Genomic DNA, 144,179 nt, shown 5'->3' on the forward strand with positions numbered 1-144,179 from the left:
CTAGTTTAGTACTCTTCCCTTAGGACCACTTTCTTCTTTATCTACGAGTATTCTAAAACTCACAGAATTGTGGTCACTGTTTCCAAAGAAATCCCCCACCACAACTTTTACCACCTGTCCTGGCTCATTCCCCAGTACCAGGTCCAATATGGCCCCTTCACTCATTGGACTATTGACATACTGCTCTAGAAAACTCTCCTGGACACTTCTTACAAATTCTACCTCATTCAGAGCTCTGGCGCTAAGTGTATCCCAGTCAATGTTGGGAAAATTAAAATTTCCCATTTCAAATATATTTGAGACTGACTCTGCTAATTCAGGTTGAATTTAAGAGAACCACATAGCTTTGCGTCTGGAGTCACACATCTGCTAGAACACTAAGGATGGCAGATTTTCTTCCCTCAAGGAGGTTAAGAAGACTATAAGACCATGGAGAAATAGGAACAGAAGTAAACCATTCCGCCTTTGAGCCTGGTCCTCCATCCAACAGGACCTTGTCTGATCCAACAGTCTTCACGGTCACTTTCCTCCCCTTTTCTCTCATTACCCTTGATTCCCTTAATGATAAAATCTGTCTATTTGAGCCTCAAATATAGACAAAGTCTCTGCTCCCAGAGGTCTCTGTAGCAAGGAGATTCAAAGGCTCACAACCCTCCGAGAGGAAGTTAGGTAAATTGGCAATGCTAAATTGCCCATCGTGTCCAAGGACATGCAGGCTAAGGAATGCAGGGTTTCAGGGATTGGGTAGAGACGTGGGTGTGGTTGGGATGCTCTCGGAGGATCAGTGTGGGCTCAATGGGTCAAGTGGCTTGCTTGCCCACTGCAGGGATTCTATGATTCTGAGAAGAAAGTCCTCCTCATCTCAGTCTTAAACTGGTATCCATTAATTCCAAGACTATTCCCTCTGGTCCTAGACTCTTCCATAAGGAGAAACATTCTCTCACTATTTACCCTGTCATGCCCCTTTAAGAATCCTATATGTTTCAATGAGATCACCTTTCATTCTTCTAAACACCAGTGAGTAGTGTCCCAATTCAAGGTTTGTGCGAAGATTTGTAGCTCGGGTGCTCGTTGTTGTGGTTCTGTTCACCGAGCTAGAAGTTTTTGTTGCAAACGTTTCGTCCTCTGGCTAGGCGACATCATCAGTGCTTTGGAGCCTCCTGCGAAGCGCTTCTTTGATGTTTCTTCCGGTATTTATAGTGGTCTGTCCTTGCCGCTTTCGGGACAATGTGTTAAACCTTTGCTCATGTGATAATCCCTCCATACTGGGGATTATCCCAGTCAACCTTAATGAATGAGATGTTTTGTTTTAGTAACAAATAGGCACCAAGATGGATGTTCATCCCATTGCACATGTACAAATGGGAGATTTTTGACCCAAAGAGTAGCTTGCACATTCTCCATTCCTGGCACGTCTCTATATCCACCCTTCATCAGTAATATCTGCTGTCTTAGGGTAAATGGAGACCCTACTTAAGACTTAATTGCAGAGACTACACTTAGGGTTGGATCATGGCAGGAAACACCATTGTGTAATTCTGCTCAACACTCCCCTTCCTTATTCTAGATCTATCTCAGTTTGCCGTCATAGCCCCAACTGAAACAGGTTGGAGCATTTCAAATGAATTTGTTGCCTCCTCAAGATCAAGGCACCAAATGGGCCCCTAATTCGGACTGTCTTTCTTCAAGTATGAGAACAATGACAATTCCAATACAAAGTGATTGCTGTACAGAACAATACAAGATGAGAATTGCAAAATTGATTTTGTTTCTCAAATGAGCTAGAAAGACTTTTCTCACGGGTGAAGTTAAAATCAATATCTCACATTGCACCATTTATTATTCTATTGATAAAGTATGCATTAATTTCTGCAGATAAGACATGATTTTCTTTTAAGCTCTTACACTGAAATTGAGACAATCAACCCAAAAAAAAGAGTCATTCTGTTTAATTGGAAGCTGTGCAAGTGCTGGTTGGATTCAGTTGACTTTGGAGACTTTCTAAAGAGAGAATTTTCTTCTTTTATTTGTTTTAAAGAGCCAGCATCAGGATCCCTCTTAAAGAGGAATATACTCGAGAATTCTTTCCAAGAGGTAGTTTGATATTGTCCAAAAGCAGGATAGCTCAAAATAATATTCAATGGCCATTAGAAATCTGGGGAGCTTCATAAAATAAAAGAACACAGGACAAAAGCAATTGGATTCTGTCGTAGCATTATTGTTTATTATTTTTAGGACAATTTGAAGACCACAATCTCTCTGTGTGTAAAGGCTTCGATAAAATGCATTGGATTGTGAGAATCTAATTGGAATGTAGAAAACTGGGAGGAGGTTCGCAGACAATAAATCAGTTAAGTCGCCCTCTGAGTAATTTCACAGAAATTCCCAAGCATATCATTAGCACCTTAATATTAAATTTTGATGGTTTATCACCAACCTCCTAGTTCAGCTACGTTATTGAGCTAGTTGTGCATCCTAACAGCTTAAACGACCTGTCAGAAATCAGGCGAGAAAGAGGAAATTATGACTCTGTATCAGCAGAGATTGTTGTATATATTTTTCAAACAAGTCAGATTAAATGGTATCTTTATAAAGGTGCAATATTCGCTGAAGGGAATTGCATGGAGATTCCTACTGCATTGCCTGGTATCAAGATATAGTATGACTCTTGTCTCAGAATATACCATCAACATGTAAAGGTCAGTAAGCATCACTAAAACATTTTAACCTTTAGTATGCAAATTAATTGAAAACCTCATCCCAACCTAAGTTGAAGTGAAATGTCAGTTCACACTTTAAGAAACACTTAGGCAGGCATTTTATTAACTTTCTGTTTTTTCAGCACAATGTACACACTTCCATAATAAGTAAGGTTGCTTCAAATGTTACTGAGCATATTAATAACTCATGCAATGATGTTTAATTCTTCCAATTAACATTGTGATAAAAAGTATTATTTTGGCACATGGGAGTAAAAGAACTTTAAACACTGTTAGGAATGATTTTGTGAATCACAGGCTCAGTGGTTATAGCTGCTGCCTCTCAGTGCCGTGGACTCTGCTATGATTCCAATCTTGGGTGACTGCATGGAGTTTGCACATTGCCCCCATGTCTGGGTTGTTATCCTTTGGGTGTTCCACTATCTCACAATCTGAAGATGTGTGGGTTAGGTGGATTTACCATGCTACATTGTCCCATGGTGTCCAGGGATACACAGGCTAGCTGGATTAGCCATGGGAAATTTGGGGTTATAGGGTTGGGGATGGGATAGGTTTGGGTGGGTTGCACCTCAGAGGGTTAATGTGGACTCAATAGGCTGAATGGCCTGCTTCAACTGTAGGGATTCTATGAATTTATTTGTAAGGGAGATCATTCAGCCACCATATCTGTGTCGGAGAGCTATCTGATCGATCTCACTCTCTTTTCCATTTTTTCTAATATGTAACATGTTTGTAATTGGATAGCTGCTAATGATGGCCTACAACATTATATCGTTATGGGATAAGGAAAGAAGATAGGTCTTAAGAATTCATTCAGACGGCATGAGGAATGGACCCATTGTATTGACTTGACTTGACAGCACACTCCAGTATACTCAACTTGCTAATCCTGATCTTTGGCCATTGCTCTCCTACTCTTTTCCCCTATTTTCAGTATTGATGCAATCCAGTTTTGAGAATTGCTACCAAATCTGTATCTGTCGTTTATTCATGTGCAATCTACACTCTAGGAGAGAACAGCAACAGACTTTAACTATACACAGAGAATGGGTAGGACAGGAAATCTGATCTGGAAGTCTACAGACCCAGTTGAATGCATCCTGACTTCATTATCACATACATTCTTTGGTAAATACTCAGCAGCTACACTTAGAGTAGAAGTATGGAGAAGAACTCCCTTTAATCTACACCTGCCAAATCCTTTTGACCATTACCATTTAACCATGCACATCCAACTCTGCCTCTCTGCCACCCTTCCACATCGTGAGTTGGTTGTGGGACTAACATCTTCTTTGATCTCTTGAAGGATGTATGTGGGTGCTTGCTTATCATTGCTTTAGAAGGTGGGTGTATTCACAGAGTGAAAGAGTAACTTCTGATTATGGGTTCTTATGCTGTGACACTTAATTATGACAAGTGAGGACAAATGAAGGAAAACTCCAAGACTCAAAGATCATGTGCTCTTGAAAGGGAAGAAATGAAAATGAAATTCTTCCTGTCCCTTTTTCTGCATTGCCCTGTGGTTGACGGGTGAATCTAATGGATGAAAATCCAGGTAGTGAGGAAACTGGGAAATCGCCACTATTTCCAGGGTCAGAATTACTCTGTGTGTAGGTTGGGGTGTTGTTTTGACACTTGTTGTGGTTGAAAATTTCTGGGAGGCAGTAAGATCTGAGTGACTCTCTGAGAAAGTCGAAGTCAATCGCAGTGGCTGGGATCCATCAGAAATTCTTGGGTAATGGTGTGCCCTGGGAACTTGCCCTGGGAAGGGTGAAACTCAGTACCAGGCATATTTTCAAGAAGAGTATGATTCCTGATGGGAGACTGGATAAAGACACATTAAGATGGCTAATCCACAACACAGTCTCTGCTCATTGGTTGTCTTTTCTCAGAGTCGTGTTTTTAACTGCATCCTCATGTGTTCCAGTTCTTTCTGCAAAACCTCACCTAGCAAGAATAGTATCAGCGCTGCAGCTGATCATATACAGCAAGACACTGGCTTGCCTTTGCCTAACTTCTTGCCAAGACGTATCACAACATGGTGCTGGAAAAGCACAGCAGGTCAGGCAACATCCGAGAAGCAGGAGATTCGATGTTTTGGACACAAGCATTCATGATAAAGGGCTTACCTATCCCAGGTTGTTAAGGTGGCACAGTGGCTCAGTAATTAGTACTGCTGCATCACAGCGTCAGGGACCCGGATTCAATTTCAGCCTCTGGTGACTGTCTGTGTGGAGTTTGCATATTCTCCCTGTATCTGCATGGGTTTTCTCTGGGTGCTCCGGTTTCCTCCCACAGACCAAAATGTACAGGTCAGGTGAATTGGCCATGCTAAATTGCCCATAGTGTCCATGGATGTGTATGTTAGGTACATTTGTTTCCTCTCTTGCTTCCTTCAGTAACCTGGGGTGGATATGTCCTTCATCAGGAAAGCTTATATACAGGGTAGCTAAATATAGGATAGGGGAATGGGTCTGGATAAGGCCGGGTTGGGGGGGGGGGGGGGGTAGTGTTGGTTACTCTTTGGAGGATCAATGTGGATTGTTTGGGCAAAGGTCCTGTTTCCACACTGTGGGGAATTCTAATTCTAATTCAACATGTCTGCTGTAACTGCTGAACCATTGGTTCCAATTTACTCAAAGTACAGCCTGACTGGAGCCTTTAAGACCATAAGAAACAGGAATGAAATTCCACCATTCAGCCCCTCAAGACTGCTACACCATTCAAAAGGATCATGGCAGAGTCAATATTCCTCATGGTCACTTCCCTGCATTTTTGCCTGTAACCCCTGAGAACAGGAGAAAGTGAGGATTGCAGATGCTGGAGAGTCAGAGTCGAAAGGTGTGGCACTGGAAAAGCACAGCAGGTCAGCCAGCATCCGAGGAGGAGGACAGTCCACACTTTGGGCATAAGCTTTCCTGATGAAGGGCTTATCTACTCCAGGTTACTGAGGAAAGCAAGAGAGGAAACAACTGGAGCCTTAACAGGTATCACTGCAGTATTTTGAACATGGGTGAGGCCCTGGAGGACTGGAGAATTGCTAATGTTGTTTAAGATGTGTAGCAGGGATAATCCAGGTAATTATAGACCAGTGAGCCTGACATCAGTGATAGGGAAGCTGCTGGAGAAGATACTGAGGGATTGGATATATTTACATTTGAAGAAAATGGGCTTATCAGTGATAGGCAACATGGTTTTGTGCAGGGAAAGTCATGTCTTACCAACTTAATAGAATCCTTTGAGAAAGTGACAAAGTTGATTGATGAGGGAAGGACTGTAGATGTCATATACATGGACTTCTTTAAGACATTTGATAAGCATCCCTATCATAGGCTAATGGAGAAAGTAAAGTTGCATGGGGCCCAGGGTGTTCTAGATAGATGGATAGAGAACTGGCTGGGCAACAGGAGATAGAGAGTAGTAGGAAAAGGGAGTTTCTCAAAATGGAGGATTGTGACCAGCGGTGTCCCACAGGAATCCGTGTTGGGCCCACTATTGTTTGTGATACACATAAATGATCTGGAGGAAGGTACACGTGGTCTCATTAGCAAGTTTGCAGATGACACTAAGATTGGTGGAGTAACAGGTAGTAAAGGGGACTGTCAGAATATAAATAGGTTGGAGAGTTAGGCGGAGAAAAGACAGATGGCGTTTAATCTGGGCAAATGCAAGGTGATGCATTTTGAAGATCCAATTTGAGAGTGAACTATACGGTAAATGGAAAAACCCTGGGGAAAGTTGATGCACAGGGAGATCTGGGTGTTCAGGTCCCTGAAGGTGGCAGCCCAGGGCGATAGAGTGGTCAAGAAGATATATGGAATGCTTTCCTTCATCAGACAGGGTATTGAGTGCAAGTGTTGGCAAGTCATGTTGCGGTTATATAGGACTTTAGTTTAGCCACATTTGGAATATTGCACACAGTTCTGGTTGTCACATTACCAAAACAATGTGGATGCTTTGGAGAGGGTGCAGAGGAGGTTCACCAGGATGTTGCCTAGTATGGAGGCTGCTAGCTATGAAGAGAAGTTAAGTAGATGAGGATCATTTTCATTTGAAACATGGAGGTTGAGGGAGGAACCTGATTGAGGTCTACAAAGCCATGAGAAGTATAAACAAGGTGGATAGCAAGAAGCTTTTTCCCAGAGTCAGGGACTCAATTACTAGGAGTCATGAGTTGAAAGTGAGAGGGAAAAAGTTTAAGAGAGATATGCGTAGAAAGTTCTTTACACAGAGGGTGGTGGGTGTCTGGGACACGTTGCCAGAGGAGGTGGTCGTCGAGGTGGCACAATAGAGTCATTTAAAATGAATCTAAACAGATACATGAATGGGCAGGGAGCAGAGGGATATAGACCCTTGGAAAATAGGCGACTGGTTTAAATGGAGGATCTGGATCAGGTCAGGCTTGGAGGGCCGAAGGGCCTGTTCCTGTGCTGTAATTTTCTTTGTCCTTTGCTCACTTTTCGAACCCTAAGAACAGACTGACTCTAAGCCTGGACAGCAACTTGAACTCTGGGCGCCCAGATTAAAAATCTGCTGCTCTCCTGACTGAGCTACCCAGGCTTCCTTTTCCAACAAGCCTGGTAAAGCTGAGACATCTTTTCCCCTCCATTATCGATGCATTTATTATGCTGTCTACAGCATCAAAAACATCTTCTCATTTTCCAGCCTACTTTAGCAGTGCACAGGTTTCTTCCTTCGTATGTTTATTGGTTCCTGTGGCCTTCTAGTTCACGGGAATTCATTATTCATTGCCACATTAATAATACCCTGCTACTTGCTGCATAGCCTGCTTTGGGCCTTCTCTCACACTTAATCAAATTTCCCATCCCACAGTGCACCTTCCCAGGTGACCCTCAAACTTCATCACTCATTGTAACCCATCTTCACAGCACGCCAGATACTTTTTCCACCTCTGGATTTGATTAACTGGGCTGGCCTTCTAGTTTTCTTCCCCACATTACTTCATTGTCCTTGAGCTGTCATAATCTCTTTGGGCTGTTATAGCCATTTGCCTCTGATTCCATAATTCAGGTCACCCGTCCCACCAGGTCAAACAGTCATACAGTACAGAAACAGACTTTTCAGTCCAACCATAATCCCAAACTAAACTAGTCCCACCTGCCTGCACTTGGCCCATACCCCTCCAAACATTTCTTATTCATGTGCTTTTCTCAATGTCTTTTAAATGTTGCACCATACCCACATCCACCACTTCCTCAGGAAGTTCATTCCACACATGAACTATTCTGTGTGTAAAGAATGTTGCCTCTCATGTCGTTTCAAATCTTTCTCCTCTCACCTTAAACATATGTCACCTGGTCTTGAAATTTCCCACCAGAGGGAAAAAGATACCTGCCATTCACTCCTGATCCAGTCTTCAGCCCTTTGTGAATTGTCATGTGCAACATTTTGTTGGATAGGACGAAACAATTGGCATAATGTGTTTGTTGATCTGAGAAGGTGGGCACAGTGACGTCAATTGTTCTGGGATTGAGTACAAAGAAACATTAATCTCCTCAAATCTTTTTGCTATTTAAGGAAAAAATAATCGGTATCTTGACTTCAACCTCCTCCCTTTGTTGCTTGCCTTTATAAAAATCCATCAATCCATGTTTTGAAATTTTCAATTGACTCCCAATCTGAAAACTTTTATTTGGGGAACATAAAGAATTCTCCTTAGAATAGATTCTCTACAGTGTAGAAGTAGGCCATTCAGCCCATTAAGCTTTCCACCCAGATACACCAACCACTCCCACCCGTCACTTTAACCTTGCATTTTCCATGTCTAATCCACCTATCCTGCACATCCCTAGACACAATGCACAATTTAGCATGGCCAATTCACCTGTACACCTTTAAACTGTGTGAGGAATTCCGTCCAAAGTCCTTGACAAGTGCTTTCTGACTTCACCCTTAATCAAATGGATGTTCATATCAATATCTAGGTACTGGTCCTTCCTAACATAGGAAACAGCTTAATCTTTACTAAGCGTATCAAATCCATTAATCATATTAAATACTTAGATTGGATCTGCCTTTCATCTTCAAGATTCCAAGGCAGTAGAAGCATGGGCAATGCCACCCATTTTTGATCACTTAAACCTTTTAAGGCTCAGTAAATTGCAGAACATATGCAACTGCTCCTCTACAGTGTAACATATCTGTCCTCTGGTGGGAAAGATATAGGAGCACCCTTCATTTCCTCTGCCAGGTGATGCTGGGGATGGAATATTAACAACATTGGACAGCATGAGCTGTGCCCATTCATCTGAACTCCACTGAAAAAAATCCTAACTGTGTTAATCTGTCCTCATCCGTCCATCCCTTCCATCCCCGGATCAGCCTGATAAACCTTCGCTGCACTCCCTCGAGATCAAATACATCCTTCCTCAGAAAAGGAGACTAAAATCATTCTTCCCCAATGCCCTGACCAGGATTACAGGAGACAAAGGCTTGTGTAAAGCATGAATTTGGGTCTTAAATCGACATTATTGAAATACACATATCTGTTGTTCCAATGATGCCTGATTAAGCCTCCATCCAACACTTTAGGATGTTGTTCTCTGTTAAAGGTGCTAATTAATGCAAGGATTTCTTGGTTATTCAAATTGCTTAATCTGAACTGTCAGATCGTATTTTGGAAGCAATAAATGCTGTTGACTTATCAAAGAGAGAAAAACAGTTAATACTTTGAGACTCGTATGACTGTTTGTCATCAGGATTTGAAGAAGACTCAAATTAGACTCAAAACATTTCTGTCTCCACATATGCCACCAGATGTGCTGAGTCAGTACAGGATTCTCTGTGTTTGTTTCAGATTTCTAGCATCCACAGTATTTTAGCCTTATTGACTTAACAAGCCTGAACTGAGCTGTGATATGCCCAGTGTTAGGGTCATGATGACATAGGTATCACTGACGGCTCAGGTTAATGCTGTGGGGTCACAGTTTCAATTTCCACTTTGGCAGCTGGTCAAATTTCCTGACTCCCCAAAGTCCACCCACCATCTACAGGGCACAACAACTGCACTCAAGAAGCTTGTCACCATCCATAACAAAACGGCCCATTTGATTGGCAATACATCCCCAAGCATCCACCAACAATACTCAATAGCAGCACTGTATAATATCTAAAAGATGTACTGCAGAAATTCAGCAAAGCTCTTTCCAAAACCCACAATCTCTTCATGTACAAGGGGCAGCAGATAGATAGGGATTCCACCACCTGCAAGTTCCTCTACAACCCACTCACCGTTCTGACTTGGAAATATGTCGCCATTCTTTCACTGTCACTGGATCATAATCCTGAAGTTCCCTCCCAAATGACATTGTGGTTCTACCTCCAGCAGGTAGGCTGCAGCGGTTCAAGAAGGCAGCTTACCACCACCTTCTCTAGAGGCAACTAGGGACAGGCAATAAACGTACTGGCCCAGCCAGCGATATTCACATCCCACAAGCAAATAAAAATATCTGACCACACAATCTGGAACTGAAAGCTAGCCTCAGCAATGATCACCATGACTGTCATCATTGATGGACATAAAAGGCAAATTGGTTCATTAACATCTTTTGGGAAAGGAAATCCTATGCCCTTATCTGGACTGGCTTCCATTTGATTCCAGACCTACAGCAATGTAGTTGAATATTAACTACATGCTGAAATGACCCTAGTAATAGCGTCTTTTCAGATGAGAATAGAGACAGACAACAATGCCATCAATACCCATGCTCCATGAAAGAATAGAGAAGGAGAGGAAACAATAAATTAAATAGAAGGGCAACTAAAGTTGAACTAACAGGGCAAGTGACATCAGCGGCCAATGAAGACTGGAAGCAAAAAGAAAAATTCAACACTGGACGTCAACTATAGCTTGTGGAACTTGAAAGAAAATGTATGGTCTGGGGCCATATGAGTAACAAATAGGAAGTCCAGCAAGAGATGAAGACCAAATTGTAAAAATTGGACAATTAAGTCCAGTTGGTAGGGTACCTGAATTATAATGTTGAGACCAGAGGGTTAATGTAGAATGGATGTTTGAGCATTTCTCTTCTGCCGTGCCACAAACATTCCCAATTTCGTACACAGCCCAAGTTTTAACCATAACAGAGTTCTGCCTAATTTCTAATTCAACACCAGCATCACATTTCAATCTAACACTGATGGATCCTCACTCTGTGGAAGCGTGGACTTGAAATACATCATATTTGTGAGCTTTAACCTGCTGGTTCTTAAGGTTAAAGATTCGTTTTATATACACCCGCATTTTACATTTAACTTTCGAATCTAGATAGAGCTGCTGAGAATGATTGCCACCCACACGCTCGTCCTTTACTTTCAATTTGCAGTTGAAAGATGAAGTAGGAGAATTGCCCTTCACTTCAGTGCTGAGCTGAGCAGAGCGAGAGAAAAAACATGCTGTATTAATATGTTGTGTGCTGAGGGATTGATCTTTTTTAAATGTCCTCCCTCAATTTTTGTTGATACTTCAAACTCAGATTTCAGAAAGAGATTTTAAGGAAGCAAAGTTTTTACACAATATCAAGAAACACCAGGGTGCAATTCTCCTCTACATAGAAAAGGGGAAATAATGAGACAAGGTGTTGCTGTAGAGAATCTTACTCCCTTCATGACACTTCACAATTTAAGTTCTTGCCTTGTCGACTAGTCATGCATTGAAGTGCTTGAGTGGTAAATTTTCGGTCACATACAGACCTCAACTCAATCACTCCCTGATCTCCCACCTCTCCAGTAGGTGAGGAAATGGCAGGTTTTCCGTGAGGAAAATCATAGCAACTTGTGTGTGTTCCAGGTTATTGGCAAGTGGGAGTCTCTATTTGCTCAGATCTTTTCCTTAACATATGAGGAACGTTTGAGGGCTCTGGGTTTACATTCACCCTCCACAGATGCTGCCAGACCTGCTGAGTTACACCAACAATTTCTGCTTTGCTTTTAGAAACAAAACTGCAAGTTTCCACCCTAAATTCCTACTGATTACTCATTGAAATGCAGCCTTTGATATCGCCTTTATAGCATTGGCTGAAATAAACAGCTGTTTTGCTCCTTTTAAGTTGAGGGCTGTGGGTTCAAGTCCCACACAGTGTGATGGGCAATATGACAGAAAGGGTGGACTGCAGATGCTGGAGATCAGAGTCAAAAAGTATGGTGCTGGAAAAGCACAGCAGTTCAGGCAGCATCCGAGGAACAGGAGAGTTGACATTTCGAGCGTAGGCTCTTCATCAGGAATGATATTCCTGATGAAGAGCGTATGCTCATGATGGGCAGTAAGTCCAATGCGGCATTGAGCAGCTCTGTGTGTGAGGTGCTGCCCTATGAATGTGACATTACTTTGAGTCACTAACCTCCTACTCAGTTCTGGCATTGAAGTTCCCAAGACACTGTTTAATTCGAGAAACAGTGACTTCTCCCTGGTGTGTTGGCCACTTCACTGAAAAAAAACCACCTCGAAAACAATTATCTAGTTGTTTTCACATCGATTTTCTTCATGGGGACTGGGCTGTGAGATGTTGTCTGCCAGGTGCTGTGCTGTGTGAAAAAATGCTCACACTGGCTAAATGCTGGACTCAATGTGAAAGGCATGAAATTGTGTTGCCTTTTAATGGTTTGAAGGAATGTCATATATTGTACACGTCCACAGAAAAGTTACATTGATAACCCCATCTTCTTACTAAGCTACAATAATAGAACAAGTGAGTAATTATTTCAACCAGACATTTTCAACCCTAATAAGGTGCATCTCATTTTTTAAAAAAAAACTTATGAGGTATTTTAATCAGAAAATACATGCACAACCAAAGGGATTTATCGCAAGAGTGAAGGGGACATGGATAGCACCAACCTGGTACTGACTCCATGAATCGTAATCTCTTTCACCTCAGCCCACACATTTCAGTTCTTGAAGTTCCTACTTCAAAGTACTTCTAAGCATTTCTGATAACAATTGTACAATTATTCTGATCTGGGAACAATCAAAAGCAAAGGGGAGGAAAGTGTTAGCCTCAGAAGGTTAGACAGCACTGTGGCTTAATGGTTAGCACTGCTGCCTCACAGCACCAGGGGCAAAGGTTCTATCCAAGTCTTGGGTGACTGGCTGCATGCAGTTTGCATTCTCTCCCTGTGTCTGTCTGGGTTTCCTCCCATGGTCCAACATTTGCAGGTTAGGTGGGCTGGCTACTATAAATGTGGGGTTTTGGCAATAACATCACAAAGCTCGTCTTTTTTTCTAAAAAAAACTGTTCCTTAGCTTCAGGAGAATCTGTCCTTGATATTTTTCAGAGGGGTAATAAACTGGGCCGAGCTCCGATCAGTCTGCTTTGGTACAGAGATGAAAAGGATTTTGAGAGGCCTTTTGTTGATATGTAAACAGTTGAGACTTCAGGCCAAGGTGGGCTGTTTTAGAAGTGACCTGTATAATGAAAGGGAGTGGTCAGCTCTCTAGCTGAGCAGTTTTAGTTCAGTCTTGAACTGGTTGGAAGTTCAATTGAGAGCTATGTAAAAACGCTCTCTTTTCTGTCCTTCAATTTCAACCTGTAAGCATGTTTTCCATTTATGCTGGTATTTAAAGGGAGTTTGCTTATTAGGACTGATGTATATATTCGGAACAACAGAAATAAGTCTAGTTGGATAGGTTGAGTTCTGTAAGGGTTTGTGGGAGATTTGTTCTAACCCAAGCAGATATTTTGTCACATATTAAAGCCTGGAATCTATTTTAATTTTCATGTTAATGTCTACTCGTACGTTCCTATGCGCAGTGCAGTGGCTGACCTTGCAGCTGTACTAGCACCTGATAGTGAACTCTTTCCCAGCATGGAAACGGTCTTCTTTTACAAGAATCCATTATTATACAAACATTTGCTTATCAACCACTAATCAGCACTGACCAGACAACTATGTGATTGGGGCTAGTGACTGGGCCAATTGCCCACTTACTCATTATGGTTCAATTAACAGTTTGCTAATTGTTAAATGATTGTAACCTATATAACCCCGCAACTCTCAGTATCTAGTCGGAGTGACTTGTGGTTGACTTGTCTCTCCCCCAATAAACAGTCAATAACTCAAGACCTGTGTGGCACGAATTCGGATCAATACAAGCAAGTCTTGGACTGCATATTTTCCTTCCCATTCCCTATAGGTTCTTTATTCTGTTCTTTGTGTTGCATTGTGTAATTTTGTGAATAAATCTTTGCCTGTTTTAAAATCTAGTAGTCAATCTAGCTAACTTAACCCAGGGTAATTTTCACTATACACTTACCGAAACAAAGTGATAGTCTGAGTTGCCTGCTTAAGAATGTTTTGAGTGGTCTGGCTTAGTCCATAACAATAGCATGGGGCAGTTGATATTGAGTCTGGCTGGGATGTTCTTTGAATGGTCGCTGCACACTTGATGAGCTGAAAGAACTTTTTCTACAGTCTAGGAATTCTTTGAATTGGGGAAACGTGGGGTTCTCTTATGAGGAAGGATTGTATGTATTAGACCTATTTTCTCTGGCGTTTATAAGTTAAAGGGTGATCTGATAAAAGTCTTCAAAACATTAACAGAAAAAAAACAGGGTAGATAATAATAAACTATTTCCACTAATTCGAGACTCTAGAACTAAGGCATATTCTGTGAATTAGGGCCAGACCATTCAGATAGATGTTAGAAAGCACTTCTGTACACGAAGGGTGGTGGTGATTTGGAACTCTCTTCCATAAATGGCAGTGGATACTAGATCAGTTGTTAAATTTAAATTTAAAATTATTATAAAGATGTGGGTGCACCTTTAAGAGAGTTAAAAGCAGAAGAACTACCAACGCAACACCAAGTGTTCTTAATAAGGCAACAATGTATGTAATACTGGATTGACCAAGGCAAATGGTTTGTTGCTTGCAAACAAAAGCAAAAAAGAATTTGAACAATCAGTTCAAATAATACTCCAATAAAAATACCAATTTCCAATCCAGTTTGATTTGAGTATATTGACAATCTTAAAAGCCAATGACACAATCCGATACTTTGGGGTATAAGACCAAAGAAAATTGAATAGTTGACAGGAGAACTGCCAAACCTATCATGTAACAGATTCCTTGAAAAAAGTATCTCTCTTCAAAGTACCTTTTTGATTAGTAACCTGTGACTCAGGAATTTCTAACAAGGAGAAAAGAAAACACAAGAAGATCTGAAGACAAGAACCTACAGCTGCGTGGTTTTGAGATAAGAAGTGTTATTTTGTAAATCTTTACTGGGGGTTTTATCAGACTAATATTATAGAAGGGAAGGTAGAAGATAGGTTAGAAAAAGAAATTGTAAATTGTGGTTAGTTAATTATTTTCTGTTATACTTTCAGCAATAAAGTTGTTAATTATTACTTTACATAGTTCTTTGCCACACAAATGTTTACAGATTACTGCATGGGATAAATCGTTTCTGTTTTGCTGGTTTTAAATTAAGCAGGAGGGTTTACCCTGTGTCGTAATACAATTGATAAACTTTTGTTAAGCAAACATATTAATGAATATGGTTCAAGGGCAGATGTATGGAGTAAGGCCAAATATCAGCCATGACCTCATTGAATGATGGAACAGGCTCGAGGCATTGAATGGCCTAATCCTGTTCTTATCTGTTGTTCACCTGCATCATTTCCATGTTCCTGTGTAAGCCCAGGTAATGTTGATCTTCCCAGCTGGATGTGCCCAAGTTATGTATGTTCTCCGTAGGTGTGGGCTAGGGAAGTGATGACGGATGCATAAAATTGATCTGATGGCTAGCTCCCTCCCATCCCACAAGCTCACCTCCATCACACATTGGGTGAGTGGGCAATGAAACTGACAGTCTACCCATCTTGCTTCAATAGCAAATGAAAGGTCTATTAGTCTTGTTAGCCTGGCTATTAACCTGAATAACTCATAAATCAGGCGTTATGTACAAGCGGGCTATGCCACCCCGACCTCAAATTTACCTGGACACCTTCCATCCCGACCTCAAATTCACCTGGACCGTCTCAGACTCCTCCCTCCCCTTCCTAGACCTCTCCATTTCTATCTCGGGTGACCGAATCAACACGGACATTTACTATAAACCGACTGACTCCCACAGCTACCTAGACTACACCTCCCCCCATCCTGCCCCCTGTAAAAACGCCATCCCATATTCCCAATTCCTTCGTCTCCGCCGCATCTGCTCCCAGGAGGACCAGTTCCAATACCGTACAGCCTAGATGGCCTCCTTCTTTAAAGACTGCAAATTCCCCCCCAGACGTGATCGATGATGCCCTCCACCGCATCTCCTCCACTTCCCGCTCCTCCTCCCTTGAGCCCTGCCCCTCCAACCGCCATCAGGACAGAACCCCACTGGTCCTCACCTACCACCCCAACAACCTCCATATACAGCGTATCATCCGCCGTCATTTCCGCCACCTCCAAACGCACCCCACCACCAGGGATATATTTCCCTCCCCTCCCCTATCAGCATTCCGAAAAGACCACTCCCTTCGTGACTCCCTCATCAGGTCCACACCCCCCACCAACCTAACCTCCACTCCCGGCACCTTCCCTTGCAAGAAATGCAAAGCTTGTGCCCACACGTCCCCCATTACTTCCCTCCAAGGCCCCAAGGGATCCTTCCATATCCACCACAAATTCACCTGCACCTCCACACACATCACTTACTGCATCCACTGCACCCGATGTGGCCTCTTCTATATTGGGGAGGCAGGCCGCCTACTTGCGGAACGTTTTAGAGATCACCTCTGGGACACCTGGACCAACCAACCCAACCACCCCGTGGCTCAACACTTCAACTCCCCCTCTCACTCCATCAAGGACGTGCAGGTCCTTGGACTCCTCCTTCGGCAGACCATAACAACACGACGGCTGGAGGAAGAGCACCTCATCTTCCGCCTAGGAACCCTCCAACCACAAGGGATGAACTCAGATTTCTCTAGTTTCCTCATTTCCCCTCCCCCCACCTTGTCTCAGTCAAATCCCTCGAATTCAGCACCACCTTCCTAATCTGCAATCTTCTTCCTGACCTCACCCCAGCTCCAGCCTATCACCCTCACTCTGACCTCCTTCCACCTATCGCATTTCCAAAGCCCCTCCCCCAAGTCCCTCCTCCCTACCTTTTATCTTAGCCTGCTAGACACACTTTACTCATTCCTGAAGAAGGGCTCATGCCCGAAACGTTGATTCTCCTGCTCCTTGGATGCTGCCTGACCTGCTGCACTTTTCCAGCAACACATTTTCAGCTGTATTTTAAAAAGGGCAAGATGGAAAAGGGGGTGGACACCCCACACAAGCTCCCAGAAGATATTACTCCTTTAACCCCTTTCATAAGACCATAAGACATAAGAGCGGAAGTAAGGTCATTCGGCCCATCGAGTCCACTCCGCCATTCAATCATGACTGATGGGCATTTCAACTCCACTTACCAGCATTCTCCCCGTAGCCCTTAATTCCTCGAGACAACAAGAATCTATCAATCTCTGCCTTGAAGACATTTAGCTTCCCAGCCTCCACTGCACCCTGTGGCAATGAATTCCACAGGCCCACCACCCTCTGGCTGAAGAAATGTCTCCGCATTTCTGTTCTGAATTTACCCCCTCTAATTCTAAGGCTGAGTCCACGGGTCCTAGTCTCCTCGCCTAATGGAAACAATTTCCTATTGCCCACTCTTTCCAAGCCATGTATTATCTTGTATGTCTCTATTAAGTCTCCCCTTAATCTTCTAAACTCCAATGAATACAATCCCAGGATCCTCAGCCATTCCTCATATGTTAGACCTACCATTCCAGGGATCATCCGTGTGAATCTCCGCTGGACACGTTCCAGTGCCAGTATGTCCTTCCTGAGGTGTAGGGACCAAAACTGGACACAGTACTCCAAATGGGGCCTAACCAGAGCTTTATGAAGCCTCAGTAGCACATTGCTGCTTTTATATTCCAACCCCCTTGAGATAAGTGACAACATTGCATTTGCTTTCTTAATCATGGACTCAACCTGCATGCATGCATCCGACCCACCTACTCACTTTTTCGTCTGGATCTTTTTATTTACCTCTGCCAACAAGTTGAGATAATCCTGAAAGTTCTGTTTGATCATGACCAGTCCCGCAAAAGACCAGCCCATATATTTGGGGTTTTGATATCCTTGACCCCGATTATTGCTTTCCAATAGTCTGTTCCACAAGAGAAAATTATAACTTTTCATCACGCCATGAGGCAAACAGGCCTGTGTTTCCCCCCAAAAAACTGTGGATGCTCTAAATCTAACACAAAAACAGAAATTGCTGGAAAAGTTCAGGTGGACTGGCAGCAGCACAGGTCAAGAGAAATCAGAGTTATTGCCTCAGGCAGTTCTGAGGAAGGATCACTGGACTCAAAATATTAACTCTGATTTCTCGCCACAGATGCTGTCAGACCTGCTGAGCTTTTCCAGCAACTTCTGTTTTCGTTTCTGTAATTCTCAGGATCTGCCTATATTTTTCAAACATGACTGGAAAACAGAGTATGAGAAACCAGTGAGATTTGGGATCTGGACCAATAAAATGAATGTATCATTTATGTAGAATTAGGGAAGATTCCGTCAGAGAACATTGGACGATATTGTACACTGAAATCTTTACTTTTGCAGGCATCGATGAATAATGAAAATTCTAGTTCAGAAGTAAAATGCCAGTTAGTGTAAATCTGGGAAAAACATAGGTAATCCTAGAAATTACTGGGGGTTGGGCTTTATCGGTGGGGAGCTAACATTTTATCTCCATGACCTTTTGTCAGAATTAGAAACGGTTAATGCTCTAATAGCTTTTAAGCAAAGTGCTTAACCTGCTTAGCAAATGCTTAGTTCTATACAGTTCAAATTTGTTACATCACTAACCTTTTCATGTTCCAACAAAAGGTCATCGGCTTGAATCGTGTATTCTGTTTTTCTTTCAAATGAATATTTTATCCGCGGTGTTGTATTTGAAGAATGCAGGAACTAGGAGTAGGAGCTCCCTAAGCCTATACTGTCTTTCAACATGATCATGGCTGATTTCATCTCGGCCTCAGCTCCACTTTCCGGTCTGCTCCCCATAATCATCAAACCCATTACTCATCAAAACTCTCCTCCTTGAATTTACTGTTTCTCATATCCACTCCATTTTGGGGTAGTGAATTCCACAGATTCCCAATCCTTTGAGAGAAGTCATTTGCATAAATGATTTAGATGTGAACATAGGAGATATAGTTAGCAAGTTTGCAGATGACACCAAAATTGGAGGTGAAGTGGAAAGCGAAGAAGGTTACTTTATAATTCAATGGGATGTCGATCAGATGGGCCCATGGGCTGAGGTGTGGCAGGTGGAGACATTAATTTAGATAAATGTGAGGTGCTGCATTTTGGAAAAGCAAATCAGGGCAGGACGTATACACTTAATGGTTAGGTCCTGGGGAGTGTTGCTAATCAAAGAGACCTTGGAGTGCAGGTTCATAGCTCCTTGCAAATAGAGTCGCACGTAGATAGGATAGTGAAGAAGGCGTTTGATATGCTTTCCTTTATTGGACAGACCATTCAATATAGGAGTTGGGAGGTTATGTTGCAGCTGTACAGGACATTGTTTATATCACTTTTGGAATATTGGTCTCCTTTCTACCTGAAAAATGCTGTGAAACTTGAAGGGGTTCAGAAAAGATTTACAAAAATGTTTCGAGGGTTGGAGTATCTGAGCTATAGGGAGAGGCTGAATAGGCTGGGGCTGTTTTCCCTGGAGTGTCGGAGGCTGAGGGGTGACCTTATAGAAGTTTATAAAATCACAAAGGGCATGGATAGGATAAATAGACAAGGTGTTTTCCCTGGGGTGGGGGAGAACAAGAGGGCATGGGTTTAGGTTGGGAGGGGAAAGATATAAAAGAGATGAAATGGGCAACCTTTCCATGCAGAGGGTGGTATGTGTATGGAATGAGCTGCCAGAGGAAGTGGTGGAGGTTGGTACAATCTTCGAGGAAAAAGTGAGGTCTGCAGATGCTGGAGATCAGAGCTGAAAATGTGTTGCTGGAAAAGTGCAACAGGTCAGGCAGCATCCAAGGAACAGGAAATTTGACGTTTCGGGCAAGATTTTAACCTACTGCAAATCCTTTTGCAAGGATGCCTTCCTTGAAGAAGCTCTCTTCCTCTCTCTACAAGGATTTCAGTGAGTCCCTCTCTCACTACACCCCCCAGGTCATCTCTTCTGCACAGAAGCTCTTCAGCCACGTTCTCAAACAGACTCGCTACCACAACCACATCTCCTTCCTCAGCACCTGCCTACATTCCTGATGAAGGGCTTATGCCCAAAACGTCAAATTTCCTGTTCCTTGGATGCTGCCTGACCTGCTGCGCTTTTCCAGCAACACATTTTCAGCTCTGATCTCCAGCATCTGCAGACCTCACTTTTTCCTCGAGGTTGGTACAATTACAACATTAAAAAGGCATCTGGATGGGGCTATGAACAGGAAGACTTTAGAGGAATATAGGTCAAGTGCTCGCAAATGGGGCTAGATTAGGTTAGGATATCTGGTCGGCATGGGCGAGTTGGACAGAAGAGTCTGTTTCTGTGCTGCACATCTCCATGACTCCATAAGTAATTTCTCATGTTTGTTTTAAGTCTGCCAACCCTTTGGCTAAAACGATGATCTCTCGTTCTAGATTGCCACTCGAGTGGAAACATCATTTCTACATCCAATTTGTCGTAAAGGCTAACATTGTGTCATGTTTTGTGACTGTTTGATAAGAATTGCATTTTGCACACAACCAGTTTGCACACACAGCCAACCCCTTCATGACTTTCTCAAATAGGATGGTCATATTCACCTGAGAAAAGATGAGCTTTCCAATGTGGGAAGTGGTCAGCACTGCCTCACAGCATCAGGTCCTGGGTTCGATTCCAGCTTTGTGTCACTGTCTATATGGAGTTTGCACATTCTCTGTGTGTCTTGTGTGGATTTCCCCTGGGTACTCAGGTTTTCTTCCACATTCCAAAAATGAGCAGTTTTGGTCAATTGGCCATGTTAAATTGCCCATTGTGTTTAGGTTAGGTGGATTAGCCATGGGATTGGGTGCAGTGGGGTGACGGGGTGGTGGGTCATGCGATACTCTTTAGGGGGTCAGTGTAGATTTGTTGGGCTGAATGGCCTGTTTCAACACTGTAGGGATTCTATTTTTGCTGCACGTCTCCGTCAACATTTAGGTTGTGCTCATATTACTGAAGTCTTCAAGGTGCTGCCATGGAAATTATCTCATGCTTCCCACTTTCCTTTGACAACTAGGTCAGAATGATGGAGGTTGGAATGACAGACCTTTCAGCTGGATACTGTGGGGAAACATTATTGCAGTTTCTTGGAAAAGAAGCCACGGAAGAGCATTTAACAAGGATAGAGGCAATGATTCTTCAGTCTATGGGCTGGTCATTGAAAGCAGACTCAATTGAACCTTCTGGTATGTGCTTATAACTGTGCCTCAGCTGTCACTCCAGGATTGGCGAAACAAATTAACGCAGACAAGTGACATTGAAGTGCTTCCATGCTAAATAAACATAATTTCATTAACTAAGATGGGAAACAATAATAAATTTGAAACGATTGAAGGAGCAAGTCTTGTCTTTAGTACAATGATTGTGCCTGGTGATAGTGCAGCTGCAGATGGCACTACCTGCACGTGTATCCGCAGTCCTGGGGCATGACAACCAACAACGCCCAAGATGGTTGTAACTTGAGGAAGAGAGAGAGAGAAATGAGTTGACACAGACTGACAGATGTTGTGTCAGCCAACAAAAGATAACAAAGAGAAGGGCAGCACAGGAACAAGCCCTTTGGCCCTCCAAGACTGTGCTGATCATCATGCTCTAACTAAAGTAAGAAACAAACCTTTTGCTCTTTTTCGCTCCGTATCCCTCTATTCCCTCCCTATTCATGTAACCATCCAGATGCCTCATCTTCCATCTTGGGGCCCTGCAACCATAAGGGATCAACGTTGATTTTGCCAGTTTCCTCATTTCCCCTCCCCCCACCTTATCTTAGATCCAACCCTCCAACTTGGCACTGTCCTCTTGACCTGTTCTACCTGTCCATCTTCCTTCCCACCTATGCACTCCGACCTATCACCATCACCCCCCAACTCGATCTGCTTAACACCTTCCCAGCTACCTTCCTGCCAGCCCCACCCCCTTCCATTTATCTCTTAACTCCCTTGCCCCCTCCCCACCACATTCCTGATGAAGGGCTTTTGGTGATTTTTTGGAGTGCATCTTATGGATAGCACTCAGTGCTACTATTGTTCTGTTCTTTCCTTCATCACATTGCAGATCACTCTCAGGGGGCTCCTGTCTCTTCTAGTCCTTTGTCTCTCTCTCTTTCCCCTCTTGTCTTCAGCTCCTGCTGATTACCAAATAGAATCCTCCCTTGGCTGATGAATCAGTACTCCTTCATGCTGAACAACACTTGGAGGAAACACTGAGAGTGGAAAAGATGCAGAATGTACTCTGGCTGAGGATTTCAATGTCCACCACTAACAGCGATCCAGCAGCAATGTTACTAATTGAGCTGGTCGGGTCCTAAAGGACATAGCTTCTAGACTGGGTCTGCAGCAGGTGATGAGGGAACCAACCAGAGGGAAAAACATACTTGACCACATCCTCACCAATCTGCCAGCTACAGAAGCATCTGTCCATGACAGTATTAGTAAGAGCGACAACCACACAATCCTTGTGGAAATGACATTGCACCTTTATATTGAGAATAACCTCTATCATGTTGTGTGGACAGTATCACTGTGCTAAATGGGACAGACTTCAAACAGATCTTGCAACTCAAGACTGGGCATCTATGAGGCACTGTGGGCTATTAGCAAGAGCAGAATTGTACTCCAGGACAACCTATAATCTCATGGCCTGGCATTTCCCTCACTCAACCATTACCATCAAACCAGGGAATCAATCCTGGTTCAAAGGAGAGTGCAGGGGTGCATACCAGGAGCAGCACCAAACATACCTGAAAATGACGTGTCAACCTGGTGAAGCCATCAAACAGGACTACTTGCATGCCAAACAGCATATGCAACAAGTGATAGACAGAGCTGAGTGATCCCACAACCGACAGATCAGATCTAAGCTCTGCAGTCCTTCCACATCCAATCATGAATGGTGGTGGATAATTAAACAACTCACTGGAGGTGTAAGCTCTGCAAATATCCCATCCATAATAATAGAACAGCTCAGCACATCAGTGCAAAAGATACTGCTAAAGCGTTTTCAGCAATCTTTAATCAGAAGTGCCGAGTGGATAATCCATCTTGCCCTCTTCTAGGGGTTCCCAGAATCACAGATTACCAATCTTCAGCCAATTTGATTCAATCCACCTGATATCAAGAAATGGTTGGAGATACCGGTTACTGCAAAGGCTACAGGCCCTGGCAACATTCCGACTTGTGGTCTGGAACCTGTCGTTCCCCAAGCAAAGATATTCCAGGACAGTTTCAACACTGGCATATACCCAACAACATGGAAAATTGCCCAGATATATCCTGTATGTAAACAGCAAGGCATGTCCAATCTGGCCAATTACCACCCCATCAGTCTACTCTCAATCATCAATAAAGTGATGGGAGGTGTCATCAACAGTGCTGTCAAACAGCATCTGCTCAGCAATAACCTGATCAGTGACACCCAGTTTGTATTCCATCAGGGCCACTCAGCTCCTGATCACAGTACAGCCTTGGCTCAAACATGGACAAAAGTGATGATTCCAGAAGTGAATTGAGAGTGACAACCCTTGACATCAAGGCTGTGTTTGACTGAGTGTGGCATCAAGAAGCTCTGGCAAAACTGGAATCAATGTGTACCGTTGGTTGGTGTCATACCTGGCACATAGGAAGATGGTTGTGGTTGTTGGGAACCAGTCATCTCAGCTCCAGGACATCTCTGCAGGAATTCCTCAAGCTACTGTCCTAGGCCCAACCATCTTCAGCTACTTCATCAAACACCTTCCCTCCAACATAAGCTGAGAAGTGAGAATGTTTGCTGATGATTACACAATATTCCAGACCAACAGTACTCCTCAGATACTGAAGCAGTCCATATTCAAATAGAACAAGGTCTGGACAATATCCAGGCTTGGGCCGACAAGTGGCAAGTAACATTTTCACCACACAAATGCCAGACTATAACCATCACCCCTTGACACTTAATGGTACTATCATCACTGAATCCCCCATTATCAATATTCTGGGGGAGTTACAACTGGACTCACTGCATAAATACAGTGGTTACAACAGCAGGTCAGAGGCTAGGAATACTGTGGCAAATAAAACACCTCCTGACTCCTCAGAGCCTGTCCACCACCTACAAGGCACAAGCCAGGAGTGTGATGGAATACCCACCACTTGCCTGGATGGGTGCAGCTCCAACAACACTCAAGAAGCTCCACACCATCAAGGACGAAGCAGCCCACTTGATTGGCACCGCATCCACAAGCATCTCTCCTTCCACCACTGATGCTCTGTAGCAACAGTGTGTACTCTTCTACAAGATGTATTGCAGAAATTCATCCAAGATTCTCAGACAATACTTTCCAAATCCACAGCTATTTCCATCTAGAACGACTAGGGCAACAGATGTATGGGAACACCACCACCTGCAAGTTCCTCTCCAAGCCACTTACCATCCTGACTTGGAAATATATCACTATCGCTTCACTTTTGCTGGGTCAAAATCTTAGAATATCCTCCCAGTTGGCATTGTGGGTCAACCTATAGCAGATGGACTGGAGCCGTTCAAGAAGGCAACTCACCACGACCTTCACAAGGGGCAACTGGGGATGGGCATTAACTGCTGGCCCAGCCAGCAATCCCCACATCCCACAAATGAATAAAAAATAGCCTTCAACCCCGACCTTCCAGGCATCTGGCTACATTGCTACAGCACACCATTCTCCTGTCATCTCTATGCAATGGCAGAAGACCAAATGGAGAATGCACTCCAAAGAATGTCTCCCATAATATGCCTCACAAAGAATAACCCCTGGAAAAGGCATCCCGAAAAGCCCCCCATATAATGACTTACAGAATGCAGGATCCAGTGTCTAGCTATACTCTGGAGTCCAGAGTCAGAGTCAAAGTTCAGTGAACCACTGTCGTAAACAGGTTTTGACTAAGGGTAGTATCAAACCATAAAGGGTTACAGCATTCAATGAGAGTGTCCTGTAGTTAAAATACTTAGCCTACTTTGAACATTTGCTCATTATCTCAAAGGGACTGGAGTAATTTAAAGAAATTAAAATTTGGTAATTATTAAAGTGTTTAATGTTTTACAGAGTTCGAGATTTTATTGCTCTAAATGACCATAAAAGTGACATTAAGTGAAAAGATAAAATCTTCACTGCTTTAAGCAGTGCTCATACTCTCCACACTTCGACAGCACTCTGTAATTTTCAGCCTTTTCAAATGTTGAAATTAATGCTTTTTTTTTGACAGGCTTATAATTTTGTGAAAGTAATTAAAAAACGTTCATTTTATGCTGTCGGCTGCTTTGAAAAAGAAATAGTTTCTGTGTGCTGCCTGCAAAGTTCCTGGAGTTTGATGAGGAGGGTTTAAAAGGGTGGCGCTGGAAAAGCACAGCAGGTCAGGCAGCAACCAGCCCGCTACATCGATTCTCCTGCTCCTCGGATGCTGCCTGACCTGCTGTGCTTTTCCAGCACCACACTTTTCGAAACTGCCTCGCTAGCAGTCCTCATTTTCTCCTCGTTGATGAGCAGAGGCTGACTGCTGGAGAGAAAAGGGCCCAGAAACTGGAAATGGCCTGAAACAGGAGGGTGTCTATCTGTGAGAGCTTTGGGACAGTCAGCTCTCATGGTAACAGTCTCAAGTCTGTTTTGAAACACAGCACATGGATTCAACTGTATTCTGTATCATTATCTTGTGTGTGTGTGTGATAGCATAGTAGAGAATCATAGAGTAAAACTGCACTGAAGGAAGTTTTTTTTTCTGTCCCTTGTGTCTATCCTGGATCTTTGAAATAGCTAGCATTCCATTTGCCCACTATTAACCCGTAATATTTCCCTTTGCGTATTTCAATGTATGAGACCTGCGATGTACCTGTCTATGCATTTCCAGTGTAGATATCTACCATCAGCCGACCCTCAATCCAATTATGTTTTCTGTTCAGGATTGCAAGTTTCCATCTTGAGCGTTCATAAAACTCAACAGGGCAATTGTTGAACTGCCTGTTTTGCGTCCACTGGGACAGTGAGATGTAGGGTGCAGGATTTGCTTTCTTTCCTTGCCTTCTCTGTCCCCACACTGTCTCTTTGTTAAGGCATTGCAACTCAAAACATGACACAACTCAATGAAACAATTAGTATTAAGCCTCTCCTGGATGTTAATACAGTATGTCTTTATCATGATTTCTTTGACCTCTCCTGGGATAGTGGATCCTTGAGGTTTGAGAAAACAGGGCTTGACAAGAGAGGCACATTTTGACCATAGTGTCCAGCCCACTGCAGTTGGTATTGCAGGAGATTTGCATTAGAAATTGTAGAGTTGGCTTCAAGATGGACGTTAACATTTTTTTTTGTATGATAGTCCTCCATTGAATCAAGGCACAAGTCAGGGGTATGATGGAATACACCTCACTTTCCTGGATGGGTACAGCTCCAACAACACTCAAGAGGCTTGACTCCATCCAGGACAAAACAGTCTACTTGATTGGCACCACATCCACAACCATCCATTCCCTCCACCACTGATGCTCAGTAGCAGCAGTGTGTACCATCTCCAAGATACCCTGCAGAAATTCACTATGATCCTCAGGCAGCACCTTCCAATAGAACTGCCAGAACTTCTGCGATTTACATTTTAATGAACTGAACCCTGCAACCTATTCTGAAAGATGAAAGACTTAACAATCCAGGTTTGTTCAATATATTGTTGTAATCTTTTGTTATAAATTCTGTGTCTTATGATCTTATACTCCACAAACACCTGATGAAGGAGCAGCACTCTGAAAGACAGTACTTCCAATTAAACCTGTTGGACTATAACCTGGTGTTGTGTGACTTTTAACTTTGTCCACCCCAGTCCAACACTGGCACCTCTAAATCATTGCGGGCCAACCCACGGCAGATGGACTGCAACAGTTCAACAAAGCAGCTCACCACCACTTTCTCAAGGGCAATTAGGGATGGGTAATAAATGCTGGTGCAACCAGTTACACCCACATCCCACAAAATGTATAAATAGAAGAAAAATCAGATGAGTGCAGTGTTGGCATTGCTACTAGAACTTCTCTAGAACTCTTAACTGGCATTCTACACATTGAGATCTCAAGGGAAATCAGTATAATGGCGATGACAACTGTTTTTTAGATGAGGACTGAAATTGGCCTGTGGATGTCTTTGTTCTAAAATTGTCCTGGTGTCATTTGTAGAAGTGCAGCTGATTGGCTGGTGGACTGCCCTGTCAATGGTAGCAATTTGAGAGAGTTGGCTACCAATCTTTTAAAAAACACTCAACATATTTCAAAATCTACCCCTCAACATATGTAGCAGGTAGATAGGTCACTGACCATGTCTGGGTTGATATATATTTCACGTGTTTTGGTGTCTATAATCTGTGTTATGATAATACAAATGGGATGATATCAGTAACTTTATGTGTTGGTGTCAATATTTGTGTAATACTTGTGTCTGTATTGATGTGTGCTGTATGTTTGAGTGTGTGGTTTGTGATATCACGACTATCTTTATGTACTGGTTCTGTGATATCTTGAAATTAGATAGCATGTCTATGTCAACCAATGTCCCAAAGCACTTTAACAAAACATCATTGAATTCGAGAAGCTAATTGAGTTGTAAGGCTTAGTTAATGAGGTAGATCTGGTGGAAGCTATTGGAGGTAGAAGTGATTGACACTAAGGTCAAGAAAATGGAAGGAGAAATAAGAATGAGAAACAAGGAAAGATGGCAAACAGAGTGTACGGTTCATTTGTTTCAGGTCTGAGTGGGTTTTCAGTGGGGAGGGTTACGGGAACAGAAAGGTCATTTTCATGAATATGAAGACAAAAGAGATATAATACTTCCTTAACATATTAGAGTCAAAGAATACCTCAAAGTTTCTTAAACAAATTTGGACTTCTTGAAGTATAGTCGCTGCATGTCATGATGTGGAGAGGTTGTTGGACTGGGATGGATTAAGTCAGAAGTCACATGACACCAGGTTATAATCCAACAGATTTATTTGAAATCACAGCTTTCTGATTGGTGCTCCTTCATCAGGTGATGTCTTCAGGGATGAAGGAGGAGCACTCAGAAAGCTTGTGATTTCAAATAAACCTTTTGGATTATAATCTGGTGTTGTGTGACTTTTTACTATAGTCACTGTGGTTTTTTTTAATGCAAGTGTGGAATATGGGTATCATTGGCTGAGTTAACAGTTACTTCCCATTCCTAATTGCCCAGAGGGTATTTAAGAATCAGCCATATCACTGCATGTCTGGAGTCACATATCAGCCAGACTGGGTAAGAGCAGCAGATTTCCTTCCAGAAAGGTCATTAGTCAACCAGATGGTTTTATGACAATTGACATTGTTTATATGGTCATGATTAGGATAGTTTTTTTATTGAATCTAAATTTTACCAACTGTATCGGTGTGATTTGAACTCTATCTCCAGAACTTTTATCTGAGGTACTAAATTACTACTGAAAACAAAAAATAGTGGAAATCATAATGGGTCAGGCAGCTGCCATGGATTCCAGTATCTGCAGTAATTTACTAAGACTAAATTACTAGTCCAGATACATTACTGTACAACACCACTCTCCTAATTTAGCACATATGGTAGCCAATTTCCACACAGCAGCCTCCGAGAGAAAATAATCTAACTAATTGGATAATTCACTAAATCTTGCTGTAATAAAAAATTGCAAGATGATTAATGTTCTCTGTATTAAGGAATAAGGAATAAATCAGATGACAATTTCTGTCATCAATTTGCATGTAGTTAATCATGTAAATCCAGGCATTGATGTCATAGATACTCTTTTCATCCACTGGGAAATCACTAAATTTGTGTAAATTGGCAGTAATTTCCACTAATTTCACACTATTGATGACTGAAAAAGACAAGATGCATGCATTTGGAAGGTTGCATAGGTATATTAAATGATAATTACCATGAAAAATTCTCTGTAATCTTGGAAAATTTCACAAATGTGGAGTCCCCTTCCCTCAGAAGAAACTTAATGTTGGGCATTTAATAAAATGACAGTAATGAAGTTTCCTTTTAACTTTTTTATCTGTGCTTTGTATGTTTGCACTTCCCAAGTGATATTTTTCTCTTCAAACATGATTTAAACTGAATTTATATTCTGTATCATTTCCAGTTGAACTTTAAAGTCTAATCTGATTGATCACAGTTGCTTACAGATCCTGCACCATCTCCTGTAAATGACACCACACCATTATTCCAACCAGAACTCTATCAACAAACACATAGATTTGGATCCCATCTATCACCCTCTGAGATTTAGAATAGGAAATGACATCACCAATACAGGAAATGATGTCACCACATGGAATTACATCACCAACCAAAGGAAACCTAAACATATAAATAGATAGCTGGCCATAACACCAATGCTTCACCGGAAGCTCACCGATGGTGGCATCTTGATTAGATTAGATTAGATTCCCTACATTGTAGAAACAGGCCCTTCGGCCCAACAAGTCCACACCGACCCTCCGAAGAATAACCCACCCAGACCTATTCCCCTACATTTACCCCTGACTAATGCACCTAAATCTATTGGCAATTTATCATGGCTAATTCACCTGACCTGCACATCAGGGCCCTGGCACTGTGAGGCAGCAGTGCTAACCACTGATCCACCATGCCAGCCCACCTAGTATGGTGACAAAACATTTGAAAGTGAACCTTCCAGCTGAATGAGCAAACTTACATCCAGAACCTCAACCTGAGCTACAAATCTTCTCCAAACCTACTACTACACTAGCATTAACAATGGATATGTAAAAATCATCACTTGTAAATCCATGACCAATTTACAGATTAACAGTCTACCACAGAAGCAGTTTAAGAGTGAGAACAGGTCCGTTAGTGATGGAAGCAAAGTCGGGATCATCATGAATTTGGTAACATTTCTGGAAGGGCCGATTTTGGCCAGAACACCAGGAGAACGTATCTGTTTTTGTATGAAGACTGCCATTGATGATTTAGGTATTGCATGTAAGGCTTCCATTTGACATTTCTCTTTCTTCAAAGAAAATTTACAGCCCAGGAACAGGCCCTTCGGCCCTCCAAGCCTGAGCCGATTCAAAAGTACTGTCTACACCTGTCGCCCAATTCCGAAGCATCTGTATTCCTCTACTCCCCACCTACTCATGCATTTATCCAGATGCATCTTAAATGAATCTACTGTGCCTGCCTCTAACACTTCTGCTGGCAACGCGTTCCAAATGCCCACCACCCACTGTGTGAAGTACTTGCTGCGTGTATCCCCCTTAAACTTTCCACCTCTCACCTTGAAAGCGTGACCTCTCGTTATTGAATCCTTCACCCTGGGAAAAGCTTGTCTCCATCCACCCTGTCTATACCCTTCATGAATTTATAAACATCAATCAAGTCCCCCCTCAATCTCCATTTTTCTAATGAAAATAAATCTAACCTACTCAACCTCTCTTCATAGTTAGCACCTTCAATACCAGGCAACATGCTCATAAACCTTCTCTGCATCCTCTCCAAAGCATCCACATCCTTTTGGTAATGTGGCAACCCGAACTGTACACAGTATTCCGAATGTGGCCAAACCAATGTCTTGTACAATGTTAACATGATTTGTCAGCTCTTATACTCAATACCCCTTCTAATGAAGGCAAGCATACTACACCCTAAATACTATATGCCTTCTTGACCATTCGATCCACCTGTGCAGCAAACTTCAGGGTACAATGGACCTGCACTGCCAGATCTCTCTGCCCATCAAATTTTCCCAAGGCTCTTCCGTTCATTGTATAATTTGCTCTAAAATTAGCCTTACCTAAATGCATCACCTCACATTTGTCTGGATTGAAATCCATCTGCCACTTTTCCGCCCAACTCTCCAGTCTATCTATATCCTCCTGTATTCTCTGACAGTCCCTTATGCTTTCTGCTACTCCACCAATCTTCGTTGCATCTGCCAACTTGCTGATCATACCAACAGTGCCCTCTTCCAGATCATGTATAGACATTACAAACAACAGTGACCCCAACACTAACTCCTGTGGAATGCCACAGGTCACCATTCTCCATTTCGAGAAATTCCCTTCAACTACTACTCTCTGTCTCCTGTTTCTCAACCAGTTCTTTATCCACCTAGCTAGGACACCCTGCACACCATATGACTTCACTTTCTCCATTAGTCTACCATGGGGAACCTTATCAAATGCCTTACTAAATCTCATCTCACTTCATCTGAAATGTTGCTCTGGCATCAGTGCAGAACTCCATCAGTGGTAATATCGGATTAGATGTTCAAAGCTCTGGCCTGGGCTTGAATCCAGAACTGTCTAGCCTCAGAGGCAAGGGTGCAACCACTGAGCCAAGACTGGGAGTGTGTGCTCGCACAGTAGGATCTCAGATTTACATGAGGCACAATGTCATACTGAACTCGAGATGCTAATTCTGCTTTTCACTACACAGATGATATTAGGTTTCTCCAGTGCTTTTTTTTCTATATTACAAGTGACGAGTGCTTTGTAAAGGCCAAAGGCCTCTGGAGTAAAGGTGCGATGATGTCCTAAAGCTGTTTCTCACAAAGCATGAATAGTACAGTGTGGGCAGAGCTAGGCACACAGAGAGATAGACAGGTAGATAAATAAATCAGTGATGAAAGCTCGATAGCATTTATGGAACAGTATTGTACCAATGTAGTCGTAGCTCTGAACCCAGTGTATCTCAGATCACAGTGTACCATTTTATATAATGTTAACTTCCAATAAATAGATCTCCACAGAAGTCTACTCTTGAAGACAATTCTGACATTTCCTCGCATCTGCCTTGAATCCAAGGATCGTCTGTAAAACCACATGACAAAAGAACACGTATTGTTAAAATCACAAGGGAGGAAAACATCAAAGGCACGTCAAGTTGCAACCCGTTGGCCTGTTTTGATTCCGGGCATTTAACCTAATTCTCAAAGGAGCAGACTTTGAAATCAAACATAATCAAACAAAGTTTCAAAAATATATCCTTGCATGTTTTCAGACATTCAAATATGCTTTGACAGGCCAGATTATATGCTAAGATTTTAAAGCCTAATGTGTTTCAATTGACAGGGTGTCATGAATATTAAAGGATGAATACAGCAGCTGCCTTGATTTAAGTCATTGCTTTACTGAGATCCTTCTGATCTTATCAACCAGAAAATGTGATTAAATCCACTTAAACCTTGCATTCAATGTACTGGGACTTGCCCAATGATACAATGAGTGATAATTGAATGTGCAAAGTCTCGACAATATGCACTTTTAATTGCATTTGAGCTTTTAACTTCAAAAATAGTAAGTTGACAGGAAGTCTTATGGGGGTCATGTTCGTACATCAGACATAGAATTTCTGGATTTGAGTTCCATTCCTGGACTTGATGATCAGAGAACGTGTGTTCATGCCATGGGCAAATGGATTAATAAATGTCAAAATCTTCCTCACACCAATGACAGGCGAAGAGCAGGAGAGACAGCAGGTCAGCCAGAATTGATGCAGAGTGATGCATTCAGGCTGTAGTTTCTGGTGACAAGCTAACGCTAGATTCCAGGAAAGAACCGAGTTACAGAAACAGACTTAAGCATTGTGCTCTGTCTGCCTCGTGCATCTGTAAAGGTGGGAAGCCATCCAAGTGTGGCAAATTGCTTCTGCAACTCTGCTCTTTCTTTTCACAACTTCCCATTTTGACAATTCTGTCTCAGTTCAAATAGAACATAGAACATAGAAGATAGAACAATACAGCACAGAACAGGCCCTTCAGCCCACGATGTTGTGCTAAATATTTGTCCTAGCTTAAGTACCTATCCATGTACCTATCCAATTACCGCTTAAAGGTCACCAATGATTCTGACTCTGCCACTCCCACAGGCAGCACATTCCATGCCCCCACCACTCTCTGGGTAAAGAACCTACCCTGACATCCCCTCATACCTTCCACCCTTCACCTTAAATTTATGTCCCCTTGTAACACTCTCTTGTACCCGGGGAAAAAGTCTCTGACTGTCTACTGTATCTATTCCCCTGATCATCTTATAAACCTCTATCAAGTCACCCCTCATCCTTCGTTGTTCCAATGAAAAAAGGCCTAGCACTCTCAACTTATCCTCGAATGACCTATTCTCCATTCCAGGCAACATCCTGGTAAATCTCCTCTGCACCCTCTCCAAAGCTTCCACATCTTTCCTAAAGTGAGGTGACAAGAACTGCACACAGTACTCCAAATATGGCCTTACCAAGGTCCAGTACAGCTGCAACATCACCTCACGACTCTTGAATTCAATCCCTCTGCTAATGAATGCTAATACACCATAGGCCTTCTTACAAGGTCTATCCACCTGAGTGGCAACTTTCAAAGATCTATGAACATAGGTCCCAAGATCCCTCTGCTCCTCCACCTTACTAAGAACCCTACCGTTAACCCTGTATTCCGCATTCTTATTTGTCCTTCCAAAATGGACAACCTCACACTTGACAGGGTTAAACTCCATCTGCCACTCCTCAGCCCAGCTCTGCATCATATCTAAGTCCCTTTGCAGCCAACAACAGCCCTCCTCACTATCCACAACTCCACCAATCTTTGTATCATCTGCAAATTTACTGACCCACCCTTCGACTCTCTCTTCCAAGTCATTAATAAAAATTACAAACAGCAGAGGATCCAGAACTGATCCCTGCGGAACTCCACTTGTAACTGGGCTCCAGGCTGAATATTTACCATCTACCACCACTCTCTGACTTCGACCGGTTAGCTAGTTCTCTATCCAACTGGCCAAATTTCCCACTATCCCATGCCTCCTGACTTTCCACATAAGCCTACCATGGGGAACCTTATCAAATGCCTTACTAAAATCCATGTACACTACATCCACTGCTCTACCTTCATCCACATGCTTGGTCACCTCCTCAAAGAATTCAATAAGACTTGTAAGGCAAGACCTACCCCTCACAAATCCGTGCTGGCTGTCCCTAATCAAGCAGTGTCTTTCCAGATACTCATAAATCCTATTCCTCAATACCCTTTCCATTACTTTGCCTGCTACCGAAGTAAGACTAACTGGCCTGTAATTCCCAGGGTTATCCCTATTCCCTTTTTTGAACAGGGGCACAACATTTGCCACTCTCCAGTCCGCTGGTACCACCCCTGTTGACAGTGAAGACGAAAAGATCATTGTCAACGGCTCTGCAATTTCCTCTCTTGCTTCCCACATAATCCTAGGATATATCCAATCAGGCCTGGGGGACTTGTCTATCCTCAAGTTTTTCAAAATGCCCAACACATCTTCCTTCCTAACAAGTATCCCCTCTAGCTTACCATCCATTTCATACTCTCCGCTTCAATAATACGGTTGCTGTCATTTGTAAATACTGAAGAAAAGTACTCATTCAAGACCTCTCCTACTTCTTCCGACTCAATACACTGTCTCCCACCACTGTCCTTGATCGGATCTACCCTCGTTCTCGTCATTCTCATGTTTCTCACATATGCATAAAAGGCCTTGGGTTTATCCTTGATCCTACCTGCCAAAGATTTTTCATGCCCTCTCTTAGCTCTCCTAATCCCTTTCTTCAGCTCCCTCCTGGCTATCCTATATCCCTCCAATGCTCTGTCTGAACCTGGTTTCCTCAACCTTATGTAAGCCTCCTTCTTCCTCTTTACTAGACATTCAACCTCCCTCGTCAACCAAGGTTCCCTCACACGACCATTTCTTTCCTGCCTGACAGGTACATACATATCAAGAACACGTCGTATCTGTTCCTTGAAAAAGTTCCACACTTCAACGACATCCTTGCAAGAACTGACAACCGGAAGCGGGAGAGACAAGCCACTATAAATGCCGGAGGAAACATCACAGAAGCACTTCACAGGAGGCTCCCAAGCACTGAGGATGTCACCTAGAAAGGGGACGAAACGTTTGCAACACAAACTCCCACCTCGGCGAACAGAACCACAACATTCAAAGGATCATTCTCCGCTATTTCAGACAACTCCAGCAGAATGCTACCACCAGACACATCATCCCTTTACTCCCCATGTTTGCATTTCACAAGAATCATTCCCTCCTGGGTACCCTCGTCATTCCACACTCACCAACACTGCCCCCACCCTCCCATGTAACTGCAGATGGTGCAATACCTGCCCATCACCTTCGCCCTACTCACCATCCAAAGCTGGAAACAGTCTTTCAAGATGAAGCAGCATTTCACCTGTACCTCCTCCAACCTTCTGTATTGTATTGGCTGCACTCAATGCGGCCAACTGCACATCAGAAAACCAAATACAGACTGGGTGACCACTGTGTGGAAGCCCTCTGGTCTGTGCCCAAGCAGGATCCTGACCATCCTGTGGCCAGTCATTTTAACACAGCATCTTGCTCACATGCCTATGTGTCTGTCCTCTTCATGCTGCAGAGTTCCAGTGAAAGCTGGAGGGACAACATCTCATCTTCAGGAGAGGCACTTTGCAGCCTTCTGGACTTAACACTGAGGTCAACATCTTCAAACTGTGCTTTCTTTTAGCTTGTTATCATGCTCTTATTTCTTTGTCTTCTTTTTGATTGCTATCATGCTCTCCACTCCCCCCTCATCCCACTTACTGTCCTTTCCACTCTGGCAGGAGACATAACATTGTTCTGCCATTCTCACATTCCAAACACTTAATGTAAACTACTAACATGTTTTCTTCAGCAGCACCCTACACCCACTTCCCCCATCACCACTCTTCCCAAACTATAGCATAAATGCTGTCCCCTCCACACTTCTATTCAGCTCTGATGAAGAGTCATCCAGGCTCAAAACATTAGCTTGCTGTCTCTCCATGGATGCTGCCTGACATGTCCTGATCTCCACATTTGTTATTTTCAGTTAAAAAAAATGTGATCCCCAATCATCTGCCAATGCGCCTTGGTAAAATATTACAATGTACAGCCAGTTGCCCGATTGATCCATGGCATTATTTATGTTTTACACAAATATATTCCAATCCATACACATCAGAATAGCCTTTTCCTGCTTTCTTTGTCTTGTATTTGTCTGGCTTTCCCTTAAACATATCTTTGATCTTTACCCAAGTGCACTCTGCAGCAATACGTTTCACAATTCAGCCACTCTTTGGGAAAAGAAAATTCTCCTGAGCTCCCTAAAAAAACTTACATTTTGATTCTGTTTTTTTTTTAGCTTGGCTTTGTGCAAGTCTTGCAACCAAGATGGGAAGAGTACATTATCTCTCTTTTTCTTTAGTCTCATCTCAACACAGGGTACAAGACAAATTTAATAGCTTAACCCAGATCCTGATGTGGCTGATATTATGCTTTCTTTATAATAGGTTTAGAACTTCAAAAATCCATCTAATGGGTTCATTTAATAAAGACATTGCAGAATTTTATTAGGGGCTGTGTGATATGGGTGGTAGCAAGTTTTGTGACAGAACCAGATCAGAAATCCATCTCAACACTGGAAACATTCTTTATTCTTTTGATAAGTGGTGTGGCAAATTTCTTGCGAGTCAGCAGTGAGTTGCCAATTAAGGGGGATTAGAGCTTGTTCCAACTCCCATAATTAATATTCAGCTTTCTACCTCATTCAATGTTACAAACAACCTCGTTGTTGAGAAAACCGGGCACAGAAAGCCGAGTGAATACCGGGCGGATTCAGTTCGCCTCTTGCACTTCATCTGCAGATCACACAAGGATAGGTGGAGGGAGAGGTAGTAGTGAGGAAGCAAGGAGGCTGCAGAAGGATTTGGTCAGGCTAGGCAAGTGGGCAAAGAAGTGACAAATGTGATACAATGTGGGAAAGTGTGAGGTTATGTACTTTGCACAACAAAAGGCAGAGAATACTTTATAAACTGGGAAAGGCTTCAGGAATCTGAAGCACAAAGGGATTTAGGAATCCTAGTTCAGGATTCTCTTAAGGTTAACATGGGAGGTTCAGTTGCAGTGTGGAATGCAATTGCAACATTTCAAGAGAGCTAGAATACAAGAGCAGAGACATATTCTTGAGGCTGCATAATGCTCTGGTCAGAGTGCATTTGCAATATTGTGAACATTCTTGGGCCCCGTATCTAAGAATGTATGTTCTGGCATTGAAGGAGGCTCAGCAGAAATGCACAAGAATGACCTTCAGCATGGAGGGCTTGTCAAAGGAGGAGCAGTTGAGGACTCTGGATCAGTGCTCAATGGGGTTTAGAAGGATGAGATGGGGTCTGATTGAAGCTTACAGAATACTGAGAGACCTGGATAGTGTAAGCTTGAAGATGTTTCCACTAGTAGGAGAGACTAGGACCAAAGGAAACAGCATGACAGTGAAGGGACCACTCTTTGGAAATGAAATGAAGAAGAATTTCTTCAACTAGGAGGTGGTTAATCTGTAGAACTCTTTACCATGGACAGGTCTTTGGCTAAGTCATTGAGTGCATTTAAGACCAAGATGGATTGGCTCTTGATTAGTAAAGGGAGAAAGGGTTATAGGGACAGGGTAGGACAATGGGATTGAGGAATATATCAGCCTTGATCTAGTAGCAGAGCAGATTTGATGGGCTGAATGGCCTAATTCTGTTCTTATATCTTTGGATGTTGTGATAGTATGAAGGGCCTCTGTGCTGGGTGTAACCAAAAAGCATCTCAGTACGCGATCTATGGGTGCCAGTCTCACACATGTACATAGTGTGGGTATCTAAGATTTGGCAAACCCTCATGACCATCATGAAACCTCATGGCTCCAGCAGGGTACTCTGGAAGCACTGATTTCCATTGCAGGTCACACTGTTAAAATTTCTAGCTGGCTTAATATCGGGCACCCCTCCACCTGGATGGGCCATTTCTTCCTTGTTATGGAATGTCTTCTGCTGGAATGAGAGAACGGGAGGAATGAAGTGAGATGAGAGTGAATGGCAGAGCTAACATAGGCAGTGGAAATTCAGTGAGGTATTCTGTAGGAGTGCTTTGGCAGAGGTCATGTATGTGGGAGGTTGGCTGGGGATGGGAGAGTTTGATGGTAGCTGTTGCAGGTAACTTTGTGAGAGGGATGGCAAAAATCTTGATGAAAGGCAGGTGCAATTGCAATGATAGAGTGAGGGTGAGAATGGAAAGAGAAGAGTGTGACACTTGCTCTGGTACAGCGGAGAAGGTCATTGGCCTTACTTATGAGATTGTTGGCCATTACTTTGCACAATGGAGACATCACTGAGCTGGGAGACAATCGTGGACCAGGCTGCCAGGATCTGCAGGTGCGATCTCTCCTGCCAGTTTTTCCAGAATAAGATGCCTTTTCGTTGCACCACCCTCTTGACCTGGTCTCTGCATCTCTGTGAGAGAATTGTGGTGTCAGTTTCCCCTTCTCTGACATCTTCTGCTTATCTCCTTGACATAGCAGAGCATTTTGGAATGCCAGTGCTTATCTGTATGCTAGGAAGCACTTTAAAGATAGCATCGAGGCAAATGATGTTTTCTCTGACAGCTATCCTCTGTATCCTCTGAGAATAGTGAGTAGTAGGGCTGGAATCAGATATTGAAGATGTCATGGGATGGGGTAGGTATTGAATGCGGTGAGTTTGATAAGGTGATAAGATGCTTCAATGTGTGCAATCCTCCCAAAAACTCAGCGTAACTTGGATTTAGTCTACCAAAATAAGATTCAGCCCTGCCTGAAAACAGAATTTATTACAAAAGTCATTTTACAATAATGCAAAACGCAGTTAACAATATAAACATATGAATGTTTATCACTCCAAATAACCCAAAGCACAGAGACAGAGTAAATAAATGAATTGAACTGAGTTAACTTTATTGTCACATGTACTCAAATAAGTACAGTGTAATGTTTACAAGTTGCCACTTATGCACAATCTTGGGGACAAAGGTACCTTGTTACAATTTTTTAGGAAGAAAATAAAGGAAAATAAATAAAAAGTCCAGCATTACACATAATTGAAATAAATTAGAAAACAGAAAAGTAAAAATATCAGTGTTACATATATAAATTCAGTATATAAATAGAGATTTCAGGTTTCAGGAAAACAACAAGATATTGTGTGTTAAAATGACCATCAATCTTGCACACACAGAGCATGAGACATGTCCACATCTCTCGGGATCTTGGCAGATGTGGCCTGCTCAGGCAACAGTATATCAAGAGGTCATCCGGACACGCTTCAAGACAACAATCATGTTGCACTTAGACTCACAATGAGGTTATTTTGAAAAGCCAGAAAAAGAAGATGGGCTGCCTTTTCTTCCAACTGAACTGAAAACTGAACAAGCCCTAAGCAAAACTAAATAAAAACTGAAAGAATTGCAGATGCTGCAAATCAGAAATGAAAACAGAAGTTGCTGGAGAAGCACAGCACGTCTGGCAGCATCTGTGAAGAGAAATCAGAGTTAACATTTCAAGTCAAGTGACCTTTCCGTAGAAAAGGTTCTGCAGAAGGGTAACCGGAACTGAAACATTGACTCGGCTTTCTCTTCACAGATGCTGCCAGACCTCCTGAGCTTTTCCAGCAACTTCTGTTTTCGTTTCCAAAACAAAGCTAACCAGCATCCAGCTATAAATGTTCTTAAATATTTCTGCAGGAGTGAGTCCAAGCTGTAGGATGAATGTCCCAGATGAGCCTTTTCATAAAATTCTTCCAATGTGTCCTTTACTGGCCTGAAAAGGATGTTGGTTAAAGCGCAGCAGGTCAGGCAGCATCCAAGGAACGTCGAATTTCCTGTTCCTTGGATGCTGCCTGACCTGCTGCGCTTTAACCAGCAACACATTTTCAGCTCGGATCTCCAGCATCTGCAAACCTCACTTTTTACCTGAAAAGGATGTTCCAAATATCCACAGATGTGAAACAAGTCTGTTTTTTCACAATCTTTCAAAACTTAAGTCATAGAGTCATAGAGATGTACAGCATGGAAACAGACACTTTGGTCCAACCTGTCCATGCCGACCAGATATCCCAACCCAATCTAGTCCCACCTGCCAGCAGCCAGCCCATATCCCTCCAAACCGTTCCTATTCATAGACCTATCCAAATGCCTCTTAAATGTTGCAATTGTACCACCTCCACCATTTCCTCTGTCAGCTCATTCCCTACATGTACCAATCTCTGCGTGAAAAGGTTGTCCCTTAGGTCTCTTTTATATCTTTCCCCTCTCACCTTAAACCTATGCCCTCTAGTTCTGGATTTCCCCACCCCAGGGAAAGATCTTTGTCTATTTATCCTTTCCAGGCCCCTCATAATTTTGTAAACCTCTGTAAGGTCACCCCTCAGACTCCGATGCTCCAGGGAAAACAGCCCCAGCCTGTTCAGCCTCTCCCTGTAGCTCAGATCCTCCAACCCTGGCACCATCCTTGTAAATCTTTTCTGAACCCTTTCAAGTTTCATAACATCTTTCCACTAGGCAGGAGACCAGAATTGCACATGATATTCCAACAGTGGCCTAACCAATGTCCTGTACAGCCGCAACATGACCTCCCAACTCCTGTATTCAATACTCTGACCAATAACAGAAAGCATACCAAACACCTTCTTCACTATCCTATCTACCTGCAACTCCACTTTCAAGGAGCTATGAACCTGCACTTCAAGGTCTCTTTGTTCAGCAACACTCCTTAGGACTTTACCATTAAGTGTATAAGTCCTACTAAGACTTGCTTTCCCAAAATGCAGCACCTCGCATTTATCTGAATTAACCTCCATCTGCCACTTCTCAGCCCTAAGTCTTAAAAAAAATTGAATATAAAGGCTTCATAACACTGGGACTGAGGTGATAATCTTGAATGATCATGGCTATCAAGCATCATGAGCTTTTTATTCAATATTATGAATACTAATTTCAGTATTGTAAATATTGTAATATTGTTATAAATACAAATTAAGTGCAGGATAAGATTTCATGGAATGTTGCAAAAGAGAAAGATCTCCCAGGCTTCATGTGATCTTGCCTGACTTTCCCAATGATACCATATTCAGCTTAACTCTTTTCACTAATATGTAACAGTCTTAACCAAATAAAGTTGTAGAACATAGAACATTACAACACAGTACAGGCCATTTGGCTCTCACTGTTACCCCGACCTGTGAAACTAATCTGAAGCCCATTTAACCTACACTATTCCAGTTCTGGTCAAGAGTTCAGACAAGATTAACCAGGACATTGCCAAGAATGATGGGTTTGAGTTTGAATGAGATGCGGGATAGGCTGGGGCATTTTTCAGTAGAGCGTAGGAGGTTGAGAGTTAACCTTATAGAGGTTTATAAAGAATTAGTGGCATCGATAAAGTGAATGGCAGGTGTCTTTTCCCTAGTATGGGGCATTTTAAGACTAATGGGCATATTTTTAAGGTGAGAGGAGAAAGATTAAAAATAAGAGGCTTTTTTTTGCATAGAGAGTGGTTTGTGTGGGGAATGAAGTTCCAGACAAAGTGATTAATGCAGGTACAATTACAATGTTTAAAAGACATTTCAATAAGTACATGAATAAGAAATGTTTGGAGGGATATGCGGCAAGCGCAGGCAAGTGGGACTAGTTTAGTTTGGGAACATGGTCGACATAGATTGGTTGGACTGAAGGGTGTGTTTCTGTGCTGTATGTCTCCATGATCTTTGGAAGATTTGAAGGCAAAAAGCATGGAGATCGCTTCAGCAGGTATGCTCGGCGTAGCATGATGGCACAGTGGTTAGCACTGCTGTCTCACAGCACCAGAGACCTAGGTTCAATTCCCGCCTCAGGCAACTGTCTGTGTGGAGTTTGCATGTTCTCCCCGTGTCTGCGTGGGTTTCCTTCGGGTGCTCCGGTTTCCTCCCACAGTCCAAAAATGTATAGGTTAGGTGAATTATCAGGCCATGCTAAATTGCCTGCAGTGTTAGGGGTAAATGTAGGGGAATGGGTCAGGATGGGTTGCTCTCCGGAGGGTCGATGTGGACTTGTTGGGCTGAAGGGCCTGTTTCCACACTGTAAGTAATCTAATAGGGTGATGGTAGTATAGTGGTGAGCATAGCTGCCTTCCATGCAGTTGATCCAGGTTCGATTCCCGGTTGTCACTTTTAAATTAACTTTTAACGGAAAACCACTGGGATAAAGCCAGAACATGAATGTTTCATTCTATGGGTGGCACGGTGGCACAGTGGTTAGCACTGCTGCCTCACAGCGCCAGAGACCCGGATTCGATTCCTGCCTCAGACGATTGTCTGTGTGAAGTTTGCACATTCTCCCCCTGTCTGCATGGGTTTCCTCCGGATGGTCCGGTTTCCTCCCACACTCCAAAAGATGTGCAGGTTAGGTGAATTGGCCATGCTAAATTTCCCGTAGAGTTCGGTGAAGGGGTAAAGGTAGGAGAATGGGTTTGGGTGGGTTGCTCTTTGGTGGGTCAGTGTGGACTTATTGGGCCGATTAGCCGTGCTAAATTGCCCGTAGTGTTAGGTGAAGGGGTAAATGTTGGGGAATGGGTCTGGGTGGGTTGCTCTTTGGAGGGTCAGTGTGGAATTGTTGGGCTGAAGGGCCTGTTTCCACATTGTAAGTAATCTAATCTAAAAAAAATGATTATTGGCATCAGTTTGCTCAGAGATAGTTTGATGAGTGCAATGAGAAAGAAAGAATGAGTATGGATTATGTCAACACTAACGTGGAAAAGTTGTTCAAATGTTCAAAGTATGCTCCATAAATTCTTTACAATGCATTCTCTGTGATTCCTACATAATGTCCCCAAATGTTTGTCATTTTTTTGTTCAGCAATTAGGCTTTCATAAGGATGCCACAGAACCAAATTTAATTACAAAAGCACTTTAGACAAACATTTCTGCCTTTGCTCATGTCTTTCATTAGCTGCCTAATTATCTCAAATAATTACTTGTGTGCAAATTAACTACCTTAGCTTCCAACCGCAAAACAATTTGAGTCATGCCTTTGAAATCTAATGCATGAAGAAAGAAGAAAAGTGATAAGTTGAGTTTCAGCAGTGCTTTTCTCAATCTCAAGACATCCCAAAACATTTTAAAAAGTTTCTGAAGTATAGTCATTGTTGTAATAAGGCATTTGTGCACAATAAACTCCACAAACAGAGTGATCTTCAAGCGACATTCCTAAGGGAGAAAAATTGGCTTAAGATCTGAATATAAAAGACCGATAATATTCTGAGAGAATTCGACAGAGTAAATGCAAGAAGAGCCCAAAGGTCAAAGGGGGTCAAAGGTCAAGAATATGGGGCAGTCCATTTAGGACTGAGAGGGGGAGAGATGTCTTCACTCAGAGATCAGCGAGTGAGTAGAATTCTCTGCCACAGGAAACAATTGTGGCCAAAACACTGAATGTTTTCAGAAGGAGTTTTAAGGGCTAAAGGGATCAGAAGGGATGGGAGAAAGAAGGGATAGGAACTAGGTATTGAGTTGAAGAATTTGCCATGATCATATTGAATGGCAGAGCAAGCTTGAAGGGCTGAATGACCTTCTCCAGTTCCCATTTTCTTTGTTTATACGAAGAAATTAATTAATTCATTGGATATTCTTAACAACAATAAGTGAACCAAAGTTAAAAATAATCCAAAACCTCGTTTGTAATTTTATGCAGTTATGTGTCACTGCAACTTCTGTGCATTTTAATCAGGATGAGAAGGTGATGGCCTAGTGCTGTTATTGTTGGGTTATTAATCTAGAAACCTAAGTAACATTTTGGGGAACTGGCTTCAAATCCCACCATAGCAAATAGTGGAATTTGAATTCAATCCAAATCTGAAATTAAAGGCCAATGTTGACCATGAATCCATTGTTCATTGTTGGTAAAACCCATCTGGTTCAGTAATGCTTTTGAGGGAAGAAAACTGCCATCCTTACCTGGTCTGATCTATGTGACTCCAGACCCTCAGCAACATGGCTGACACTTACCTGCCCTCTGGGCAATTAGGGATGGACAATAAATGCTAGCCTGGCTAATGATGTAGGCAACTGGTGGATTGGGTCATTTTTACAGAGAGGCTGTAGTTGTTCTGCAAAGCAGTCACCAGCCTGTGTTTTGTTTCCCCATTGTAGAGGGGACAACACTGAGAATAGCAAGTGCAGTAGACAAAACTGAATATAATGCAGGTAAGGCTTTGCTTCACCTGGAAGGTGGGCCTGTGGCCTTGGATAAGGAGGAGGGAAAAAGTAAAAGAATAAGTGTTTCAACTTCTGTGATTGCAGGGAAAGTTGCCGAGAGAATGAGAGGGGATCCCTGGAGTGAAGGAAGAGTGGACCAGGGGTCAAGCAGGGAATGGTCCCTATGGAATGCTGACAATGTAGAGGAGTGGAATATGTTCCTGGTCATGACACTCTGCTGGAGGTGTCAGAAATGATGGCAGTTCTTTGGATGCAGAGACTGGTGATGTGCTAATTGATGATCGGGGGGGAGGAGGGGTCCCTATCTTGAGGAGAGAAATGGGGTGAGGGCAGAAGTGTGGGAGATGACTTGGACTCAGCTATCAAGCCCAGTGGCAGGAATCCTCGGATGAGGAAACGTGGATATTTCTGAGGCCCTGCTGTGGAAAATGATATTGTCAGAATAGATTGCAGAATGTTGGCAAAACTTGGAGAATGAGATAGAGTATTTACATGAAGATGGTGTGAGGATGTGTAGTCAAGAAAACTGTGAGAGTCTGTGGGTTTGTAATGATTATCAGTGGTTAGCCTCTCCCCTGAAATGGAAGCAGCAATGTCAAGATGGGGAAGGGAGGTGTCAGAGATGAGCTAGGTGAAGGTGAGAGTGGGGTGGAAATTGGAAGTGAAATTGATGAAGTTTTCCGATTCTGAATGAGAGAGTGAAGCATCACTGATGATGTCGTCAATATATCAGAGAGAGCTATGGGTGAGGGTGGGAGTAGGATTGGAACAAGGAATGCTCCACATACCCTATGAAGAGACTGACATAACTGGGGCCCATCTGGGTACCCATGGCCACATGTTTTACCTGTAGAAAATGAGAGAAGTACAAGGTTAACTAGGCAAATTCCTGGGATATCAGGACCATCCTGTAAAGAGAGATTGTATAATCTGGGCCTTGGGAGTTTGAAAGAAAAAGATTGGAAACTTACAAAACCTTTAAAGGGAAAGACAGGGTTATTAGAAATAAGATGTTGCCCCACTTGCAATGTCTAGAACCAGAAGGCACAACGTAGAAATAAGGGGAATGCCATTTAGTCCAAGATGAGGAGAAGGTTTTTAACTTAGATGTTTGTGAAACTTTGGAATTCTCTGGAATCCTTTGGAATACCAGAGAGGACTTAATCTTTAAATATGTTGAAGTTAGAGATTGATCGACTTCTGATTACCATTCATGTACAGAATTATGGGGGTGGGGAGAGAAAAGGCAGTGAAGTATCAATCAGCCTTGATTATACTGAAAGGCGGGGCTGGCTTGTTCCGATGTTAAATGGGAGATGCCTATTTTTAACCTGTATCTCCTGTGTGTAGGAGAGAGGAAGAAATTGTTCCATTGTCAAGAAGTCATTCATCAGGATAACACACATAAGATAATTTGCAGAAGGACCAGATGTTAAAACCTTTTTTTATTTATGGGGGCAATTTTAAAAATGCTTCCTTTACAGACTGGTGGAAGCAAATTTGTTTGTAATTTTCAACATCGATTTAGATATGTAATTGAAGAGAAAACTTTGGGGAGACTGCCAAAGAATGGGACTCATCGGCTTTGCATTGAAAGGGCTAGTACAGACGCAATGGATAAATGCCTTCCTGTTCTGTTGCACATTTCACAGATTTGATGTCGGGAGGAGAGCAGAATTGAAAACCAGTGGGATCCGTTTTCAGAAAATTGACAAAGGAATCCCAGGGATGGAGGCAAAAAGTCACCTTCTATGAAGAGCGTTGTTGCATGAGGGGTGTACAGTTTGTAGAGGGATGTCAGCAGAATCAATTATAACTTCTAAAAATAAATTGGATAGATGCGTGAAGTAGTGCATATGTTGAGAGGATGAAGGAAAGGGGGGGGTGGCTGAGAGTTTTCACTTATTTATTTTGATTATTACTATAGGATGTGAGCATCATTGGGAAGATTAGAATTTGTTACCCTTACTGCTTTGGACTGAATTTCAGGGGACATTTAAGGGTTAACTGTATTGCTGTCGGTCTGGAGTCATGTGTAGGCCCAGGCCAGATGTGTACAGCAGATATCCCGCCCTAGAGGTTATTAGAGAATCAGATGGGTTTTTTAACCAATTGATGATACTTTCATATTCACCATTAAGACTGGTTACCAATTCCAGATATATTAATTGAATAATTAATTGGTCACAAAACTAGCTAACATGCAACTGAACATATTTCCCTCAACACCAGAACCAAATCATTTACATAAATCAGCAAAAGCAAGAGTCCCAACACCAAGCCGTGGGGGATGCTGCATTCATCTTGTCTCCAATCTGAGAGGAAAGGGTAGACATGATGGAGATATTAGCCATAATCTTGCAAACATGCTTCAATATGGAATGAGATTGCTGAGAGAGGTAAGACAGCAGAATGCAGAGTCATTGACAGAATTTTTCCAGCTCTCTCTGAACACTGGATTGGTCCTGGAGATTTGCAATTGTGAGACCATAGTTGGGTCAAATGATAACCCAGGAAACTACAGCATTTGATACAGTACTACGTGGCAGGCGGGTTAGCAATTGAGAAATGTTTGGGATTGATGGGTCCATGACAGCATGGATTAGAAGTTAATTAGTAGATCAGAAACAGAGGGTAGGTACAGATAGTGTTACGATACAACAGTGAACCCTTCTGTTAATTAAACCAAACACCCAGAAAAGTTCACCTCACCTCATAATCTGTTAAAATATGAGTGGCAGAGAACTACCCAAATTCCACAATTTAAAGAAAATAATATCAATTTATTCTTTACCTATAAAAATGAATATTAAACAATAACTATTTACAACTCTAAGCCCCCTTTCTCTTAACTGCTTATTATCTGCCTCGAACTTGATAATGTGAGAAACAGAACTCTCTCACAAATCAATCAGCCTGAGACAAAGCCTTGGAAACAAGAACAATTTATTACAGGCTTGCAAGCATCAGATGCTTCTGCAATCAAGCAGAAATGCGCGCGAAAACAGAGCATATTAACTTTCTTATTTAGTTTACAAGTTGCGGAATCACGCCTCCCTTTTTCCCATCCTATCATAAGCCGATTACCTCAGTTGTTAGTTATTTTCTTATCTGGCCATCCTGCTGTCCTTGTCTGCATTCTTTGTTCCTTGTTTGTTACAGCTTGTTGTTTTATCCCGTTTCTCTTATCATACTATAAGCTTTATTGTGAAATGCCCCTGCTGCTTCTTTTTGTTGTCAACTACAACAGTTTAAAGTTATTTCCTAGCTTAAAACTATTTTCTTTAAAAGACCCTCTATATTCATTAAAGTTTTAGCCTTAAGTATGCTACATGCTACAAGAATTCTGCGACCATTTGTATAATGTTCCCCTTCCCCTCCCCCCACACTACACCCCCTCACCCATCTGCAAAAACAACATTTCTAATCTCCCAAAATAACAATGTACTTTCTTTAATAAAAACTTATTAAAATTACATCAGCTTAACTTCAAAACCACACAGCCGCTGTCATCTTTGGATCTGTCTTCTTATGGCTGAAGATTTCCCAAGGTCATTTTCTTTTTTTTAACTGAGAATATGTTTCATATGAAAATGTCCCTTTGATAGAGAGATTTTCAATGTCTTAGGTCTCGCTCGCTCAATGACAGTGACTCTGTCTGATTTTAAAAATGCCTGTCTTTTCTGTACCCCCAACATCATATTGTCTCATTGGTTCAATTTTGGCAAAACAATGCATTCACACTCGATTGGATATGAGTATCCTGGGGCTTAATTTAAGCTGATTGGTTAAATTTGAATTGTTGTCAAAACAGCAACCAACTCAGGTACCTATTTCATAGTCAAATATTACATATTTTCAATTTTTTGATACACTCTGAGACTGCCAATTATTTATATGACAGGTTCCTGTAAGGTCTCACTGCAAAACAGTATTCACTCTCTCTTAAAGTACATTAGACACCTTCAACTTTGTTACACCTTTACCCTTAAGAAAAATATGAACCATCATAATGAAAACACGGATACTTTTTATTTCTAGTTCTAAATCCCATTATAATAAAATATACAGGACATTATTCAAAATTCATATTAATTTCTGCATACACACATATATATAGTATCTGTTCAATCTTATCTGTACTTTATCCTTTAAATCCATGATAACGCATCTGTTATCACATTGTTATGACCCAGAACATGTACAATTTGTAAATTAAATGACTGTAACATAAGACTCCAACAAAATAGTCTCATATTTTTGTCTTTAGATCATTCCAAGCATTAAGAGAATTGTGATCCATGTACATAACTATCTCCGACACATTGTTCACCACAAAAATATTAAAATGTTGTAAGGCCAGTACCAAACTCAATAATTCCTTTTCAATGGCACAGTATTTTCTCTAGTGGGTGTTGAGTTTCTTTGAAAAGTAGGTAAAAACAATGATTGCAGATGCTGGAAACCAGGTTCTGGATCAGTGGTGCTGGAAAAGCACAGCAGTTCAGGCAGCATCTGAGGAGCAGTAAAATCAATGTTTTCGAGCAAAAGCCCTTCATCAGGAATACAGGCAGAGAGTCTGAAGGTTGGAGAGATAAATGAAAGGAGGGTGGGGATGGGGAGAAAGTAGCATAGAGTACAATAGGTGAGTGGAGGAGGGGATGAAGGTGATAGGTCAGGGAGGAGGGTGGAGTGGATGGGTGGAAAAGACGATAGGCATGTAGGACAAGTCATGGGGACAGTGCTGAGCTGGAAGTTTGGAACTGGAGTGAGGTGGAGGAAGGGGAAATGAGGAAACTGTTGAAGTCCACATTGATGTCCTGGGATTGTAGTGTTCCGAAGCGGAAGATGAGGTGTTCTTCCTCCAGGCGTCGGGTGGTGAGGGAGCGACGGTGAAGAAGGTCAAGGACCTTTATGTCTTTGGCAGAGTGGGAGGGGGAGTTGAAATGTTGGGCCACAGGCCAGTGTGGTTGATTGGTGCGGGTGTCCCAGAGATGTTCCCTAAAGTGCTCTGTTAGGAGGCGTCCAGTCTCCCCAATGTAGAGGAGACCACATTGGGAGCAATGGGTACAATAAATGATATTGGTGGATGTGCAGGTAAAACTTTGACGGATGTGGAAGGCTCCTTTAGGGCCTTGGATGAAAGTGAGGGAGGAGGTGTGGGCACAGGTTTTGCAATTTCTTCCTCTCCCAACATCCCCAACAGTATCCTTCCACCGACACTCTCATTCATTTGGCTGAACTGGTGTTCACCCTTAACAATTTCTCCTTCGAATCCTCCCACTTCCTCCAGACGAAAGGGGTAGCCATGGGCACACGCATGGGTCCCAGCTATGCCTGTCTCTTTGTTGGCTACGTAGAACAGTCCATCTTCCGTAATTATACTGGCACCACTCCCCACCTCTTCCTCCGCTACATTGATGACTGCATTGGTGCCATCTCATGCTCCCACGAGGAGGTTGAGCAATTCGTCAACTTCACCAACACATTCCACCCTGACCTTAAATTTACCTGGACCATCTCTGACACCTCCCTCCCCTTCCTGGACCTCTCCATCTCCATTAATGACGACCGACTTGACACCAATATTTTTTACAAACCCAACGACGCCCACAGCTACCTGGATTACACCTCTTCCCACCTCTTCCTGCAAAAATTCCATCCTGTATTCCCAATTCCTCCGCCTCCGCCAAATCTGCTCCCAGGAGGATTAGTTCCACCACAGATCACACCAGATGGCCTCCTTCTTTAGAGACCGCAATTTCTCTTCCCACGTGGTTAAAGATGCCCTCCAAGACATCTTGTCCACATCCCACACCTCCGCCCTCAGACCCCACCCCTCCAACCATAACAAGGACAGAACGCCCCGGTGCTCACCTTCCACCCTACTAACCTTTGCATAAACCAAATCATCCGCCGACATTTCCGCCACCTCCAAACGGACCCCACCACCAGGGATATATTTCCCTCCCCACCCCTTTCTGCCTTCCGTAAACACCGTTCCCTCTGTGACTACCTGGTCCACGCTCCACTACAACCCACCCTCCCATCCTTGCACCTTCCCTTACCACTGCAGGAATTGCAAAACCTGTGCCCACACCTCCTCCCTCACCTCCATCCAAGGCCCTAAAGAAGCCTTCCACATCCATCAAAGTTTTACCTACACACCCACCAATATCATTTATTGTATCCATTGCTCCCGATGCGGTCTCCTCTACATTGGGGAGACTGGACGCCTCCTAACAGAGCACTTTAGGGAACATCTCTGGGACACCCGCACCAATCAACCACACTGGCCTGTGGCCCAACATTTCAACTCACCCTCCCACTCTGCTGAGGACATGGAGGTCCTTGGCCTCCTTCACCGCCGCTCTCTCACCACCCGATACCTGGAGGAAGAATGCCTCATCTTCCGCTTCGGAACACTTCAACCCCAGGACATCCATGTGGACTTCAACATTTTCCTCATTTTCCCTTCTCCCACCTCACCCCCATTCCAAACTTCCAGGTTAGCACTGTCCCCATGACCTGTCCTACCTGCCTATCTTCTTTTCCACCTATCCACTCCACCCTTCTCCCTGACCTATCACCTTTATCCGCTCCCCCACTTACCTATTGTACTCTATGCTACTTTCTCCCTACCCCCACCATCCTCTCATTTATCTCTCCACCCTTCAGGCACTCCTGATGAAGGGCTTTTCACTGCTCCTTGGATGTTGCCTGAACTGCTGTGCTTTTCCAGCACCACTAATCCAGAATCTTTGAAACGTAGCCAATTGGCTGTTCAATTCCATCATCATCTTCCTGCAGCATTACAGCTCCAACTCCCATATCACTAGCATCAATTGCAACTTTGAAGAGTCTCAAAAAAACTTGGTGTAGCTAAAACTGGTGCAGGGGTTAATTCTGCTTTTAAATTCTAAAATGCCACTGACAATGTTCCATTCACCAAAATATTGTGTTCTTCTTTAGTAAATCAGTTAACAGTGCCAACACGCTGCTGAAGTTTGGAACAAACTTCTTGTAGAATCCGCTTAGTCCCAAAAATCAAAGCAACCCTTTCTTCGAGATTGGTTATGGAAATTCCTTGTCTTGGCGTTACTTGGGTTCAAACGTCCATGATCGATGTTATGTCCCAAGAACATTGCCTCTGCTTCCACAAATTCTGTTTTCTTTAAGCTTGCTATCAGTTTTGCTTCTCGTAATACAGTAATTCAAAGATTTCTGCCAACTGTACCATGTGATCTTTCCATGACTCACTAAAGATCACGACATCAACCAGATCAACTGCACAGTTTGTTAATCCAACCATATCTCTATTCAAGAGTCTTTGGAATGGGGCTGGCATGTTCTTCATTCCAAATGGCATCACTTTGAATTGATAAAGCCCATTAGGGTTCCAAATGAAAAAAAAACTTCTTTCACTTTTTCTGATAAAGCTGCCTGCCAATAACCATGCAATAAGTCCAACTTTGTGATGTAAGTGGCTTATCCAACTTTCTCTACACAATCCTACAATTTTCGTATAGGCCACAAGTTTGATTTTATTACAGCATTGGCTTTCTGATAATTCACTCAAAATTGTTGAGTCCCATCAGGTTTGGGAACTAACACGATCAGCGAATTCCACTCACTCTGACTCAGATCGATGATATCTTCATTGTACATTGCATCCACTTCCTTCTGGACCTATGTGGCTTTGAAAGAATTGAGTCTGTAGGAGTGTTGTTTTATTGGAACAGCATTCCCTACTTCCATGTCATGCATATTAGTCCTCCCCATCTTAATCTTGCATATGTCCTCGTTTTGCTGCAACAAACCATTCAACTGATTTCTTTGTTCCTGAGACAGATAGTTTACTAACCGACTCTACTCCTCAATGGTTTCTTCATTATTTAACATATTTTGAGGTGTATCAAACTCTACAACATCTGGATTTGATTCCTCACTTTGTGGGGCAGTAACTAACATCTGCTTCTCCAGTTCACTGTCTATTAAAATATGGTTTCAACACATTCACTTGACATTCCCAATACAGTTTGTTTTCTATCCAGCATCTTTACTAGATAGTTTACATGACTCCACTTTTTCTCAATTTAATAGGGACCACTGGCTTTGAAGGGATCTCTTAACACTGGTAACAATATTAATACATCATCTCCATAGGAAAGCATCTGAATTTCAGAGTTTTTATTTGCCACCTGCTTCATTCTATGTGGAGCCCTCTTCAGGTGCTGTTTAGCTAACTCACATACCCATCTCTCCCTCACCTCAGATACATGATACATATGTGAGATCTCTGACTTAGGTCCTGTCAATTTTTCTTCAATTAATTTCAAAGGTTCTCTCATTTCATCTCTGAATATTCACTCAAAGGGAGTAAACTGAGTAGATTTGTTTGGGGCATCTCTAATAGCAAACAATACAAATGGGATACCTTTATCCCAATCATTCAGGTAAGCTTTACAGTATGCTCTCAAAATGGTCTTCAAGGTCTTGTGCCATCTTTTTAAAGTTCTCTGGGATTCAGGATGATATGCACTTCACTTAAAGTGCTGCATGCCGAAACAATCCAGAATTTCCTGAAACAGCCTAACAGTTAAATGAGACCCTTGGTCTGACTGAATCTCTCTGGGTACCCCATACCGCGTGAAGAAAGCTACTAACTCCTCTACCACGCTTTTTGTCTTAATACTCTGTGATGGAATTGCCTCCAGAAATTTGGGAGACACATCCATTATGGTTAAAAAGTACTGGTTCCCATTTTTAGTTCTTGGGAGGGGACCTACACAATCAATTATAACCAACGTGAAAGGTTCTTCAAATGTGGGAACTGGCAACAAAGGTGCTGGTTTTATTACTGCCTGTGGCTTACCTACCATTTGGCATGTTTGACATGTAAAGCAAGTTTTAACCACATCCTTGTGCAGTCCAGGTCCATAGAATTGGTTAGGCCACTTTTGGAATATTGTGTGTAGTTACGGTCTCCTTCCTATCGGAAAGATGTTGTGAAACTTGAAAGGGTTCAGAAAAGATTTACAAGGATGTTGCCAGGGTTGGAGAATTTGAGCTATAGGGAGAGGCTGAATAGGCTGGGGCTGTTTTCCCTGGAGCATCAGAGACTGAGGGGTGACCTTTAGAGGTTTATAAAATCATGAGGGACATGCATAGGGGTAAATTAACAAGGTATTTTCCCTGGGATGGGGAAATCCAGAACTCGAGGGCATTGGTTGAGGGTGAGAGGGGAAAGATATAAAAGAGACCTAAGGGGCAATGTTTTCACACAGAGGATGGAACGAGCTGCCAGAGGGAGTAGTGGAGGCTAGTAAAATTACAACTTTCAAAAGGCATCTGGATAGGCATATGAATAAGAAGAGTTTAGAGGGATATGGGCCGGTTGCTGGCAGGTGGGACTCAATTGGGTTGGAATATCTGGTCGGCATGGATGGGTTGGACCAAGGGGTTTGTACATCTCTTTGACTCTATGACTCTAAATGCTTTTGTACCTTAGCCTGATCTCCTACAGGTAGTCCATGTGCTACCCATAACACTTTCTGTCTGTATGCTACTGGCACACTTCCGCCCATTTCTCCTCTGCACTAACCTGCCATGGTCTCCATTTTCATCTTAGAATACTATCTTTAATATAATAATCCTCAGAAATACATTCTTATTCCTTTACTTATCTTTTGATGTCTCATCTCTGTGTTGTACATTCATTAGCGTTTCAGGACCAAACACTTCTGCCTGACCCTTTACCTGTTCAGGTTTTTCCTGCACCATTTTATTAAACTGAGTGTCTGCTAACTGAACCTCAACTCCTTCATCTTTCTCTTTCATTTTTTGCATTTTGCTGTGACTTATGATAGTGGGATCTTGTTACTACACAGTCTGGTAAAATTCCAGGGTATTTTTCTTTCACCTTCTTGGTCTCCTGGTCTTGCTTTGGCTTCTCCACAATAAAGGGCATCACTCCCACCTTGGATCCTGCTAAATCATTCCCATGAACAAACTGTATTCTTGGAACTGACCCTCTGTCAATCACTCCCACTGTTACTTCTCCAGTCTTGAATTGGCTCTCCAACCTGATCTTACACAAGGGACCGCTAAATTTCTGAGCTGGAAATGCGTTGCTGGAAAAGCACAGCAGGTCAGGCAGCATCCAAGGAGCAGGGGAGTCGACGTTTCGGGCATGAGCCCTTCTTCAGGAATCCTGAAGAAGGACTCATGCCCGAAATGTCGACACTCCTGCTCCTTGGATGCTGCCTGGCCTGCTGCGTTTTTCCAGCAACACATTTTCAGCTCTGATCTCCAGCATTTGCAGTCCTCACTTTCTCCACTAAATTTCTGTCCATCTATTCCACAAATAATCACGCTTTCGGGTAACATATCAGAAAGAGTGCAAATACATTCATCTCTTCTTATTAGAGACTAATTAGATCTCATATCTCTCAAAATAATAACTTCTTTCCCCTCTCCCCCTGTTTTTTTCTGAGTAAACTTTACCCACAGAGGTGAAGTCTTTATAGAGATCAGGTACTAACTCCACACCCACCCTCTGGGATTTCCTTTATTACCTTGAGTAATGCCATTAGCTTAGCCTCCTTTACCACATCATTTCCTGCAGTGCACTTTTTCAATGACCAGCACTGTGACTTTACATGTCCCACCTTACCACAGTAGAAATACCTGAGGCAATTCAACTCCTTTCCATCTTCCTCGGCTTCTTTTTTCACTTTTGGTGAACTGTCACCAGCGTGCTCTACTCTTTGTTTTGTAGTGTAGGATCTCCCCTTCTCCCAGTTGCTACCCTCACAGGATGAAATTCCTGTCGGAAACTAAGTTTTGCATCATGCACCAATATATATTCATCTGCCATCTCTGTTGCTCTTCTCACTTCTTGAACTTCCTGTTCACCCACATGAATTTGTATCATGTCTGGAAGTGAGTTTTAAACTCCTCCAGCAAAATAATCTCTTTTGGAGCCCCATAAGTTTTTTAATGCTCACACCCATCTATCAAAATTACTCTGTAAATTAGATTACTTACAGTGTGGAAACAGGCCCTTCGGCCAAACAAGTACACACCGACCCGCCACCCACCCATACGTTTATCCCATACCTAACACTACAGGCAATTTAGCATGGCCAATTCACCTGACCCGCACATCTTTGGACTGTGGGAGGAAACCGGAGCACCCGGAGGAAACCCACGCAGACACGGGGAGAACGTGCAAACTCCGCACAGTCAGTCGCCTGAGTCGGGAATTGAACCCGGGTCTCAGGCGCTATGAGGCAGCAGTGCTAACCACTGTGCCACCGTGCCGCCCACGATGTAAAAACAATGACTGCAGATGCTGAAAACCAGATTTTGGAGTAGAGTGGTGCTGGAAATGTGCAGCAGTTCAGGCAGCATCCGAGGAGCAAAAAAATCCGACATTTTGGACAAAAGCCCTTCCTGATGAAATTATCCATAAGTTCTCTGACCACTCCATCTGCCTAGCCAATTTTCCAAAAGATATAAAGAAGACTTTGACATCTTTCTCATCAAAATGTGACAGAGTTTTAACATATTTGAATACATTACTATCTTCTCTCTTCATCTCCATCCTGTTAACTTGACTTTTCTGACTAATTCACAACTTCTGAAGTTCAAATTTTCTCTCCTTTACTCTTTCCTCTTTTTCTTTCTTTCTCTCTCTCTCTCACTTTCTGCTGTCTGTCTCTTTGCTCAGCTAAGAACCTTCTCTCTCTATCCTTTCCTCTTGCTTTCTTTCTGTCTCTTTCCCTTCTAACTCCATTTGCCTTAATTGCAATTTAAGTTTGTCTAACTTTACTGCACTAGCCTGTTTCTCTGATACACCTAAGTGCTCACTAACTCCATCACAATTTCAGTTATCCTTTTCTCCCTTGTTAAACCCAATTTTAATCTATTTGCTAATTTTGAATGCCTGACCTTTGTCCATCGTTCTAAACATTCTTGGCATATTTGGAAATCATCTTCAAACCACAGAATCTCTTTAGCAATATTAAGGGCCTTTTCCCTCCCTTTTAATTTAACCAACCACAAGCAACCAAAATTAAACAAATTGTCTCACCTAAGTCTTACTTAAAAATCCAGATTTGGAGATGCCGGTATTGGACTGGGGTGTACACAGTTAAAAATCACACAACATCAGGTTATAGTGCAACAGGTTTAATTGTAAGCACACTAGCTTTCGGAGCAATGCTCCTTCATCAGGTGGTTGTGGAGGGCTCAATTGTAACACAGAATTTATAGCATAAATTTACAGTGTGGTGTAACTGAAATTATACATTGAAAAACTGACTGTCTGTTAAGCCTTTCATCTATTAGAATACACTGATAGTTTCACTTCTTTCATGTGTAAATCACAAAACCTCTTTTTTAAAGTTGCATTCTCGGGTCAGCTGTTAACAATGGTGATAACCAGACAAAATGTTGAAGGTGTTGCCCCTCTGTGTTCTCTGTCTATGCCATGATGTCTAGATTGATTCTAATCTAAAGAATGGGATAACAGAGTTTTACATAAATTCATGCAGTTTTTAAGCAAAGAACAATGTAACTCTGCAAGTACAAATTCACCCCACACTAAATATATGTGTGCATGTGGGTCTTTGTCTGTCTGTGTGTGTGTCTGTCTGTCTGGGGTGGGGGTTGTGAGTGTGAGAAAGTGTGTGTGTGTGTGTGTGGTGAGTGCAGAGTGTCTTAAGTCTGTGAGGGGGTGCATGTGTGAGTGTGGGAGTGTGTGTGTCTATAAGGGTGTGTGGATGTCTGTGTGTGCGTCTGTGTGTACCTGTGTCCGTGTGTATGTGAGAGTGTGTGTGTTTAGGAATATCTGTGTGTATGTGTGTAGTGCAATGGTGATCACCTGTAATGTGACATGAACCCAAGGTCCTGGTTGAGGCCCTCCCTATGGGTACCGAACTTAGCTATCAGTCTCTGCTCGGCCACTTTCCTCTGCTGCCTGTCCCGAAGTCCACCTTGGAGGATGGTCACCTGAAGGTCTGAGGCTGAATGTCCTGGACCACTGAAGTGTTGCCCAACTGGGAGGGAGTTCTCCTGTCTGTTGATTGTTGTGTTGTGCCCATTCATCCGTTGTTGTAACCTTTGATCGGTTTCCCCAATGTACCATGCCTCCGGGCATCCTTGCCAGCAACGTATAAGATAGACAACGTTGACTGAATCACATGAGTACCTGCTATGTACAAGGTGGGAGGTGTTCCCACACATAATAGTGGTATCTATGTCCATACTCTGACATGTCTTGCAGTGTCCACCATGACAGGATTGTATGGAGCCAGGCAGTTTGCTACGAACAATGATCTTTTCGAGGTTTGGCAGTTGTTTGAAGGCAAGTAGTGGAGGTGTGGGGAAGGTCTTGGTGAGGTGCTCATTCTCATTGAGAATGTGCTGTAGGTCATGAAGAACATGGCGTAGATTTTCAGCTTCAGGAAAGTACTGAACAATGAAGGGTACCCTGTCAGTTGCAGCACGTGTCTGTCTCCTGAGGAGGTCATTACGGTTCCTTGCTGTGGCACGTCGAAACTGGCGGTAGATGAGTTGAGCATCATACCCCATTCTTGTGAGGGCATCCTTGAGTACTTCCAGGTGTCCGCCACGTTCCTCCTCATCTGAGCAGATCCAGTGTATGCGTAGGGCTTGTCCATAGGGAATGGCTGTTTTAATATGTTTTGGGTGGAAGCTGGAGAAGTGTAGCATTGTGAGGTTGTCTGTGGGTTTGCGGTAGAGTGTGGTGCTGAGGTGTCCATGCTTGATGGAGACGCATGTGTCCAAGAATGAGACAGATAGTTGAGAGTAGTCAATGGTGAGTTTGATGGTGGGATGAAACTTGTTGATGTCACTGTGTACTTTTATCAGTGACTCCTCGCCATGGGTCCAGAGGAAGAAAATGTTGTCAATGTACCTGGTGTACAATGTTGGTTGGAAATCCTGCATAGAGAAATCTTGTTCGAACCTATGCATAAAAATGTTGGCATATTGGTGTGCAAATGTGGTCCCTATGGCTGTTCCGTGTGCCTGGATGAAGAATTGGTTGTCAAAGGTGAAGACGTTGTGATCGAGGATAAAGCTGATGAGTTGTAGGATGGTGTTTGGAGACTGGCAGTTGTTGGTGTTGAGTACTGACGCTGTTGCCGCGATGCCATCCTTGTGGTGGATGCTGGTGCAGAGTGCGGAAGCATCCATTGTGGCGAGGAATGTTCCTGGTTTGACTGGGCCCCGGGTGCTGAGTTTCTGTAAAAAATCCATAGTGTCATGACAGAAGCTGGAGATCCCCTGTACAATAGGTTTCAAGATGCCTTCCACATAGCTGGAGAGATTCTCACATAGGGTCCCATTGCCCGACATGATGGGATGTCCTGGTGTGCTCAAAAACTGCATGCATTCATGTAGAACTCTGAGCTCAAAAACTGCATGAATTTATGTAAAACTCTGTTATCTCACTCTTTAGATTAGAATCAATTTAAACATCAGGTCATAGACAGAGAACACAGGGTGTCAACACCTTCAGCATATTGTCTCGCTATCACCATTGTTAACAGCTAACCCGAGAATGCAACTTTAAAAAAGAGGTTTTGTGATTTACACATGAAAGAAGTGAAACTATCACTGTATTCTAACAGATGAAAGGCTTAACAGACAACCAATTTTTCAATGTATAATTTCAGTTACATCACACTGTAAATTTTTGTTATAAATTCTGTGTTACGATCGAGCCCTTCTCTATCACCTGATGAAGGAGCATCACTCCGAAAGCTAGTATGCTTCCAATTAAACCTGTTGGACTATAACCTGGTGTTGTATGATTTTTAACTTAAACATCCAGGATATTAATCCTCAAGCAAGTGTTTAAATCTGCTGGGATATTTCCTTCCCGAAATCTGTTCAAATCTGTCCAAATTTCAGATGGGAATTGTCTAAACCTTCCAAATCCCAGACAAGCCCCCAAATTGTGACAACACGGTGGTTATCCCTTCAGTTAAATAAACCAGCACCCAGAAAAGCTCATATCGCCTCATAATCTGTTCCAACATGAGTGACAGAGAACTCCCAATTTCACTAGTTAAAAATTATTAAAACCAATTTCTTCTTTAACTCTAAAAGTGAACATTAAACAACAACTATTCACAATTCTGAGACCACTTTCTCTTAACTGCTTATTATCTGCTTCTAACTCTATAATAATATACTGATCCTAAAATTACATCCACTTAATTTCAAAACCATATAGCAGCTGTCATTTTCAGTGACCTTCTTCTTCCAAATAAAGACCTTGCCGGGTCACCTTCTTTCTTTTACTGTGAATATGTTTCATATAAAAAGTTAGCTTTGACTGAGAGTTTTTCAATGTCTCGAGTCTCTCTCTCTCTCTCTCTCTCTCTCAATGACAATTACTCTTTCTGACTTTCAAAATGCCTGCCTTTTTTTATACCCCCAGCACTGGATCATCTCATTGGTTCGATGTTGGCAAAACAATACAATCAATCTCGATTGGGGTTTCGTATCCTGAGGCATAATTTAAATTGATTGATTAAATTCAAATTGTTGTCAAAACAGCAACCAACTCAGGTATCCATTTCACTATCAACTGTTACATATTTTCAATTTTCTAGTACACCCTGAGACTGCCCTTGTAAGCTCTCAGTGCAGAACAGCTTTCACTCTGTCTTAAAGGGACAGTACATGCCTTCAACTTCATAACAACATGACAAAAGTACCCGTCTTGATGTCTTTGCTGCTAGGAGAAGAATGAAATTCTACCGAAGCACTCCTGGTATAACAGGTGAGCCACTTTGTGTTACACATTGCTTGTATCAGGTGTCCAGTTGGAGGGAGCTGACTGGCCTATGCCTACAGACTCACAATGTGAAGTATGCAGTGATTGAAATGTGGTCAGCTAGCTGGATCCCATGGAATATGAGTTCCCTGATTAGCTTTGTTAATCTGGTCCAATCAAGGAGTTCTGGGTAACAGGTAGAAAGGGTGTCTGTCAGAGATAGATACTGTGGTGTCTGACTCTGTATGAGGCAGTACTATAATAAAGGACTGTTCATATGCAAATAGTAGGTGGCTTTATGATGAGATATCAACCTCTCTGGAGTTATTTCAGGTGTTATGGATAAAGGGAAACATATGAGGAATGTTTGAGGACTTTGGGTCTATACTCAATGAAGTTTAGAATGATGGGCGTTATTCTCCTTGAAACATACAGCACACTGAATGGCTTGGACAGAGTAGATATTGGGTAGATGTTTCCCTTGGTAGGAAAGGCTAGGACCCAAGGGTACAGCCTTTGAGTAAAGGGAAGACATTTTACAATGGAATTAAGGAGAAACCTCTTCAGCCAGAGAGTGGTGAATCTATGGAATTCGCTGCCACTGAAGGCTGTGGAGGCCAGGTCATTGAGTATATTTAAGACTGAGATAGATAGGTTCTTGATTATCAAGGGGATTAAGGGCTATGGGGAGAAAGTGGGAGAATGGATTTGAGAAACTTATCAACCATGATTGAGTTGTGGAGCAGAGTCAATGGGCTGAATTGCCTCATTTCTACTCTTATATCTTATGGTCTTATGATATCATAGAGAAAGACTGAGAAGACAGTTCAGTGATCCCTGTTCATAGGGTTAGCTATGTTATTCCTTTTGCCGAACTAAACTCGAGATTTCAATTTTCCCTCTTCAGGTTTTTCTCTTGTTTGTAGGAGGCACAGGGTGACTGGTTCATGCTTATAAAGATTTATGACTTATTAATTAAAAGTCACAGCTTTCAGAATATAATGAGGGAAAATAAATTGATTATCGTTTTTGCTGCTGAGCAGAAACAGTTTCTTACCTTCAATGGCCTCTGACTCAAACATTCACACCTCAAATTGTTGAGCTACCTGTGAGTCAGTCATATTGCTGCTGACAGGTAGATGTCTTCTCATCATCAACTTCTCACCAGATTATAGACCAGACAGTTATTTGCTGCTGGTTGAATGTCCTATGACTCAAGCTTGTCAGTACCCAGTGTAAACAACATTATAATGATAATCAGGTAACTTGTTTTCAAAAGCGAGTAATCATTAAGCTATCATTAGTTTTTAAAACAGTTCTTATCCCATTCCAGTCTGCAATCAAAAACTCAGAAAAGAGAAAATCTATGGCCTTACATTGTCGACCGTGTACACTAGAGTATCATACATCATGATGTTGTATCACTCTCTGAAAGGGATAGTGCCTTTCTGTGAGCTGTCCAACAATATAATAAGCCTTCAGAAACGAGGGGAGCTGTGGAACAGGGAAGCATAGTGGTAATAGCATTGATGTCTCAATCTAAGATCTTGGCTTATGATCTGGGAATATAGGTTAAAATCCTTTCCCAGCAGTGGATGGAATTCATGTTTAATAATTAAAAGCTACTCTCAGTACTGGTGAGCAAGGCAGGTTTCAGCTGATATTGTCACTCATGTCCTTTTGGTGGGAAGTAGAATTTGTGGAGTTATACAGCACGGAAACGGATCCTTTGGTTCAACCAGTCCATGCCGATCATAATCACAAACTAAACTAGTCCCATCTGCCTGCACCTGGCCCACATTCTTCCAAAATTTTCTGATTCATATATCCAAACAAATTAAATGTTGTTATTGTACCCCCATCCACCACTTCCTCAGGAAGTTCCCTCCACACAGGAACCTCCCTCTGAGTAAAAAAACTCACCACTTCTGTCTTCTTAAAATTTCTCTCCTCTCACCTTAAAAATGTACCCCCTAGTCTTGAAATTCTCGATCTTGGGGAAAAGACAATTACCATCATCTCTGTCTATACCCCTCATGATTTTATAAATTTCCACAAGGTCACCTCTCAACCTCCGATACTCCAGTGAAAAATGTACCAGCCTTTCTTTATAACTCAAACTGGCAACATGATTGTAAATCTCTTCTTAACCTTCTTCAGCTTGCTATATTCAAGAGGGCATTAGCTGAATTTTAGAAAGAGATAATATGCACGGACATGAGAAAAAGGCAGGAGAATGGCTCTTGGTCATGAGTTTGAATTGACAGCCAGAGCAGAATGGTCACCTTCTCCACTGCAATAATTGTGTGATACTTTATCTCAGAATACAATAATGTTCAAGCCATGGGAACAGATGTCATTGTGTGTATACAATTGGGGGAGGAGCTCAAAAATACTTCAACATCAGATTTGGAGGGCTGAACAACTAACTGGAAGGGCATAATTGGGTTGAATGGCTTTTGCTCCTGTTGAATTTCCTTGTGCTTTCAGGGACATGACACTCAGTGCTGGAGAAATAATTCAGGAAACAGTTTCACTGACAATGCAGCATTAATACAAAAAGCACTCTTTCAATTCCTAGTGTCTGGCACTTATTCATTCCTTCCTGCATTATATAGCACTAAAGTAAGACTGAAGATATTCCACATAGCTGCTGCCGCCTTTAAGTACTTTCGAGAGGTCATTAAAGGCCTTGCTGTCAGCAGATGATGGTGTCAGGAAGCTGGCAATTGTTGGTAGGAAAGAAATGGGGAACTAAAGATGTCAGCACAACAAGGCATTCTAATTACGAGTGTTAACGCAAATTAAATTTAGCAAGCGATTATGCAGATGGTGAGCTTTCAGTTTGTTAATGGCTATCTTCAGTAAGAGGATGAATTTAAAGAAGTTCAAAGCTCTTAATTTTCCAACAATCACTTGGTTCTTGTCTTGTCATTGTAAACAGTTGCTAGTTTCTCAAAAGCAATTAATAGATGTTGCAGGGTGAATGAATTGATTTCAAAATGGCAAGCACAAATCTTCACCTTATCAATTAATTAACATTCAGTCCCAATGGGTTCAGTCAGTTGTGTCTTGCCATCAAGAGTTGATTCAGTCCTTCATTGGTCTGAAGTGGATGTGTGGAAATTAGCTGCCATGAGTCCAAATCAAGCTGGTAAATAATTTGCACTGACATAAATCTTTGCACAACCTCAAAACATTTTTTTTAGAATCTCTACAACCCTCCAAAGAGTAACCTACCCAAATCCACTCCACTTTTGCCTCTGACCAATGCATCTAACCTACACATCTCCGTACATTATAAGCAATTTAACATGGGCAAGTCACCTAACCTGCATATCTTTGGACTGTGGGAGGAAACCCACACAGACACAGGGACAATGTGCAAGTTCTGCACAGATAGTCACTCAAGACTGAAATCGAATCCAGGTCCATGGTGCTGTGAGGCAGCAGTGCTAACCACTGAGCCACCATGCTGCCCCTTTGGAGCCAAGGTTTTGAGGTGCAGATACTGTGATAACCAAGGAAGTGGGCCAGCCAATTTACACACACACACAAGTGTGTGGGAAATCATGTCTCACAAACTTGATTGAGTTTTTTTGAAGAAGTAACAAAGAGGATTGATGAGGGCAGAGCGGTAGATGTGATCTATATGGACTTCAGTCAGGTGTTTGACAAGGTTTCTCATGGGAGACTGGTTAACAAGGTTAGATCTCATGGAATAAAGGGAGAACTAGCCATTTAGATACAGAACTGGCTCAAAGGTAGAAGACAGAGGGTGGTGGTGGAGGGTTGTTTTTCAGACTAGAGGCCTGTGACCAGTGGAGTACCACAAGGATCAGTGCTGGGTCCTCTACTTTTTGTCATTTACATAAATGATTTGGATGTGAGCATAAAAGGTACAGTTAGAAAGTTTGCAGATAACACCAAAATTGGAGGTGTAGTGGACAGCGAAGAAAGTTACCTCAGATTACAACAGGATGTTGATCAGATGGGCCAATGGACTGAGAAGTGGCAGATGGAGGTTAATTCATATAAATGCGAGGTGCTGCATTTTTGGGAAAGCAAATTTTAGCAGGACTTACACACTTAATAGTAAGATCCTAGGGAGTATTGCTAAACAAAGAGACATTGGAGTCCAGGTTCATAGCTCCTTGAAAGTGGAGTCACAGGTAGATAGAATAGTGAAGAAGGCAATTGGTATGCTTTCTTTTATTGGTCAGAGTATTGAGTACAGGAGTTGGGAGATCATGCTGCGCTGTGCAGGACATTGTTTAGGCCACTGTTGGAATATTGCATGCAATTCTGGTCTCCTTCCTATCAGAAAGATGTTGTGAAACTTGAAAGGGTTCAGAAAAGATGTACAAGGATTTTGCCAGGATTGGAGGATTTGAGCTATAGGGAGATGCTGAACAGGCTGGGGCTGTTTTCCCTGGAGGTTTTGAGGTTGAGGGATGACCTTATAGAGGTTTACAAAATTATGAGAGGCATGGATAGGATAAATAGACAAAGTCTTTTCCCTGGGGTCGGGGAGTACAGAACTAGAGGGCATAGGTTTAGGGTGAGAGGGGAAAGATATAAAAGACACCTAAGGGGCAATGTTTTCACACAGAGGGTGGTACATGTATAGAATGAGCTGCCAGAGGAAGTGGTGGAGGCTGGTACAATTGCAACATTTAAGAGGCATTTGGATGGGTATATGAATAGGAAGGGATTGGAGGGGTATGGGCCAGGTTCTGGCAGGTGGGACTAGATTGGATTGGGATTTCTGGTCGGCATGGATGTGTTGGATTGTAGGGTCTGTTTCCATGCTGTACACCTCTATGACTCTATGACTCTAACTTCCTACAAACACCAACGTGATCACATCAAAACAATTTCATTTGCAGTGATTCTGGTAGAGGAAGAAACAGTGTTCAGGACACCAATATGATCTCCCCCACCCCTCTTCAAATTATTGCCCTGGAATCTTTCACATCTGCCTGGAAGGATATACGGTGAGTTGGTTTAATATCCTGTCCAGAGTGAATATAAAAGAGTCCTGATAGGGAAGAAAAACCACAAGTTAGACTGCATGATCCAGCCAATGCTATGAAGCATGTACTCACAGTTACAGTCAGAAGTAAAACTACCACCCACAGTACGATTACAACAATGTCTACTTTCAAAAGCAACTAATTGACTGGAAACATCTCAACTAAAGCTTAGTGGGTGACACGGTGGCACAGTGGTTAGCACTGTTGCCTCACAGTGCCTGAGACCCGGGTTCAATTCCCAACTCGGGCGACTGACTGTGTGGAGTTTGCACGTTCTCCCCGTGTCTGTGTGGGTTTCCTCCGGGTGCTCCGGTTTCCTCCCACAGTCCAAAGATGTGCGTATCAGGTGAATTGGCCATGCTAAATTGCCCGTAGTGTTAGGTAAGGGGTAAATGTAAGGGTATGGGTGGGTTGCGCTTCGGCGGGTCGGTGTGGACTTGTTGGGCCGAAGGGCCTGTTTCCACACTGTAAGTAATCTAATCTAAACACCAATAGGCTGGATGGTTAACATACAGATTTGTAAATACAAATGACTCAATCTGTCCTCTGTATGTAAAGACATGTAATGTATACATATGAATGGCATCACTAACTGTAGATATTAAAAGATTTCTATGAACGAAGTATATTCTTGAAATAAATAAAAAAAACATTGACTGGAAAGCACTTTGGGTCATCCTGATATTGTATAAGCTGTAAGATAAACAAAAGGACTTTGAATTTTTCCTGTCAAAACCTCTTCATGGCCGAGATTTGTATCCACTTCTGTGTTTCCCATTACTTGAGCTCTGCAGTTTTTTTTAAAACACGTACAGTACACCATGCAGCTTAATCTCTAGTTCATGATGCTATCCCTCACTTACTGTCATCCCCCGTTGATTCTATACTTCATATTGATGCAGTATTATTGAGTGTTGCATGATATGGAGATGATGACCTGGATGTTGCTGTACTAATAATGGCAGAACTGTCAGACTATGTAGTAATTCATCCTCCCTATTTCTCAGCAACGTTTGGAGTTGATACATGCACAAATAAACACAGAAATCCAAACGTTGTTAGTGAATCTACACTTCCCTAAATAGTGCAGCCTTAAAGACCCTTTAGAGTACAATCAATGATTAATTACTGATTAAATGAGAACTTGCCTCTTCTGATGTCAGGTCATTGGGAAACATTGGCAGACTTTTGTGTCCTATACTAATGAGTTTGCAAATGCAATGGCTTGAAAAATTCCTCAGGTAGCCATTCCATGAGTTTCCTGCCTGTTCCTGGATTATCCATTCTCCATTCTCATGGGATGTGGGTTTCTCTGGCTGGCCTGCATTTATTGCCCTAGTTGCTCTTGAGAAGGTGGGGGTGAGCTGCCTTCTTGAACCGCTGCTGTCCATGAGCTGGATGTTGACCACAATATCATTAGGGAGGGAATTCCAAGATTTTGACCCAGTGACAGTGAAGAAACAGCAAAATATTTCAAAGACAGGATGGTGAGTGGCTTGGAAGGGAACCTGCCTGTCCTTCCAGATGGTTGTGTTTGTGGATTTGGAAGATGTTGTCTGATGATCTTGGCCGAATTTCTGCCGTGCATCTTATAGATTATAATATTGTAGTCCGTGATAAATAATGTGATGGATGGAGCTCTTTCCCCATCCGAGGCCCTTAAAGACTCCCTCTTGTCTTGTTTCAATTTTGGGGGTAATGGAATGAAATCAGGTGCTGTGGAGAAGTTACCAGGTCATTTGACTCAGATCTTAGGCAGGAAAGTGCCTGAAAACTAAGCCCCACATTTTCTAATTTCTGAGGGAATTACTTGCGAAACTTAAACATCTAATGTGTGACTTTCCAGCACCAGACATCTTCTGAAAAATCTTCAGCTCTGCATTAAACTCAGAGAGCTCACACATTCCAATATATTTATTTTGATAGTTAATATCATTTTTCAATCTTTCATATTCAATAGAAATGTTAGAAGGATCAACCCACTGAAATCAGTTCTAATTTCTTCAGTAAATACATGAATGACACCCTCCTAATTCCTAACTGGACCTTACTGACTCCCCTTCTCACAGCCCAGCTCCCTAGACACAACAACTAACTGTCCAACATAACAGCTTGCCGTCCCAGCAACAACCACAACTCACCCCCCGACCCCCGACTCCTATATGATTCGACAAGCCCTTAGACCCAACCTGGTGTTCCCCCATACTCATCCCTTCCCTGTCACAACTAACCCTTGATCCAACCAAAAATACCCTTATTCATATCCAACCTGATATCCCAAACAGTTGACAAACCAACACGATACTGCCTCAAACCAAAGTCCCAAAATTCCCACGACCAAGCTGACTAACTATCACCCAATTGATTCCCCAGCCCAACCCAATGCCCCATTTTAAGGGCCACAGTATTTGCATTGGAGACATTGCAGATGAGACATATCAGGATGCTGTCTGGCATGTAGAGTTTCAGTTATGAAGAGAGATTGGATAGATTGGGCAAAAGAACCAAAGAATTCCAGATACTGGAAATCAGAAACTAGATCAGAAACAGCTGGAGGAACTCAGCATCAGTGGAGAGAGAAGTCAGAGTCAATGTTTTAGGTCCAGTGACCCTTCCTCAGACTTTGTTTTTCCAGGAATTTCTGATTTTATCTTGGACAGACTGGGGCCATGAGGACATTAAAACAGGATGTGATTGAGATGTATAAAATTATGAGGAACATCAATAGCATAAAGAGCAGGAGTTTAGAGGAGATGTGAGAAAAAAGTTTTTCACCCAGAGGTGGGAATCCGGAACTCAGTGTCTGTAAGATGGTACGGACAGAAAAACTCATCACATTGAACAAATATATATGCGCACTTGCAATGCCAAAACATAAAGGCTATGGGCCATGTGGTGGAAAAGGAGATTTGAATAGTTAGGTGTTGTTTTTGACTGATGCGGGTGCAATGTGCTGGAAGGTATTTTTCTGAGTTGTAGATCTATATGACTCTAAGATTCTATAAGCTTGTTGCCCCATGCCTACTCATTTGCTACTCGAGCCATTTATCCATTTCCAGATTTTCTCCTGAACTACTTGTCACCTCCCCCCTCCTTGGTCTTCTCTCAAGTTACTTCCCCACCTCCTGCTGCCCTATACCCACACACCTATCATTCTAACCCTTCATCCACCTGTCACTCTGTCCTTTGATCTCATCTCTCTGGGGCTTCTCAATCATGTTTTTGGCCTTTCAAATAGTAATTATTGACTGGAGAATGGGTGCCAATAAAAGAGGGGGAGCATCTGCAAAGATACTCCATGCTGACCCCTATGGGAACTGATCCCTTACGAAGGATCCTGCATCAAAAGTCCAGCCTGAAAAATTATAAGAAGGAAAGTGTATAATATCTTGTTTGTGAAGGTAGAGATTCCACCCTAAATTGGGAGATTTGGCCCTATGTTTATATCTGTGGAATTTCAATTTTGTCCATATGATTAAAAAAATGTTCACTTATTGGTTTTTGTTTAAGACCATAAGACATAAGAGCAGAACTAGGCTATTCAGCTCATTGAGTCTGATATATTTCACAGTTGTATTCTCCTGCTTTCGCTGCATAACCCTTAACCTCCTTATTAATCAAGAACCTATCTACCTTTGTATCAAATACACTCAATGACTTGACCTCCCTAGCCTGTGAGTTCCACAGAGTCACCACTCTCTGGAAGAAATTCCTCCTCATCTCAGTTCTAAAAGGTTGTCCCTTCACTCTGATGCTGTGTCTTCAGGTCCCAGTCTCTCCTACTCATGCAAACATCTTCTTCACATCCACTGTCTCCGAACTTCTCAGGATTCTGTAAGTTTCAATGAGACCACCCTCCACAATCCTTCTAAACTCCTTTGAGTACAGACCCAGAGTCCTCAACCACACCTCATATGACAAGTCCTTCATGAAAACACTGAATCTGTACAGTGTGGAAGCAGGCCATTCAGCCTATCAAGTCCAAATTGACCCTACAAAGAGTATCCTACTTACATACACCCCCTTACCCTAACTCCGCATTTCCCACTACTCATTCCTAGGATCATTCTTGTGAGTCTTCTCTGGACTCATTCCAACACCAGCATATCTTTCCTCAGATCTGGGGCCTAAAAATGCTCATAATATTTCAAATGTAGTCTGATCAAAGCCTTACAAGCCGCAAAAGTACATTTCTGCTCCACTAAGGGCTGTCCCCCTCAATAATCTGTGTACCGATTTGGATACTGTTTTGGGGGGAGGTGGGGTGACTTACTAGGGGTAAGCCACAGCGGCCAGGTTTCTAGCACTGAGCCTGGCTGTGTGGCTCAGGAGGGGAAGGGGAACAATAGGAGAATGATAGTGATAGGAGATTCAATAAGGAGACAAACAGACAGGAGATTTTGTGGTCACAAGAGAGATTCCCAGACGATATGTTGCCTCCGGGGTGCCAGGGTCAGGGATGTCTTGGATCGTGTCTACAGGATTCTTAAGGGGGAGGGAGAGCAGCCAGTAGTTGTAGTACACATGGGTACCCATGACATATGAAGTGAAAGGGAGGAAGAGCTGAAAAGAGAATATAGGGAGCTAGGTTGTAAGTTAGAAGGCATGATGAGCAGAGTGATAATCTCAGCATTGCTACTGGTGCCACATGCTAGTGAGGTGAGGAACAGACAGCAAGTTCAGATGAACACATGGCTGCAAGACTGGTGTAGGACGGAGAGCTTCAAATATATGGACCATTGGGATACCTTCTAGGGAAGGTGGGACCTGTACAAGAAGAACAGGTTGCACCTGAACTGGAGGGGAACAAATATTCTAGATGGAAGGTTTTCTGGAGCTCTTTGGGAGGGTTTAAACCAGATTGGCAAGAGGGTGGGAACCAAGGTTACCAATCAGATGATGGATTAGGTTGTGAAGAGCCAGGTACGGTGTGCAGGGAATCTGTGAGGAGGGATAGGTACTTGATAGGGCAAAGGTGCAGTCAGTGTGATGAGTTGAAGTTTGTCTATTTTAATGCAAGAAGTATCAGGAATAAGGATGATGAACTCAAATCATCGATCAGTACTTGGAGCTATGATGTTGCGGCTATTAAGGAGACGTGAATATACAGGGGTAGGAATGGTTGTTAAATGTTCCAGGGTTTAGATGTTTAAAAAGGAATAGAAGGGTAGGTAAAAGAGGTGGGGGAGTGGCATTGCTAATCAGGGATGGTATCACAGCTTCCAAAAGGGAGGTCATCGAGGAGAGTTTGTCTACTGAGTCAGTCTGGGTTCAACTCAGAAACAGGAAAGAGCAGTCACTTTATTGGGAGTTTAGGGTGTAGGTCTGCTCGCTGAGCTGTAGGTTTGATATCCAGATGTTTCATTACCTGGCTAGGTAACATCATCAGTGGCAACCTTCAAGTGAAGCGAAGCTGTTGTCTCCTGCTGTCTATTTATATCTTTCTCCTGGATGGAGTTCCTGGGGTTTGTGGTGATGTCATTTCCTGTTCATTTTCTGAGGGGTTGATAGATGGCATCTAGATCTATGTGCTTGTTTATGGCATTGTGGTTGGAGTGCCAGGCCTCTAAGAATTCTCTGGCATGTCTTTGCTTAGCCTGTCCCAGGATAGATGTGTTGTCCCAGTTGAAATGGTGGCTTTTTGGTTTTTTTTCTACATGACCCCCTAAAAGCAACAGAAACATGGAGGACCAGACTGGGAGGCAGATTTTGGAAATGTGCACAAGTAACAGGGTGACTTTAACATTCCTAATATTGATTAGAACCTCCTTAGTTAAAATAGTTTGGATGGAGCAATTTTTGTCAGGTGTGTGCAGGAAGGGTTCCTGATGAAACATGAAGATAGGCCAACGAGAGGTGAGGCCATACTGGATTTGGTGCTTGGCAACTAATCATGCCAAGTGTCAGATCTCTCAATGGGAGAGCTTTTCAGTGATAATGATCACAATTCCCTGACCTTTACTATAGTCATGGAGGGGAATAGGAGCAGATGGTATGGGAAAGTATTTAATTGGGGGAGGGGGACTTACAATGCTATTAGGTAGGAATTGGGGTAACTAAATTAGGAACAGATGTTCGCAGGGAAATGTACGACAGAAATGTGGAGGTTGTTTAGGGAGCACTTGCTGATAGTGCTGGACAGGTTTGTCCCACTGAGGCAAGGAAGGGATGGTAGGGTGAAAGAACCTTGGGTGACAAGGGATGTGGAGCATCTAGTCAAGAGGAAAAAGGAAGCTTACTTCAGGTTGAGGAGGCGATGATCAGACAGGGCTTTGGAAGGTTACAAGGTAGCTAGGAATAAACTGAAGAATGGAGTTGGGAGAGCTAGAAGGAGGCAAGAAAAAGCTTTTGCGGGTAGGATTAAGGAAAACCGTAAGACATTCTACACTTACGTGAGGAACAAGAGGGTGGCCAGAATGAGATTAGGGCCAATCAGGGACAGTGGAGGGAATGTATGCCTGGAGTCAGAGCAAGTGGGGGAGGTCCTCAATGAATACTTTGCTTCAGTATTCATGACTGAGAGGGATCTTGATGTTTCTGAGGACAGCATGAAACAGACTGATATGCTAGAACATAGTTGATATAAGGAAGGAGAATGTGCTGAAAGTTTTGAAAAACATAAGGATAGATAAACCTCCTGGTTCAGACAGGACATACCCAATGTTAGTTACTACAAGAAGCGAGGGAAGAGATTACTGCGCCTTTGACGATGATATTTGCATCCTCACGGACCATTGGAGTAGTGCCAGATGATTGGAGGATGGCGCATATTATTCCTTTGTTCAAGAAAGGGAATAGGGATAATCCTGGGAATTACAGACCACTCAGTTTGATGCCAGTGGTGAGCAAAGTACATGAAGAGGATTCTGAGAGACAGAATTTATGATTACCTGGAAAACCATAGTTTGATTAGAGATAGTCAGCATGGCTTTGTGAGGGGCAGGTCATGCCTCACAAACCTTATTGAATTCTTTGAGGATGTGACAAAACACATTGATGAAGGTAAAGCTGTGAGCATGGTGTACATGGATTTTGGCTGAAAATGTGTTGCTGGTTAAAGCACAGCAGGTTAGGGCTCTGGCCCGAAACGTCGAATTTCCTGTTCCTTGGATGCTGCCTAACCTGCTGTGCTTTAACCAGCAACACATTTTCAGCTCTGATCTCCAGCATCTGCAGACCTCACTTTTTACCTGTACATGGATTTTAGCAAGGTATTTGATAAAATTTCCCATGATAGGCTAATTCAGAAAGTAAGGAGGCATGGGATAGAGGAAACTTGGATGTCTGGATACAGATTTTTTTGGCCCATAGAAGACAGAGAGTGGTAGTAGATGGAAAGTATTCAACCTGGAGCTTGGTGACCAGTGGTGTTCCACAGAAATTGGTTCTGCAACTTCTGCTTTTTGTGATTTTCATAAATGACTTGGATGAGGAAGTGAAAGGGTGATTAAATAAGTTTGCTGATGACATTGAGGTTGGTGGAGCTGTGGATAGTGTGGACGGCTGTTGTAGGTTGCAACAGGACATTGACAGGATGCAGAGCTGGGCTAAGAAGTGGCAGATGGAGTATAACCTGGAAAAGTGTGAAGTGATCCACTTTGGAAGGTTGAATTTAAATGCAGAATGCAGGGTTAAAGGCAAGATTCTTGGCAGTGTGGAGGAACAGAGGGATCTTGGGGTCCATGCCTATAGATCCATCAAAGTTACCACCAAAATTGAGAGGGTTATTAAGAAGGTGTATAGTGTGTTGGCTTTCATCAGCAGGGGGATTGAGCTTAAGATTCATGAAATTATGCTGCAGCTCTATAGAGTCCTGGTGAGACCACACTTGGAATATTGTATTCAGTTCTGTTTGCATCATTATAGGAAAGATGTGGAAGCTTTAGAGAGGGTGCAGAGGAGATTTACCAGGATGCTGCCTGGACTGGAGGGCATGTCTTATGAAGAAAAGTTGAGGGAACTAAGGTTTTTCTCATTGGAGTGAAAAAGGATGAGAGTTGACTTGGTAGAGGTGTGCAAGATGTTGAGAGGCATAGATAAAGCAGATAGCTAGAAACTTTATCCCAGCGTGGAAATGTCTACCATGAGGGTACATAATTTTAAGGTGATTGCAGGAAGGTTTAAGGGAGGATGTCAGAGGTGAGGGTCTTTACTCAATGAGTGGTGGGTGTGTGGAATGCACAGCAAGTGGTAGTAGTAGAGTCAGATACATTCAGGACATTTAGCGACTCTTTGATAACCACATACAAGTTAGTACAATGGAGGGTATGCAAGTTAGTTTGATCTTAGAGTAGGATAGAAAGCTGCCACAACATTGAGTGCTGAAGGGCCTGTAATGTGCTGTACTGTTCCATGTTCTATGTTCTATTTGTGCTCTTGCTATTTGAGGCCTCTTGCAATGTTTGCCAACATTGCATTTGCCAACTGAACACACATGATAACCTGAAGAGAATTCTGAACTAGGACTTGCAAGTCCCTGAGTACTTCAGGTGTCTGAAGCCTTTCCCCAAGACAATACTCCACACCTCTACTCTTCCTATCAATATGGGCAATCCCACATTTGCCCACGTTGTTTCCAACTGCCATTTCTTTGTCCACTCACCTCACATGTCCATCTCCTCCTGCAGCCTTCCTGGTTCCTCAACACTTTATGTCCCTCCACTTATCTTTGCTGCAAACTTAGTAGAATCCCTGTTTAAGTAAGTTTTTCAATCTTCTGTTTCTAACTCAATCCAAATAATTTATTATGCGCCTTGCAAAATTTATTTGAAATCAAAGAATAAGTAATTTGTTGATGCATTTGCTGATTTGCTGTCTGCGGGAATACCTCAATGGGATTGCCTGTTTATTCTGACGGATGTGTGGAGACTCCCTTGAGTTAGTGCCAGGTTCTGCTGTCTGGCTTGCTGTGTTCTTCCAGCCTCCTGTTTATCTATTTTGGATTCCAGCATCTGCAGGTTTTTGTCTCTCACCAGTTTCAGACTAATGTCAGGAAGAGTGACATCTCTGCTACAGAAATCATTAGATCTCGGCGGATAGCTGTCTGAGTTTTGCTGTGAGCTGTGTCACATTGCCATTGACCACAAAATTCAGGTCTGTCATGAACCTTCCCTGAAATGGGACAAGATTTAAATAACTAACAACCTCTGCCCTCTGGCATGCATGGTCAAAAGTTTTGTGTGCATAATGGCTGTATTCCCTGATAAACACTTTGTGAGATTATTTCATTCGAATGATCACAGGAAGACGATACCCAACCCAGTATTCCTGTTCTAGCCCTCTGCAATAACAACTCACCTCATCCCCACAGCCCTGCAATGTTTTTTTACTTCCTTTCTCCATGGATAATGATCCAGTTTTCTCTCTGAATATCATCTCTAATACATTTTTGCACTCACAAACAGTTAAGTTTAAAGTCTGGATTGCACCAGTTGTCGTTTTTTTCCTTCCATCTCCGCTGTCTCAGTCTCGATAGATGTTGAACTTTACAGATGTGTCTCTCATTTCTCATGGCTATGCCAGCCCCGGGTGACCCATGACCCGGAAGTGTTCATCCGTGAGGAGTGTTTCTGTGGTTTGGAGTTTGGTTCAGCTTATTGAGTCTGCTCTGTGATCTGAAACACAAAGAGCAGGAACAGATACAGCGAAAATATCAAAACAATAGCAAAGGATTGACAGCAGAAGACAGATCTGTCAGTTTTGGGGTTATATATTTCTATCTCTGTATATTGTCTGGAAAATGAACAGAAAATTTCACAGTGACAGATAGCTGACTTAATATATTGTTTGTCCATCATCCTTGCTCCAGGGATTAAGCAGCTGTTCAAGACTAGTGGTCATAAATTTATTACTGTCTGTCACTGTAGGGAATTATTTGGCTTAACGGCTCAGACATCAACTCGTGGATCAAACATATTCTTTAGAAAAGTTCACCTTCTTCGTCATACTGCAACTCATTGAAGACCTCACACAGTATTGCTCATTTCCCACTTCACTAATCCCTTTCAGTTTCGTCTCTCTAGCATTTGTCCTTTGCATTCAGCCTCAGAAAAAGAAACAGTCACAATTTAATCTTTCTTCCTCCCTTCAGCTAGCTCAAGGAAATATTTTAACTTTGAAAAACTCGTCTTTGCTTGCATTCATCATAACCCACAACTGCATCAGTATGTGACTTGTGTTTTATATGGCTGTACACCAAAGCAGTAGGGTTCATTACAAAGTTAAAAAAATCACACAACACCAGGTTATAGTCCAACAGGTTTATTTGGAAGCACTAGCTTTCAGACCGCTGCTCCTTCATCATGTGGTGTGGACTGCTGCTCCTTCATCATAAGGTCACAGTACACAGAATTTATAGCAAAAGTTTACAGTGTGGTGTAACTGAAATTATATATATTGAAAAAGACCTGGATTGTTTGTTTAAGTCTCTCATTTTTTAGAATGATCATGTTGGTTTTAGTTCTTTCATATGTAAATCACAGAACTTTAAAAGTTACATTCTCAAGTGAATTTTAACAACTGGTGTCATGTCGGCCCAGATAATGCATTGACAGTGGGAGGTACCCTGTGTGAGACTGTCTCTGCCACAATTTTCAAACTGATTCCAATCTAAAAAAGGGATTGACAGAATCTTACATGGATTCATGAATTTTTTGATCAAATAAATGTAATGCTGTAAGTACAAGTTCACGCCACACATTGGGGTGTAAATTTGGTCCCCAAGGCTGTCCCATGTGTCTGGATGAAGTACTGGTTGTCAGAGGTGAAAATGCTGTGGACGAGGATAAAATAGATAAGTTGTAGGATGGGTGTAGGACGCAATTGTGTGTGAGAAAGATTGCGAGCAAAGACTAGTTTTTCAAAGGTAAAATTTTTCCTTGAGCTAGCTGAAGGGAGGAAGAAAGATTAAATTGTGACTGTGTTTCTTTTTCTGAGGCTGAATGCAAAGGAGAAATGCTAGAGAGATGAAACTGAAAGGGATTAATGGAGTGGGAACATCGCAGCACCAGTCTCAGTAATCAAGACCAACAATGGCCAATCGCTGAGCACCATCATACAACTCACCTGCTTTATCCTTGAACACAACGTCTTCATCTTTGCCAACAGCTCTTCATCCAGACACACGGAACAGCCACAGGGGCCAAATTTGCACCCCAATATGCTAACATTTTTATGCACAGGTTTGAAGAAGACTTCTTCTCTACTTAGGACCTCCAACCAACACTCTACATCAGGTACATTGATGACATTTTCTTCCTCTGGACCCATGGTGAGGAGTCACTGAAACAACTACACAGTGATATCAATGAGTTTTATCTCACCATCAAACTCACCATGGACTACTCTCAACTATCTGTCTCATTCTTGAACATGTGCATCTCCATCAAGGCTGGGCACCTCAACACCTCAGTCTACCGCAAACCCACGGATAGCCTCATGATGCTACAATTCTCCAGCTTCCACCCGAAACATGTTAAAACAGCCACCCCCTACATGCCGTAGGCATACACAGGATCTGTTCAGATGAGGAGGAACATGACGGGCACCTGGAAGTACTCAAGGTTGCCTGCATGAGAATTGAGTACAATGCTCAACTCATTGACCGCCAGTTCCAATGTGCCACAGCGAGAAACCGTAATGACCTCCTCAGGAGACAGACGCGAGCTGCAACCGACAGGGTACCCTTCATTGTTCAGTACTTCCTAGGAGCCAAAAAACAGCATCCTGTTTTTCGGGGCTGCAACACACTATTAATGAGTATGACCATCTCGCCAAGACCTTCCCCATGCTTCCACCTCTCACCTTTAAACAACCACCAAACCTCAAACACACCATTGTTTGCAACAACACCATACAACCCTTTAATGGTGGATGCTGCAAGACGTGTCAGAGTGTCGACATGGATACCACCATTATGCGTGGGGACACCTCCCACCACGTACGTGGCAGGTACTCATGTGACTCAGCCAACATTGTCTATCTCATACGCTGCAGGCAAGGATGCCCTGAGGCTTATACATTGGAGAGACCAAGCAGAGGTTATGGCAATGAATGAATGGGCACCACATAACAATCAACAGACAGGAGTGTTCCTTCCCAATAAAAGAACGCTTCAGTGGTCTTGGACTTTTGGGTGACAGTCCTCCAAGGCAGACTTCGGGACAGGCAACGACGAAAAGTTGCTGAGCAGAGGCTGAGAACCAAGTTCAGCACCCATGGGGATGGCCTCAACCGGGACCTTAGGTTCATGTCACACAGCAGGTGACCCCACTGCACTCTACACACACACACACGCGCGCACACACACACAATCCTATACACACAGACTCCTAAACACACAGACTCCTACACACACACACATTTATACAACACACACACAGCCCTACAGACCCATAGGTAAAACCTTTCCATCTCTTCGCTCCACCTGCCCCTCTGACCTATCACCTCCATCCCCATCCCCATTTACCTATTGTACTCTATGCTATTTTCTCCACCCACCCACCCACCTCTCTTTTATCTCTCCACCCTGCAGGCACTCTGCCTCTATTCCTGATGAAGGGCTTTTGCCCGAAACGCCGATTTTCCTGCTCCTCGGATGCTGCCTGACCTGCTGTGCCTTTCCAGCACCACTCTAATCCAGCCTCTACAGACCCATACACTCGTGCAGACCCTCTCAAACAGAAGCTCACTCTCATATGCTCACACATACACTCCCACACTTTTTCAATATATAATATCGGTTACATCACACTGTAAACATTTGCTATGAATTCTGTGTCTTATTATATACTCCAACTGATGAAGGAGCAGTGCTCCGGGAGCTAGTGCTTCTAAATAAACCTGTTGGACTATAACTTGGTCTTGTGTGATTTTTAACTTTGTACACCCCAGTCCAACACTGGCATCTCCAAGTCATGGTTCAGTATAATTGTTTCAGCTCTTGGAAATACATATATGTTTCGTCCTGGCTGTCTCTCCCTCACTTCTGTCCCAAGCACATATATATTTGATTTCAATATTGCTATAAAGAGAGGTATGTTGCCAAAGCTTTTCACCTTACACTTGTCAGGACAAATACAAGAATGCCAAATTTCAAACAATTGCAACAATTTATACTGCAGGAGAAGAGGGAGCCCTTTCTCATATAGTGTTAGCCACCCTGCCTAAAACCATCAAAGCCCTGTCAACCGCAGTCACTGTCATGCTCTGGACTCCAATACTGTCGCTATCTTTACCTGCATGACTCAGCTCTCACTGGAAGGTAAGTTTTGGAAACAAACCCAAAAAAAAAAGAGAAGCGATGAGGAAAGAAAAGAAAAGTGGATGGAATGGCTGATCCCCAGGCTTAAGAGTTTAGATGCTGCCTAATCATAAAATCCCTGCAGTGTTGAAACAGGCCATTAGGGCCAACAAGTCAACACCGACCCTCTGAAGAGTATCTCACCCAGACCCATTCCCCAATGCTATTATTTTACTTTTACCCCTGTCTAATGTGCCTAACCTGTACATCGCTGAACACTATGGGGCAATTTTGCATGGCCAATTCACTTAGCCTGTACATCATTGGACTGTTGGAGGAAACCCACATACACATGGGAAGAATGTACAAACTTCTCACAGACACTTGAGTGATACAGTAATCAAACCCCAGTCCCTGACGCTATAAGACAGCAGTGCTAACCAGTGAGCCTAGTGTCACCTGCCTACTCCACTACTGCCAACTTAATTACTTAATGAAGAAAATGATTGGTGTTTTCTTTCAGAAAGCCTGGTTCTGAAGGATAGAACTGGAACCAACTATTACACTTTTGTATTTATTTGCAGAGTTAAACATTACAAACATTCGCCTTCTAACACAACACGTTTAGCCTTAATTTATTTAAAGTAGCTGAAATATTTTACTCAACCTATTCAGAAAAGTATTACATACCTCTGGGGTAAGTCAGACTTGAACCCAGGTCTTGCAGCTCAGAAGCAGAGACACCACCACTGCACCACAACAGCCCTATTAAAGAATACCAGCTGCTACAGTGGGGTGTCCCAAGAATAGTATTCAGGGAGCATTAGTCTGGTTTACATGTTCTTCTTATCAGTTGTTCACAGAATGAGGCTAGGCCAGAATTTATTGACCACCCCTAAATGTCCAGTGGATAGTTAACCACATTGCTATGGATCTGGAGTCACATGTAGGCCAGAGCTAATAAGGACAACAGTTCCTACTCTAATGACAGTACCACTGCACCATTTACTGCAGCTGAGTATTTCTACTCAACCTATTCAGAGATATTTTGACACACCCCTAGAGGAGGTGGGACTTGAACCCAGGCATCCTGGCTCAGATGTAGGGACACTACCACTGCTCCACAAAAGCATCTTGCAGGAGCTGAGTGCTTTATTCTTGTTGTTATTGAAGGTAGCAGGGATACAAAGGACTCCTTAGCACCCAGTGGAAGTTGAATTCATGATGCCTGGTTTACAAGACCAGGGCACTAAGCCATTCAGTTGCATTGCCTAAACCTTTCATTTAACCGAATTTTCTACTGAACCTGTCCAGAGATGTTATTGCACACGTCTGGTGTAGATGGGACCTGAACCGGGGTTCCGGGTCCAGGGGTAAGAACTCGACCACTGTGTCACAAGAGGACCCTGTGTTTAGCTGTTTTTTTTTTCCTTTCTTTATTACACATCTCTGCAACCTCTTGATCAATGGGTAGGGACTCTATTACTGCACTGCAAGTGAGACCTTTTACAGCAGCTGAAGTGAATCCTGTTAAACTTCTGGACATAACAATGAATTCAACAGTTCTAAGATAAAATCCATTGTGATGTGGAGAGTTTGAGGCGAATACACAGAAGACCTTACAATGTATGCTGAAGAGAAAGGAATAGGTTAGGTTAATGCTACTATGGTCAGATGAGCGGAAAAATTCTATGGAGCATAAACCCCAGCAAGGAAAGACTGAAGCATTTGCAACAATCTTCAGCCAAGAGTGTTGAGTGGCTGTCTTCATTGGTATTAGTCTGAGTCTCCCTGTGGCAGCTTTAGTCAGTCTGTTAGCCACGTGGCATCTTCTTCAATAACGATGGTGAGTCTAACCCAGGATTCCAAAGGGGCAGGATTTGGGTCATCGAGCCCAGAGCCGTGACATGACCTAAGTAGACTTTTACTTCAATTTTCCCGTTTAAAATTTCTTGCTTTATTATATTATCATGAAAGGACTGTTATTCTGAACTTCATTTTTCCTTATTTTCCTAATTTATTGCTATGATTTTGTACTTTTAAAGGTCTGTAATGCTGAACTTTTAATTTCATCATTTTTTTCATTTTTTTTCCAAAGGATTTTTACTCAAGAATTTGTACATGTCAACTTGTAAACTTTTCACTGTATTCATGTGTGACAATAGAGCTCAATAAAAACTGAAAGAACTGCAGATGCTGTGAATCAGAAACAAAAATAACCCAGAAATTGCTGGAAAAGCTCAGCATGTCCAACAGCTTCTGTAGAGAGAAATCAGAGTTAATGTTTCAGGTCGAGTGACCCTTCTTCAGAACTGTGGAAGCGATTCTGAGGATGGGCCATTCAACTCAAAGCATCACTTTTCCAGCAATTTTTGTTTCTGTTTGTGACAACAAAGCCAATTCAGTATTGCAGATATCAGTCTTTAGCAAATTTGTTTCCGTTTTTTTTTGTTTTTCCAAGATGCATGGGAGTTGCTGGTTGGCCAAAATGTTATTGCCCATCCCTAATTACCTAGGAGAAAGTGAGGACTGCAGATGTTGGAGATCAGAGCTGGAAATGTGTTGCTGGAAAAGTGCAGCAGGTCAGGCAGCATCCAAGGAGCAGGCGAATCGACGTTTCGGGCATGAATCCTGAAGAAGGGCTCATGCCCGAAACGTCGATTATCCTGCTCCTTGGATGCTGCCTGACCTGCATCCCTAATTGCCCCCTGTGAAGGTGGGGTTGAGCTGCCTTGCTGAGTTGCTGCAGTCCATGTGCTGTGAGTAGATCCACAGTCCCTTAGGGAGGGAATTCAGGGAATTGACCCAGTGACAGCCTAGAGACATCGAAAACTGCAAAGGCTATGAGCCCTGACAATATTCCAGCAACAGTTCTGAAAACTTGTGTGCCAGAACTAGCCACAGCCCAGTCCAAGCTGTTCCAGTCCAGTTAGAACAATGACATTGACCCGACATTGATAAAAACTTGCCCAGGCATGTCCTGTACACAACAAGCAGGACAAAATCATTTGCTTTGATTGGATTTGATTTAATTTGATTTGATTTATTGTCACATGTACCTAACTGCAGAGAAAAACTTTTGTTTGCAAGCAGTAAAAGCAGATCGTAATAACCAAGGTTATACAGTTTATAGGGTGAAAAAAGCTTGACAGAGATGTACAAGTTACATCGCACAGGGTGTGCATGAGGCAAGATCAACATGAAAAAGATCAGTATTATTTGATGTTACAGAGTCCATTCATTGGTCTACTAAGAGCTGAGAATAAGCTGTTCCTGAACCTATTGGTGTCTGCGTTCAAGCTTCTGTATCACCAGCCCGATGGAAGAAATTGTAGGAGATCATTACCGTGGTGGAAGGTCTCTTTGATGATGGTGGTAATGAGAATTGTAAATAGCATCCATGAATGGAAGCTTTGCTTCTGTGATGGTCTAGGCTAGACACATAACCTTCTGTAGTTTCTTACAGTCCTGGGCAGTGCAGTTGCCGTACCAGGCCATTATGCATCCGGACAGTATGCTATTAATGGTATCTCTGTAAAACCTGGTGATCGTCCTTATGGACATCAAAGTTTAGGAGAAGATTTGTAGCTCGGGTGCTCGTTGTTGTGGTTCTGTTCACTGAGCTGGGAATTTGTGTTGCAAACGTTTCATCCCCTGTCTAGGTGACATCCTCAGTACTTGGGAGCCTCCTGTGAAGCGCTTTTGTGATGTTTCCTCCAGCACTTATGGACATGCTGAATTTCCTCAGCTACCTGAGGAGGAAGAGGCTTTGTTGCGCTTTCTTGATCATCACATCTACATGGGAAGTCTAGGACCGATTGTCGTTTGTCTGAGAAAATTGACGCTCTTCACCCTCTCACCTTCCGTGCTGTTGATGTAGATGAGGCTAACCTCCTTCTTTCTTTCTGAAATAATGATGTGATAGCCACTCCATTCGTCAACTCTAAGTCATTGGGAGAATGATGGAAAATGTCAAGAAACGCTTATTTATCAATTACTTGCTCACTGACATTTGGGTTTAGATTCCGCGAGAGCCATTCCTGACTTCAATCCAACCTTGATTCAAACATGGACAAATACTAACATCAAGACAACATTTGACTGAATGTGGCATCAAAGAGACCTAATGGATATGGAATCAATGGTTATCAAAGGGCAAACTCTTCACTGGGTGAAGTCATACTGACAGAAATTAAGGTAGTTGTGGTTGTTAGAGGTCAGTCATTTTAACTTCAGGACATCTCTACAGGAGTTCCTCAGGATTGATACTTTTAATTAACCTGTTTGGGTGTGTTATAACACCATGTTGGAGTAGGTGGGACTTGAACCCAGGCTTCCTACCGCAGAGGAATGGACACTATCACAGTGTCATAACAGTCGTAATTCTGCAGGATAATGACCTAGGCTGAACCATTTTTTTCCTGTTTCAGGAATGAACTTCTGTACATCATAAGGACAGAAATGGGAATGTTCCCTTATCATTCTCAATGTTCAGCACCATTTGCAAATCCTCAGGTACTAGAGCAGTCTATGGGCAAATAGAACAAGATTTGGACAAGATCGCACATTCCAACAAAAGTGAATTGTCCCTTGACATTCAATGGTATTATCATCACTGCAGTCTGCCCTATCAACATCCTAGGCTTTAACATTGACCAGAAACTAAACTGGACGAGCCAAGTAAATACAAGTGCAGTTCAGAGGCTAGGATCCAGCAGTGAGTAGCTCACCGCCTGATTCCTAAAATCCTGCCCAGCAAACTATCCGGCCTTCAGAACAATATCAAAAACAACACCATACAACCCTATCTTGGCAACCTCTTCAAGACATGTCAGCTCATTGACATGGATGCTACCATCTCATGTGGGAACTCTATCCATTATGTACACAACAGATACTCAAGTGACACAGCCAATGTTTTCTATCTCACATGCTGTAGGCAAGAACGCCCCGAGGCATGGTACGTTGACAGGACCAAGCAGATGCTATGATAATGATAAATGGAGCCCACACAACAAATAACAGGCAGGAATATACCTTCCCAGTCAGGGAACACTTCAGTGGTAAAGGACATTCAGCCTCTGATCTTTGGGTAAGCATCCACCAGGGTGAACTTTGAGATACACATCAATGTAAAATCACTGAGCAGAAACTGATAGCCACGTTCAGCTGTGATCTTGGGTTCATATCACAGTACATGTGACCCCGCTACACTCTTCTGTATCTGTAAAATCTTCCTTACTGTCCTGTTTCAATATCATCATCTTGATAAGTTGTTAGGATCGGTCCACCTAAATTAGTCTGTATGGTTTTGAATTACTTATTATTTTGGTTAAACCCTCAGCACGCAAATCTTATACATATCATGTTATTCCAGTCATTTGGTTTATCTCCAGCTCCACCTTATTATATCTCTCCCTAATTTAATCAGATTATTGGTCATCCTTTCATCTGCTATTCAGCTGTTGACACTTTACTCACACCGTCTGACACTCTTGATCACCTGGAAAGATATGCTATCTGACACTTCACTCGCACCAGTTGTATGATCTTTTGAGTCTTTGCCCTTGATCTCTCTGCCTATAAATTCTCTTACTTCACTTGTTGAAGGAGCAGCACTCCAAAAACTTGTGATTTCAAATAAACTTGGACTATAATCTGGTGTCGTGTGAGTTCTGACTTTGCCCACCTCAGTCCAACGCTGGCACCTCCATATCCTAAAAACCCTGCGATCATCTACAAGGCACAAGTCAGGAGTGTGATGGAATACTCCGCACTTGCCTGAATGGCTGCAGCTTCAACAACACTCAAGAAGTTTGAGACAATCCAGGATAAAGCAACCACTTGATTGGCACCACATCCACAGACGTCCATTTTGTTCATCACAGATGCTCAATAGCAGCAGTATTTCTCATCTACATGATGCACTACAGAAGTTCACCTAGACTCTTGAGGCAACATCTTCCTTACCTATGTCTGCTGCTATCCAGAAAGACAAATGCAGAAGATACATGGGAAAACCATAAGTTCCCCTCCAAGCCTCTCACCATCTTGACTTGGAAATACATCATCATTTCTTCACTGTCATTGGGTCGCAATCCTAGAATTCCCTTCCTAAGAGTATTGTGGGTCTGTGTGTACCAAATAGATTGGAGCAGTTCAAGAAGGCAGCTCACCAGCAACTTCTCCAGGGCAAATAGGGATAGGTAATAAATGCTGGCCCAGTAAAACAAAACAGAGAACAGTTGGACTGAATGGCCTGTCACTGAGTTTTGAATTCCATTTAAGGAGTTTAACATCTGTTTTGGGGAAGTGTATGAAGTCATTTTTAACAATATGGTTGTGCCTGTAAGATATGACCCTAATATTGATTCTTTCTGCCCTCCATCTTCTTCTTGAAGGACAGGTGCAATTAAAGACCTATTTCTACCAATGCAATTGTATGTAATCCATTACTTTGAAGCCCTGTCAAATATCATTGAGAGTCTTGATAAGCTGTTGTATTGTTGCTAATCTTGCTATTTATCTTTCAATGCAGGATGAAAGAGCACAACATAAAAAAAGTCTCAAGCACAACTTAAGGTTGAAAGGTTTTCTTTTTCTCCATGAGGTAGATACCTGAGATAAGGTCAATGGAATGTTTATCTCTGCCTCTCTAAAAGAAGCTAAGTGAAATTCTGAAGATTTTCTCCGTGTTCTGTGTTCTACCATTAGCTTATTTGATAATGAAAACATCGAACATAGAACATTACAGTACAGTACAGGCCCTTTGGACCTTGATGTTGCGCCAACCTGTGAAACCAATCTGAAGCCCATCCAATTCCATTCTCATCTATATGTTTATCCAATGACCATCTAAATGCCCTTAAAGTTGATGAATCTATTACTGTTGCATGCAGTGCATTCACAACCTTACTACTCTCTGAGTAAAGAAACTACCTCTGACATCTGTCCTATAGCTATCACACCTCAATTTAAAGCTATGTCCTCTCGTGCTTGCCATCACCATCCAAGGAAAAAGGTTCTCACTGTCCACCCTATCTAAACCTCTGATTATCATATATGTCTCCATTAAGTCACCTCTCAACCTTCTTCTCTCAAATGAAAACAGCCTCAAGTCTCTCAGACTTTCCTCATAAGACCTTCCCTCCATACCAGGTAACATACGAGTAAATCTCCTCTGAATCCTTTCCAAAGCTTCCGCATCCTTCCTGTAATGCGGTGACCAGAACTATACGCAATACTCCAAGTGCAGCCGCAACAAAGTTTTGTACAGCTGTAGCATGACCTCGTGGTTCCAAAACTCAATCACTCAAGCAACAAAAGCTTTGCACCATATGTCTTCTTAACAGCCCTTTCAACCTGGGTGGTAACTTTCAGGGATCTATATACATGGACACGGAAATCTCTCTGCTCATCTATATGACCAAGAATCTTACCATTAGCCCAGTACTCTTTATTCCTGTTGTTCCTTCCAAAGTGATTCAGCTCACACTTTTCCGCATTAAACTCCATAATTTACTTGCTTTCAAATTTTCTTTCTATATGTTGCTGATGTTTTATACATCAGAAGTGTATATTTCAAAGTCATGTGACAAGGGTAGAAAGCTCTGCAAGCAATTTTCATTAATTAAATTGGATAGAAAGATGGTAAACAATAGCAGCAGTAAGAGGCCATTTGGCCTATTGAGCTTGCTTCACCATTGAATGAGATCGGCCTGTGACTTCAATCGTATCTTCCAGTCTGCTCCCAGTAATCAAAACTGCATTTTGGATCTATAATTGAACTCAACCTTGAATATATTCAAAGGCCCAGCCTCTCCTGCTCTCTCAACCAAGAGAATTCCAATGACCTATGACAAGAAATGCTTCTTTGTTTCCATCTTAAATGGTGTTGGATTATGGTGACTGAAGTGACTTTACACTGCATTTTTAATCTGAACTGCATTTTTACACTGCACTTTAGACTGCAAAAAAAAAAATACAAGTGGTGAAAAATTACTATTCTACATCGGAGACTGCTTATTTTCAACATGCATGCTCAGGTTCTTGACTCCTCATGAGGGAGACATCTGCCAATTTTCCACCTTGCCAAAACCCCTCAACATTTTACATGTCTTAATAAGGTCACTTCTTAGCCTGCTAAAGTCTGACCATTCTTGTCAAGAAGTCACTAAAGAGGAGAAAGTGAGGCTTATTCCTGAAACATCAACTCTCCTGCTCCTCAGATGCTGCCTGACCTGCTGTGCTTTTCCAGCACCAGACGTTTTGACTCTGATCTCCAGCATCTGCATTCCTCACTTTCTCGAAGCAGTCACTGAAGGCCAACATGCAGGTGCAGCAAGCTAGCAGGAAGCCTGGTGGATTCTTAGCCTTTATTGCAAGAATATTTGAGGACAGAAGTAGTGATGGCTTACATTAATTGTGTAGGAGGTTGGTTAGACTGCAGTTTGAGTACTGTGTGAAGTCTAATTTTCCCGATCTCAGGAAAGAACTCCCTCCTATAGTGCAAGCCCATGGGTCATTTTGGCAAGTTGTGACGAGTGTGATGCCACAAGGATCGGTACCTGGACCCCAACTGTTCAGAATATACATCAATGATTTGGAGGTGGAGGCCAATGTAATAATCCCAAACATATGGATGATACAAAGACAACTGGGAATGTGTGTTGTGAAGAAGATATAAAGCAGCTCCAGGAAGGTTTTGACAGGTTTAATGAGTAGGCAACAACATGACAGATGGAATGTAAAGTGGAAAAATGTTCTGCACTTTGGCAGGGAGAACAGAAGTGCAGAGCATTGCTTATTTGATAATATGTTAGAAAGTGCAACTGTATGAAGTTGGACGGCATGGTGGCTCAGCGATTAGCACTGCTGCCTCACAGCACCAAGGACCTGCATCCAATTCCAGCCTCAGGAGATTGTCTGCGTGGAGTTTGCACATTCTCCCCGTGTCTGCATGGGTGCTTTGGTTTCCTCCCACAGTCCAAAGATGTGCAGGTTAGGTGAATTGGCCGTGCTAAATTGCACATAGGGTTCAGGGATGTGTAGGTTAGGTGCATTAGTCGGGGGTAAATGTAAAGTAATAGGGTAGGGCAATGCGTCTGGATGGGTTACTCTTTGGAGGGTCAGTGTGGACTTGCTATGCTAAATGGCCAGTTTCCACACTGTAGGGATTCTATGATTTATGTTCTTGTTCATAAGTTCCTGAAAAAAAAGTCATGTGATTTTTGTCAGTCAGGATTTCACTTCCATTAAATCATATTGACTCTGAATTTCTAAGAGTCCTGTTAGAACTCCCTGAGTCATAGATTTTCCCAGTGGTACATTTACAGATAATTGACCAATGGGTTCTTCCCTGTGATCTCCCTCCTTTCTGTATTAGATCTGTTACAAAATTATTGTTATTGCCCATCCCTAATTGCCCCCTGTGAAGGTGAGGGTGAGCTGCCTTGCTGAGCTGCTGAAGTCCATGTGCTATGAGAAGTTCCACAGTGCCCTTAGGGAGGGAATTCAGGGAATTGACCCAGTGACAGCTTAGAGACACCGGAAACTGCAAAGGCTATGAACCCTGACAATATTCCAGCAACAGTCCTGAAAGCTCATGCACCAGAACTAGCCACGCCAGGTTATAGTCCAACAGGTTTATTTGGAAGCACTTGCTTTCAGAGTGCTGCTCCTTCATCAGTTGGTTGTGGAGTATCAGATCGTAAGACCACCCCGTGGCTCAACCCAACCAACTCAACCACCTCGTGCTTCAACTCTTCAACTCCTCCTCCCACTCCACCAAGGACATGCAGGTCCTTGGACTCCTCCATCGCCAGACCATAGCAACACGACACCTGGAGGAAGAGCGCCTCATCTTCCGCCTAGGAATCCTCCAACCACAAGGGATGAACTCAGATTTCTCCAGTTTCCTCATTTCCCCTCCCCCCACCTTGTCTCAGTCCCAATCCTTGAACTCAGCACCGCCTTCCTAACCTGCAATCTTCTTCCTGACCTCTCCACCCCCACCCCCACTCCGGCCTATCACCCTCACCTTAACTTCCTATCACCTATTGCATTTCCAACGCCCCTCCCCCAAGTCCCTCCTCCCTACCTTTTATCTTAGCCTGCTTGGCACACTCTCCTCATTCCTGAAGAAGGGCTCATGCCCGAAACGTCGATTCTCCTGCTCCTTGGATGCTGCCTGACCTGCTGCACTTTTCCAGCAACACATTTTCAGTTCTGATCTCCAGCATCTGCAGTCCTTACTTTCTCCTAGAAGATTTTAACCTACTGAATTTATAGCAAAGGTGTACAATGGGATGCAATTGAATTATATATTGAAAAAGACTTGGATTGTTTGTTAAGTCTCTCATCTTTTAGAATGATCATGTTGGTTTCTGTTTTTTCATATGTAAATCCCAGAACTTTTTTTAAATTACATTTTCAAGTGAACTTTTAACAATAGGTGCCATGTCAGCTCAGATAATGCATTGAAAGTGTGAGTTGTCTTGTGTGAGGCTCTCTGTGCCCCAATGTTCAGATTGATTCTATTTCTAAAAAAATGGATTTACAGCGTGTTATATAGATTCATGCAGTATTTGAATAAAGTTGAGGGTTGCAAGGCTTCGATAGAAAAATAAAGTCAAGGCCACCGTCAAATTAATCATAATCTTATCGAACGATGAAGTGGATTACAGGACTGGACAGTATTGTCCTGCTTCTATGCGTATGTCTAGATTGGAGAATGACTGGCAATGCTCGCATTGTCAACACTTTTTATTCATTTATGTGTTGTGGTTGTTACTGGCCTCCAGGTTAGCTTTTATATCCAATTGCCCTTGAGAAAGCAGTTGTGAGATGTCTTCTTTAACCACTGCAGCCCATGTGGTGAAGGGATGCCCACAGGGCTATGAGGAAGGGCGCTGTCAGATTTTGGTCCAGCTTTGACTGCTGGAAGTTCCTCGAAGTTCTTGACTGTTACATTTATTTAGACAAACTGGTCTGTTTCCATGTGCTGTCCTTGTCTGTCAGATGAAAGGGAGTGACTTTATGTTCCAACCCGAGGGACTTGAGTTGGAAATCCAGGCTGACGGACCATCAGAATGCAGGGGGAAAGCTGCACTGTCAAAGGTTGCGTCCATCCACTTGGAGGCTGTGAAAAAGAACCCACAGTATTTCTGGAAGAAGAGTAGGGAAAGTTCTTTGCTGCTTTCATTGACTCTTTTCCTCAGCTAACATTGTTGGAAACGTGAGACCACAAGACCATAAAAAAGAGAAGCAGAAAGTAGACCATTCAGCCCATTGAGTCTGTTCTGACATTCAATCATGGTTGTTAAGTTTCTTAACTCCATTCTCCTGCTCTCTCCCCGTAACCCTTGATACTCAAGAACCTGGGGTGGTGCAGTGGCTCAGTGGTTAGCACTGCTGACTCACAGCACCAGGAACTCTGGTTCAAATCCAGACTCGGGTGACTCTCCGTGTGGAGTTTGCACATTCTCCTTGTGTCTGCGTGAGTTTCCTCCCACAGTCCAAAGATGTGCTAATTTGGTGGATTGGCCATGCTAAATTGCCCATAGTGTTCAGGGATGTGTAGTTAGGCACATTAGTCAGGGATCAACGTAGAGTAAGAGAGTAGGGGGATGGGTTTGGGTGGAATACTCTTCGAAGGGAGGGTATGGACTTGTTGAACCAAAGGGCCTGTTTCCACACTGTGGGGATTCTAAGAATATATCTATCTCTGTCTTGAATATACTCAATGACCTGGTCTCCACAGCCTTCTGTGGCAGTGAATTCCATCAATTCCCCACTCTCTGGTTGAAGAATTTCTCCTTATCCCCATTCTAAAAGGTTTTCCCTTTATTCTGAGGCTGTGCCCTCTTGTCCTAATCTCTCCTACTGATGGAACCATTTTCCCAACATCCACTCTGTCCAGGCCATTCAGTATTCTGTAAGTTTCAAATTAGATCCCCCTCTCATCCTTCTGAACTCCATTGAATATAAACCCAGGGTTCTCAAATGCTCCTCTATTGTTCAGCTTTTCATTCCTACGACCATTCTCCTGAACCTGCTCTGAACCTGCTCCAGGGCCAGTGCATCCTTCCTGAGATATGGGGCCCAAAACTGTACACAATACTCCAAATGTGCTCTGACTATGTTTCCCCACCATATCTCATTGCTGTTTGCACTAGCTTACAAATTAATGGCTGTGATTACTCCCATTATAAGTGAGACTGCATTCAAAAAGCACTTCATTGGCTTTAAAGTGCATTGTGATGTCCTGAATTAATGAAAAATCTTTATAAATGTAAGTTTATTGTTTTACAGTGTTTTGGCAATAATGGGGCATTTTAAATATCTAAGCCATTTTTCTTTCCAATGCTTTTCTGTGAATTTTCTTTATTGAGTTGCTGACTGGATGATTAAATGTGGTTGTGGGACAGGGATTTATAAATTGGTTATTTTTATCTGCAGTTGGAAGAATGCATGATCCAAGCAGAATCCTGACAGAGGCATTAAGAAAACAGAAGTCCTGAGAAGCTGGCTCTGCGTTTATCAGAATCTGACGGCCCTCTGTTGGGAGATGCTGAGTCAGCTCCTTGCCCGTCCATCTTCCCACTTACCAAATTCGGTGACTGAGGGTCATTAAAACAGAAGAAACTCACCCCTTTCCCCATTTATTTCCCTTGCATTCAACCTTCTGACCAACACAGAATTTGATCCAAATTCAACTGCTTCATCATAAAGTATTCTGGGAATGGTTTAAACTTCTGATTGACATCATCATTTGCAATAGGGGACAAATCTTTCTAATTCGAAAGGAAGTGCCAAAGTTTTAGGGACACATTCAACTGAAAGATGAAGTGGTGTTCTTGCCTGACCTTGCCTGGTAATTCACAACTGGGTTCAGCTGATACTTTGAGGGAACTGTCATTACTCTGCAAAATGATTTCAAAGTGCTGATACGGAAATAGTTCAGATTGGAAAGTTGTCAAGAGTAGAGTGGTGCTGGAAAAGCACAGCTGGTCAGGCAGCATACAAGGAGCAGGAAAATTGACATTTCGGCAGGAGCCCTTCATTAGCCGCCCATCCTGATGAAAGGTTCCTGCCCGAAACATTGATTCTCCTACTCCTCGGATGCTGCCTGACCTGCTGTGCTTTTCCAGCACCACTCTAATCTTGACTCTAATCTCCACAACTGCAGTCCTCACTTTCACCAGAATGGAAAGTTGTCAGACAGTTGGCAAAATAAAGCATATTTTGAAAATAACTTGCGCATTATGTGTGAATTTATGCACATGTGCATGTGTGTGTTAATATGTGAATGCATGTCAGTGTGTATATCAGTGGTTTGTGGACATATGTCAAAACATGTGTATGTAAGAGACAAAAGAAAATTACAAATGCTGGAATCCAAAGTAGACAAGTAGGAGGCAGGAAGAACACAGCAAGCCAGGTAGCATCAGGAGGTGGAGGAGTCGACGTTTCCGGTGTGACCCTTTGGGTGCATGTGCATTCAAGTTACACCCGAAACATCAACTTCTCTACCTCCTGATGTTGCTCGGCTTGCTGTGTTCTTCCAGAGCATGTGTATATGTCAATCTGTAGATATATGTCAATACATGTGTGCATGTGGGTCATTATATGGATATATCTCAGTAGATGCGTATGTGTCAGTCTGTTTAAGTTTGTTAATGCATGAATATGTATGCATGTATGATGAATGTTGTGAGTGTTAATTTGTGGATGTATGGCATAACATGTGCATTTGTCATAGGGAGTGGCTCAAGTGGCTGAATAGCTTCTTTGCAATGCCAAGTGCTGCCAATTGCATAGGTTCCATTCCTATTCCAACTGAGATCACCAATGATGGTCCCACCTTCTCAACCTCACTCCTCACTTGAAGTGTGGTGACTCTCCGGTTAAACCACCATGACCAGTTATCTCCCTCTCTCCCTCTAATGAAAGAGCAGCGCTATGGTCCTCTGGAACTAGAGTGACTATCATGTGTCAGCCTATGGATATATGTCAGTGTGTGTATGTTTCTGGGTCTGTGGATGTATATAGTCGGTTCTGCTGTAACGTGGTAGTTCTGTTCTCATGCAACACTGAATTATAAGGGAATTGAGTTATAGCAGCACAATTCAAAATAATGGGGCCAAAATCGAGTTATAATCAATGTAGGTTTTAAAAAGTTGGTTTATAGAAATGGTGCTCCAATTCATCAATCGCGTTACAGCGAATTTGAATTAATGTACTATATCAGTGTATGGGAGTGTGTAAATATGAACGCATTGATGTGAAATACTGCTCAATTATACGGTTCTGTCCAAACACTGTAAGATGACTGACAGATTTAAGGTACTGTGGCAGTGACCTGGAGACATATTTGCCCTGAGATTGTTATTTTGGTCATGTCAAAACTCTTGCATTAATAAATATCGAGGAATTATTAATATCTCATTTTCTGAAAACTGCATTGTGTGACCAAAACTGCATTTATATATTGTTACCAAGACAAATCATTGCGATGATGCACCTCCTGTGTCCTTTATATATTGGAAAAACTCAAAGACAACCTTGACATAGGGCACCATATGTCAATCTAAAGGGTTATTAGAGCTGCTAAACATGTACAATCATTGCTCAGTTCCTACAGCCTGATCCAGTATATGTCCCTAATAGGCATACATACGATGTTGTGCATGCAGTTTTAGAAGCTGAATTGTTCAGTATGCAGTGTTGGCTTACATGGGCTTCATTAGAATCCCAAACCTCATGGGACTCTGTGACACTGACTCCTCCAAGAGTGGAAAAAAATAAAATTAATTTCAAAAGCAGTTTGTTTTGAGGTTTGCAAAACCTTTTCTTAATGTCTCCGGAACGAATAATAGCTGGGCTGCATTTTTATTCAAGTCTCTTTGTCACTTTGTTTTTTTTTTCAGTCTGTGTAGGATATCTATTAACTGCTTCTTGTCCAATCATGGCTATTCTTTCTCCAAGTGCTGGCAGTGCTTCCAGAGCCAGACACGGAGTCACAGCCTGAAAAAATGTGAAGTTGCAAAACTGGGATCAAGAATGAGAAACAAAGTATGTGATTTATTTTCCCCAACTGTGTCGGTAAAGTGAATTATATCTTTTGCATAAAGTGAATTATACCTTGACTCAAAGAATACTGACTAAGCAGCTAAAAAAGAAATTGTGTTTTAGTAGCATCAAATCACATGGAACTGGAGCTTGGATCTGTCAAACTCTAGCTAAGATGTCTTTCTCTCAGCATGTTCTGTACACTGTTGTGTAAAGTAAATCTACAGCTGTTCGTTCACAGGACTGTAGATCCCATGTTACAATAACATAGGACTGCTGAAAAGCAATTTGCAATTCCTATAATCTATAACATAGATAATTAACTCAAGTAAGAAATAAAAGCACTTACATTGTGCCTTTCACAACCTTATGATACTTAAAGGCAATTTGTGTGAAATTCCAATCCACTAGACACACACACAAACACATACATTCTCTCTCTCTCTTACATACTCATATATTCTCACAGATCCTCCCTCACACACATGCTATCTCTCACAAACACACTCACAGTTTTGTGTACAACATCTCACAGGCATACACTCTGTCACACTCATGCACACACACACACTTACAAACTCTCTCCCACATACACATACACACACTCTCTTTCTCTCCCCCCACCCCCCCCCCCCCCCACACACACACACACACACACACAAACACACATGCGCACTCACATAAAATGGATTATTGGTGCCGGCAGAGCACAGCAGTTCAGGCAGCATCCAAGGAGCAGCGAAATCGACGTTCTGGGCAAAAGCCATGCATCAGGAATAAAGGCAGAGAGCCTGAAGCGTGGAGAGATAAGCTAGAGGAGGGTGGGGGTGGGGAGAAAGTAGCATAGAGTACAATAGGTGAGTGGGGGAGGGGATGGAGGAGTTAGGTCAGGGAGGAGAGGGTGGAGTGCATAGGTGGAAAAGGAGATGGGCAGGTAGGACAAGTCCGGACAAGTCATGGGGACAGTGCTAAGCTGGAAGTTTGGAACGAGGGTGAGGTGGGGGAAGGGGAAATGAGGAAACTGTTGAAGTCCATATTGATGCCCTGGGGTTGAAGTGTTCCGAGGCAGAAGATGAGGCGTTCTTCCTCCAGGCATCTGCTGGTGAGGGAACGGCGGTGAAGGAGGCCCAGGACCACCTTGTCCTCAGCAGAGTGGGAGGGGGAGTTGAAATGTTGGACCATGGGGTGGTGTGGTTGATTGGTGCGGGTGTCCCGGAGATGTTCCCTAAAGCACTCTGCTAGGAGGCGCCCGGTCTCCCCAATCTAGAGGAGACCGCATCGAGAGCAACAGATACAATAAATGATATTAGTGGATCTGCAGGTAAAACTTTGATGGATGTGGAAGGCTCCTTTAGGGCCTTGGATAGAGGTGAGGGAGGAGGTGTGGGCACAGGTTTTACAGTTCCTGCGGTGGCAGTGGAAGGTGCCAGGATGAGAGGGTGGTTTGTAGGGGGGCATGGATCTGACCAGGTAGTCACGGAGGGAAGGTCTTTGCGGAAGGCGGAAAGGGGTGGGGAGGGAAATATATCCCTGGTTGTGGGGTCTTTTTAGAGGTGGCGGAAATGTCGGCGGATGATTTGGTTTATGCGAAGGTTTGTAGGGTGGAAGGTGAGCACCAGTGGCGTTCTGTCCTTGTTACGGTTGGAAGGGAGAGGTCTGATGGGGAAGTGTGGGATGTGGATGAGATGTGTTGGAGGGCATCTTTAACCACGTGGGAAGGGAAATTGCGGTCTCTAAAGAAGGAGGCCATCTGGTGTGTTCTATGGTGGAACTGGTCCTCCTGGGAGCAGATACGGTGGAGGCGGAGGAATGAGAATATGGGATGACATTTTTGCAAGAGGTAGGATGGGAAAAGGTGTAATCCAGGTAGCTGTGAGAATCGGTGGGTTTGTAAAAAATGTCAGTGTCAAGTCGATCGTCATTAATGGAGATGGAGAGGTCCAGGAAGGGGACGGAGGTGTCAGAGATGGATCAGGTAAATTTGAGGCCAGGGTGGAATGTGTTGGTGAAGTTGATGAATTGCTCAACCTCCTCGCGGGAGCACGAGGTGGCGCCAATTCAGTCATCAATGTAGCGGAAGAAGAGGTGGGGAGTGGTGCCGGTGTAATTATGGACGATCAACTGTTCTACGTAGCCAACAAAGAGACAGGCATAGCTGGGGCCCATACGTGTGCCCATGGCTACCCCTTTGGTCTGGAGGAAATGGGCGGATTCGAAGGAGAAATTGTTAAGGGTGAGGACCAGTTTGGCCAAACAAATGAGAGTGTCGGTGGAAGGGTACTGTTGGGGACGTCTGGAGAGGGGAAAACGGAGGGCTTGGAGGCCCTGGACATGGCGGATGGAGGTGTAGAGGGATTGGATATCCATGGTGAAGATGAGATGTTGGGGGCTGGGGAAATGGAAGTCTTGGAGGAGATGGAGGGCGTGGGTGGTGTCTCGAACATATGTGGGGAGTTCCTGGACTAGTGGGGATAGGACAGTATCGAGGTAGGTAGAGATTAGTTCAGTGGGGCAGGAGCATGCTGAGACAATGGGTCGCCCAGGGTGGTCAGGCTTGTGGATCTTGGGAAGGAGGTAGAACCGGGCACTGCGGGGTTCCCGGACTATGAGGTTGGAAGCTGTGGGTGGGAGATCTCCTGAAGTGATGAGGTTCTGTATGGTCTGGGAGATGATGGTATGGTGAGCATGCTCCTGCCCCACTGAACTCATCTCTACCTACCTCAACACAGTCCTATCCCCCCTAGTCCAGGAACTCCCCACATACTTCCCTTCCCACATGGTTAAAGATGCCCTCCAATGCATCTCGTCCACATCCTGCACCTCCGCCTCAGACCCCACCCCTCCAAGGTAACAAGGACAGAATGCCCCTGGTGCTCACCTTCCACCCTACAAACCTTCGCATAAACCAAATCATCCGCCGACATTTCCGCCACCTCCAAAAAGACCCCACCACCAGGGATATATTTCCCTCCCCACCCCTTTTCGCCTTCCGCAAAGATTGTTCCCTCTGTGACTACCTGGTCAGGCCCACGCCCCCTCTACAACCCACCCTCCCATCCTGGCACCTTCCCCTGCCACCGCAGGAACTGTAAAACCTGCACCCACACCTCCTCCCTCACCTCTATCCAAGGCTCTAAAGGAGCCTTCCACATCCATCAAAGTTTTACCTGCACATCCACTAATATCATTTATTGTATCCGTTGCTCCCAATGCGGTCTCCTCTAGATTGGGGAGACTGGGCGCCTCCTAACAGAGCACTTTAGGGAACATCTCCGGGACACCCGCACCAATCAACCACACCACCCCATGGCCCAACATTTCAACTCCCCCTCCCACTCTGCCGAGGACATGGTGGTCCTGGGCCTCCTTCACCGCCACTCCCACACCACCAGACTCCTGGAGGAAGAACGCCTCATCTTCTGCCTCGGAACACTTCAACCCCAGGGCATCAATATGGATTTCAACAGTTTCCTCATTTCCCCTTCCCCCACCTCACCCTAGTTCCAAACTTCCAGCTCAGCACTTGTCCGGACTTGTCCTACCTGCCTATCTCCTTTTTCACCTATCCACTCCACCCTCTCCTCCCTGACTTATCACCTTCATCCCCTCCCCCACTCACCCATTGTACTCTATGCTACTTTCTCCCCACCCCCACCCTTCTCTAGCTTACCTCTCCACGCTTCAGACTCTCTGCCTTTATTCCTGATGAAGGGCTTTTGCCCGAAACGTCGATTTCGCTGCTCCTTGGATGCTGCCTGAACTGCTGTGCTCTTCCAGCACCACTAATCCAGAATCTGGTTTGCAGCATCTGTAGTCATTGTTTTGACACTCACATATCTATGGGGAGAATTTGCATTTGCAGATTTGGTTTTGCAGATATATTCTATTTTATTCCAAACGCACAAAATCTGCAGGCTTCCGTCCTTGTGACATCTTATAAATTCCTATTTTGGACATGGAACCAGTCAGATTCAAGGTTGGGATACAAACAGACACATAACTTCACACGTTTAGTGCATTGTCTGAGCTGAGATGTCACTTCTGTTTAAGTTATCTCAGGGCTGTGACTTGAAAGAAGGTCTGGGATTTACATATTAATGAATCAAAACCTGCATCTCCATTCTAAGTGATCAAAGACTTAACAGCAAATACTTAACAGCAATCTAGGTTTGTTCAAAGTTAAAAATCACACAACACCAGGTTATAGTCCAACAGGTTTAATTGGAAGCACACTAGCTTTCAGAGCGACGCTCCTTCATCAGGTGATAGTGGAGGGCTCGATCGTAACACAGAATTTATAGCAAAAATTTACAGTGTGATGTAACTGAAATTATACATTGAGAAATTGATTGTCTGTTATGCCTTTCATCTGTTAGAATACAGATTTGTTCAATACACAGCATCAGTTCTCTGGAACTTTAATCTTTTATTATAAATTCTGTGTCCTATGGTCCTGTCCCACTAGCTACCTGATGAAGGAACAGCGCTCCGAAGGCTTGTAATTTCAATTAAACCTGTTGGATTGGACTATAACCTGGTGTTCGGTGATTTTTAACTTTGTCCACGCTAGTCCATCATCGGCACATCCACATCATTCCTTTGGACTGTTAGTGGTGCAGTAAAGATACCAGATGTACATAGCTATGTGTACACCATAATCACTTCATGTTGAGTGCTGAGAATTCTCAGGACTTGTCTTGTAGTCTTCAGCAATTAAAGAATATAAGGTCTTTTCTCTATCTGAGGAATTCATTACCCAAGAGTATATTAGTTGCCAGGTCATTGATTAAACTTAAGGTGGAAATAGGCAGATTGTTCATTAGTTATAGCAGGGAAGAAATTGGAGTTGAGGCTGAGATGTGTTCAACCATGATTGCATTAAATAGCAGAGTGGTTTTGGTAGGCACGGGGATGGGGTGGGGGTTAATTCTTATTCCTGATTCTGGTTCTCATGTTCTTAAGAGAGAAAAATTAAACTGGGCTTAAAAGATTTGTACATTTCTATTTTGCCTTGAGGACTTGCATCTACTTGTTATCAAAATCATTATATTGATGTGGAGATTAAAAGATTGTTTAACCTGGCAGTGAAGAAGCAGCCAAATCTGCTTGCATTCCATTTGGCCATGCCTAGGTGGACCATGGAGAGGGTGGAGCTTGAGGAACGAATGGTGGAAACTATGGGTGGGAAATCAGGTGATGAAACATCCAGGAAGAAGTCTAATAGAGTTGGCAATGCAAGAATGCCAAATTCTCAATTCTTTTTAACATTCCCTTCAGAAGAACTGTGCCTCCAATAATTGTTGTTGGGAAGCTTCCAGTTTCTATGGTGACTATGCATTACTTGGCTGCTAGAAAACAATTTGACTTCATGAAAATAGTCTTAATTTAATATTAAATGCCATCAATATTTATATTTGAAATGAAAAGCTCTCAGAAAAACAATGACATAATTTGCCCGTAGGGATCAATTATCTCCACCTTAGAAATTCAAACAAAAGGTACCTTCACAAACATTGTACAGAATACGCTTTTCAAATTCAGGGGACGTGGGCGCTGCTGGTGAATCCAGAATTTGTTGTCCATCCTCAAAGTCCCTTGAGAAGGATAGTGGTGAGCTGCTTTCCTGAACGGCAGCAGTCCATGTGGAGAAATAATGTAACTCCAAATCCCAGCAGTGAGATCATTTTATACAATTAGACAAGTGCAATGGCTGGCCTGTTAAGGAACAAGGCTTGTTGCCATGACAGCTGTCAAGACACTGCTGCCAAACAGCATAAAGTCTTATTAATTGGAGTTCAAAAATAAATAAACATTAAAGGAAATTGCTGCAATAATTAGTGTTCAATCTCATGTGCTTAATAGCTGAAGGAATTGTTGAAGACAATGCATTGCAAATATTAATCAGGTGGATAGCTGTAAACATTGCTCAGAAATCCAATTACAATGACTTTTCTGAGTTGGTTAGGTGGAGGTATTTGCATACGGGAACACTGTCACCTCCAAGTTCCCCTCTATGCCACTTGTGATCATGACATGAATTTATCTCACTGAATGGTCTACATCTGCCCATACGTCTTATGGTCTTATCTCACTGTTCCCCCACTGGGATCTTCAAACTCCTTACACCACAACATCATGACAGAACCTTCATTTCATGGATTGCAATGGTTGGAGAAAGTGGTTCAGCAATGCCGACTGAAGGAACCTTAGATATGGACAAGAACTGTTGAGCTTATAAGCAATGTTCTCATTGAGAGAGTGAATAAATAAAAACAGCCCTAAAGATGGAGATAACTGGAGATAAATATTTGCTTATTTGTGTCCCACCCTCTCCTGGAAGCAGAGAAGGTGAAGAGGAGATCTAATGGAGGTACTCAAAATCATCAGGCATCTATATAGAGTAGAAGTGGAGAAACTGTTCCCATTGTTGAAAGATTGAGAAGCAGCAGACGCTGATTTAGGGCAATGAGCAATTGAAACAATGGCTACATGAGAAATACATTCCCAGGCAGTGAAGCCAGTGCAAAGACAGGAACACTTGGAAATGATTGCACTGGCTGTATTGTGAAATATACAGGATGAGTTGAACCAGTCTGTCTCAGTCGCCATTGTTACTGTTTCTTCCTTCATGTCAATACATAACAAGTAGTTGGAATACATTGCTTCAGAATGCAGCACTGATAGAGTCAATTGAGGCTTTCAGGAGGGACTGGAATTGTTATCTGAAATAGAAGAATGTTCAGAGTAATGGGGAGAAGGTGCAGAAGTGGAACAAAGTGAGTGCTCCATTAGAGAATTAGAATCAACGCAATGGGCCAAACTGCCTTCTTCTGAATTGTATTCATTCTGTAATGCCATTATTCTATAGAGGACGGACAGTCCCAGAACTGAAGAACAGCACACTCACAGGATTGCACTGAAATATACACCTACACTTCATAACAGAAGCATCAACTTGATTTGGTCCTCAAATCATACGATTGGTACTTCAAGAAACAACTTTGATGGATGTAGGTTTGCTCGCTGAACTCGAAGGTTCATTTTCAGACATTTGTCACCATACCAGGTAACCTCATCAGTGAGCCTCCAGATGAAGCACTGGTGGTGTAGCCTACTTTTTACTTATGCGTTTGGGTTTCCTTGGGTTGATAATGTAATTTCCTGTGATGATGTCATTTCATGTTCTTTTTCTCAGGGGGTGGTAAATGGGATCCAAGTCAATGTGTTTGTTGATAGAGTTCTAGTTGGAGTGCAAAGCTTCATGGAATTAGCTGCATTAGAACATTATTTCAATAAGCCACCACACACTGCAGCACAGAAGAACCATGCAGAGGAAAGAAAAAAACAATCACCTGTACAGTGTATTCAATGGGTACTCAATGAACACAGTCGACTGCTTTCTCAGCAACAAACACAAACAAGCAGACAAAACATGTCCAGAAACCCTAGCCACTCTCCCCTACATCAAATACATCTAGGAAAAGACTGCCAGACTACTCAGACCCCTTGGTATCATGGTAACCCACAAAACCACTAACAGACTAAAACGGAAGCTAATGACCTTGAAAGAAACAATACAGACAACAAGTAATAATATTGTAATTTACAAAATTCCTTGCAAGAACTGTAACAAACATTACATTGGACAAACAGGCAAAAAACTAGCCACCAGATACATGAACATCAACTAGCCACAAAACGACATGACCCTCTCTCACTAGTATCCAAACATATGGATGAGGAAGGACACCACTTCGACTAGGACAATACATCCATCCCAGGATAAGCCAAACAGAGACATGCACAGAACTCTATCAATAAACAGATTGACTTGGATCCCATTTACTACCACCTGAGAAAAAGGGCAGGAAATGACATCAACATAGGAAATTATGTCACTACAGGAAATGACGTCACCAACCCAATGAAACCCAAACATATAAATAGAAAGCGGGCTATACTACCAGTGCTTCATTCGTAGGCTCACTGAAGATGTTGCCTAGTATGATGACAAAATATCTGAAAACAAACGTTCCAGATCAGCGAGCAAACCTCTATCCATATTCTCAAACTGAGCTACAAATCTTCTCAAAACACATTAACACAACTTTGATTTGTAGGTAAGAACACCATCCCTGAGTCACAGCTAAATTCCATGTTCAATTTGATACATTCCAGAAATCTAGTCAAAAAAGTACAGGAGTCCAGCTTTACTCACTTACACAAAATGAAACATTATAGGATAGCAAAGTGTCCTCTCCTAAACTGAAGCACATCCAGTTTCAGTGTTTCTCTTTATATTTTTTCAAATTTAGTTAACAAGATCAGTGTTGGAGATAGACTGTGAAGTATTTATTTATAAATATTATTTCATGGGAATATGGATGCTGCTAGCTAGGTCAATTTTTTTTGCCCATTCAGCAATGGATTGATTAAGTGTTGACCATATATTGCTTTGAGTTACATGTCAGACCAGCAGATCTTCCTCCTTGATAAGCATGAGGGAATCCAATGAGTTTTAACAGCAATTGCATGACCACCATCAGCATGTCTTACTGAAATCACATTTCACAATCTTCCATGATGGTATTCACATCCCTGTCCCCAGAACATGAACTTGTCATTACTGATTACTGGTCTAGTGTCATTATGATAAAGTGAACACCTCCCCTGTCTGTGTATCTCTTCGATAATTCTCATTTCTGAGTGTTGATCCACAGTATCCATTGAATTAATCCACATTTATGGGTGAAGAACTGCCATTTTCTATTGACAGGCAGCTGAGCAGAAAACTCGTGATGTCTCTCATTAAACATTTGGGAAGATTCAATCAACCTGCCCTGATTGTGTTACAGGCACACCTTCCTGGTTTGGGATTTGAATCCAAAGTTTTTTTTGGCCAAGGTTTTCACTACAAGACCTCCTTAACAGACTCCCGTTGCTCTTTTGAATAATCCAAAAAACCAATTGAACAAGTTCTCTCAAAGAACTATCCCTAAAAAGGCACTGTAATGAAATTGAATTCAAAGAAAATATGATAATGTATTACAGGAGATATTAAAACCAAGAAATGTCTTGTCATAGACATTATCCTCATCAATCATTGATATTCTCCCAATCAATTATAGATGTTAACCTAATCAATTCTAGATATGATTCTAATCCTGATGTTATCATACACCACTGGAACAGCCAGAACTTCAAACCTGACCTCCTGGCCCAAGGGGAGGGATACTACGCAGTGGAAGAACACTTTGGTGAGAGTGATCACAACTGCTTCACATTTACTATAGTCTTGGAGAGGGAAAGGAGCAGTTACCAAAGAAAGATATTTAATTGGGGAAAAGGAAATTAAGACACTATCAGACAGGAGTTGGGAAGTACAGACTAGGAGCAATTGTTCCACAGAAAGGGCACAGCAGACATGTGGAGACTGTTTAAGGAGAAGTTGTTGTGAGTGATGCACAAGTTTGTCCCTCACGGACAGGTAGGAAGGGGTAAGATTAAGGAACCTTGGATGACGACAACAGAGGAGCCTCACATCAAAAGGAAGAAGGCAGCTTGCAAAAGGTAGAGGAAGCAAGGATCTAGCACAGCTTTAGAGGATTATGGGCTTGCTAGAAAGGAGCTCAGAAATGGACTGAGGAGAGCCAGGAGGGGGCATGAAAAAGGCTTGGCAAGAAGTATTAGGGAGAACCCAAATACATTTTACTCATACATGAGGAATAAGAGAATGATCAGGGAAAAGGTAGAGATGATCAGGGATCACGTAGGAAACTTATGTGTGGAGTCTGAGCAGATAGGGGAAGCCCTAAAAGAGTTTTTTGCTTCAGTATTCACTAAGGAAAGGGACCTTGTTGTGAATGAGAACTTTGAGGAGCTGGGATACAGGCTTGAACAGATCAAGACTGAGGAAGTTGATGTGCTGGAAATTTTGGCAAACATTAAGATTGATAAGTCGCCAGGGCCAGACCAGATTTATCCTAGGCTGCTCCGGGAAGTGAGAAAGGAGGTTGCTAAGTGAGGATCTTTGCTCCCTCACTGTCCATGGGAGTTGTACCGGAAGATTGGAGGGAGGCGAATGTTGTTCTTCTTTTCAAGAAGGGCAATAGGGAAATCCCTGGCAATTACAGACTAGTCAGTATTACATCTGAGGTCAGCAAAGCTTTGGAAAGTATTTTGAGTGATATGATGTATTATTATTTGGAAAAGCATAATAAAATTAAAGGCAGTCAACATGGCTTTGTGAGGGGCAGGGCATGTCTCACAACTCTTATTGAGTTCTTTGAGGAGGGAACTATAGACCAGTGAGCCTGACATTGATGGTGGGCAAGTTGTTGGAGGGAATCCTGAGAGACAGGATGTACATGTATGGGGAAAGGCAAGGACTGATTAGGGAAAGTCAACATAGCTTTGTGCATGGGAAATCATGTCTCACAAACTTTATTGAGTTTTGGAAGAAGTAACAAAGAGGATCGATGAGAGCAGAGTGTAGATGTGATCTATATGGACTTCGGTAAGGCGTTGGACAAGGTTCCCCATGGGAGACTAATTAGAAAAGTTAGAACTCATGGATTACAGGAAAAACTAGCCATTTGGATACAGAACTGGCTCAAAGGTAGAAGACAGAGGGTGGTGGTGGAGGGTTGTTTTGCAGACAGGAGGCCTGTGACCAGTGGAGTGCCACAATGATCAGTACTGGGTCCTCTACTTTTTGTCATTTACATATATGATTTGGATGCGAGCATAAAAGGTACAGTTAGTAAGTTTGCAGATGACACCAAAATTGGAGGATAGTGGACAGCGAAGAGGGTTACCTCAGATTAAAACAGGATGTTGACCAGATGGGCCAATGGGCTGAGAAATGACAGATGGAGTTTAATTCAGATAACTGCGAGTTGCTGCATTTTGGGAAAGCAAATCTTTGCAGGACTTAATGATAAGGTCCTCGGGAGTGTTGCTGAACAAAGAGACCTTGGAGTGCAGGTTCACAGCTCCTTGAAAGTGGAGTTGCAGGTAGATAGGATAGTGAAGAAGGCATTTGGTATGCTTTCTTTTATTGGTCAGAGTCTTGAGTACAGGCGTTGGGCGGTCATGTTGCGGCTGTACAGGATTTTGGTTAGGCCACTGTTGGAATTCTGGTCTCCTTCCTATCGGAAAGATGTTGTGAAACTTGAAAGAGTTCAGAAAAAAATTACAAGGATGTTGCCAGGGTTGGAGGATTTGAGCTATAGGGAGAGGCTGAACAGGTTGGAGCTGTTTTCCCTGAAGCATCGGAGGCTGAGGGGTGACCTTATAGATGTTTACAAAATTATGAGGGGCATGGATAGGGTAAATAGGCAAAGTCTTTTCCCTGGGGTTGGGGAGTCCAGAACTAGAGGGCATAGGTTAGGGTGAGAGGGGAAAGATATAAAAGAGACCTAAGGGGCAATTTTTTAACATGGAGGTTGGTATATGTATGGAATGAGCTGCCAGAGGAAGTGGTGGAGGCTGGTACAATTGCAACATTTAAGAGGCATTTGGATGGGTATGTGAATAGAAAGGGTTTGGAGGAATATGGGCCAGGTGTTGGCAGGTGGGACTAGTTTGGGTTGAGATATCTGGTCAGAATGGATGGGCTGGACTGAAGGGTCTGTTTCCATGTTTTATATCTCTATGACTCTATGACTCTATGAGGTGACAAGACAGGTTGACGAAAGTTGAACAGTGGATGTGGCGTATATGGTCATCTGCAAGACATTTGATAAGGTTCCCCATGATAGGCTCATTCATAAAGTCAGGAAGAATGGGATAGAGGGAGATGCACCTAACTGGATTCAAAATTGGTTGGCTGACAGAAGGCAGAGAGTGGATGCGGATGGAAAGTATCCTGCCTGGAGGTCAGTGTTGAGTGGGGTCCCACGGGGCTCTGTTCTTGGATCTCTGCTCTTTGTAGCTTTTATAAGTGACTTGGATGTGGAGATTGAGTGTGGATTAGTAAATTTGCAGATGACACAAAGGTTTGAGATGCCTTTGATAGTATCGAGGGCTACTACAGGCTGCAGCGTGACATAGACAGGATGCAGAGCTGGACTGAGAAATGGCAGATGCAGTTCAACCTGGATAAATGCGAAGTGATGCATTTTGGAAGGTTGAAATTGAATGCTGAATATAGGGTTAAAGAAAGGATTCTTGGCATTGTGGAGGAACAGAGGGATCTGGGTGTGCAAGTACATAGACTGCTCAAAGTTGCCACCCAAGTAGATAGGGTTGTTAAGAAAGTATATGGTGTTTTGTCTTTCATTAACAGGGAAATCGATTTAAGAGCTGAAAGGTTTTGTTATTTCTCTACTAGTCCCTATTACAGGAAAGATACAGAGGCTCTGGAGAGGGTGCGAAGAAGGTTTTCCAGGATGCTGCATGGACTGGAGAGCTTGCCTTTTGAAGAGACGAAGCTTAGACTTTTCTCTCTGGAGAGAAGGAGGAAGAGAGATACCTGATTGAGGTATACAAGGTAATGAGAGGCTTGGATAGAGTCAATAGCCAGAGACCTTTCCCCAAGGCAGGAATGACTGACACGAAGAGTCATAGTTGTAAGATATTAGGAGAAAGGTATAGAGAGGACGTCAGAGGAAGGTTCTTTATGCAGAGTTTTGAGAATGCATTGCCAGCGGTGCTGGCACAATATCATGGGCCAATGGCCCTGTTCTATGCTGCACTTTTCTATGTTCTATGTTATATGTATAATGTAAACCACCATCAGCTGCCATCAGCTGGGATTTGAACATGTGCCCCAGAGCAATAGTCTGAATGTCTGGATTACAATTAAAGTGATTTTATGACTGTATCACCATCTCTGCCCCAGAAATGTCTCATTTCATTCTTTGAAATTCACTGAGCCAAATTAAACCAATTAACTCACGATAGCCCGTTAATAGCTTATAAAATAAATTAGTGATTGTGTTGCAACTAAAGAGGAGATATATAAAATTGCCAGAAAAAGCAAAAGAGGACAAAATATTTGCTCAATAGGGAAAAATGAAGAATAAAAGCAAAATGACTGGGAACATAGATATTGACCATAAAGGTTTGATGAATTTGTGATCAAAAAACTTTAGTAATGACAAATGTAGATTCCTTGTACTCCAAGCCCAGGGAAATTATAATGGGTTACAAATAAAGGTCAGAAATACGTTGGTCCTGTCTTCACAGAAGAGAGCAGAGGCAACCTCCCTGAAATGTGAGAGAACCATGGGTTTAATGAGAGGGCAGAATTGATGGAAGTCAATATTAGCAAGAAAATATTGCTGGAAACATTAATGCGGTAAAAGGGTGATAAATGACTCAGACATGATAATCTACATCTCAGTGCACTAATGGAAGAGCCCTGGAAATATTTGATACATTGGTGGCCATCTTTCAAAATGCTATAGATTCAGAAGCAGTTCCTACAGATTGAACGGTGGTTAATGTAACCTCACTATTTAAAAAGGGAGGCAGAGACGAATTGGCCTAATATCAGTAATGGGGAAAATCACAGAATGCTTATGTTGTGGATGCAGGCTACTCAGTCCATACTGACCCTACCACCCAGACCCACCACTTCCCATGACAATACCACCCAGCCAATACATCCCTTAACAATACGGCCAAGACACCCTAATCTGCACATCTTTGGAGTTTAGAAGGAAACTGGAGCACCACAAAGAGAACATGCAATCTTCACATAGACAGTCACCCAAGGGTGGAATTGAACCTGCATCCTTGGTACCATGAGGCAGCAGTGCTGACCACTAAGCCACCATACCATGCTGCTAGAGTCTCTTCTAAAAGGCATGAAAACAAAACATTGGGATAGCATTGACGGGAGTGGACAAATTCCGCATGGGGTTGTGAAAAGGAAATCATGATTAATAAATCCCCTGGAGTTCGTTGAGGATGTAACTCAAAGATTAGTTAACCAGTGGGTTGAGATTTTGGAAATGTGTTGGGAAGAAGGAAGGCAGGACGAGGCTCAGTGATGATACTTTCTGCAAGGGACTGTGATGTTGATAGTTTGAATGTCAGATGAAGGAACAATCACTTGATCTGGAGAACCAGACTTATTCAGCAGTCATTTCCTCCTCAGGAAGAGGAGAGGGAACACAAATGGAAAATGGAGCAATCATGAAAATATAACCTTAAAGCAAAGAATGGAATTTGTCTCGTACCTTTAATATAACAACAGGGGGTGTCACGGTGGCTCAGTGGCTAGCACTGCTGCCTCACAGTACCAGGGTCCCAGGTTCGATTCCAGTCTCGGCCTCACTGTCTGTGTGGAGTTTGCACATTCTCCCCGTGTCTGCGTGGGTTTCCTCCCATAGTCCAAACATGTGCAGGTTAGGTGAATTGGCCATGCTAAATTGCCCATAGTGTTAGGTGCATTAGTCAGGGCTGAATGTAGGGGAATGGGTCTGGGTGGGTTGCTCTTCAGAGGGTCAGTGTGGACTTGTTGGGCCAAAGGGCCTGTTTCCACACTGTAGGGAATCTAATCTAATCTAATCAGAAACCCCATAGGCATGTGGCAAGTGCAAAACTAAACTTGACAGCAGACTACAAAAGAGGTATTCGAAAAGGTGACCAAAATGTAGTCAACGAGGTAGGTTTAAAGGAGCATTTTAGAGGGGAGAAAGCAGAAATGTTTAAGGAAGAATTTAGGATGCTAGCAATGATAGACATAACCACTAAGATCACATTGATGGAAATCAGGAGGCCAGCATTGGAGGATAGCACACATATTAGAAGGTAGATAGAATCATGGAAACATAGACTTTTACAGTACAATGGAGGCCATACTCCCCTTTTTTTCTGTCCAGGCTCCTTAAAGAGCTACTCTTCTCCAGCCCTATCTCCATAACCCTAAAACTTCATCACTTTCCAGGTCTCTTTTGAAACTTCCTATGGAATCTGTCTCCATCACTCTCCCTAGCAGCATGTTCCACATCCTAACAACTGTGTGAATAAAGATGGTCTCTTCATCTCACTCCTAGCTCTCATGCTGATGATCTTGAAATTGTGATTCCCCCTAGTAACTGACTCATCAACTAGTGGAAACACAGTAACCTTCTTCAACCTGACAAAATTGTTCATAATTTTGAACACCTCAATGAGTTTTAGCTCTTAGTGATTCTCTCGCCAAACCCTGCTGTCTAACTTCCCCATCATATTTTAATTCAAGCTTTTCAAAAACTCCATCTCCTTTTCCATTAGTTTCTGTTTTTCCTTCTTCTCACTTTCCATTTTTCTTCATGTTTCTTTATTTTCTCTTTTAAATTCAAGTTACTTTTTAAATTCTATGTCCCTTTTCCGTTGTTTTTCCAAAGTACAAAGAACAGTACGGCACAGGAACAGGCTCTTCAGCCCACTAAGCCTGTGCTGACATGATGCCTTTCTAATCTAAAAGCTCCTTACCAACACAATCCGTATCCCTCCATTCCCAGCCTATCTAATCAACTGTCAAAATGCCTCTTAACCTTTGTTATTGTAGTTGCTTTTACCACCTCTTCTACCAGCACATTCCCAATGCTCACCACCCTCTCTGTAAAAAAGCTGCCTCTTACATATCCCTTTCACCTTAAACCTATGTCCCCTCAAAATCGACATCTCCAGCCTGGGAAAAAGTCTCCAACTATCCATTCTCTCCATGCCTCTCATAACTTTGTTAACTTCTGTCTGGTTGTCCCTTATCCTTCGATGTTCAAGTGAAAACAAATTGAGTTTGTCCAATCTCTCCTCACAGCTAATACCCTCCAGACCAGGCAATGTCCTGGTTAACTGTTTCTGTATCCTCTCCAAAGCCTCCACATCCTTCTGGTCATTTGGCAATGAGAAATGCACACAATATTCCAAATATGGCCAGACTTAAGTTTGACACAGCTGCAACATGGCTTGCCAACTTTTACACTAATACCCTGACCGATGAAGGAGGAGAAAGTGAAGTCTGCAGATGCTGGAGATCAGAGCTGAAAATGTGTTGCTGGAAAAGCGCAGCAGGTCAGACAGCATCCAAGGAACAGGAGATTCGACGTTTCGGGCATAAGCCCTTCCTGAAGAATCTCCTGTTCCTTGGATGCTGCCTGACCTGCTGCGCTTTTCCTGACCGATGAACGCTAGCATGCCATATGCTTTCTTGAGCACTTTATCCACTTGTATTGCCACTTTTAGGGAGCTATGTACCTCTATGTCCAGATCCCTCTGGATGTTAATGCTTCTAAGTGTTCTGCCATTTACTGTATGCTTGAGGGAGCTACAGATATTGAAGAATATTACCAGAGGATACAACAGGATACAGACAGGCCAGAGACCTGGGCAGAGAAATGGCAAGTGGAATTTAATCCAGACAAAGTGTCTAACTCCTCCTTTGTCCTCTTTCACTTACTGACCTCCAGCTCTGGTTCCTGCACACCCTGCCACACTCCCTGCCAGGATATCGGTGGCCCTCCAGTTTAGGTGCAACCTCTCCTTCTTGTACAGATCCCACCAATCCTGGAAGTGGTCCACAAAGCAGAAGCACTCCCTCCTATCCTAGCTCTTCAGCCACATATTTAACTCGTCCCTTCCAAATCCAAGCCTTGCTGGCACATTGCACAGCGAGTAATTTTGAGGTTACAACCCGAGAGCTCCTGCTTTTCAAGTAACTATATAATTCCCTGAAATTCCTATGCACGCTCCAAAACTCCAGCTCCTTTTCCATTAGTTTCTGTTTTTCTTTCTCCTCCCTTTCCATTTTTCTTCATTTTTCATAATCTTCTCTTTTAAATTCAAGTTACTTTTTAATTCTATGTGGCCCTTCAGCCCACCAAGCCTGTGCTGATACACAATGCCTTTCTAATCGAAAAACTCCTAACCAACACAGTCCGTATCTCTCCATTCCCTGTCACGCTTCCTGCCAATGTTGTTCATACCAATGTATACCATGACCTCCAACTGCTCACCCTCTTTTTTGAGAATGTTCCGTACCTGTTCAGAGAAATCCTTGATTCTGGCACTAGGGGGGAGGGGCAGCACACATATTCATAGAAGCATAGAAACATAGAGGATAGGAGCAGGAGGAGGCCATTCGGCCCTTCGAGCATGCTCCGTCATTCAACACGATCATGGCTGATTGTCCAACACAATAGTCTAATCCTGCTTTCTCCCCATAACATTTGGGTCTGTTTTGCAGCTACAGCTCCCGATTACTACTGCTCTATTGCACTTTGACCGGCGCTGCTGTACAAGGGAGCCAGCTTTGGTGCCATTGCTCTGGGTGCCCCCAGCCACAGAGGACCCCTGCACTGTCTTCCTGCCCTTTCTCGCAGTCACCCATCCACCTACCTGAACCATGGCTGTCACCCCATCTCTAAAGACTCCTGTCCATGACACTTTCCACCTCCTGCACACTCCTCACTGAGTCTAACTGCTGCTCCACCCCATCCATGAGATCCAACAGGAGCTGCAATTGGTCACACTTCCTGCCAAGGGTTGTCAGGGACGCTCAACCTGCGTCTGCTTTCCCACATACGCCCAGGGAAGCACACCAACCCACTCACTACCATTTTAACCCTCCAGCAGCTACTTAACAAAAAATAGATTTCATTAAATTAATTTACAGTGAACTAAATGCCTAGTTTTAGATTCTAACTGGAAAATACAAAATGTTCTGGTTTGTAAACACCAGTCTTGGTATCACTCACAATCCCAATGCTGTACTGGTTTCCCACTAGCCGAAGTCCCGTGACTATAAAATCTGATGGGTAAGAGAAAATTAATGGAAATTGAATGTAAGAAGAAAACATCACCTCACCATAACTTACCAATCACTGGCCCTTCTGTCCAAAATGCCACTTTTGAACTTGTGATGTGATAAAGTGCAAGCAGCCACCATGCTCCCCGAATAATGGATCAAGAGTAATGTCCCACTCTCAAGTTTTTAACCTGCTGTGGTCACTGTCCCCTTCCTGTTTCAGTTCCCAGCTGTTAATTAAGGTAAGGGTGCTGCTTGAAATCAGCAGAGTCTGTACCAACTTATCCCAGAACCTGGGTTCCGAGGAAAGGTCACTAGCCCGTTAAGGATTAGAATTAGAATCAGAATCCCTACTGTGTGGACACAGGCCCTTCAGCCAAACAAGTCCACACTGACCCTCCGAAGAGTATCCCACCCAGACTCATTCCCCTACCCTATTATCTTATATTTAGCCCGAACTAATGCACCTACGGGCAGCACGGTGGCTCAGTGGTTAGCACTGCTGCCTCACAGCACCAGGGCCCCAGCTTCGATTCCAGCCTCGAGCGACTGTCTGTGTGGAGTTTGCACGTTCTCCTTGTGTCTGTGTGGGTTTTCTCCGGGTGCTCAGGTTTCCTCCCACAGTCCAAAAATGTGCAAGTCAGGTGAATTGGCCATGCTAAATTGTCCGTAGTGTTAGGTGCATTAGGTTGTGGGTCTGGGTGAGTTACTTTTCAGAGGGTCGGTGTGGATTGGTTGAGCCGAAGGGCCTGTTTCTACACTGTAGGGAATCTAATCTAATCAACACATCCCTGAACACTATGGACAATTTCCCATGTCCAATCCACCTAACCTGCACATCTTTGATTGAGAGAAGAAACCAGAGTACCTGGAGGAGACACGGGAAGAATGTGCAAACTACACACAAACTGTCACCCGAGGCTGGAATCGAAACCAGATCCCTGGTGCTGTGAGGCAGCTGTGCTAACCACTGAGCCACCATGCTGCTGTTAACTCTGATTTCTTTTCACAGATGCTGAGATTTTGTTTTTGTTTCCGATCTTACAGCCTCCATAGTTTTGTCGGTTTTTATCCCAGACTTTTCCTCATTTGCTTCTCACCTCACAGCCTCTGATGGATGTTCTTCCTCTTGCTGAGCACTGGGTCCTCTGCAATCCTAATTTCAGTCATGGTGACTGTACTGACTTATCACAGAACCCTCCTCTGGCCCTCTCTCCCTGGCACCCTCTGATGGGCTCAAGAAAGTTAAAAGCTCAAGTGTCCATCCTCCCACCAGTCCATAGGTCTGCTCACTCAGCAGAGAGAGACAACTTGTGGTAGGTTAACCTGAGTGTCACTGAGCCTCAGGTGAGGGGAAGAGTTGAGAAGGAGATTCCTTCATGGCAGCTTCAAAGGGTGTAGAAAGTTACAGTGGTATGCAAGTGTAAAACCATGGAGGTCATTGAAGTTGAGGAGTAGACATTAAAATGGAAGGTCTGCTAGGCCAGGAGTCAATATTTCAATACTGGAAACTTTGACAGATTTGATAATCATGGGATCATTAGGAACATGAAGAAACTGCTCAGTCCCTTGGGCCTACTCTGCCATTCAATTAGACAATCGCTGACCTGCTCCTCAAATCCATTTACCCGCCTTAGCTCCATATCCCTTGGCACCCTTACCTGACAGAAATCTATTGATCTTATCCTTGAAAGAGCCAATTAATCTGTCAGAATTCACAGGCATGTTGGGGGGAAGAAAGTTTCAGATTTCCATTACCCTTTTATCTGAAGATGTGCTTCCTAAGTGCACTCCTAAGCAACTGGACATTAATTTTAAGACCGTGCCCCATCGTTTCACATTCCCCAACAAGAGGAAATAGTTTCCATCTGTCGAATCCATTAAATGTTTCAATGAAATCCTCCCTTTTTCATTCGGACTTTTAGCATCATTTTGTCACAGGGCTACCAGTGGATGGTGCTACAGGGTAACAATTTCAAGTTTAAGATTCTCAGTCTAATGCGATAAGGAGAATCCAATCTTTAGACAGCTACAGGCTGCATTGAAATAACCAATTTCAGAATGTTCCCATAAATGGATATTTGTTTCTTCTTTTAATTTTCTTATTTATTGATTATCTTTGTGGGAAGGTGGGAGGGTATCAGATGTGCCACCTGATCCTATGGGTTTATTATTCAGAATGTTAGAACCTTCAGCATTTTCCTTGCTCCACCATTCACAAGGACATTGGTAGATTTCCTGTTTGCGACTCGCATGTTCTCGGTCAGATTGACTGATGTCAAGCTGATGCTCTTCTCTGACCACTTCCTCCTGCTGACCGACAAGGGGGCTGGCAAGGGAATGTGGAAACATGAAACAGTTGACCCCAGAAAACATTGAGGAACTCAAAAGGGAACTCAAAACTGACAGGAAACCATCAAGGGGAACATCAAGAGATTTGTTATCCTCAAAGGTGTTTGGAAAGTGACACAGAGAGAGCGAGGGGGGAGGGGGGAGAGAGACAGACAAAGAGAGAGAGAGAGAGAGAGAGAGAGAGAGAGACAGAGAGGAGAAAACTGTCCAGACTCCAGGAAAGTGTGTAGAACCTGCTTCTGCAGCAGATGACGGGGATCGATGTCACGGAGGATCTCCAGGAGGTGAAGGGCCAGCAAATCTTGCTGTTTGTTTTGGAGGTCTCAAAGATAATCTTCCAGTCCAGGCTCCACACTGTGGAGCACGATGAGACGTGCTCATGTTTCTTCTTCCAGAAGGTGCACAGGGAGAACTCTATGCTCAGCAGCCGCCTGAAGGAAGAAGATGACTCTGTAACGTCATCTCAGTCTGACATCATCAGGATCAGCAAATCCTTCTATGCCAGTCTGTATGACACAAAGCCCACAGGCAGTTGTTCCTGTCCTCTATCATAGAGGTCCAAGACAACAGCATGTGGGAGAGAGGTTGGACCAGCCACTATCTCTAGATGGGCTGATCAAGGCCCTTGAGTCCTGAGAAAAGAATCCAATTCTTGGCAGCGACAGCTCACTGGCCGAGTTGTATTCAGCTCTGTGAGATTGGCCAGGCCCTGCTGGAGGTTTTTGACAGTATGATTCCGGCAGGTACCATGAGCGAATCCATGAGGAAAAATATCATCCCCCTCATCTACAAACGGAAGGGAGAGAGGGAGGAAATCAGAAATCAGCGACCAAGATCATTGCTGAGTGCAGATTACAAACTCCTGTCAAAGGTCATCGCCAATTGGGTCAGCTCTGCCCTGGGATCGGTGATCTACCACAATCAAACTTGTGCTGTACCGGGCAGGACAATCTCCAAGAGGGATACGATCATCTACATGCAGGACAGGGGTTGGGTCAGACCAGCCTCATCAGCCTGGACCAGGTGAAGGCCTTCGACAAGATAGCGCACACCTTTGGATGCGGTGTCCAAAATGGGCTTTGGGGAGCAAATTGAATCCAGCTGCTCTACACCGACATTGTCAGTGGAATCTCAATCAATGGGCGGGAATCTGAAAGCTTCCCAATCATCCACAGTCAGGCTGGGCTGCCCACTCTCTCCTTCCTTGTTTGTGTGCTGTATAGAGCCCTTTGCTGAAACCATTAGGAAGGATGTGAACCTGAGAGGGGTGACTATTGCAGCGAGTGGAGGCCTCTCTGCACATGGATGATGTCATCGTTTTCTGCTCAGATCCACTGTCAGTGCACAGACTCATGAGCATCTGTGACCAGTTCGAACTGGGAGCCAAGGAAAATCGAGGCAAGAGTGAGACCATGTTCTTGGGAACTGGGCCAACCAATTCTTTATCCCCTTCACCATCAGGACAGGTTATATGAAGGTGCTGGGGCATGTGCAAAATGATGGAAGGAGCATATTGTTAAGGTGAAGCAGAAACTGGTCTTTTGGAAGCACCACTTTCTCTCCATTGTGGGTAAAAACCTGGCCATCAGGTGTGAGGCACATTCTCTGTTGCTGTAGGTAGTGCAAATCTGGCCAATTCCCCAGAGCTGTGCAGTTTCAATCACCTAGGCCATCCTTCAATTCATCTGAAAGTCTAAAATGGACCGTGTCTGCAGGGAATCCATGTACAAAACTTTGGGTAAGGAGGGGAAAAATTGTACCCAATGCTGCCCTCATCCTGATGGCCACCTTTATGCATGGCTGCATCAAGCTGTGCATAGACCCTTAGTATGCAAACTTAGGGGTCACTATGCCCTGAGGCCCTACCTGTCCCTGATGTGGAAAGGATGGGACTGACCACACTGTCATGGAATGCTCCCAGTAGTTGGACTGTTCCATATCACCTGTCCTTCCTGAAGAAATACAAGAAAGAACATCTTTGACCACAAGTCCATCAGGAAGTGGTCAGCACATGAAGTGTCCTTGAGACCCTCTAAGAAAAGGAGAGAGTGGATCATGTTTTTTGGTTCCCTGAGCAGATTGTCAAAGCCATCAGGGGGCTCGCCTTATCACCAGAACTTTCCAACAAGCACCAAGACATTGCTTGGCTGGTGGTGAGAAGGGCACTACCTGTGAGATCCTTCACATATGCCCAGACTCACTGTGCCACCACACACTGCCCTTGAAGTGGCCCTGGGGTTTAGGGGCTCCAGCCTATCACAAACCTCTTGTTGGAATATGCCTTGCAAGGGAAGTCTGGATGGAGATGCAGTGGGTTTTGTCAAGGTTTGCCCTAAGCAGCTCCGTGACACAGAACTCTATGTCCGTTCCCCCAGGACACACACCGAGGCAAACATTGACAGCATCTGGAGGCCTATCGACTCGGTGAAGGATGCCACTTGGTCTGCCAGCAAGTTGCTGGTCTTCCACAGCAAGGGGTTGATCCTGACTGAGTGTTGCAGACTGGCACATTCCAAGGTCTAGGACTACACGCTGAGGGTCACACTAAAGCTCAGGGAAGCTGCCGCCAAGGCACAGTGGGGAAAGACCACCATCTGAGATCTTCATGCTGAAGGTAAATGGGGGGTCTGTTCAGTTATTGGACCCTCTCGATGCCCCAAATATACACAAATATAGTCTTGTTCAAGTAAGGAATGCCTTTGGTTTGATTGTTAGATAGAGTCAAACTCTAATGTTTGTTTCTTTATATGTTATTGTACAGAACTGAACTGCTTTAGTGACTGTATGTGTACAAAGATATAATGTATATTTTTGAAATAAAAAATAGTTTATTATTGTTTCTTCACTGCTTTTACATTATACACTTCTATTTTATTGCGAAGACCAAATCTGAGCATTGTGTGTTTGTGTTTCAGTGAAAGATCACCTCATTAAAATAAAATAGCATGTGATTTATCAAGTCATTATTCAGCCGGGGATCTGACTTGTCTTGTACGAGCATCAACTTGGTTCTTATTACAACATTGCAACAAAAGTCAGGCAGAAAGCACTGATGAAAACAGAGACATATGAGAAGAAGGCTTTCAGTACAGTCCCCTGATGAAGGGCTGTTGCCCGAAATGTCGATTTTCCTGCTCCTCGGATGCTGCTTGACCTGCTGTGCTTTTCCAGCACCACGCTAATCTAGACTCTGGTTTCCAGCATCTGCAGTCCTTGTTTTTAACACACCTCTACCAGGTTGCCAACTCAACAGTTTTATAATTACAGTCAGTTCTTATATAACGCAATAATTCTGTTCTCGTACGATCTTGTGTTATAAGAAAATCACGCGCAATCGCTGCGCCTTTTAAACTATTGGGACCAGAATCACATTATAGCCAATACAAATAAGGAGTGTTCACATTCTACAAATAATGATCTAAATTCTTCAATTGAGTTAATGCCAATTCACTTTGAAGAAACACATCTTAGAGCAGAACTGATCACACTCAGCTTTACCTTGCTTAATGCTCTGGAAGAACAAAGTTTAAAAAAGTAATTTTTTTGATTGAAAGCTCCCACTTTCTACAATGAAAAGGTATAAAGTGTTGAGGATAAGTGGATTTTTATTTTATTCATTTATGGCATGTGGCTATTGCTGGCTAGCCTAGTATCATTGCCTGTATTCAACTACATCAATGGGCATCAGGGGTCACATTTAAGACAGACCGGGTAAAGATGGCAGATTTCATTCCCTAAAGGATATTAGTGAACCGGGTAGGATTCAACAATATTCAACAATGGCTACATGGTTATCATTGGGCCAGATTTTAATTCCAGCTACTTTTTAATGCCCTGGTGGAATTTGGACGCATGTACACACTTTACATGACCTGGCATTCTGAATTACTGGTCCAGTGACATTACCAATGCTTTCCACATCGTGAATGTGAGAAAAGAAAAGGCCATTGTGGCAAATGAAGGGCTGAGGAGAATCAGGAAGCAGTCCTTTGGGAAAAGTAGAGAGCCAACCACCTCAACCACCAACCAGCCAATCACCATTAAGGAGATGTATTTCTCTTTTACGTTAGATTACTGACAGTGTGGAAACAGGCCGTTCAGCCCAACAAGCCCACACCGACCCTCCGAAGAGCAGCCCACCCATACGCATTCCTCCCTTCACCTAACACTACGGGTAATTTAGCATGACCAATTCACCTAACCTGGACTGTGGGAGGAAACCAGAGCACCCAAAGGAAACCCACACAGATACGGGGAGAATGTGCAAACTCCACACAGACAGATGCCTGAGGCGGGAATTCAACCCAGGTCTCTGGCACTGTGAGGCAGCAGTGCTAACCACTATGCCACCGTGCCGCCCACTTTAAGTTTCTAACGTGTTTCAGTAATGTTAATACTGAACACACCCACAGTGTATCAACTCCACAGCCTTGCCAAAGCTATCATGTAAACTTAAGATGTAATTTTAACTGTCCCTGTCCCAATATCATTTTAGTTGACACTGATAGAATCCCTACAGTGTGGAAGCAGGCTATTCAGCCTTTTGACTCCACACTGACCCTCTCTAGAGCATCCCATCCAGACCCACCCCTCATCCTATCACACAGTAGCTCTGCATTTCCCATGGATAATCCACTAACCTTCACATCGTTGGCCTGCAGTAGGTAACCAGAGCACCCGAAGGTAACCCACGCAGACATGGGGGGAATGTGCAAACTGCATTCAGACAATAGCCCGAGGGTGGAATTGAATCTGGGTCCCTGGCGCTGTGAGGCAGTAGCGCTAACCACTGAGCCACCGTACCATCGCTATGGATGGTAAAGTCAGACAGAGTGCAGAAGCTAGTGCAGTACCCATTCTGGCCTCTCTCCATTGGATGGTCTGGATTAGTATTACAGCACTCTCAACCTGACCAGGTCATTGCAAAACTGAAGGCATCTTCACAACTGTGCCAATTGAATTGCCAAGTGCCTGACCCACATGGAGTTGTAAAATTGTTACAGCTCTATTACCTGATGCCAATCTGTTGGTTTTGCCCATATCTCTGTACACTATCACTGTGAGTCACTGATGATATCTTCGCCAAATCACAAATCTTCCCTTTTCTTAACTCATCACCAAGGACAATAGCAGCTCCCTCATAAACGTAGCACGGGTCAAGGGATCAAAACTCCAATACCCCACTGAGAAAATACAGTTACAGCACAGAACAACACCCATCCAACTCCATTCACTTCCATGCCTTCTCATTATTCCCACAGAGTCCATTGTACCTGCAGGACCGACCATTAAATTGCATTGACTCGCGCCTATATGAAGATGAATATGCATTTCTGAGCTGTGCAGGAACATTTTTAAAGAGTCAGCTTCTGAATGCAGATTTGCCTGCTTTTTTTTCCCAGAACAGCTTGCTGCCTCGCTTCTGCTCTGTTAGATCTGAGAAGACTGATGATTGTTTCAGATTGCTCCATTGCTGAAAATTTGTCGGCATTTTTCTCACATAAATCATCTCATCTCCTAGCTCTCTCCTGACTCATTTCCCACCGCCCTCCCATCACCCCACTATTAATTTGCCTTTCACACTTGACTCAATGCTGATACGGAATGCTATTTGAATAGTCAGTGTGGTGTTTTCTATTCCTTAAAAAAATATGCATCTGATGACAGAGAGCAGGTCAATTAATCCCTCTGCTTTCTGACTACTTTGCCCTGTGAATTATATGAATGTATATATGTTTTTAAAAAGGTCCCTGGCATGATGTGGGAAAGATAGGAATTGGAGAGATAAGCTGTTGGGGAAGCCAGAATTTCGATATGAGACGGGAACAGGGATGGCCCTGGGGAAATCATAACTAGCATGAGCCAGTGATGTGAGAATTCACCAAATCTGTCTTGTTTCTAATCAGAAAACATTGGCCCCTTACAAATGTACAGAGTGTGTTGGTGGTGGTTGTTGTAGTGATGGAGAGGTTGAGGCAAAATTTAATACAAACTGACTCTTTACAGTGTGTTAAAGATGTGGACAGTTCATCTTCATCATTCCACTGTTCATGATTTATACGAATTAATGCAGATTTCAGCAATAATGACTATTGAAATCTCCACATATAAATATAGAGAACAGCCTAAGAACCGAAGCATCCTTCAAAAAAAAGTGGATCTCATGTGTATTTTCTTCCTTTTCTTGATTGTCCCTGTGAAGCACTAATGAGTCTTTTGATGGACTAGGCTCCAACTTGCGACTTAATTTGCAAAATAACATTTTTTTTTAAGTAGATGTTTGTCACTCTAACTAAAACCTTGAGCGATTAGATTGCAACTGTCAGCAGTGGAATTGGATTTTCGTGCATGCTGGTGAGCACGATATTCTGACAAATCAAACAGTTTTGAATCACAGATTTAACTTTTGTTCATCAGAAGTTGCTACTTGTTTAAAAAGACAGGAATAGGTGGAGGGTACTCAGCCCTTCAAGCCTGGTTGCTGTCAAATTAGGTCATGCTTGCTCTCATCTCAACTCCTCCCATAATGCTTATGAATTTTTGAAATAAAAATTCATCCATCTGACCATTTCTCATTGCTCTGTCCATCCTATTGTCCATCTGCCCCATAATCCATCTATCTGTTTAACCTCTCTCTCCATCAATCAAACCTTCCATCCATGCATTCCTCCATCCATCTCTCCCTCTATTTGTCCACCCCTCCATCCATCTATCCATCCATTTTCTCCTCCCTCTGTTTCTCCTCCCACCCATCTATTGCCTGTCCACCCACCCATTGATTGATCATTCTATTTGACAATCTTACTAAGTTTTTGAAAAGGACAATAAAGAATTTCAGATAATCGCAAGTATGTGCTAACAGGTAGAAACTGTGAAAGTTTTATTACATGATTGGACAAATACAATCACATGGACTAGTTGAATATGATTGGATAATACAGTCAGGTGTGCTAGCCTGAAAGGTAGATGATGTAAACACTGTTGGGTTGAAAATTTTGGTGAGTAAATGTATAACCTTTAATTGGAAATGTGTTATCTGTAGGAGTAGTATAAAGCCAATGTTTTCACGGTAAAGTTGGAGTTGTGTTCCAAGTATGTTTTTTTTTAAATTCACTCATGAGATGAGCATGTCCCTGGCTGGCCAGCATTTAGAACATAGAACAGTACAGCACAGTACAGGCCCTTCGGCCCTCAATGTTGCACCGACCTGTGAAATTAATCTGATGCCCATCTAACCTACACTGTTCCATTATTATCCATATGTAGTCCATTTAAATGCCCCTAACGTTAGCGAGTCTAATATTGTTGCAGGCAAGCCATTCCACGCCCCTACTACTCTCTGAGTAAAGAAATTACCCCTAATATCTGTCTTAAATCTATCACCCCTCAATTTAAACTTTGTCCCCTCATGTTAGCCTTCACCATCCAAGGAAAAAAGGCACTCCCTGTCCACCCTCTCTAACCCTCTGATTATCTTATATGTCGCAATTAAGTCACCTCTCAACCTACTTTTCTCCAACGAAAACATCCTCAGTTCCCTCAGCCTTTTCTCATAAGACCTTCCTTCCATACCAGGTAACACCCTAGTAAATCTCCTCCGAACCCTTTCCAAAGCTTCTATATCCTTCCTATAATGCAGTGACCAGAACTGTACGTAATACACCAGGTGCGGCCTTACCAGTGTCTTGTACAGCTGAAGCATGACCTCATAGCTCCTAAATTCAATCCCCTGACCAATAAATGCCAACACACCATATGCCTTCTTAACAACCCTATCAGCCTAGATGGCAACTGTCAAGGAACTTTTATGCACCTGGACACCGAGATCTCTTTGTTCATTGACACTGCCAAGCATTTGACCATTAATCCTGTACTCTGCATTCCTGTTACTTCTTCTGAAGTGAATTTCCTCACACTTTTCCACATTAAACTCCATTTGCCACTTCTCAGCCCAGCTCTGCATCTTCTCTATGTCCCTCTATAGCCCACAACATCTATCTACGCTATCCACAGCTCTGCCTACCTTAGTGTCATCTGCAAATTTACTAACCCATCCTTCTACACCCACCTCGAGGTCATTTATAAAAATGATAAAGAGCATTGGCCTCAAAATAGATCCTTGTGGCACACCACTAGTAACTGAGCTCCGGGATGAACATTTCCACCACCACTTCTTTCAGCTAGCCAATTTCTGATCCAAACCGCTAAATCACCTTCAATCTCGAAAACTTTGTGTTTTGTGCAATAGCCTCCCATGCGGAACCTTATCAAACATCGTACTGAAGTCCATATACACCACATCAATTGCCTTACCTTCATCCACCTGTTTGTCACCTTCTCAAAGAACTGAGTAAGGTTAGTGAGGCATAACCTACCCTTCACAAAACCATGTTGACTGTTCCTAATCAAAGTATTCCTTTCCAGATGATTATAAATCCTATCTCTTATAACTTTTCCAACACCTTACCCACAACTGAAGTAAGGCTCACTGATCTATAATTACCAGGGTTGTCCTGACCACCCTTCTTAAACAAGGAAACAACATTTGCTATCCTCTAGTATTCTGGCACCGCTCCTATCGACAATGATGGCATAAAGATTGAAGCTAAAGGCTCTGCAATCTCCTCCCTGGCTTCCCAGAGAATCTGAGGATAAACTCCATCAGGACCTGGGGTCTTATGTATTTTGAGATCTTCCACAATTGCTAAAACCTTCTCTTTGTCAACCTCTATCCCATCTAATCTAGTAGCCTGTATCTCCGTATTCTCACTAACATTGCCCTTTTCCAATGTGAATACCGGGAAAAAAAATTCATTAAGCGCTTCCCCTATGTCCTCAGATTCCACAAACAACTTTCCACTACTATCTTTGATTGGCCCTAATCTTACTCTAGTCATTCTTCTATTCCTGATATACCTATAGAAGGCCTTAGGGTTTTCCTTGATCCTATTTATTGCCCTGTCCTTAGCTGCCCTTGAACTGAGTGGCTTACTGGGCCATTTCAGAGGGCAGTTGAGAGTCAAACACATTACTGTGGGTCTGGAGTCACATGTAAGACAGAGTAGATGAGGATGGTAAATTTCTTTCTCTGAAGGACATTAGTGACCCAGATGGGTGTTTCCAACAATTCACACTGGATTCACAGTCAACAGTAGATTCATAATTCCAGATGATTACTGAATTCAAGTTTCACCACCTGCTGTGGCAGGATTTGAACCCAGGTTCCCAGAACATTAGTTGAGTTTCTTGATAAATTGTCTAGCAATAATATCAGTAGGCCATTGCCTAATGGTATTAGCATTGATGTTTACTACTCCCATGCATGCATAAATAAAATGTGAAACAAGCAATCCTGAGTTCTGGCCACTATACCCAAAACATTAACTGATTTCTCTCCACAAATGCTGCCAGTCCTGCTGAGCTTATCCAGCAATTTATGTTTTTGTTTCTGACTTACAGCGTTCACAATTCTTTCAGTTTTTAACCCTGCTGCCCTGCTGCCTCACAGTGCCAGAGACCCGGGTTCAATTCTCACCTCGGGCAACTGTCTGTGTGGAGTTTGCACATTCTCCCCATGTCTGCGTGGGTTTCCTCCGAGTGCTCCAGTTTCCTCCCACAGTCCAGGTCAGGTGAATTGGCCATGCTAAATGGGTGGCATGGTGACACAGTGGTTAGCACTGCTGCCTCACAGTGCCAGAGACCTGGGTTCAATTCTCACCTCAGGTGACTCTCTGTGAGGCGTTAGCACATTCTGCCCACTGTCTGTGTGGGTTTGCTCCGGTTTCTTCCCACAATGCAAAAATGTGCAGGTTAGGTGAATTGGCCATGCTAAATTGCCCAGAGTGTTAGGTGTAGGGAACCGGGTCTGGGTGGGTTGCTCTTCAGAGGATTGGTGTGGACTTGTTGGGCCAAAGGACCTGTTTTCACTCTGTAAGTAGTCTGATCTGGTGGTTCGGATTCAGTGCTGTCACTGCTGTGGCCTGGTTCAGTTCCAGATCTGGAAGGAAATGTTGTTGAAATTAATGCATTGGGGCCCTCTTGTGGTGCAGTTGTAATGTCTCTGCCCTTGGATCAGCAGATCCATGTTCAAGAGTATTCTAGACATGTGTAATAACATACCTGAAAAAGATGATTAAAAAAAGGTTAAATAACAAAAAGAAAGAGGGATTAAAGTCTAAGAATCCATTTATTTTTGCCCTAAAATTTCCACTTGACTCCCAGCCTTAAAGCTTTTGGGGGTAAAGGAAGCACCAGACTACACTGATGTTCGGACTCTTTGATGTTACCCCAGAATGGACCAATTTGAATTGTCAAGATTTTGGCTTCTTGTTTCAGATTCTCTCACTGCTGCAATGTTTTACTAAGTTTCCAATTGTGTTGCAGTTTTTTCCGCTATTACTGCATTAAAATCCTGAAACTCCCTTCCCAAAACATTGTGAGTGTAGCACGAAGAATACTGTGTTGTAAATAAGACAGCTCAGCACCACCTTGTCAAGGGCAATAAGGGGTGGGCTGCACATTACTGGCCTGGCCAGAACCTTGGAGTATTGATTGTTGGTGAATCAATGGTATCGGTAGGGGATCCATGCCATTGGTTGGTTTCTTGTTGAAAATCTATTCCACTGCTTTTCAAACAGTTACGTTAAGCAGGTTTACCAACAAAATTAGGATAGTTGGAAGAATGTTAGCCTTGAATTCCATACCTCTCCTGAGGATTATTGATTACAATCAGAAACAGTTAAAATCATTAAATTAGAAATCGGGAAGGTCAACATCCAACATAAGATGAGGACAGGTGAGGGAAATTGGATTACATTAGACAACTTCAGTTGAAAACCTCTTTTCAACACAGCCACAATGGGATCACCAACTTTCTTTTTGTTTGCAATTTCTCCTGTTCTAAACGACGAATTGAAATGAGCTAAATTGAGCTCAAGAAAGTCAATATTTCCCTTGTGAAAGTTAAAAAGCCATTGAGCATTGTTTTGGTCTCAATCAGAGTTTATTATTTCAAATGATTCAGGGGTTGTACCTTTCCCTACACTCTGGCTTAATTTATCTTCTTCTTCTTTACTTCCATCTAATAATTTTCAGAGTTTTCTTTCATCATCATTTATATCCTAATGGTAATGACTCACAGGCCGTGTTTCTTTCGTACAGCTTCTCTCACCACTTTTCTGGTTGAGTATTTGAACAAAGCAGGTAGGATTTCTGATCTAGTGAGGGATAAATCTGCCTTTTCATGTGAAATTCAAAGTTTGCCTGGAATTGGTGGAAGAAAAGCAGGAATGTCACCCCTGGTATCCAGTTCAGTTATTACCCTGCAATCACCATCAGATTATCTGGTCTTTGTTGCTGTGCAGTTTGTGGGACCTTACCATGTACAAATTGGCTGTTGTGTTTCTGACATTACAACAGTGACTGTATTCCAAAAAGTAACTTATTGTCTGTAAAGCACTTGGATGCCCTGAGAAGGTGAAAAGCATTATAGAGAGAAAAAAACGTTCTTTTTCTTTTGATCTACATTTATGAAGGAAGTTCAATGTGCTTCATGGTGGTGTGTGAGAACCTGCACAGGTGTGATGGACTGTTTCTGTGCTACAAATGTAAGATGTATTCATTATATTTTGTTACTCACAAGGGAAATTTATGTGAGAATTGCTGAACAAAATCCATATTTTGTTGAAGCTGTTCAGATTGCACATATTATGATAATTCACAAGCTTGCTGATTTAACTGGAAAATCACTGAGTTCTTGATCTGAGTAATTACTGTCCTGGTTTCTGGTCAATGATAACACCCATTATCTTGATGGAGGATTCAGTGATGGTAATAACATTGAACATTAAAAATAGACAGTCAGGTTCTCTCCTATGAGAGGTGGTCATTGTCTTTCAGTTGTGTGGTTTGAATGCTATTTGTCACTTGCCAGTTTAAGCCCAGACATGGTCCAGGTATTTCTGTACGTGGGCAGAGGATGCTTCTTTATCTGAGGCATTTTGTTTGGTACTGAACACTGAGAAATCATCAGTGAACTTCCCCACATCTGATCTTATGTTGAAAGCCATGTAGCTGGAAAGATGTCGATGGCATCATGGGTTTAGCAGTAGACTATTAATATAGATTTGGAGATTCCGGTGTTGGACTAGGGTGTATAAAGTTAAAAATCACACAACACCAGGTTATAGTTCAAGAGGTTTAATTGGAAGCACACTAGCTTTCAGAGCGACGCTCCTTCATCAGGTGATTGTGGAGGGCTCGATCGTAACACAGAATTTATAACAAATATTTACAGTGTGATGTAACTGAAATTATATATTGAAAAATTGATTGTCTGTTAAGGCTTAACAGACAATCAATTTTTCAATATATAATTTCAGTTACATCACACTGTAAATATTTGCTATAAATTCTGTGTTACGATCGAGCCCTCCACAATCACCTGATGAAGGAGCATCGCTCTGAAAGCTAGTGTGCTTCCAATTAAACCTCTTGAACTATAACCTGGTGTTGTGTGATTTTTAACTTTATAGAGACCCAGGTATTGTTGTGGATGCATATGTTCAAATCCTGCAATGGTTGATGGTGGAATTTGAATTCAATTAAAAAAAACCTGGAAGGAGGGGTCTAATGATAGCCATGAAACAATTGTCAGGGGTAAGAAAAACAGATGGTTCACTAATGTCGTTCAGGGAAGATATTGTGGTCTTTACCTGGTCTGTCCCAGGGGCTATTCCAAATCCACAGAAATATTGTTGACTCTTCACTGCCCTCTCTGATGGGCAATAGATGCTGACTTGGCTCGTGATACCCTCATCCTGTGAATGAATAAAGAAAGAGTATAGGGACTGTGGACCTCACAACTGCAGGCAATGGTTTAAGCAATGTTTTTTTGTGAAGGAGAATGAGGGAAGCATGTGAATGAAAAGGGATAGAGAACTCTGATTATTTGGATAAAAAAAGTGTGGGAGGAGGACTGCTTGGTTAGATGTATAGGTCAAGTGTCCAGGGATATGTACGCTAGATGGATTAGACATGGGAATTACTGAGGTAGAGGAATAGGTCTGGGTGGGATGCTCTTCAGAGGGTTGTTTGCACACTCAACAGGCTGAATGGCCACTTTCCACAGTGTAGAAAAAAGCAGAGTGGCACAGTGACTCAGTGGTTAGCATTCTGCCTCACAATGCCAGAGATCGAGGTTCAATTCCAGCTTTGGGCAACTGTCTCTGTGTGGAATTCAGACATTTGTCCTCAGTCCATATGGGTTTCTGCCAGGTGCTCCAGTTTCCTCCCACAGTCCAAGGATGTTCAGGTTAGGTGGATAGGCCGTGCTAAATTAGGTTTATTGTCACATAGTCTGTAGGCCTGGGGTGAAGATGGTGACTGGTTGGGAACCATGGAGCCCAGTCTGACCACAAGGAAGCCCTAATGGAAAGATTTCAATATCTCTTTAGCTTTATTTCATATTTTTCTAATTAATACTATTTATATCTGTAATGTAGTGTAATTTCATTTTCTCTATGTTTTGTACCTAAGTTTTTTACCTTGGTAAAAATTAGGTTTAGCCTAATTATAAGCCATGGATTAACCATGGGAAATGTAGGGGGTTTTGGGGATAGGGTGGGAGGGGGTGTGTGTCGTAGTGGGTCTAGGTGTGTGCTCTTTGGAGGGGTGTTGTGGACTCAATGGGCTGAATGGCCTGCTTCCCACACTGTAGAAATTCTATGATTCTATGAGGTCAAGTGAAGTCCACACTGGTTGATGGAGCTGAATAGCCAGTCCCAATGCTGTGAATTCTGTGTAACTCTGCAAAATAAGGGCTACGACTAAAATATACTCTGCATTTGATCACTGCCTCAGCTGTCGGTGCAAACAAAATTAATGCAACTTGTTTTCACAATTCAGCCTGAAAGTATGGTGCGCAAGATGTCAGTCACAACTCAGCACCATTCTCTACTCAAAGGCCAGATGAATGACCAAGATAACTTACAGAACATAGAATATAGAACAGTACAGCACAGTACAGACCCTTCAGCCCTCGATGCTGTGCTGACCTTTTATCCTACTCTAAGAATAAAATAACCTACATATTGTATATTAATGTACTCAGACCATATCCAAGAGTCACTTAAATGTCCCTAACGATGAATGGTGTAGAGTAAGTGGGATACAATGGATGGGTGGTAGATACTGATGTCCATTCACATAGCGCTGGAGCCTGCATCTGTAGATCTCCAGGTAAGATATTGCCTCTCATCATCCTCTGCATATATTTTGGTTAATAACCTTGCTGCTATTCATTCTCCAGATCTTACATTACTAAAACTGGAAGACAGTTATTTGATGGGGATAATTCATGCTTACAAGAAGCCGGCAATTATCCACGAGCAAGGAAATTACACCAATTACAACCATACAGAATTGATGGCCAGAAAAAGACCCATTCATTCATCATCCTTGTCCCAGAAGCCATTTAAACTACAGCATCATGACACCTCCTCCCTCCTACACACTATCTCTTTCAGTCCCATTCTCCATCACCTTCTTCCTCTTCCCTTGTCTCTTGATCTTTGTTTCTTTCCATCTTTTGAAGAAAAACAAGAAGAAATCCTGTCCGATTACTTGTCCTCGTGACTGAAACCAGTCCTAGGGGAATGCCTGGATAACTTATTAGCCATATGGACACATATCCTCTACACTTCTGTCAGGTGACAGAAACTAGTCCAGCTTTCTTCTAAAGATGCATATACTTGCCATAAAGAGACGGCAGTGGAAGTTTACTAGTCTGACACAGGGGATGGTAGGACTATCCTATGAGGAGAGGATCATTCAGAGACGATTTACAAGGATGTTGTCGTGGTTGGAGGGTTTGAGCCACAGGGACAGGATGAATAGTCTGGGGCTATTTTCTCTGGTGCATCGGAGGCTGAGGGGTGATCTTATAGAGATTTATAAAATCATGAGGGGCATGGATAGGGTGAAAAGACAAGGTTTTTTTTAGGGTGAAGGAGTTAAAATCTAGGGGTTGTAGGCTTCAGGTAAAGGGAAATGATTTAAAAGGGACCTAAAGGGCAACTTTTCAGAGGGTGGTGCATGTATGGAATGAGCTGCCGGAGGAAGTGGTGGAGGCTGGTACTATTACAACATTTAAAAGGCATCTGGATGGGTATATGAATAGGAAAGGTTTATAGGGAAATGGGCCAAATGCTGGCAAATGAGATGAGATTAGTTCAGGATATCTGGTCAGTATGGATAAGTTGGATCAAAGGGTCTGCTTCTATACTGTACAACTTGATGAGGAGAAAGTGAGGACTGCAGATGCTGGAGATTAGAGCTGAAAATGTGTTGCTGGAAAAGCGCAGCAGGTCAGGCAGCATCTAAAGAGCAGGAAAATCGACATTTCGGGCATGAGCCCTTCTTCAGGAATCATTCCTGAAGAAGGGCTCATGCCCGAAATGTCGATTCTCCTGCTCCTTTGATGCTGCCTGACCTGCTGCGCTTTTCCAGCAACACATTTTCAGTACAACTTGATGACTCTATAACTGTATGAGATTAATTTGACTGGGCCTGTATTCACTTGAGTTTAGAAGATTGAGAGGAGATCTGATTGAAACATACATAATTCTAACAGAGCTAGACCAACCAGATGGAACGAGAATATTTTTCCTGATTGAGGATTCTGGAAACAGAAGCCAGTCTTCGGTGGCCATGCACCCTGATGAAAAAAAAAAGGAATATGGAACAGGCTGCCAGAGAAAGTGGTTGAGGTAGTGCAATAACAACATTTTTTTAAAAAATGGATAGGTATATGGATGGGATGGGTTTAGAGGGATATGGATGAAATGCGGGCAATTGGAACTGTCTAATTGGGCACCATGGTCAGTGTGGACCAGTTGGGCTGAAGCGCCTGTTTCCATCTGTATTATTCGATGACTCTACTAACTCTCTGCTACACAAGGGTATGCAGGCCAAGTCACTGAATATATACAAGAACGAGATGGTTACTTTCTTTGGATTTTAAATGCATCAAGGTCTATTGGGAGAAACCAGGACTATGGCATTGAGAAAGAAGACCAACCAAGATCACTTTGAAAGGCAGAGCATGCTCAAAGGGCTGAATGGCCTACTCCTGTTGCTAGTGTCTATATTTCAATGATGCAGAGGATTGACACACAGATACCATCTGATAACACATTCCACAGGCTCACTATTCTACTTGCAATTGGAAAAGCCAGCATTTTGAATCATCACTTCTCTGATGAAATGGGACAAAAGATTCTAGGAAGTCTGAAATGGAGACATCATTCATGAACATTCCTCATTAGACCAAGGGCCAGGGTTTGGGGTGACAGGGTGGAGTGCAGAACAGGGTTGAACCATTTCCCTACAATGCATAAAGGTTCATTGAGAAAAACCACTCGACTGAATTCCATCTACCATGTCTGACTTCTTTTCTGTGAGTAACTGTGGATAATTAAACCTATTCCGCAGGACAACATAACAGAAAAGGACTTTTAGCCACTGCTGTGCCATCAACATGTGCAAAAATGTGGGGGCCTGGTTTAAAATTAAAACTTGTTCGATTTAATATTTAGTAGGCAACTTGATGCCTATTTGCTCTCTCCACAAAGGATGGTGATGTCATCAGCTGTGAACCTCAGAGAGATACCTTTGTAAACTCAGAGTCCCTGACTCAACTGCTTTGAACTCACAAGCAACATACCTTGATGTCTTAACTTTGCAAAAGTTTCTTTATTTAAAACTGGAATTGTTCTCGCCCAGGTGCCGCATTAAGGCAAGTTTTAGAATCAATCAATCCAAGCAAAATATAGAAATGCAAAAAACAAATAGAACAGAGTGTATCTGCAATAGTTTTCTTGAACAGTATGTAATAGAACCGATGAGAGAGCAAGCTATCCTAGATTTACAACTAAGAACAAAGAACATTACAGCACAGGAACAGGCCCTTTGGCCCTCCAAGCCTGTGCCGATCCAGATCCTCTATTTAAACCTGTTGACTATTGTTTAAGGGTCTGTATCCCTCTGCTCCCTGCCCATTCATGTATCTATCTAGATAAATCTTAAATGATGCTATCATTCCTGCCCCTACCACCTCCGCTTTCAATGCATTCCAGGCACCCGCCACCCTCTGCATGAAGAACTTTCCACGTATATCTTCCCTAAACTTTTCTCCTCTCACTTTGAACTCATGACCCCTCGAAATTGAGTCCTCCACTCTGGGAAAAAGTTTCTTGCTATCCACCATGGCTACACCTCTCATGATTTTGTAGGCCTCAATCAGGTCCCCCCCCCTCAATCTCCTTCTTCCCAATGAAAATAATCTGGTCCTGGGTAATGAGACAGGAGTAATTAATGATGTCATAGTTAGTGATCCTCTTGGAAGAAGCAATCACAGTATGGTTGAATTTAGAATGCAGATGGAAAATGTGAAGATAAATCCAGTACCACGGTCCTGTACTTATACAAGGGAGAGTACAATAGGATGAGGGAGGAGTTGGGTAAAAAGACTGGAAAGAAAAACTTTATGGTTGATCAGTTGACAAACAGTGGAGGATTTCCAAAGCAGTTTTTCAATGTGTTCAGCAAAAGTATATCCCAGTGAAAAGGAAGGACTGTAAGAAAAGGGGTAACCTGCCCTCAGTGTCTAAGGAAATAGAAGACGCTACCAAATTGAAAGAGAAGGCAAACAAAGTGGCCAAGATCAATGGGAAACTAAAAGATTGGGAAAGCTTTAAAGGTCAACAGAAAGCCACAAAAAGTTATAAAGAAAAGTAAGATAGATTTTGAGAAAAAACTAGCTCAGAATATAAAGACAGGTAGCAAAAGTTTCTATAAGTATATAAAACAAAAAATCATGGCTGAAGTAAACATTGGTCCTTTAGAGGATGAGAAGGGGGATTTAGTAATGGGATATGAGGAAATGGCGGAGGCATTGAACAGATATTTTGTGTTAGTCTTCACAGTGGAGGACATGAGTAACATGCCAGTAATTAACAGAGAGATGAAGGTAAGTGAGGACCTGGAAACAATCATTATCACAGAAGAGGTAGTGTTGGGCAAGCTAGTAGAGCTAAGGCTAGACAAGTCCCCTGGCCCTGATTGAATGCATCCCAGGGTGTAAAAGAGTTGGCGGGAGAAATAGCAAGTGCACTTGTGGTAATTTTCCAAAATTCACTGGACTCTGGGGCAGTTCCAGCAGATTGGAAAATAGCAAACGTGACAACACTGTATAAAAAGGGAGATGGACAAAAGATGGAAAATTATAGACCAGTTAGTTTAACCTCTGTAGTAGGAAAAATGCTTGAGTCTATTATCAATGAAGAAATAACAAGGCACGTGGATAGAAATTATCCCATTGAGTTCCTGAAGGGCAGGTCATGCTTAACTAATCTTTTGGAATTCTATAAAGACATTACGAAAACAGTGGACAACAGGGACACAGAAGATGTGGTTTATCTAGACTTCCAAAGGGCAATTGACAAGGTTCTGCACAAGAGACTGCTGCATAAGTTAAAGATGCATGATTTTACGGGCACTATATTAGCATGGATAGAGGATTGGTTAACCAACAGGAAGCAAAGTGTGGGGATAAATGAGTGCTATTCTGGTTGGCAATCAGTGACTAATGGTGTGCCTCAGGGATCAGTGTTGAGACTGCAATTATTCACAATTTACATAGATGAGTTGAAATTGGAGACCACGTGTAGTTTGTCAAAGTTTGTGGATGACACTAAGGTGAGTTGTACACCAAAGTGTGCAGAGGACTGGGAAACTTTGCAAAGGGACATCGATCGTTTAAGTGAGTGGGCAAAAATCTGGCAGATGGAATACAGTGTTAATAAATGTGAAGTCATCCATTTCAGTAGGAATAACAATAAAAAGGACTATTATTTGAATGGTAATAAATCCCAGCGTGCTGCTGTGCAGAGGGATCTGGGTGTCCTGGTGCATCAGCCACAGAAGGTTGGTCGGCAGATGCAACAGGTAATTAAGGAGGCAAATGGAATTTTGTCCTTCATTGCTAAACAGATTGTGTTTAAAAACTGGGTGGTTATGTTACAGCAGTATGGAGTGCTGATGAGGCTACCCCTGGAGTATTGTGTGCAGTTTGGGTCTCCTTACTTGAGAAAGGATGTACTGGCACTGAAGGGTGTGCAGAGGAGGTTCACTAGGTTGATTCCAGAGTTGAGGACATTGGCTTATGAGGAGAGACTGAGTAGCCTGGGATTATATTAAATGGAATTTAGAAGAACGTGAGGGGATCTTATTGAAACATATAAAATTATGAAGGGAATAGACAAGATAGATGTAGAGAGCACAGTTCCACTGGTTGGTGAAATGAGGACAAGAGGGCATAGCTTCAATGTTAGAGGGAGCAGGTTTTGGTCTGAATTGCGAAGAAACTTTTTCACCCAGTGTGTTGTTAATCTATGGAATTTCCTGCCCAGTGAAGTAGTTGAGGCGTCCTCAATAAATGTCTTCAAAGCTAAGATCGATCATTTTTTGAACAGTAAAGGAATTAGGGGTTATAGTGAGAGGGTGACCAAATAAAGCTGAGGCCACAAAAGATCAACATTAATCCTATTGAATGGCAAAGCAGGGTCAAAGTGTCACATGGCCTACTCCTGCTCCTCATTCTAATGTTCGTTTATGTTTCTACCATCCTGACAGTGTATCCCAGATCTCAGAAACTCACTGCATGAAACTAATTCTCCTCACTTCCCCTGTAAATCTTTCTTACAGTGTATGATAGAAACATACAGTGAAAAACAGACCCTTTGGCCCATCAAATTCTGCTAAAATATAGCACTATCTACACTAGTTCCATTTTCCCACATAGGCCTATAACCTTTCATGAGGCTTGTAACTCTTCAAATATTCATCCAGATACATTCTAAATATTGTGAGGTTAATCGTCTGAATTTTCTTCCCAGACAGTGTATTCCAGATTCCGTCCATCCTTTGGGTAAAAGCATTTTTCTTCCAATCCCCTGTAAAACTCCTGTCTTTCATTTTGGAAGTGTGCCTCATTGTTCTTGACCCTTCCACTTAGGGCATCATCATTCTATTCACTCTGTACATACATCTCATAATTTTATACACCTCTGTGAGGTGCCCCCTCAACTTTCTTTGCTCTGTAGAATACAACCTGAGCTTATCCACCCTCTCTTCATGACTGAGATGCTGCATCCCAGGTGAGTCTCCTCTGAATGCCCTCCATTATAATCCCAGCCTTCATCAACAAGGTAACCAGAACTGCACACTATACTCTTGCCAAAGCATAACCAAAATTTAGTGAACATTCCCAAACATGACCTCACTACTCTTATAATCTAAGCCATGGCTGATCAAGTAAGGTCTCCCATGTGCATTCGTAACCACCCTATTAACCTGTTGGCAGCAAAACACCCCGACTGGGGACAAAGACCTCAGGAGGCAATCAGGATTCAGGCACATTGTGGACTTTATTCTTATTCAAGCAACAGCCAATCAATGCAGGGAAAGGGCCAAAATAACTTCCTCGAATCTAGCCTTGACATGACAATTCAGTCGTTCTCTTAATATTCAGCTCAGATCAGAAGAGAGATCAATGACGCTCTGGTTTTTACAGTGAAGTCCAGCATTTTTATACATTTTAAGTTGCAATAGTCACATACAACGTGGTCACTATGTCTTTCGCCTTATTCTATACATCCAATCCTGTGATGAACACTCCTATGGACTGCCCCAGGCTCCTATGATCACATGGTGTTTAACAGACATTGCAATCGCCAGACTTTGGGAATCTTTCCATGCATCCTACTAAATTACATTCCAAAGTTACTGATTATATTCCTTCGGACCTATCCCAGACTTGCTTATCTCTTAGGGCTGCCCGAATTTGGTTATTCATTATATTCTACATTCTAACTCTATCAAATTCTATTATTACTATAAGCTTTATAATATTATTTCTGTTATAAAGTTAGTTATTAAGGGTAAAGTTATACAGTCACTTCTACTGTTAGCATTTTTAAGTAATGAATTGCAAACAACGTTTTGTGCCAGGCATTCTTTTAGTGATAAAGAAAGTGTTTCCTGAGGTAATTAACTTTTCTCATCTATGTTTGAATGTCTATTCCCCTAATATTTCTATTATACTTCGGTTATACATGCATATTTATAGCTGTGTTGAAATCTACCTCTGTGATTATCTGAAGAATCTTTAAGTAAAACTTACTTCTTAATATGGTGAATGACTTCAAAGAAACAACTGATTACTACAAAATAACTTTACCTGCTGTTATCATTGTTGCTTAATGAGTGAGGCAGACTGGGACCTGGTCTGAGATTTACATCCCTTGTTCTAAGTGGCATTGGTCACCTAATGGGACAACATTCTTTCATTATTGAGGCTGAAACCAATCACTTGTTGCATTTTAATGAACTTATAGTCTGGTTGAAGATTTGTAGCTCGGGTGTCCGTTGTTGTGGTTCTGTTCGCCGAGCTGGAAGTTTTTGCTGCAAACGTTTCATTCCCTGGCTAGGGAACATCATCAGTGCTATTGGAGCCTCCTGTGAAGCGCTGTTTTGATGTTTCTTCCGGTATTTATAGTATTAAGAACAAACCACTATAAATACCAGAAGAAACATCAAAGCAGCGCTTCACAGGAGGCTCCAATAGCACTGATGATGTTCCCTAGCCAGGGAACGAAACGTTTGCAGCAAAAACTTCCAGCTCGGCGAACAGAACCACAACAATTAATGAACTTACGTCTATCCTTTGATATCAAACTGGCTCAGCTGGCTGTGTCGGGCCTCCTATTCACCTTGGAGTAGCCCTGTTCAAAGGTACCATGATGTTTCAGTTAGTGCTGGATCTGCCTGTTTAATTCTGTAGGTAAAAGCAATGACTGCAGATGCTGGAAACCAGATTCTGGAGTAGAGTGGTGCTGGAAAAGCACAGCAGTTCAGGCAGCATCCGAGGAGCAGGGAAATCGATGTTTTGGGAAAAGCCCTTCATCAGGAATACAGGCAGAGTGCCTGAAGGGTGGAGAGATAAATGAGAGGAGGGTGGGGAGAAAGTAGCATAGAGTACAATAAGTGAGTGGGGGTGGGGATGAAGGTGATAGGTCAGAGAGGAGAGTGGGGGAAGGTAGCAAAGAGTACAATGGGTGGATGGGGGTGGGATTAAGGTGATAGGTCAGGGAGGAGGGTGGAGTGGATAGGTGGAAAAGAAGATAGGCCGTTAGGACAGATCATGGGGACTGTGCTGAGCTGGAAGGTTGGAACTGGGATGAGGGGAGGGGGGAAGAGGAAATGAGGAAACTGGTGAAGTCCACATTGATGCCCTGGGGTTGAAGTGTTCCGAGGCAGAAGATGTTTAATTCTATATATCTCTTGTTGGCTATTTTGTGTCTTTCAAATATGGGCAGCCCTTACAGCTATCCAATCACCTTTAGGGATCTGTGAACAAGAATCCTAGAATTCCTTCAATTCTCTGAGTTCTGTTCTGTAGTTCACAGACGTCCTGCTAGTAAAAGCAAACGCTCCTTATTTATTCTATTAAAGTACTGTATAATTTTGAATATCACTTTGTTTTATCTCTCAGTCATCTTCTCTCCTTTAAGAACAATAACTGTTTCTCCAATCTCTCTACATTTTGCTGAAATCCTCATTTCAAACATCCCTTTGTTACATCATGACATTCTTATTGAAGGTCATTGAAGGACATTTAAGAAATGTGGGCAACCTATTCTCGACTTCTTTAGCCTCAGTAAATGCAGATATTTTGCTTCTAATGATGTTCTCTGGATGAAAACAAAAGTATAATTTGCCTAGAACTTTTCACAACCTCAGAATGTCAGAAGGAATTAAATTTTCCACAGATTGAGGTGTCCACCTGTGTATACAATAGAATATATACATTTTTTGAGCATTTGGATTTCAAAATATTGGCATATGGATGGCTAACATTTCAGAAAGGTTTGAGAAAATCAAGGTCAGACATTTCCTCTGGAACAATGATCTAATCCAACATGTGTTAGAAAGCAGAGACTTGGGCAGAGTATTCATGGAACGTCATTTTTATTGGGGTAGTTTTTGGCAGTTCAGTAAACACTGAAAACCATTAACTTTAATTTTGGGTCAGTGTAAACAAGGTTTGGTCTGAGTTTAAGAGGCCCAGACAATGTATGTCTTTAAAACAAGGAATCTCAGAAGGAAGAATCTGTACAATTTCTTCAAATGATAGTTTGTGACTTCGCAGATTAGAGGGGAGCTGACTGACATCAGAGATGTATAGTTTCTCTCCTTGACAATAGTATAGTTCAGGGCATATCCAATTACCTCAATAGAAAAGTCTAGCTTGTGGAACCTCCAAATTCACAATGCTTGAAAAGAAATCTGCTGGGTGTTAGAATCCAGGAAAGTCTAAGCTCTCAGTTTTGTGAATGTTTCTATGTGATTATTTCACAATTCTCAGGAAAAACTGAGGTGAATCGGTTAAGTAAAAAAAAGTTAAGATCGGATATCGAGGAATCATTTCTTTGCATTTGACTCCCTGTAGCAGTTAGTGCTGAGAAATGGAATTACACTTTGGCTTTCTTTCTGTTATTTGGTCAGTCAAACCGTGTCCAAAACTTACATAGTTTAGACTTTTATTTAGTTACATTTTCCTTTTGTGTAATAAACTTCTGTTGCTAAAGAAATGAGGTGCCCCATGTGAATATTGTCAATATATAACCACCATGATAACAAAAACAAAAGAAAGGTCTATCAAGCCAGGTTCCAATCTGAATTAGATTACTTACAGTGTGGAAACAGGCCCTTCGGCCCAACAAGTCCACACCGACCCGCTGAAGCGCAACCCACCCATACCCCTTACCTAAAATTACAGGCAATTTAGCATGGCCAATTCACCTGACCAGCACATCTTTGGACTGTGGGAGGAAACTGGAGCACCTGGAGGAAACCCACGCAGACACGGGGAGAACGTGCAAACTCCACACAGTCACTCGCCCGAGTCGGGAATTGAACCCGGGTCTCAGGCGCTGTGAGGCAGCAGTGCTAACCACTGTGCCACCCACTAATCCAGTTTCACTTATCCAGTAATACCACTTGTTGATACCATATAGATGAGAACTAGAAATGGTCACTGAAATAATGAAATAAGTTCTGTCCATCAGGATATCAAGATTGCTGCTGGGAGGCTCTAACTAGTTCCGTTGTTGATGTTGTTCCAGTACTTTGTCCATATAAATCAGGGCAATGTGTACTTACGTTTTATTTGAGCCTGTTATCTCCCAGGAGACCATCATGCATTTCAGATGTACTGTAACTAGCTATTCAATCCGATGTAATAAGGCAGCAATTGTGGCCAATATCACCACTACATGTATACACTTATGGACAAAGTCATAACATCTACTGTGATTTATAGATGCAAGAAAAGAGGGATGGGGTAGAAAATATAGGTCCTTTTTATTAACCTAGCAGTCTCTTAACAATAAGTACTATAATTCATGGCAGTATTTCTTCAATAAGTGTTGTTTTAACAATTACACAAGTTTTGCTTTGAATAGTAGGTATCAATAGACCCATGGCACAAGCACATTTTTTTAATTCATTGAATGATGAGGACATCACTAACTAGGTCAACATTTATTGCTCATCCTTACTTGCCCAGAGGACAGTCAAGAGTCAATCACATTGCCCTGGGTTTGGAGTCGCATGCAGGACAGACCAGGTAAAGATGACAGCTTCCTTCCCTAAAGGACATTAGTGACCCAGATGGGTTTTTCCAACAATTAATGATGGATTATTGTTCATTTCAGATTTATTTATTTTTTAATCCAAATTCCACCATCTGCTATAGCAGGATTTGAACCCACATCCCCAGGACATTACCTAAGTCTCTGCATTCATAGTCTAGTAATAATAACACTAGGCCATCATCGCTCTAGTACAAATGTAGACATAGCAAAGTAAAGTTTACAGCTGCTTGTCTTTGGTTTGATACCTTAATTGTGCAACTTACTTCACCAGAGTGGGATTGCTTTCCTGATGGCTTCTCGCCTTCTCAGTTGTAGACAATTTGTAGCTAAACAAAAAAAAAGGCTAGTATTCTTCCACTGTAAAATTCATCACCCACTGTTTTTGTGCAAGTGCATGAAATTATACTGGATAAAAGTAAATTACTGCGGATACTGGAATCTGAAACCAAAAGGCAAATTGCTGGAAAATCTCAGCAGGTCTGGCAGCATCTGTAAGGTGAGAAAAAAGCTGACGTTTTGAGTCTAACTGACCCTTTGTCAAAACTTTGACAAAGGGTCAGTTAGACTCGAAATGTCAGCTCTTTTCTCTCCTTACAGATGCTGCCAGATCTACTGAGATTTTCCAGCAATTTTCCCTTTTGGGTGCATGAAATTATACATGTACAGGCAGCTAAAGACTGCTATCTTGAATGTGTTACAGACACTCTGATGGTTCTTACTTATCAAGGTTATGCCTTACTTCTGTCAAAGGCATTTTGAATTAGAATCCCTGCAGTGTGGAAATAGGCCCTTCAGCCCAAACAAGTCCACAACAGCCGTCCAAAGAGTAACCCACTCAGAAACATTCCCTTACCCTACATTTAAACCTAACTAATACACCTAACCTACACATCCCTGAACACTGTGGGCAATTTAGCATGGCCAATTCACCTAACGGCTTTGGACTGTAGGAGGAAACTGGAGCACCCAGAGAAAATCCATGCAGACATGAGGAGAATGTGCAAATTCCACTCTGACAGTTGCCCAAGGCTGGAATCAGACCCAGGTTCCTGGCGCTGTAAGGTAGCAGCCCTAACCACTGAGCCATTATGCTGCCCTAAACATGTGGACATTCTTGTTCACTTAGAACCAGTTATTCATACTAATTGAATGATAAGCTGAAACTGTAAAATTATCAAAAAAAGGTTCTAATATTAAAGCTGATTATTCAAAGAGAAGCTTGACCCCAGCTGACAATTCAATGAAAATAGATTCACAGGTTCATTACATAAAATCCAGAGTTAAAACGCTTGTTTTGTAAAGAAAGACTGAGCAGTTTCGGCCTCGACTCTCTGGAGTTTAGGAAATGGAGAGGAGATCTAACTGAGGTAAATGAGGTACTGAAGGGGCCTAACAAAGTCGACACAGAGCAGGTGTTTCCTCACGCGGAACAATCCAAAATGTGAATTGATAGTTTTAGGAGACGGGGATAGCAGATTTAAAACAGCGATGAGGAGAAATTACTTCCCTCAAACGGTCGTGAACCTGTGGGATTCACTCCCACAGAGAGTGGTGAATGCCAAGACATTGAGCAAATTTAAGGAGAAGATAGATTTTTAGTTAGTGATGAGTTAAAGGGTTACTGTGAGCAGGCCAGAAAATGGATTCGAAATGTTAACTCTGTTTTCTCTTGACAGGTGCTGCCAGATGCTCACTTTCTTCAGCACTCTGTTTTTGCTTCAGATTTCCAGCATCCACAGTTTGTTGTGTTTATTTTTGCGACATTCATACTGGGTTCAAGTAACCCGAAGAATGTAATTTGAAATATCATTGTAACAATTTGAATTGGATAAAGCTGGTTAATGGGAGGGTGTAATTGTGTCAAAATGTGTGGATTGTTGCAAGGATGAAGCTGTTTCACCGATGTCCTCGGGGAATGGTACCTGCCAACCCCATTCTGAACTGCATATGACTTACAGAACCCTATGGAATTAGTTCTCACTTCCAGTTGTCAGGGCCACTTGAGTCACGGATTAAATATATATGTATTAACATGCCATTTTAATGTATGGAAATTACAGACGCAGAAAGTAGACAATGCAGTGACAGCAAGCAGGAAGATCTGGAATTGTAGCCCAGCATGAGTCAGAAGAGGAGAGAGATAATGTAATGGAATATTGAAATTGAAAAACAAAGGAGAAAATACAGAAAGCACATGTCATCTAATTCTGCATGAGAATGATTTAATAGGATTTCCTTATACATGAGAATGAATTATATATTCATCCCTCAGCAGCAGCACATTTTCTCTCATTCCATCCTGCCTTGAAAATGAAGTCCACCCAACAAATAATTTAATGAGGATCACATGAAGAGAATGTAATCTTTAACAAACTTCATCAGTTAAAACCAAGTAAAACTTGAACAAATATTGACAACACAGATGGCTGTTATGTTCAGTACAATAACATGTGAATATGCTAGAGATATTTTGTGAAGGAACAACTAAATTAACAAATGTTGTTATTAATTTCCATCATATTTAAATACAGATTTTCAGAATGCTCATCACATATATGAATTACAAATTTAGTTTGCTGTTTTGATTTGAATTGTTCTCAGAGCTGACACCTAGAGAGTCCTGGAGAAAGTGAGGACTGCAGATGCTGGAGATCAGGGCTGAAAATGTGTTGCTGGAAAAGCGCAGCAGGTCAGGCAGCATCCAAAGAGCAGGAGAATCGATGTTTCGGGCATGAGTCCTGAAGAAGGGCTCATGCCCGAAACGTCGATTCTCCTGCTCCTTGGATGCTGCCTGACCTGCTGCACTTTTCCAGCAACACATTTTCATCTAGAGAGTCCTGTCAATTGTTCAAGAACCACATCTGTAAAAAGATGTCGCAACATCTTTCTGAATTCTTTCTCGCCTTCCCCTGGACCCCATCCCTTCTCTCATTCCACCGTTAACGTATTCACTCTATCTTTTGACTTTCCCCTCTCAAATGTCAAATGCACTGAGGTCAGCAATTGGCTTTGTTTTGTCTCTTCACATGCTCAACTCAATGAACTTTGGCCAAGCCATGACACTGAACATCTTCACTTCTTTGGAAAGGAGAACTTTGTCACTGCACAGACTCTTTCATCCATCTCTAATGCTTTACCTCCCTCTGGCTCATACCTGCACTAGATCTCACTGTCAACATGATGTCAAAAGCCTTAATTTCTCTGATTTCCTCACTTACTATAATGGAATAGAATCTCTACCATGTGAAAACAGGCCATTCAGCCCATCCCAACCCTTGAAAGAACATCCCACTCAGTCCCCATAATTGTGCATTTCCCATGTTTGAGCCACCTAGCCTGCACATCCCTGGACACGATAGACACTGTAATGACCAGTCCACCTAACCTGTACATCTTTGGACTGTGGGTGAAAATGGATCGTCCAGCAGAAACCCACACAGGCACTGGGACAATGTGCAAAATCCACACAGTTCCCTGAGGTGGGAATTGAGCTCAGGTCCCTGATACTGTGAGGCAGCAATGCTAACCACTGAGGTACCACGTGATCCCTAACCTGGCTCTCTCTGAACCGGCTGTATTCTCTTCTTTGGACTAACATGACCTTTGCTATTAAACCTGCTAACAAGAGAAGTGCTGTGGTCTTGCAAACTGACTCGGACCTTGCAGAGGCTGAGTGCCAACTCTTACAGTTCTTTTTTTTAATCTCTCCCATGACTGAGCATTAATTTGTAATTTCCAGGACTAACACAGCCCTCATCTCCTGCGGAGATCTGTACCTCTCTTTGACAGTTTCCCACCAATTCATCCCTTAACTCCCACACACAATCCACTTCTACCTCCTTCCCAAAATCCATGCACAGTACTCCCCTGGTACACGTATCATGTCTGCCTGTTCAGGATCTATTTCTTCCTCACAAAAACCTATTTCTCTCCTTCCATCCAATCTCCTTCAATGTACATTTGTGATTTTCCAGAAACTTTACGTCAGATCTAACATTTCCAGGTTCCTGCCCCCAGCAACTCCCCTTCATCAGTCATGATTTACCCTCAGGACAGACCGAAGACTTCCCATTTCTTCCCTGCTTGGAGTCCTGATCAGCCGCAGTCCACCATCACGCTCCTTTAACTGGCTGAGCTTCTTCTCATTTTGGGAAGTTTCTCCTTTACTTTGTCCCACGGAGAAAGGGTCAGTGGGCCAGAAACGTTAACTCTGATATATCTCCACAGTAATGCCAGACCTGTTGAGTTTTTCCAGCAATTTCTGTTCTAGTTTCTAATTTACAGCATCTGCAGTTGTTGAATTATGCATTTCAGTCACTCTTCTGAAATGATTTCATCACTCACTGAATGGTTTCCTCACCTTTTGGAAAAAAAATATACTTACATCTAGAACTGAAATTAAAATCCATCTGCCTGTATTTTAAACATTCAAATGTCAAAAATGAAATAATATTTTACAAATCTGTATCACAGGATGTATGTAAGAAAAGCAGGTTGCCACACTAACATGACCTCCCTAATTCAACTGTAAAACACTTTGAACAGATTTGTTCATACAAAAAGGAAAGAGGTGCCTTTCGCTGGTCACCACTGGGTTTTATTTAAGTTATTTCATAGTTTGTTGTTGACTAACTAATAGGAGTAGAGTTCAATTGATTCATGGTCAACTGCATTGCCGTGACATTAGTTAACTACCAGATGAACCTTGCTTTTTTGTCATCTTAGTTACCCTAAATTCTACGACAATGATAATGGCTTGCGTATACAGAACAAGTAAAAAATGAGGTCTGCAGATGCTGGAGATCACAGCTGAAAATGTGTTGCTGGTCAAAGCACAGCAGGCCAGGCAGCATCTCAGGAATAGAGAATTCCACGTTTCAAGCATAAGCCCTTCCTGATGAAGGGCTTATGTTCGAAACGTCGAATTCTCTATTCCTGAGATGCTGCCTGGCCTGCTGTGCTTTGATCAGCAACACGTATACAGAACAAGCTCGATTATCCGAATGAGATGGGCAGGGAGTATTTTGTGCAGATAACTGATTGTTTGGACAACTGATCTGATCGTAAATAAAGGAAGCCATACTGAACATTAAAACTGAACATTCTGTTCATTCAGGAGCATCCTGTGTTCATGCCGACTCCTGAGCAGCGACTGACATCAGATGTCTTTCATCCCCTCAAAATTTTCAATTGGAACAAGAGCAAACTAAAGGTTCATTAACTCATTCATACAGTTGTGTGTGTGTGTGTGTGTGTGTGTGCGTGTGCGAGTGTGAGAGTGTGTGCGCTCATGTGTGAGTACGTGTGTGTATACACGGAGGTAGAGGACAAAGTGAGTGGGCTCTGCTAGCGAGGATAAAGCAACTCCTGTTCAGTTGCAACGAGCGAATTCAGCCCGGCCCCACTCTCATGGTGAAAGTGACCAGCAGAGAGAGAGAGAGAAAGGGAAGGGGAGAGAGAGAGAGGGAGAGAGAGGGAGAGGGAGAGGGAAAGGGAGAAGGAGAGGAGACCCCAAGCAACCAAGTGGAAAAAAAACTCCAACATTAGTGCATGTGGCATTCCACATCAGGACAGGGACTTAAAATTCTGGAAGAACTGGAAATTTAGCTTGCAACTCTTTTTTTGTGTGTATTGTTTGCTATTGTTGTTAATGTGCGATATTAAATACACAGCAGTTTGTTCCCACTCCCTTTCCATGTCAGGATGTTTTCATCATGGTGGATGTTCTGTATGTGATTGTGGGTAAGCGTCTTTCTCATAGTGTGTGCTTTTGTATAGAGTTCATAACAATTTACAGGATCTTGAGAATCTTGTTCAGATAATCCAAAATTTGGATAATTGATGATCAGATAACCAAGGTTGTTCAGTATCAATGACTTTAACATAATGAAATATCACAGGCCTTTCGGATGAACAATTATCAAGTCTCATGAATGGCCTGACTCTGTAACTCTCTGAATCCATCAATTATCAGAGCAATATTAGGCCATTCAGCCCATTCAATATGTTATGGCTGATCTGATAATCCTCAATTTCTCTTTCCTGTATTTTTCTCATGTCCACCCATGGGACAGCAATGAGTC

The sequence above is a fragment of the Hemiscyllium ocellatum genome, chromosome 17 (genome assembly GCF_020745735.1).
Source record: "Hemiscyllium ocellatum isolate sHemOce1 chromosome 17, sHemOce1.pat.X.cur, whole genome shotgun sequence".
NCBI lineage: Eukaryota > Metazoa > Chordata > Chondrichthyes > Orectolobiformes > Hemiscylliidae > Hemiscyllium > Hemiscyllium ocellatum.